At 46.2% G+C, this 113430-nt stretch overlaps 2 protein-coding genes across 3 annotated transcripts; one reads left to right on the top strand and one right to left on the bottom strand.

The window, feature by feature from the left end:
• The first annotated feature begins 2538 nt into the window (after positions 1-2538).
• Positions 2539-25795, top strand: ABTB1 (ankyrin repeat and BTB domain containing 1). Its single transcript, XM_044301229.1, has 12 exons — positions 2539-2811; positions 4316-4378; positions 6311-6366; positions 7199-7343; positions 8843-9002; positions 9589-9634; positions 12748-12864; positions 13343-13458; positions 18436-18534; positions 18930-19097; positions 21227-21427; positions 24995-25795. Exons 1-12 carry the CDS (start codon positions 2756-2758, stop codon positions 25199-25201), a joined length of 1434 nt encoding a protein of 477 aa, XP_044157164.1. The 5' UTR covers positions 2539-2755; the 3' UTR covers positions 25202-25795.
• Positions 25796-44397: 18602 nt separating this feature from the next.
• Positions 44398-109888, bottom strand: MGLL (monoglyceride lipase). Of its 2 annotated transcripts, XM_044301109.1 has the most exons (9): positions 109750-109888; positions 100774-100908; positions 87449-87555; positions 63506-63642; positions 61613-61723; positions 60997-61086; positions 52533-52748; positions 46707-46853; positions 44398-46515 (listed from the first exon to the last, which is right to left on the bottom strand). In XM_044301109.1, exons 2-8 carry the CDS (start codon positions 100899-100901, stop codon positions 46707-46709), a joined length of 936 nt encoding a protein of 311 aa, XP_044157044.1. In that variant the 5' UTR covers positions 100902-100908; positions 109750-109888; the 3' UTR covers positions 44398-46515. The 2 variants fall into 2 exon arrangements, with proteins under 2 accessions (XP_044157044.1, XP_044157045.1); XM_044301110.1 differs by lacking the exon at positions 109750-109888 and adding an exon at positions 106968-107101 and having other exon boundaries at positions 44398-46853.
• Positions 109889-113430: the final 3542 nt, after the last annotated feature.

The raw sequence follows: 113430 nt of genomic DNA, 5'->3' as shown, positions 1-113430 counted from the left end.
GCCAAAGGTGTTCCTAAAATAAACAGAACTTAGGAATCCTCTGTGTATGAGGTAGACATACGACCTGCAGCAACAGTTCAGGTGATTCTTTGTTTGGAACCCGGGCCTTTTCTTGAGGGAACTCTGGACCATCCGGAACATTCTGGGAGTTCAGGGAGCGGGACTCCAGTGTCTGCCGAGGGCAACCATGATGGTATGACTTGTGGCGTAGTATTGAGCAGCTCCCACGCGGCCGGCAGGTCACTGGGGATCCGTATGGTGCACCTTCTCCCCTCTTTAGAAAAGGTAAGGCCGAAAGGGAAGAGCCACTTGAACGGGATTCTGTTCACCTTCAGGATTTCCGTAATCGGGCGCAGGGCTCTCCTTTTGCTCAATGTAGAAGGCGCAAGGTCCTGGAATAGCAGGATTTTAGAACCATCGTACTTAATGTCCCCTTTTTCTCTGGCCGCCTTAAACAAAGCCGCTGTGTCCGTGTATCGCAGGAGGCCACAGACCACGTCGCGGGGGGGATCCCCTTCCTTAGGTTTGGGGCGTAGTGAGCGATGAATGCGCTCAATTGCGACCATGGAAGCACTTTCTGGGTCTAGTAGCAGTTCAAAGATGGCGGCTGCGGCCGCAGGTAACTCTTCATGAGATATTGTCTCCGGTAAACCTCTGAACCGCACATTTTTCCGCCGACTCCTATTCTCCTGATCTTCTATCAGGGCATATGCATGGTCTAGGGAGGACAGGTATGCAGAGGAATTATCACCCAGCTTGCGGGCATGCTCTAAAATGGCTCCCTGTGTTTGCTCAAGTTTCTCGACTCTATGGCCGATATGCTTCACGTCCCCCTTGATCTCGTTCAGCTCCTGCATCACCGGGAACAAAGCCGATGTAAGCGCTTGCTGTAGGAACTGTTTGGAGATAGGTTCCGGTGCCTCCGCTTGCGAGCTCAGAGATCCCTCAGTGCAAGGGCTGTCAGCTCTTTCTGCTTCCTCAATGCCCTCATCCGTGTCCGCCGGCGCCATCTTAGGCCGCTCAGATGTCGGAGCTGCAGACCGCTTATTAAAGTACTTCTCCATATCGGAGGGTCCCTTGTCTTGCTTGAGGGAATCGGTCTTTTCTTTGGGCATGTATCTGCCAATTTTCCCCATCGTAGCTCTAATAGGGTGCGAAATAAACCACTTTGTAGGGTTGTGGAGAGGAGAGCTCTCTTCACATGCGGCCGGTCAGGACGCCGGTCAAGCTCCGCCCCTTATAGTCTATAGTAGTTATATTCTTGCACATAGGAGCAGTATTATAGTAGTTATATTCTTGTACATAGGAGCAGTATTATAGTAGTTATGTTCTTGTACATAGGAGCAGTATTATGGTAGTTATATTCTTGTACATAGGAGGCAGTATTATAGTAGTTATATTCTTGTACATAGGAGCAGTATTATAGTAGTTATATTCTTGTACATAGGAGGCAGTATTATAGTAGTTATATTCTTGTACATAGGAGCAGTATTATAGTAGTTATATTCTTGTACATAGGAGGCAGTATTATAGTAGTTATATTCTTGTACATAGGGGCAGCATTATAGTAGTTATATTCTTGTACATAGGGACAGTATTATAGTAGTTATATTCTTGTACATAGGGGCAGCATTATAGTAGTTCTATTCTTGTACGTAGGAGGCAGCATTATAGTAGTTATATTCTTGTACATAGGAGCAGTATTATAGTAGTTATATTCTTGTACATAGGGGCAGTGTTATAGTAGTTATATTCTTGTACATAGGAGGCAGTATTATAGTAGTTATATTCTTGTACATAGGAGGCAGTATTATAGTAGTTATATTCTTGTACATAGGGGCAGTATTATAGTAGTTATATTCTTGTACATAGGAGCAGTATTATAGTAGTTATATTCTTGTACATAGGAGACAGTATTATAGCAGTTATATTCTTGTACATAGGAGCAGTATTATAGTAGTTATATTCTTGTACATAGGAGCAGTATTATAGTAGTTATATTCTTGTACATAGGAGCAGTATTATAGTAGTTATATTCTTGTACATAGGAGCAGTATTATAGTAGTTATATTCTTGTACATAGGAGCAGTATTATAGTAGTTATATTCTTGTACATAGGAGCAGTATTATAGTAGTTATATTCTTGTACATAGGAGCAGTATTATAGTAACTGTTGTAATACCTTAGTATACCATGCATAAGGAAGGTTTTCAGGGTAGCTCCGGTGGAGAAGGACAGTAATTGAGGACTGTACTGTCCGGGTAGTCGCTCTGACTCTGAGCCTCTGACTGTTTGGGCACACGCCACACGGGGATCTGGTCACATGTGGCGGTCACGTGATGCCGGGAGAGCCGTGTTTACATTGGAGGCTTCACACAGAAAAGGCGGGGCTTAGTTGTTTCCGCCTACTTTTTGTAAGTCTCCAGCTGGGGACGGGTCATAATGTAAGTGGGAGGAGAATATGGGCGTGGTTACCTCTCTTTTGCAGCAGATGTCTCTTATTCGTCTACTTCATTGGTATGTGGGTGTGGTTTAGGTTCCTAGGGCGTGGTTGTCGTGCTGGGGGCGAGGTCACCGTGCTGTGTCAGTGCGGCAATCAGCTGTTGTTCGGATCCGCTGTGCTCGTCCTCTTCCTGGGCCTGTCACCTGAGCCTCGTCCCGCCGCCGCCGCAGTTTCCCGGTGCTTCTAGTCTCTGCGCTCCGTACCCGCCGGGTCAATGAGCCGTTCGCTCCGCCCAGCGCCGGGCTCGGGCCGATGGACACTAGCGACCTGTTTAGCAGCTGCAGGAAGGGCGACATTTTCAGAGTGCGGTGAGTGAAAGTCCCCGGGGGGAGGGGGACACCAGGGGCACTGACTGCGACATCAGGGGACACGAGGGGGCTCCCCTGCGGAGGAGCAGATACCATGTGGGGGTTTAAATTATGCTGCGATTTCATAGCGACAATATAGTCGCACAACTTGTCTCACAGGATGGAGAGTCCCATGTGATCTGACCTCTCGCCACAGAAGTCAGTGGGTATACAGCTCAGTTCATGTCTGTGGAAATAGGCACACTGGGGGTGGCTATCCTTCCATAAGATGTGGTGTGAGGATTGTGTCCACCCAGGTAGTCAGGCGCTGGAGCTATTATCCTGGTTGTCACCCTGTAAATACCTGATCATAGCCCAGGCACCTATAGTAAATGCCATGTCACTGCTGAGACCCCACTGCAGAGCTGCACTCACTATTCTGCTGGTGCAGTCATTGTGTACATACATTACTTATCCTGTACTGATCCTGAGTTACATCCTGTATTATACTCCAGAGCTGCACTCACTATTCTGCTGGTGCAGTCACTGTGTACATACATTACATTACTTATCCTGTACTGATCCTGAGTTACATCCTGTATTATACTCCAGAGCTGAACTCACTATTCTGCTGGTGCAGTCATTGTGTACATACATTACATTACTTATCCTGTACTGATCCTGAGTTACATCCTGTATTATACTCCAGAGCTGCACTCACTATTCTGCTGGTGCAGTCACTGTGTACATACTTTACTTATCCTGTACTGATCCTGAGTTACATCCTGTATTATACTCCAGAGCTGAACTCACTATTCTGCTGGTGCAGTCATTGTGTACATACATTACATTACTTATCCTGTACTGATCCTGAGTTACATCCTGTATTATACTCCAGAGCTGAACTCACTATTCTGCTGGTGCAGTCACTGTGTACATACATTACATTACTTATCCTGTACTGATCCTGAGTTACATCCTGTATTATACTCCAGAGCTGCACTCACTATTCTGCTGGTGCAGTCACTGTGTACATACATTACTTATCCTGTACTGATCCTGAGTTACATCCTGTATTATACTCCAGAGCTGCACTCACTATTCTGCTGGTGCAGTCACTGTGTACATACATTACTTATCCTGTACTGATCCTGAGTTACATCCTGTATTATACTCCAGAGCTGCACTCACTATTCTGCTGGTGCAGTCACTGTGTACATACATTACTTATCCTGTACTGATCCTGAGTTACATCCTGTATTATACTCCAGAGCTGCACTCACTATTCTGCTGGTGCAGTCACTGTGTACATACATTACTTATCCTGTACTGATCCTGAGTTACATCCTGTATTATACCCCAGAGCTGCACTCACTATTCTTCTAGGGGCGTTCCTCTGAGTTTCAGGGTGCTCACCGAATTCTTCCTCTGCCCTCCTAGTTCATCAGCCAGATGAGGACACTTGTGACATGACCCCTTCCCTCCACCCCAATCTGCCTCATTCTTCATTGTGTTTTCTCCGTAGATACCTTGTGGAGCAGAGAGACGTGGAACTGAACGTCCGGGACAAGTGGGACAGTACGCCCCTGTAAGTGGGACAGTTCACCCCCCCCCCCTTTAAGTGGGGCAGTACCCCTCCACCCCCAACTCTAAGCAAGCAATTGGGGCGGACCCCTTCCTTCCAAGTGGGACTATTTTTATATATCTGCTTGCTGTCTGAAGAAAAACATTCAGAGGCTAAGGCTACTTTCACACTTGCGGCAGTGTGATCCGGCGGGCAGTTCCGTCGTCGGAACTGGCCGCCGGATCCGCCGATCTGCTGCTGACTGAAAGCATTTGTGAGACGGATCCGGATGCGGATCCGTCTCACAAATGCATTGCAAGGACGGATCCGTCTCTCCGCTTGTCATGCGGACCGACGGATCCGTCTTGTACATTTTTCTCATTTTTACCGATCTGCGCATGCCGGAACGACGGATCCGGCATTCCGGTATTCTGAATGCCGGATCCGGCGCTAATACATTCCTATGGGAAAAAATGCCGGATCCGGCGTTCAGGCATGTCTTCAGTTTTTTTCGCCGGAGAGAAAACCGTAGCATGCTACGGTTTTCTCTTTTGCCTGATCAGTCAAAACGACTGAACTGAAGACATCCTGATGCAAACTGAACGGATTAGGCCTCTTTCACACTTGCGTTGTCCGGATCCGGCGTGTACTCCATGTGCCGGAATTACACGCCGGATCCGGAAAAACGCAAGTGTACTGAAAGCATTTGAAGACGGATCCGTCTTCAAAATGCTTTCAGTGTTACTATGGCAGCCAGGACGCTATTAAAGTCCTGGTTGCCATAGTAGTAGCGGGGGAGCGGTATACTTACCGTCCGTGCGGCTCCCGGGGCACTTCAGAGTGACGTCAGAGCGCCCCATGCGCATGGATGACGTCCCATGCGATCATGTCATCCATGCGCGTGGGGCGCCCTGACGTCACTCTGGAGCGCCCCGGGAGCCGCACGGACGGTAAGTATGCTGCTCCCCCGCTCCCCGCTACACTTTACCATGGCTGCCAGGACTTTAGCGTCCCGGCAGCCATGGTAACCATTCAGAAAAAGCTAAACGTCGGATCCGGCAATGCGCCGAAACGACGTTTAGCTTAAGGCCGGATCCGGATCAATGTCTTTCAATGGGCATTAATTCCGGATCCGGCCTTGCGGCAAGTCTTCCGGATTTTTGGCCGGAGCAAAAAGCGCAGCATGCTGCGGTATTTTCTCCGGCCAAAAAACTTTCCGGTCCGGAACTGAAGACATCCTGATGCATCCTGAACGGATTTCTCTCCATTCAGAATGCATTAGGATAAAACTGATCAGGATTCTTCCGGCATAGAGCCCCGACGACGGAACTCTATGCCGGAACAGAACAACGCAAGTGTGAAAGAGCCCTTACTCTCCATTCAGAATGCATGGGGATATGCCTGATCAGGTCTTTTCCGGTATTGAGCCCCTGTGACGGAACTCTATGCCGGAAAAGAAAAACGCTAGTGTGAAAGTACCCTTAAATATTCAAGAAACACTTTACTTTTCACAACTGAGGGTTTGTTACAATTGTACGAAGTCTACATAACCCTCTGGGGGCTGAACACCTCAGCAGTAGCGCTCATCTCTTCTCTCTCCTTTCCTAAGAGTTTGTTACATTGTATCAGTCTAGAGTTCAGAGGTTTCAGCTTCTGGAGGATTTGTGTAGATTGGATTCTGTTGCAACAAACCCTCAGCTGTTTGAAATACCAGTACAGGTTGTCAGCCTCTGGATATAAACAGGAATGTTCCTATTCAATGAAAGCAAGCGGATATCTTTTTACCCAAAAGAGTATATATGGATTGGGGCTGCGATTTTCTGTCCCATTGTGGCCTTCAGATGGTGGAAGGGGCCTGTTTATGATGATCTGTGGATGGATATTGCGGACCCCTAATAACTGCGCTCCATCCCCTGTATGAAGACGTAGGTGACTCTGAATTTTCCTGTTTTGTAGGTACTACGCCTGTCTTTGTGGACATGAAGAACTTGTCCGCTACCTTTTAGCCAATGGTGAGTCTGCAGGATTGATGGTCATGAAAGCACAGCTGCCTGAAGTCCTCACCGGGAGGAGCTCCCCCTAGTGGCGGCTGCAGACAGCCAGATTGTTTCTGTGTGACTGTAGTTATGGAAGCTGGGGCTTTGGAGCTCTGTATCAGAAGAGTGGAGCTCAGACGCCCATAATGATATTTTAGAAAACTGATCAACATTGGACCCAGTGCTTAAAGGGGTGGTCAGACTTGTGTTAACACCTTCCCAAAATCCCCTAACTGTATTCAAATAATAAAAGAGGTTATGCTCAACATCCGTGTTTACAGACCGCAGCAGTGACGTAGCCATTCACAGCCCATAACCAATGCAGCCAGTCATTGGCCTCAGCAGTTCATGACACCAGACATATTTAGGGACTTTGGGGAGGTTTTAATATAGGTTGGACAACCCCTTTAGGGGGTTTTCAGGATTTTGTATATATTGAGGGTGTATTCTCAGGATAGGTCATATCTCATCAGCGGTGGACCGACACCCCGCACCCTGCCGATCAGCTGTTCCTGAGGGGCTCCAGAACTGCACAGCGCCATCCATTGTGTAGTGGACAGAGCTGGTAACTGCAGTTCTGCTTCCATTGAAGTGAGCGGTAACCAACTGTACCACTACACCATGTTTGGCGCTGTGAGGTTCTGGAGTGCCGACCCCACTAATCAAATTGGATAGGCCATCAATACAAAAATCCAGGAATATCCCTTTAAGGCCAGTTTATAAGAAGATACTATCGTTCAGATTGAGCGTTTTTCAGGTCTTTGGATCATTAATGTTTTTTCCCCATGTTATTCTGTCCCGGCCTCAGGAGCAAAGTGTGAAGTGAACACGTTTGATGGCGAGCGCTGTCTGTACGGAGCCCTGAGCGATACCATCCGCCGACTGCTCAAAGATTACAAGCAAATCACGGCTAAGTGCATGCAAAGAGATTACTACGATGACTTCCTGCAGAGGTAACGGGCAGAGAGTTCATGCATTTACCAAATATAATCTGACAATCCAGAAACCCTGATGCTCTGGACTTTCATTCTGCCACATGGTGTATGATGTATACCTTTGGGACAATTGTTTTTATGAATTCATTTTACACCTTTTGGCCTAAGATAAATTTTTAAATTTTTATTAAAAATGTACAGCCTTTTCTGAGGTACAGGGGTTAAAAATCAGTCTGTTTTCTTTGAATCCTGTTCGCTCATGTGTAGCTCTTATCTCTGATGTCCTGACCACATAAATGCACATGATAAGAATATGGCTTAAATGATTGTTTGAGGTCAGAAGATCAGATATGAGAGCTACAAATAAGCCGTCAGATGATGGTGTTCAGCGAAACCAGACTGATTTTTAACCCCTGTATTTCAGAAACGGCTAAATATTTTTAATAAAGACTGCAGGTCTCTAGTGTTTCATACAGCAGAGATTTGCGGCTAATTACCGTTACCAGCAATAATGCAGATCGCGGTAATTAAAGGCTTTAGATGCCGCGATCAAGCGAGATCATTGCATCTAAATGTGCGAAAACCCGGCCACCGATGACCCGTTGCGGTAGTTGCGCTGAATACTTTCAGCCTCGCTGACAAAGCTGATAGTATTCATGCTGCAATTCCTATTTTGGCCACCAGATGGCAGGCCAGGATAAGAAATTAGCAAATTATGGTTTAAATGTCAATTTAAAAATCCCTGATAGAACAAAATCAAAAATTAAAAAACATTATTTATAGGCTCATATGAGCTTCAAAATGATGCCAAAAAATTAAAAATAAAATGTAAAAAAAGATAAAAAAAATTATTTATTTTTTTCGTATAATGAAAAAAGAAATACCTAAATAACAATAAATATAAACATCATGGGTATCATCGCGATCGAAAACGCCCATACTATTAAAATATTCTAAAAAAATTCAATACAGCGAATAACGTAACAGAAAAAAGGGTCAAAATGTCCAATTTGCCATTTTTTCACTGCTTCTATTACCCCTAAAAAATGTAATAAAATGTGATCAAAAAGTCATGCACACTCCAAAATGGTATCAATAAAAACTAAAGATTGTTCCGCAAATAATGAGCCCCTAACCAGCTCAGCAGACATAAGTATAAAAAAGTTATATAGGTCAGAATATGGTGATGATAAAAACTTTTTTTTTTTTTTTACAAAGTTTACATTTATATTTACACTATCTAGACATAAAAAAACTAAACATATGGGGTATCGTTGTAATCCAATTCCACCCCATTTTGATATTATTTTTTTTACCGCCCTCATACAGCTATGTGACCTGAAATATAAAAAAGTTATGGCTCAAGGAAAATAGAGGAAAAAAAATGAAAACGCAGAAACCTCCAGTATCCTAAGGGTTAAATAAATGTCCTACAGTTTTTTTATCTTTTGAAACGTCACATCTGCTGTAACGTCTGCAGCTCAGCTTCTCTAATCTCACGTTTTCTGTCTCTGCAGACTCCTGGAGCAAGGCTCTTATAGCGACACCATGTTTCTCGTCCATGGGGAGTCTTTTTGTGCACACCGCTGCATCCTCAGTGCTCGTAGCCCCTACTTTGCTGAAATGTTTGAAACCAAGTGGAAGGGGAAAAAAATGATTGCTCTGAAGCACCCGCTGGTAAGACGAGGTGTCAATGGGGCAGGGGTTAAAAGGAAATATTGCAGCCCAAAAAAAGGTGGTATAAAATAAAAAATACTGCTTGTGTAGTACCAGGTTTTGGCCACTAGATGTCACTTTGAGCATAATTCCTCCTGTAGTATGTAAGGCAGGCATCCTCAAACTGCGGCCCTCCAGCTGTTGTAAAACTACAACTTCCGCAATGCCCTGCTGTAGGCTGATACCTGTAGGCTGTTTGGGCATGCTGGGAGTTGTAGTTTTGCAACAGCTGGAGGGCCGCAGTTTGAGGATGCCTGATGTAAGGTGTGTACAATCCATGTATAATAAGTACTGATTTACAGGGGTGTAGCTATAAGGGAGGGAGGGGGGGGGGCAGATGCAGCTTTCACACCCAGTTCTTGGGGCCAAAGACCCCTCTGCCACTTATGAATACACCAGCATTATAAGTGGCATCCAAAAGACAGGCAGGCTGCTTGTACATGATAGGTGAGGGCCCTGTTACAGATTTTACCATGGGGCAAAGGGTTCATGTTACACCTGTGCTGCTTTCATTGTCCTTTTAAATTGTCTGTTTTTGTCTCTGCAGATCAATCCAGCTGCCTTTGGCTCCATTCTTCAGTACCTGTACACGGGTTAGTGAGCTTAATCACCTGCATCACGCAATAACTTCTCGTGGCAGGGATGCGATCATATGCCACTTTATACTTCTTACAGCTGAGGGTTTGCTACAGTTGCATCTAGCCAGAACAATCCTATGTGAGCTAAACAGTGTGAATTGATACATCTTCCCTGCACTGATACATTGTAGCAGACTATCAAAACAGGAGAGAGATGTGTGGTTTTCTGGATGATTTGAATATTTAGGTTAGGTCACCAATACCCGATCGATGGGGGTCTGACACCAGGAGCCCCCGCCGATCAGCTATTTGAAGAGGCCGCGGTGCTCCAGTGAGCGTCGTGGGCTCCTCGCAGCCCATCAAGCACAGCGCCGTCCATTGTATAGTAGTTGTGCTTGGCACTGCAGCTCAGCCCTATTTACTTGAATGGCACTAAGCTGCGCCAAAGCCATGTGACCGATAAACGTGACATCGCTGGCCTAGGAAGAGGACGCAGCTCTCACCAGAGTGATGTAATCTCTTCAAACAGCTGATCGGTGGGGGATCCGGGAGTTGGCCCCCAACTATCAGATACTGATGATCTATCCTCTGGATAGGTCATCGGTAGTGTTGAGCGAACTTGTTTTTTAAGTTCTGGATCCAATATTCGGGTTTTTGAAGAATCCTTCTGCTACCACGGATCATAACGGAATTTGGAATCCATAACGGGTCATCAGTATTAAACGACTGGATAACTGCTTGACCCCTTCAACCACCATGACTTTCCTGTACGTCACAGTGGTTGAGTGAATATATGGAGCAGCCTGCTGCAGTGAGCCCGCTCCATACGCGGCGGGTGCCAGCTGCATCATACAGCAGGTACCAGGCCACTGACTGGGAACAGCGATCCTGCTGAACCCCTTCATCTAACCCTTCAGGTTTCACGATCAACACCGATCACTGCATCTGTGAGGCAAGGCAGAGGGATGCGTCTCCCTCTGCCTTCCGATCGGAACCCCCGCAGCTCCTATCGGTTACCATGGCAGCCTGGACGCTTATGAAGCCTTCCATGCCTGCCATGGTAAGATCAGTGCAGCAGGGAGCATGCAAATGTATTTTCTTTCCGTGTCCGTTCAGTTTTTTTGAGTCCGTATGCATAACCATTCATTTCAATGGGTCCGCAAAAAAAACAGAAGTTACTCCGTGTGCATTCCGTCTCCGTATGTCCGTTCAGCAAAAAAATAGAACATGTCCTGTTATTGTCCGCATTATGGCTAAGGATAGTACTGTTGTATTAGAGGCTAGCTATTCCGTCCCGCAAAATACGGAATGCACACGGATGTCTTCTGTATTTTTTGCAGACTGCAAAATACATATGGTCGTGTGAATCAGCCCTTAGGGTGAATAGGACAAGGGGACAAAAGATACCAGGTTCTAGCCCCCTTAGGGGGCTAATAGTTCTTAAATAAAAAGTTAAAAAAAATAAAATTTTAAATCACCCCTTTCCCAATTTTACATATAAAAATATTTTTATGAAAAAAATAAACATATCAGGGATCGCCACATCCCAAAATGTCTGAACTATTTAAAATAAAATCCGTGTGCAGTGAACGCTGTAACAGGTAAAAAATTAAAAACACACGATTTGCCATTTTTTTTTTTTTTTTTGTCCCTTCCCTCCCCCCAAAAAAAAATGTGAATAACAGTGATCAAAAAGTCGTACAAACCACAAAAATAGTACCAATAAAAACTACAGTTAGTCTGCAAAACTACAGTTTTTTTTTTTGTTTTTTTTGTTTTTTTTTATAGTAGTAAAACGAAACAAATCTATACAAGTTTGGTATCGCCGTATTCGCATTGAGACACAGAATAAGGGAGTCAAGTCAATTTTAGCACACGGTGAACAACGTGATGTCAAAACCCCCAAAATCTTGAATTGTTTTGTTTTTCAATTTAACTCCACAAATAATTTTTTCAATAACACACTGTAAATTAAATGGTGCCCTTAAAAAATACAACTTAGGCTACATGCACACGACCGTATGTGTTTTTCAGTCTGCAAATTGCGAATCCGCAAAAAAATATGGATGATATCCGTATGCCATCCGTTTTTTTTATTTTTATATTTGCGGAATTCAAATGCAAGAATTCAAATGCAAAAAAAAAACGGAACGGACACAGAAACCAAATGCGTTCGTGTGCATGAGGCCTAATCCTGCAAAAAAATAAGCCCTCATTGGAACGTGGGGGGAGCAAAAAATGAAAATACTAAACCAAAAATGGGCCCGGTACTTAAAGGGGTTTTCTCATCTCAGACAATGGGGGCATATTGCTAGGATATGCCTCCATTGTCTTATAGGTGCCCTCCATTGATTTCGATGGGGCCGCCGAAAATAGCCGAGCTGGCACGGCTATTGCCGTCTGCACTATAGAAATTAATGGGAGCATGGGCGCGCATGCGCGGCACGCTCCCATTCACTTCAATGGGCAAGGCGGGGATTGGCGCTTGGTGGTTGACATACCCTGGGAAATCTGGGGTCCTCCAGCCACAGCACTCCCCACTCCGTTCTCAATATAGGTGCGGGTCCCAGCGGTGGGATCCGCACCTATCAGACAATGGGGGCATATCCTAGCGATATGACCCCATTGTCTAAGATGGGAATACCCCTTTAAGGAGTTAAACTAGACTGTCACAACCTCTCAGCTGCAAGAAGTATTTTTCTTGGACAACAAGCAGAGATATCAAATGGTGGGAAAATGAAACAAAGGATATTATAAAGGTGCTGAGCTTTTAACATACAATAAATAAAGAGTTTTATCATTAAATTAATTATGGGGCAGATTTACTAAGATCAATGCTTCCAGATCCAAAACCCATCTGGAGTCAGATGCATCAACATTTATAAAAAGGTGGAGGATTCTTAATAAACTTGGTGCATCTTCGTTAGTCTGTGTGCAGAAAAAAATCGAATATCTGCCAGTTTCTGCAACTTTTTTTTTTTTTTTACCCCAAAAATCATATGCGACCCTCAAAGAATTACAGATACCCTTTAAAGTTTTGCGTAGTTACCAATGCAGATCAGCAGGGGGCGTGAATACTTCTAATTGCCATTCACTGACCATAGTGCCGCCTGTTCTTTTTCCTCCAGGTCGAATGGACATCGATGTGGAACACGTGGAGGACTGTAAGCGGCTGTCCAAGCAGTGCCGACTGCAGGATCTGATCGAAGAGCTGGAGGAGAAGTGCCAAAAAGTCTATGAATTCGGTAGGCGGTTAAAGGAATGGTCCCTGTATGGCAGTCCCTTTAAAGGGCTATTCCAGTCATATAAAATATGGCCATCCCTTTATGATAGCTGGGATCCTTAGAAAGAAGGGTTGTCCCACAAAAAATATTCTACAGTTTTCAAACCAGCACCTGGATCTGAATATTGGATTAAGGACCCCCACTTATAATAAAGAGAAAGACCGTCGCTTTAAATCTATGGAATGGGGAGGGGGTCTGGGGCAGACAGAATCGCTGGGTGCTATTCCCTGGGTCAGCAGGACTGTTGTGGGTGGCGTTGAGAGGCTCATGTGACCACAGCAAGTCAGGAGGCGGAGCCAAGATAGCATGCTATAGGGAATTTGCATTATTGTGCACTAATATCGCTGCAACCACTTAACCCTTTGTCCATCTGCCCGTACAGCAATACACTGCAATTTTTGTTTAAAATATTAATATTACATCTCTTTCCTCCCGCCAGTTTCTTCCAAGCCGGGGACATGTGTGAAGGTCCTGACCGTAGAGCCTTCTGGGAATGGACGGCTGCAGGAGGACCTGGCCATGCTTGCTGACTGTGCCCTGCCCGCCGAGCTCCGGGTGAGATTCCTTCCCAGTAATGTGAACCATGACCTATAGAAGCATCTTTAGGCCTCTTTCACACAAACGATACGGATTGGTTCCGTGAAACTCGCACCATTTTGCAAGCAAGTTCAGTCAGTTTTGTCTGTGATTGCGTTCAGTTGTTCAGGTTTTTTTCTGCGCGAGTGCAATGCGTTTTTCACGCGCATGATAAAAAAAACTGAAGGTTTACAAACAACATCTCTTAGCAATTGTCAGTAAAAAACGCATAGCACCCGCACTTGCTTGCCGATGCGATGCATTTTTTACTGAAGCCCCATTCACTTCTATGGGGCCAGGGCTGCGTGAAAAACATACAGAATATAGAACATGCTGCGATTTTCATGCAACGCAGAACTGATGCGTGCAAAACAACGCTCATGTACACAGACCCATTGAAATGAGTGGGTCAGGATTCAGTGCAGGTGCAATGCGTTCACGTCACGCATTGCACCCGGGCGGAAAACTCGCTCGTGTGAAAGTGGCCTTACAGCAGGAAATCCTGCCGCTTTCTAATATGCCGTGGGAGGGATTTATAGAAATGCAGTGGAGTAAGAAGCACGCCTGCGCAGAAATATTGGTATTTACACGTACTGTAATTTGTATCTGTTTTTAGTGCAAATTATAGTAAATTTGTTGGTTTGTGGCAGGCACGCCCCCTTCTGATAAACTCCGCCCATTTGTCCCACCACACAAGTGGCAAGTGAAGCCGTAAAACGACAGTTGCAAACCCCTGCACCGATAAGACATGAGCTGTAAATTGCGACTTTTACAGCTAGAATGCTTAATAAATTCCACCCCCCATTTCCTCATTTTGAAGATCTCTGCTTGCTGACAGTAAATGGCAACTCCATCCTGACTTTAGGTTGCTCACCCAACTGCAGCTTGTCCCAATGTATCAGTGTAGGTAAGCGGGGGGAGTACAGGACAGGAGGGGAGATTTGTACTGCCGCCATGTTTAGCTGTCTGGGCTGATGCATTGTAACAAACTGTAGAAGAAGGCTTTGGTCAGAAGGAGTTTTCAACGAACAAGAATGTTTCCGTATGATGACCGCAAGCAGAGATGCTAAAAGCAGTGGGAACGTGAAACTCACAGCGTCAGGTTCGTGAGATCTGTCTGTTGCCCACAGCAACCAATCGGAGCTCGGCTTTCATTTTTCAGCAGCACTGTGAGGAATGTAAGCTGGGTTGTGATTGGTTGCTATGGACAGTTTCAGACATCTCCTCTGTGGTATCTGTTTAATGACACTCTGATTAAACTTTGACACAAAACTGGACAACAGTCTGGGGGGGATGGATAGTTTTAGGATTATAATGGAGACCCCTTGGGCTAAGCGCTGTGTGTGTGTGTGTGTAGGGGTCGGGCACAGCCTTTGCCCTGGTGCCTCACGCTGGCAGCCATTTGTGCCCACCTCACTCTACCGAATAAAGTCCCTGTGTATCTTTTCCTCTGGGATTTCTATAATTACAGGACCTGCCATGTTTTACCTCAGAGTTTGGTCCGCAGGAGCTGTTACTGGATCACCTTGACCCGGGGCGGCTTCTAAATATAACGTCCCGGCCGGCGAGTCGAGCACAGAACGTATTTATCCTCAGGGCCAGTAAATTCTGTTCTGAAAACCAATATGGCCTTTGTGGCGGCTTGTGCAGAATTTGTCACCCATTTCCCCCCCCCCCATCCCAAGAAAACTGGGCGACCGCCCTTGGTGTCACCTTTTGGGATTTTGGTGTCACTCTGTGTTCCCTTTCACTGACAGCAATCTGAGATACGAAGGAGTTGAAACATAAACAAGCTTAATCATCCTTTAAGCCTTATTTACATCAAACTGGACCCCCCTCCATTTAAAGGGGTTATACAGGTTAAAAAAATGGCTGCTTTCTTCCAAATACAGCGCCACCCCTGTCCACAGGTTGCCTTTGGAACTGCAGTTCATCTCCATTCACTTCAGTGAAGCTAAAGCGCAGTACCAGACAAAACTATGGAGAGGTGTGTCACCATTTCTTGAAGAAAGCAGCCTTTTTTTTTTTTTTTTTTAATCCTGGTCGACCCGGCCTGGGCGAGATGACCGCTTTATTTGCTTTAATGTCTTGTTCCCTTTTTTTTATTTTTTATTTTTTCCCCAGAACAGTGCCACCTCTGTCAACAGTTTATGTCTGGTATTGCAGTTTAGCCCCAATTGCTCGCTATTGGAATGAGCTGCAATACCTCATCTGGCCTGTGGACAGGATTGGCGCTCTTTTAGCCATGCTTTTTATGATTTTAGTATTAATTAGTGGATGCAGTTGTTTATTGAAACATAACCCCCACTCCCCATAGGTTGTAATCGGAGGGTAGAAGATGGCACCGCCCCCTGGACTCTTTAAAAACAAGACTGCATGGTAGTGTGTGTCATGTGACCCTTCCCTGCTTTGCTGAGTGGCTGAGGAAGGGCCTATGTGCTATTGTCTTGTCCCCATTTAGTTGGTCGCTGGTGCGTCCCCTAGGGGAACGTCTCTTTTACGTGTTCCCTTTAAGGCGCTCTCTTTTAGGTCAATGGTCTCCTCCTGTTGCAAAACTACTACTGAATCTGTGGGAGCATGCTGGGGATTGTAGTTTTGCAGATAAAAAAATCTGAATGATCTAAATGGAAGTCTGCAGTGTCACATTCAAATCCCCTGTGATAATCCAGACACGACTCACGGCGTCCTCGTGACTACGGAACTTATAGCGTGTAATTACCTCGCTGCTTCTTCCCTGCACCTTATGCATCTATTTTCTTGTCATCAGGACGTCACGCACATCATGTACGTTGTGTTGTTCTTTATAAAGCTGCTTTTCTTCCCGCTCACGATCCTGCACTCAAGTTTTCTTCAGCACGGCTTTAATAATTGTCTTATTTTGCTGGAAAGCTGCGGAGAGTGCCGGGAAACAGCATTTACAAAATTATGGGAATCTGTCAGACCATGCTAAACTGCTGACCGCACTAGGTAGGGGCTGGGGAGAGCAGGATGAACATACCTTTTGTAGAGCTTTTATTATCAGGAGTGGTGTGGCATAGAAGGTTTTATTCTGCTACGTCCTGCTCCTTCTAGTGCCCAGGAGGCAGAGCTTCACTGTGAGGGGCAGTTCACACAGGACTTTTTTCTGTGGAATTATGGAGCCGACAGCAGTGCCGAATTCCCACCGGAAGCTGCTTCATTTCTGCCTTTCATTCATTTCAATGGGAGGCAGCGCTGAAGATCTCAGAGCGGCAGTTTAAAGCCAAAGCTGCACCAAGAACGGACGTGTCTCGGTGCTGCGGCTGAAATGGGAGGTAGAAAAGACGCGATTTTGGCGAAACCAGCAAGAAACTATGCGGCTGCCAGCAAAATTGCTAAAGACGCCGTGTGAACATGGTCTCTCTCCATTGAGCTGCTTCCCAGCCCCTTACCACTACTCTGATTGACAGCTGTAGCGTCCAACTCTGAGTCCACTACAGCTGCCACTCAGAACAAAGGGGAGGGGCTGTGAAGCAGCACGGCGCAGAGCGCCTCACACTGAAGCTCCGCCTCCTATCCACTTGCAGTATTTGGCAGAATAACTTCATATTAACGCTACTCCTGATGCTAATAGATTTGTTTGTACTGTTGTCTCCAATCACTACCTAGTGCCGTCAGCAGTATAGCATGGTCAAAACTGCTGACAGACTCCCTTTAACAAAGATTAAAGGGGTTGTGCCCTGTCCATATGCCTTACTAAAAGGTGACCCCGCTGTGGAGGAGCTGGAAGAGAGAGACTCAGCGGGGCAATGTATTACCTAGTCACCAAGTCATTTGAATGGATGCCATATAATACCGTGTTTTTCCTGTAGTGGGCGCTGCAGGAAAATGTCACCACCCTTAGCTCTCGACAGACGGGATATCCCGTTTTTAAAGGGGTTTTATTTAAATAACATGAAATCTTTGTATGACGACAGTTCTGCAAACCTTTTTCAACACTTCTTCTTGCTGTCAGTGAACGGAAGCGGTCTTGTTAGTGGCAGACTGGTGAAATCTCTCTTCCAGTTGATACAGATTGCATAAAATATAGATGGATCTGCAGGAAACTTTAATGTCAGCTTTTAGAGATTCATATATTATCTCACCGCATTTCAGTTCTCGTCATTGCCAATCCCGACGAGCCTGTATATAAACGTACCGGCTGGATCCTAGGTTGGTTTCCCTTGCCTTGTGATCTCCCCTATACTGAAGCTGCTCCTCAGCCCTCACAATATTTAGCCCAGCGCACGTCCACACTTGCATCGATGCTTTCCTCCTATTTGGGTCATCGGGAGGCAAAATAACAAAAACTTGTGCAGGATCTCAATATTGATTATTCTCCTTTTTTATATGTCCTAAGATAAAAGCGATTGAAAAGCAGATCATAAAACCAATGTTGCACCTTGCTCAACCATCTAAGCCTACTTTCACGTCAGCGGCAGAGGATCTTGAAACCAGGCCAAAAACGGTTCCGTTTTGGGCCAATCCATTCTGAACGGAGTATGCTCTGTTCAAGATGCATCATAATGCGTTCCGTTCCGGTTTGTTCTGTTTTGTGGACGGACACAAAGTCACTGCAACCTGCTGTTTTGTGTCCGGTCATCGAAACAGAACAAATCGGATCCATCACCAAAAACAAGTCATAGGTGACTGACCCGTTTTTTTGGGATCCTAAAAAAATCTGATCCATCACCCATTGACTTGCGTTGTTTTTGGTGATGGATCCGATTTGTTCTGTTTCAATTTAACACAACCGCATCCTTATGCAACGGATGCATCCTGATGTGTTAAATCAAACTGAACCATTTTGGTCCAGTTTTGAGATCCTCTGCCAGATCTCGAAACCAGAAACCAAAGCGCAGACATGAAAGTAGCCTTAGCCATCGGGCTATCGCAAGGGATGCGGGTGCATGGCTTGTTACGGTTGGACTTCATATCTCATTGGCCTGTTCCTTGCAGGTTGGGTTCGGGGAGCTGCCTTTCGACAGCACTGATAATTTCTCCAGTTACCCCGACGTCTGCTTCCAGATCGTGGGCTACAACTTCCTCTGTCACAAGGTAATGGCCGTGTGCGTCTTCCGGGTGTTTGTCTTTGTTCTCCTTTTTACACTAGGGCATCTATATCCATGCAGTGATCTCCAGCCTGTGGTGAGACTACAACCCCCAGCATGTTCTGACAGCTGCAGGCTCTCGGGGGATGCAGAGAGTTGTAGTTTATCCACAGCCAGAGAGCCACAGGTGGGAGATCAGTGTGCTAATGGGTGCAGCCAGGGGCGGACATTTGGTACTGCATGTGCAGCTGCACGGGGGCCCAATAGGTAGGGGACATGGGAGGTGCTCTATCATGGTCTATTGTTCTGTCTGTGTCTGCCCCCACACACCCTCACTTGGCCAATCTACAGCTCCAGAAGGAATCCCCTAATTGCCGTTAACTCTTTCCTTCTCCATTGCAGTCGTTTTTCTGTGGCCGAAGTGACTACTTTAAAGCCCTCCTTCAGGATCACTTCTGTGAGAGTCAGGAGCTGCAGACGCAGCCGAGCGTCCCGGTCATCACCCTGCACAACATCAGCGAGGAGACGTTTACCCGGGTGCTGTACTACATCTACACCGACGACACCGAGGTGAGCTTTCCGCATTGTGTCCGTATGATGGCGTATGGCTAGGGTCTGGGGGTGGGGGTCCAATCACTTAAACCCTTTGGCTTTTCTTCTACAGTATGCTACTGTTTACCTGACGCTATGTTGGAAATTCCACACCGCCCCATTTATGTTTTTGCGATAACTTATTTAGCAGAACTTTTCTTAAAAGGGACCTTAAATCGGTCGTCTCACTTCAGTAAGTGGCATTTATCATGTAGAGAAAGTTAATACAAGGCATTTACTAATGTATTGTTATTATCCATATTGCCTCCTTTGCCGGCTAGAGTCATTTTTCCATCACATTATACACTGCTCGTTTCCAAGGTTACAGACCACCCTGCAATCAATCAGTGGTGGTTGTGCTTGTACACTATATAGAAAAAAGCACCGGTCTCTCTGGTGGCAGGGACCATGGGAGCGCACATAGGCTAGTGCTTTTTCCTATATTGTGCAAGCACGACCACCACTGATGGATTGCAGGGTGGTCTGTAACCATAGAAACAAGCAGTGTATAATGTGATAGATGAATGAATCGGGTCATGTGTGTGGGCAGAAATGGCCAGTCCATCTGGTCTGATCACACCATGTAGCACTAATTGCTGACAACATTACTGTTGGTGATAATAGAAAGGTGTCAGGACACATGGGACATTGCAGCTTGCTGTGTACCCGCAGACCGGTCAGAGTGCCTAGGATGACCAACCCCAAAAGCACCCACAATGGACACATGGAGCATCAGAACTTGACCATAGAGCAATGGAAGACGACGACCTGGTCTAATGAATCTGGTTACATCATGTGGACGGCCGGGTGCATGCGTCACTTACCTGGGGAAGAGATGGCATCAGGTACACTATTAGAAGAAGGCAGCCTGGTCTCATGAATCTGGTTACATCATGTGGACGGCCGGGTGCATGCGTCACTTACCTGGGGAAGAGATGGCATCAGGTACACTATTAGAAGAAGGCAGCCTGGTCTCATGAATCTGGTTACATCATGTGGACGGCCAGGTGCATGCGTCACTTACCTGGGGAAGAGATGGCATCAGGTGCACTATGGGAAGAAGACGACCTGGTCTCATGAATCTGGTTACATCATGTGGACGGCCAGGTGCATGCGTCACTTACCTGGGGAAGAGATGGCATCAGGTGCACTATGGGAAGAAGACGACCTGGTCTCATGAATCTGGTTACATCATGTGGACGGCCGGGTGCATGCGTCACTTACCTGGGGAAGAGATGGCACCAGGTGCACTATGGGATAAAACAAGCTGGCAGAGGCAGTGTGAAGCTCTAGGAAACTCTGGGTCCTGGCATCCTGCAGATGAGACGCGTACCACCTACCTAACATTGTACCTCTTTTGTGGCAGCAGTGCCCCCCATCAGCAGTGACTTCTATCAGCAGGATAAGGTCCCGGCTACACTGCAAACACCGTCCAGGAATGGGGAACATGACTAAAAGATGAAGGTGATGACTTGTCTCCAGATCCCCAGTTCTCAAGACGATCGACATCTGTGGGATCTGCTGGAAAACAAGTCTGATGCTTGGAGGCTGCACCGAGCAACTTACATGATTTATAGGACAGATACTGCAGGACACATCGGAGGTCTTGTGGAGTCCAGGTCAGAGCACGAGGAGAGTACACAATATCAGGCAGGTGGTTGTGATGTCGCGGCTGATGTACATCTAGAAACAAAAAATACACCGAAAACCTCTCAAGATTTGAAGTCGCACCTCTATTCTACCAGCAGGTGGCAGCAGTGAGCTATGTGTGATGCCTTGATGGGTCCTTACTGGGATGGATATACATGTACCCTTGATAATGCAGTTTGTGGTAAAAGTTGTCAGTGCTGGATAAACCTTATTGTCAGGTCTTTGGCTCCTGAAGACCATTATAAAGTCCTTATGCATGGACTTGTGCTGTTTTCAGCTCCCTTCCTGACCTCAGCTGGTATGTCCCACCCCCGGTGCACACGTCTGTCGTGGGAAAGGTTGGTCCGGACGTTTCTGGGAAACTTCATAACATCGTTTCCAGCTTCTCTCATTACAACCGCGTCTTTTTTGGTCGCTTTGACCCTTTGTCCTGACCCCTCTGTCCGCTCTCTTTGCAGCTTTCCCCGGAGAACGCATACGAGGTGCTCTGTGTGGCGGACATGTATCTGCTCCCAGGGCTGAAGCGGCTGTGCGGTAAGATCTTGGCGCAGATTCTGGACGAGGACAATGTGGTCACCATTTGGAAGACGGCAAAGCTTTTTCAGCTGACGCGGCTGGAGGATCAGTGCACGGAGTATATGGCCAGAATTATCGAAAAGGTACAGAAACTGTCAAGGTTACATCTGTCTCTGCCAAGGGCCTAAAGGCCAATTCTAACCCCAGACGGATTGGTCCATTCATATAAAGCAGGCATGCTCAACCTGCGGCCCTCCAGCTGTTGCAAAATTACAACTCCCAGTATGCCTGAACAGCCTACAGCAGGGCATTGTGGGAGTTATAATTTTACTACAGATGGAGGGCCGCAGGTTGAGCATGCCTGATATAAAGTATTCCACCTAGCATTATGCAGCTTTCATATACTTTGCTTTTCATTACCTCTGCTTGCTGCCAGTGTTTGGACGCGTTCATTGGTTTTATTCAGAGTCTGAAAACCTGTCCTGACCAAGTGCTCCTCACCCAGCGGTCGTTTCAGTTTGTTACAGTGTGGCGGCGCAGCTAAAGGAGTAGCGTCCAGGACATAATATAGTTATGTCGCTGTGCGTGGCTCACGGAAGGCTGCATAGTCTGACACACTGTAACAAACCTTCAGCTGTGTGAGTAGCACAAGATCAGGATGGCCTTTTCACTACGGAATAGAAAGGTTTCCATTTCCTTTCAGTAAGCAATAATGTGATATTGTCGCCTGCACTGTCACATAGTAACAAACTATCAGGACAAGAGACATTTGTGCAGCTGATGTGTTTCACTCAGAGTATTGTCTAGGCTGGATACATTGTAACAAACAATTAGCTATGAGAAGTACATAACTGGAAAATGAACACTCTGGATGAGCTTAAATAGGACCTTTCACTACTCTACAAACTAAAAACTAACTAGATCAGTGGGCAGAGCGGCGCCCAGGGGTCCCCCTGCACTTACTAGTATGCCTGGGCGCCGCTCCGTTCGCCCGGTATAGGCTCCGGTGTCTGCGCTCCCTCTGACTGATTTTTTGTAGGAGGCGTGTCCCTTGCTGCAGTGCTGGCCAATCGCAGCGCACAGCTCATAGCCTGGCTATGAGCTGTGCGCTGCGATTGGCCAGCAGTGCAGCAAGGGACACGCCTCCTACAAGAAATCAGTCAGAGGGAGCGCAGACACCGGAGCCTATACCGGGCGAACGGAGCGGCGCCCAGGCATACTAGTAAGTGCAGGGGGACCCCTGGGCGCCGCTCTGCCCACTGATCTAGTTAGTTTTTAGTTTGTAGAGTAGTGAAAGGTCCTATTTAAAGGGGTTGTCCAGCATTTTGATATTGGCCCTATCCTTAGGATCATCAATATCAGATCGGCGGGGATTCGACTCCTGCCTCCTGCACCCCTATCAGCTGTTTAAAGAGGCTGTGGCTCTCTGGAGAGCGCTGCAGCCTCCTTGCAGATTGCGACGCACAGCGCTGACCATTGTATAGTGGCTGTGCTTGGTACTGCAGCTCAGGACTATTCACTTGACCAATAAAAATGACGTCACCGCTGCTTCCTCTAGAAACAGCTGATCGGATATTGAGGGCCAACATCAAAATCCTGGAGAACCCCATTAGGGTGCATTCACACGACCGTATTTTTGGCTCCGCATCCGTTCCGCATTTTTGCGGAACGGGTGCGGACCCATTCATTTCAATGGGGCCACAAAAGATGCGGAAAGCACACAATGTGCTGTCCGCATCCGTAGATCCGTTACGCGGCCCCGCAAAAAAGATAGAGCATGTCCTATCCTTGTCCGCAATCGCAGACAAGAATAGGCATTTCTATCATAGGGCCGGCTACATTCACACGGCCGGTATCCGTGTTTTGCGGATCCGCAATTTGCGGACCGCAAAACACATACGGTCATGTGAATGTAGCCTTAATGTGATTGAGATGAGATTGACAAAGTATAAATGTGGTGCCCCTGTTATTTTGGGTTCTGCAGCAGAGTATATGATGAGGTAACATTAATACTGGGTGGCATCTCCTCTTGCTGTGATAGAGGCTGCCCCTCTGTTATGGTGGTGGTCAGATGCTGGACATCCTCCTGTGGTTATTCCAAGCAATTTAATCTTGGGGCCAAGGTGGTTGTCAGCTGCTGAACATGGGAGATCTGTCTTTCAGTCCCATACGTTCTTAATGGGATGAGTGACGTGGTGATGGAGCTGCTGGAGAACCTGACGAGCACGTTGTGTGTGGCGGCGTTATCTTGTTGGACACCATGTCTCCTAACAGAGTCGCAAAAGGCAGTAGGACTGGTTCCACGATGTCCTGGACATACTGAAGGCCGGTCAGTGTTCCCTCTGCCAATAATGTATTAGGCTAGGATTTTTTTTTTTCCTACCACCACATGTAAACATGAGTGTTCCCATTCACAGACATGAAGCCTGTGCACTACACAAATAGCCTATTGACAGGCTGATACACAAAACCGGCACTGATACATTGTGCCACACTATCCATAGGTGTATAAATCTCTGCTTCATGTCTGTGAACGGGAACACTCATGCTTACTTGTGGTGGTTGAAGAAAAAAATAATCGCCTTCTGATCTAATACTTCCCACAGCCAAATGTTTGTTACAATGTATCCAGTCTAGGCAATCTTCTGTGGCAGAAACACATCAGCAGCACACCTCTCTTCTGCCCTGACAGTTTGTTACAATGTATCGGTCTGTTTAGCTCACAGAGGATTTGTTAGACTGGATCCAATTGTCGCAAACACTCTGCTGCGAGAAGCATTAGGTTTGGGGAGAGTTTAAACTTTTGGAAATAACCAAGAATAGTTTCATTCTATGATGGCAAGCAGAGATTACCTTTAAAGGGCTTCTGTCAGCCCACTAAACCGTTTTTGTTTTTTTGGTTAATAATAATCCCTACACTGCGAGCTCCCTATACATAAGCTAAATATTCATTTTTGTTCAGTAGATTTTGTTAAAAAGCAATTTTTATAATATGTAAATTACCTTGCTACCAGCAAGTAGGGCGGCTACTTGCTGGTAGCAGCCGCATCCTCCTCTCATAATGACGCCCCCTCCGCTGTGCGAGTGACAGGGCCAGGGAACGGGATCGTTCTCTGCTGGCCCTATTTGAATTCAAAATATCGCGCCTGCGCCGTACCTGTCTTTAATCGGCACAGGCGCACTGAGAGGAGGCCGCTCTGTCGGCCGCTCCATCCTCAATGCGCCTGCGCCAATGACGTCACATCTACACCCGGCGCAGGCGCATTGAGGATGGAGCGGCTGAGAGAGCGGCCGCCTCTCAGTGCGCCTGCGCCGATTAAAGACAGGTACGGCGCAGGCACGATATTTTGAATTCAAACAGGGCCAGCAGAGAACGATTCATTGCCCAGTGATTCTGCTTTGTATCTGTATTAGGCCTCATGCACACGGCCGTGTTCCGCGGCCGAGAGCGGACCGTGGAAACCCGGCCGGGATTCCTGCTGACAGCATGAGCGCACGGCGTCATTGGTTTAGTGTATTACTGTACAGCAGCGGCTGCATGAAGCGCACGGCCTCGTAGCAACCAATAACGCCGTGCGCTCATGCTGTCAGCAGGAATCCCGGCCGGGTTTCCACGGTCCGCTCTCGGCCACGGAACACGGACGTGTGCATGAAGCCTTACTGTGAACAATCCCTTTTAAAGTGCCCTCTCCATTTTTTACATCCCTCAGCTGGTGGATTCGGATGAGTTTGCTTCTGCAGTACGTGAAGACGCTGCGGAGGTAGAAGAGCGCCAGGAGACAGACTCCATCCCGCTGATTGATGATATACGCTTCCACATCGCTAACAACGTGCAGACGTATAGCGCCATAGAAGACGCGAACCAGCGACTGGATGCTTTAGAGCAGCTGCTGGGCATTCTGGGGCTGGAGTGCTGAGCGCAGTCTGTGTCCTGCTCGTAGAGCGCTCCGATACCTTGCCACGCTTTATGCATTAAATGATGTGGGAGCAGCACACAACGTATTCAGGGGAGATCCGATAAGCTACTGCAGATGCCTGGCTGGAAACCATATAACTGAACAAGCCCTTTAATTATTAAAGGGGTGTTTTCAAGATCTCTGCTTGCTGTCATTTAGTTGGAGCCATCATTTAGTCCTGGCTGTGTGACGAAAGCACAGGTGTCGCAAGACGCGGCTATGCTAGCTTTACTGAAATGAGCCGTGCACCAGTGTGAGCATCACGTGACCAGGGCTAAACTGGAAGGAAACAGTAAAGGAGCCTATGGAACAACAGCGAGCAGAGATATTGAAAGCAGCACGGAATTGATTCAAAAAGTGTATTGGAAAATGTTAGAACTCTTCATGATATATAGAATAGCTTTTCATTTGCTGAAACAGGAATTCCCCTTTAAGTTTAACGTATAGCTGTCAGCGTGTGTGTGAGATGTGTCGTTAGACTGACTCCACGCGGTCAGCAGCATCACTGTAACGACCTCTTATTATGAAGATTTATTAATGCATTTCAAATAGTCATCACTGTGTGACGTGGTTTCTTTATTATGAGATGCAATTCAGATTGGGAGGATATAGATAACGATAATGATCTGCCTTGATTAATTATCAGATAATCCAACTTTATCACTTGAAGCTTGGCTGCCGACCATATCGATAAGTACTTTGTGTGCCCATATAGAGGGGAAGCAGTTCAGCATGCCCCATTTTTCAACTGCTCATCTGTCTGCTTTCTACGAACAACTAAAGATTGGTTCCTTTTAAAGCACAAATGTATACAAATAATTATATAAATACATTACTTATCCTGTTTTCTACTCCAGAGCTGCACTCTATTCTGCTGGTGCAGTCACTGTGTACATACATTACTTATCCTGTACTGATCCTGAGTTACATCCAGTATTATACTCCAGAGCTGCACTCACTATTCTGCTGGTGGAGTCACTGTGTACATACAGGATGTAACTCAGGATAAGTAATGTATGTACACAGTGACTCCTCCAGCAGAATAGTGAGTGCAGCTCTGGAGTATAATACAGGATGTAACTCAGGATAAGTAATGTATTATACTCCAGAGCTGCACTCACTATTCTGCAGATTAGTGTTCCATGCAGCAAACTTGTTATCAGGCACACACCTACAGCTTAGCTGAGCTCCTATGATGGGGGGAGGTGAAATGTATTACTCCAAAGAACCTAAAGTAAAGATGATTCGTGTGCGCTGCTCACTCCTTGTATAACTGTCTCATTGCCATAGCCCCTCCAGCGTCCTAGTGTGCTCCCCTCCCACCAACCCTGTCGTATAAATTGATTACAAAATGACTCATTAGGTAGGGCCTCATGCACACGACTGGTGTGTTTGGCGGTTTGCAAATTGTGGATCTGCAAAACACGGATGGCGTCCGTGCGCGTTCCGCACTTTGCGGAATGGCACGGCACGGAACAGCCTTTAAAATAAATGCCTATTCTTGTCCGCAAAGCGCGGACAAGAATAGGACATGTTATATTTTTTTTTAGCGGGGTGATGGAATGGAGCAACGGATGCAGACAGCACATGGAGTGCTGTCCGCATCTTTTGCGGCCCCATTGAAGTGAATGGGTCTGCATGGCGGCTCGGATGAGGACCAAAACAACGGCCGTGTGCATGAGGCCTAAGGCTGAGTTCACACTTCAGTGATTCGGTCAGTTATTGTGTCCGGGTCAAAATCACAGAACAGGTGCAGATCTTTCCGTTACACCTGATCTCTGCGGAGGCTTCACTACCGGTTTTGGCTCACAATAACTGAAGTGTGAACTCGGCCTAACAGATTCTTCTCTTCCATTTAATCTGGTACCGTGAGGCCCGTAGGACGCAGCGGCCCCTGCCTCCCTGAGGGATGCAGTCAGCGCAACGTCTTCTTCATTAAATTCCGTATGTAAATGTTTAGAAGCAGTTAAAAAAGAAATCCCACAAATCTGTCGCCACCTCTGCTGCTGCTTTTTTTTTTCTTCTTCTTCGCAACCGGTCTGGCGGCTAATTAGCGAGCAGAGAGAGGACGGCTATTTTTAAAAGCCTCGGTTGGTTCCCTGCGGTTCTTCTGTGCGGCGCTGAAACCTGTTTCGCTGTTTGACATCTGTGGAAATTATTTTTTGTTTCCTCCTTTTATTTCTTTTTCTGGCAGAGATGAAATAAATCGACTTGAATATTGATGTTTTTGCTGCCATTCCTGTATAATGACCCAATGTCTCCCAATCTCTGTATTATACGTGGTCTCCAATGTGTTGTCCTTGATAGGAGAGATTCACCTTCGATTATTCATGGAGGAGGAGTGTCAGACCACGTACATTATAAGCTTATTACGGTCTCCACTGATTTGATTGACATTACAGGGTCAGAGTCCAGAGGAGACGTCTCCTCCATAGATTATTCCATCTCAAGAGTACGGATCTCAAGAGCAATTTACCTTATGCCGGGTTCAGGTGCAGTGGTTGAGTTACAGCCTGTATTATGCTTCAGAGCTGCATTCATAATTCTGATTCAAGCTTGTCATGAGGCACGCCTATAATGGTTTAGTGGAATGCCTATAATGCAGGGGTCTATTAGCTTTTATTAACTACATAAGATAATTGTACAGTGCCAGATGTGAAGATGATAAGATCCCTGTTTGCATTTCACCACAGTGACCTGTGGGCAGACACTGAATAAGCAGATGATGTCCAGACATTTTAGCTCTTAAGCGTGCAGAATAGTGAGTGGAGCTCTGGAGTATAATACAGGATGTAAAGCCTCATGCAGACATCCGAGGAACACTGTCCATGAGATACCGGACTGGATTGGTTGCTATCATGCCATGAGCTCCTGCAATGCCAGTCCGTTATCTCATAGACCGTGTTCCACGGACGTCTGCATGAGGCTTAACTCAGGATCAGTACAGGATAAGCATTGTAATGTATGTACACAGTGACTGCACCAGCAGAATAGTGAGTGCAGCTCTGGATATAATACAGGATAAGTAATGTATGTACACAGCGACTGCACCAGCAGAATAGTGAGTGCAGCTCTGGATATAATATAGGATGTAACACAGGATAAGTAATGTATGTACACAGCGACTGCACCAGCAGAATAGTGAGTGCAGCTCTGGAGAATAATACAGGATGTAACTCAGGATCATTTACAGGATAAGTAATGTAATGTATGTACACAGTGACTGCACCAGCAGAACAGTGAGTGCAGCTCTGGAGTATAATACAGGATGTAACTGCATGATTTTCCTAGTCTATGACGTAAAGTCATGGTTTTATTAAAGACACGGAGGCGAGTATTGCTATCTCTTCCTTTACTGTCCACCAATAGCAGCAAAGAATACATTTACAAAATTAGGAAAGACATGTAACCATGGTAACAAGGTCCCTCCCCTGACAGCCCCCTATAATAGGCAGCTCCTCCTCTGGACCTTCCTCTTTCTTTGTGAATCTGACACCAAGGCCGGAACCACGAACCGAATCCTGAACTGGAACCATGCAACTGGAGGAAAACCGTCTCGTCAATAAGGGTGGGCAATACTCGCCTCCGTGTCTTTAATAAAATCATGACTTTACGTCATAGACTAGGAAATCATGCAGTTTTACATCAAGACACGGAGGCTCCTATTGCACGTTCGAAGCTGGTCAATTATTGATGAAAACGCATGAGGAGGAGGAAAATAAAATTCCCTGAACGTCGTGACCCTAGACCAGTCAGCTAAACGTAATATAAATAGTATAAAGAATATGGTGGCTCTCTATCGCCTGTAGCTATGAGTGGGTGCTACTAAGCCTATTTGACTCACCCAGTCAAAAAGGAAAATATAATGTAGATAGAGAGGCTGAGCACTCTCCCAATGGACCACACAAGGACTATTCAAAAATATTAGATTTATTACACCAATATATAGATCCAAAAAGATAAAAATATAACCATAACAAAAATACACAATAAAAATACACAATAAAAATTCAATGTTAAGATCATTCAGATTAAGAGCATAAATAACTGAATATGCAGTGGCATGCAAAACGATTCAAGTTGTTAAAGTCAGGACGTCCATCAGCTGATGTGCGGGTCTTTTGAATTGATGCTTTTACCCTGATGAACTTTCCTGGCATATAGCGAATATTTTGACCCTTGTACTGAAAGAGTTACAATCAAAACTTCTACATCGAAGAAACTCTTCACGGAGGGCTACATTGCTCACACTGCTCCTGCTGAAACCGTCACTAACAGGTACTGCCGAATCTGACTCCATCAGCCACGTGGGACGCCACCGTGTGCTATAGTCAGACGGCAATTGCAAGTGTGCTTTTCGTTTTGCCATACAGGGGATATTGACCGAATATTGTTATAATCGATAAAATAATCAAAAGCAAATATCGAATTTCAGTCCGGACATTTATTCGAAGATTTATTCGATTTAAATTTATTCTTACACTGTCGATTATCTCAACATTGAATTGTCATCGATTTTACATTTAATCAGGACACACTTTCTTACTTAAGTTGCACAAAGTATCCCGTTTTGCATGCCACTGCATATTCAGTTATTTATGCTCTTAATCTGAATGATCTTAACATTGAATTTTTATTGCAAATTTTTGTGTATTTTTGTTATTGTTATATTTTTATCTTTTTGGATCTATATATTGGTGTAATAAATCAAATATTTTTGAATAGTCCTTGTGTGGTCCATTGGGAGAGTGCTCAGCCTCTCTATCTACAGCTAAACGTAATATGTCCTCCAAATGTGCCCCCGAAATCGCCAAAGAGGTGGCGGCCGCACCTCTTGCCGAATGTGCGGAGAAGATGGAAGTATCCACACCAGCGAGGGACATAACCCACTTCCTCCAACAAGCCAAAGTAGGGCTGGAGACCGGGCCGAAAGGATTGCGAATGGAAAGGAAAAGTTGAGAAACCGTAGGAGAACGATGAGCCCTCGTCCGGGATTCATACTCCCGTAAACAGGCGACCGGACAGAGAGCCGGCGAAGTCGGGAAACGGATACGAAACCGATCTGATGTTGGTCTTGGTGCGTCGGGAAATGTTGAAGGTGACGCCTTCAGGGGTAAAGGATCTGGCGTCATAATCGAGAGCTCGAACATCAGAGACCTTTTTGCAAGAAATAAGGCAAAAGAGCACCAATAACTTGGCCGACAGCTGTCGCAAAGAGAGCTCCGGGTTACTGGGCCATGAAGAAAAGAAGGATAATACCAACGAAACATCCCAAATCATAGCAAAATCGAGGGCGAGCCAGGCGAGCGCCGCGCAATAAGCGACAAACCGAAGGATGCTGTCTCGCAGGGGTGCACGCAAAACCCTCATGTGTAGAGGAAATGGCCGACCTAAAGAGGTTAATTGTCAGATAAGCCTGAGGAACTGTCACAGGTGCCGAAACGGGATCTAGATCCCGTTCCAAGTTCTCCAGGCTGCCCTATAAGATTTTCTGGTGCCGGGAGCCCATGTGTTGTCCAGGAGGCGTCTAGTTGCGTCCGAAATGCCCTGGGGTGTCCTGAGATCCGGCATTCTAGCAACTGAAGGGATCCGTCCAGCAGGAGCGGGTGGTGAAGCCCCTGAGGGTCGCGGAGAAGATCCACGTGACTCGGCAGAAGAAGAGGCACGTCTACAATGAGTTCCAGAAGAGCCGGAAACCAAGCCTGAGTCCCCCAAAACGGGATCACCACGACCAGGTCGGCCAATTGGCGACATGTCTGAAGCAGCATCCTCGGGATCATTGCGAAACGTGGAAACGCATAAAGAAGAGAATCGGACCAGACTTGAAGGGAGGCGTCCACCGCCTCAGGGCGCCAGCTGAAGAAGCGAGGAAGCTGAGTGTTGAGTCGCGAGGCAAAAATCTCTATGACAAAAGGACCTACCCTCTCCATCGGAAGCGGAGGTGGTCCCTGGATGGTGCGGAAATTGGAACCGTTAAGTAAGCGTCCTTGAGGTCCAATTTCACCATCCAGTCCCTAGGAAGGAGTAAATCTCGGAGTAGATGAAACCCTTCCACCTTGAAGTGGCGATAGCGAACCACGGCATTCAGAGCCCGAAGATTTATGACAGGGCGCATCTGACCACCTTTCTTCTGGACCAGGAAGATATTGCTGAGGACTCCCCTGGGAGACGGGGGAGCCTTCTCTATCGCCCGTTTGCGGAAGAGGGACATAAGTTCTAGGTCTATGAGCGCACAAATCGGGCCACGACAGTACAAGAGGAGGGGGGGGGGGGACTTGATGTGGAACCCCTTGACCGTGGTCAAGACCCAGGGGTCTGACGTGATGGCTGACCAGGCATGGAAAAAATGAAGGAGTCTGCCCCCTTATCTAGGGCCGTAAATGCCCCCACGAAGCGACTCAGGTCTTTAATAAATGAGTCCCCAAATAAGAGGCCTTGGGCGTCCTTGCCTGCCTCAGGGCAAGGTTGGCCAGTTTCGGGTCTATCTTAAAACAAGTAGGGAGGTGTTAGCGTTACCTGCGATGCAAATCGCTCTTTGGACCCAGCCCCTTAATTCTTCTGGATTTACCGGAGAGCCCTCTGCTCTGGCAACCTCAGCCAGATCAAACAGTTTGGCCAAGGGGCCAAAGATATCAAGTAGTTTGTCCTGGCAACTGCGTAGCGCGGAGTCCAACCCTTTACGGGGTTTCTAGCCAGACTTGGAGAGAAATTGAGTGACCTTGGGCTCCACGACAGGAGTGTCGCACACTTTATTGGGGACTAAAGGCCTGGGACACTCCGACCTGAGTTTACTGCGTGCCTCCTTACTGAGGGGGCGACGAACCCAGTGTTCTAGGTATCTGCCCAAGTGATCGGCCGGAAGCCACTCCGCCGATCTCGGATGATGGAGGGCATCCGGATCAAACATGAGTTCACCCGCTGGGTCTACCAGGGAGGTGGATAAATTATTGGCGGAGGAGGAAGCAGAATCCTTGACCAGGGAAGTGGAAGGAGTGGGGCAGTTAGGGGCCGAATGTGGATCAGGGGTCTCCTCCTCCGAATCGTGACTAGCGCCCGCAAAAGCCTCCTCGTCTGAACCCCTTTCGGAGTCACACTCACTAGGATGTTGCGCTCTAGCGCACTACCATAGCCGTGCCCGTTCTGCCTGGCGCGGTAAGGCTCTTTTGCGTGATCTCAGCACGTTCTCAAGGGTGGCCGTATGCACACCAGTCATTGTCTCCTGTGATACAGGAGGGTCCAAATTGGTAGGCTGTGGAGCATTAGAGGGGGCCGGCTGTAGGGTCCCTCTAGGAGGGTGAGCAGATAAGGCCTGGGAAATGCTTTGGGACAAAATAGAGGATATGGAGTTCATGGCTGCTATGATGGCACTAGAAACAGAGCGCTGTACCTGGGCATCTCCCACAGTTTGCAGAGTTCCCTCAGGGGACGAGGGAGAGCTATTTGTATTGGGGGGGGGGGGGGGGGGTATCAGAGTGAGGCATGGCAGGATAACAGATGGCCCCAAGGGGAATAAAAATAGTGGGTGGTAGAAGATAGGACACAAGGAGGGGTTCCTATTGTGAAGGGTTAATCACCCTACAAATGGCGCAGCAGCAGCGGGAGACCGGGAGCTCGCACCTGAACAGCTGCAAGGTGAAAGAACTATGGCCGCCAAGATCTCGCGAGAAGGTGGCGTGTGAACGCCGGGGAACAATGGAGAGTGCGGGACAGGCCAAGCGCAGCGTGAGGAAGGAGGAAGAGGGGACCGGAACGAAGCTGGAGATAAGAGGGGCGGGCAGAGCCATCGTCAGGGGTGGCGGAGGGTAGGGAGACAAAGGGAGGAGTGAAAGCGCCTAAAATGGGGCAGCAAGTGGCCAAAATTTTGGAAGGGAGGCTGTCATGCCTTGCTCAGGTTATGTGCGGAGGTCTGCCAGGTTAGCAGCACGTGTGTAGCCTTTTGTTTTTGTTTTGGAGTTGAGCTGTATCCGCCTCCCTTCAGGTGCACTGGGTGGGGTCGTTGATATGAGTTTAAATTACTCCCACTCCCAGTGTCCTGTGCGGGTTATAGCTTCTGTCTTGCTGAGAGGAAGGAAGGAAGGATTTGCTATTCCTGCTCACTAACAAGATAAGTTGGTTTGGTTTTTCTTGTGATTGTCTGTCTAGTCTGTTAGAGAGAGGCGCCTAACCCCTCCAGGTCCTGAGGGAGCAGGCTGCCTCTTTCCCCCTTTCACCATCTTAGGGATTTTAGGGTATCTTCTGCCTAGGCACGGGGACACGTTCATTCCCAACTTCAGGGTCTGAACGTGGGCATAGAAGTCTAGGGAGAGCTGGTAGGGATTTGTCAGGAGGTGACCTTTATCCCCAGATTCTTGCCTAGACACTTGTTTGGTTGTATTCTGTGTATCTTGTATCCTGTCCAGCGTGACAGAGGCGACAACAAGCCTCCCCAATACTGGGGAATACAAAAGAAAATAATAGGAGAAATACAAGACAATAGGAACAAAAGACACCTCAAGAGGTATCATACAGAGGTGTACTTATCTGGTGGCAGCAGCAAAGAAAGAGGAAGGTCCAGAGGAGGAGCTGCCTATTACAGGGGGCTGTCAGGGCAGGGACCTTGTTACCATGGTTACATGTCTTTCTTAATTTTGTAAATCTATTCTTTGCTGCTATTGGTGGACAGTAAAGAAAGGGATAGAAATAGGAGCCTCCGTGTCTTGATGTAAAACTCAGGATAGAGGATGAGTATGTGATTGATGGGGGTCTAACACCCCATCTATTTATGAACAGGGTTCCTGCACCCCCATATTAATGGAGCTGCAGGTTGAGCATGTGCATTGCTGCTCTATTTGTTGTGTGAGGGACTCCTCTGCAATCTCCAACAGTCCCACAGAGAATGAATGGAGGTGTGCCGCCTGCTGTATAAAGCTGGGGTTGACAACCTAGCTGCAGATCCATTTCTATACAGCAGGTGGCACCCTGAAGCCTGGCTGATTTTTGTTGTGTCCAACATACTTGAGAGTTTGCTATAATGTATCCGATCTAGATGATTTTGAACCTATCAACATCACAAGTTTCTTCTTCTCCTAGTAACTTACTACATTGTATCAGTGCAGACAAATCAGATTAATCTCACAGAGAATTGTCCAGGACAGAAACAACTCCAGCAACCCCTCAGCTAAAGTACTAGATCTCTGCTGGCTTTCTGCCTCTGGATGTAAGCAAGAATATCCCTATTCACTGACAACAAACACAGATCTGGAATTGATGAGGAGTTCAGCCATAAAGTGTGTTAGAAAGTTGCAGGTGTCATGTAGCAATCTTGGATACGTAATTAGGTAATTTGTTTCAGTTTTAGGGCAAAATATATTTTTATGTCATCTGGTGTTCCCTCCCCCCCAAATATCATTACGGAGCACAGTACGAGTCCTGGAATAACAAAGGAGGGGAATAAAACCCCATGCCCACTCCTCTCAGAACGAAGGCCCAGAACGCAGCAGTCGATGTGCGCATTTCTCAGCCAATTACTACAGCCTGGGTGCACTCTGGACTGAATACGAGTGTTACAGCTGCAAATTCTGAATGAAGGAGGGGGCAGCATCTCCTGAGGGGGGGTTATAGCTTGTGCTATTACACATTGAAAAAAGAAACCGTAGAAAAAGCGCTGAGGCAGCCATGGCAGAGAAAGAGAAGGATGATTAGTGGTAAACAGAGCGATGCACGGGATCAGGAGGAAAATGGCTTATGAATTTAAAAAGAGCTCGTTGTGATGCATCTTAATGGTTTATATTATCGGTACAGTCGCTTGTGTTAACTCTTCCATATGAGAAAAGCGGAGAGATGGCGGAAAAGGGCCATAAAGATTAAACTACAACATACTGAAAACACTTATCATTATATTCCTTCTTATATCACCTTCCAGAACGATGGAGCCACATCAGTATGATAGTAGTTATATTCTTGTATATAGGAGGCAGTATTATAGTAGTTATATTCTTGTACATAGGAGGCAGTATTATAGTAGTTATATTCTTGTATATAGGAGCAGTATTATAGTAGTTATATTCTTGTACATAGGAGCAGTATTATAGTAGTTATATTCTTGTACATAGGAGCAGTATTATAGTAGTTATATTCTTGTACATAGGAGCAGTATAGTAGTTATATTCTTGTATATAGGAGGCAGTATTATAGTAGTTATATTCCTGTACATAGGAGCAGTATTATAGTAGTTATATTCTTGTACATAGGAGCAGTATTATAGTAGTTATATTCTTGTACATAGGAGCAGTATTATCGTAGTTATATTCTTGTATATAGGAGGCAGTATTATAGTAGTTATATTCTTGTACATAGGAGCAGTATTATAGTAGTTATATTCTTGTACATAGGAGCAGTATTATAGTAGTTATATTCTTGTACATAGGAGCAGTATTATAGTAGTTATATTCTTGTACATAGGAGCAGTATTATAGTAGTTATATTCTTGTACATAGGAGCAGTATTATAGGAGTTATATTCTTGTACATAGGAGCAGTATTATAGCAGTTATATTCTAGTACATAGGAGGCAGTATTATAGTAGTTATATTCTTGTACATAGGAGCAGTATAGTAGTTATATTCTTGTATATAGGAGGCAGTATTATAGTAGTTATATTCCTGTACATAGGAGCAGTATTATAGTAGTTATATTCTTGTACATAGGAGCAGTATTATAGTAGTTATATTCTTGTACATAGGAGCAGTATTATAGTAGTTATATTCTTGTACATAGGAGCAGTATTATAGTAGTTATATTCTTGTACATAGGAGCAGTATTATAGTAGTTATATTCTTGTACATAGGAGCAGTATTATAGTAGTTATATTCTTGTACATAGGAGCAGTATTATAGGAGTTATATTCTTGTACATAGGAGCAGTATTATAGCAGTTATATTCTAGTACATAGGAGGCAGTATTATAGCAGTTATATTCTTGTACATAGGAGCAGTATTATAGTAGTTATATTCTTGTACATAGGAGGCAGTATTATAGGAGTTATATTCTTGTACATAGGAGGCAGTATTATAGTAGTTATATTCTTGTACATAGGAGCAGTATTATAGTAGTTATATTCTTGTACATAGGAGCAGTATTATAGTAGTTATATTCTTGTACATAGGAGGCAGTATTATAGTAGTTATATTCTTGTACATAGGAGCAGTATTATAGTAGTTATATTCTTGTACATAGGAGGCAGTATTATAGTAGTTATATTCTTGTACATGGGAGGCAGTATTATAGTAGTTATATTCTTGTACATAGGAGGCAGTATTATAGTAGATATATTCTTGTACATAGGGGGGCAGTATTATAAAAGTTATATCCCTGCCTACATGGGGCTGGCAGTATTAGAGCAATGTTATTGTTATCTATGGCTACGTCGTAATGATATTCTTGTCCATAGCGGAGATAAGTTTTGAATTGATAATTTTGTTTCCCAGCATTACTTTGTTGCTTGCAGTCCTTCATTTTCTGTCACCTGTCTCGTTTCTCGCTGTTCCTCAGGCTACAGCATGCGGTGACAGCTCTGTCACAGGACATCTCATAAATAAACATCTCACTGGTTTGCCCTGCGCTTTCACATGTTACCTACTTCAAAAGCCACCAGAAAGATTGTGCCGCAAAAAAAGACTTAAAGAAAATAAACCTCTTATACAAAGGACATAGAAAATTCTGTAAAAAGTTTTTTTTTTGTGTGTTAATGTTCCTTTAGAAGTCTGATTCTTTGGCTGCTACATTGTATCATTAACTTCAGTTACATTATTCAACACATCTACCTATACAAGTAGTAACTTGTCACGATCTTCAAGATAAGTGACAACAAATGCCAAAGCTCACTGGGTTTAAGGGGCGCGTGATCTGGATAAGCAGGCTGGTTAGAGTAGACAGGAAGACCACTATCACAGTCAACCAAGGGCCCTCTTCAATCCACATCATAAAAAACAATATATATTAATACAAATCTCAGTTGGATAAAGTGGAGCTCACCTAGCAGAGTTCACATGTCTGCCTCTGCTGCTCCTTTTCATAAAATAAAAAAAAAACAATCACAAACTGCAGCTGCATCCCCCTCCTCCATCTTCTTTATCCTGTGAATTTAAAGAATATCAGGAGGGGGGAGGAACTAGAATGACGCGTTCTAAGAAAAGATGCTCCAGCATTGTTATTTCATGGGGAATGCAAATATTCCGAGAGCGCTGAGAGTCCTTTGTTTTACCAAAGTTTTCAATATGACTGGGTTCCAGTTATTTTATTTTAAGGTATATATTTCTGAACTGACAGAACTTCTCTGTCTGTGATCCAGTAATCTGAAGATGTAGGGTGATGCCAAGGACTGTATCTCTATTGCTGGCAGTTCCTGGTCCCTCACCATGGAGTGCAATGTATGGTGGTGCAGACTCCTATAGCAGCGCCTGGTTAGAGATGCCAGAACAGCTGTGTTGTTGTGTTCTGGTGCAAGAGAAGCTGCTACATGTTAATGAAGAGAATTTACATTTTAACTGCTGCACTGAATACATATCGCAGCTTCTACAAAGTATCGCTCCTGGTTACGGTGACACAGAAAGCTCTGATAGAAGCTGCAGCAGGTTGCCTGTTATGACATTGAGGTGAGGCTCTGCGCTTTTTATCTCCCGGATATAGGCCAGTTCCAAGCAATTTAATGAAAACTCCAGTCAAACTAGAAGACGCCCGGGTTACACCAGCAAGGTCCATATCACTATATGGCCTCATGTACACGACAGTGTTTTTTCACTGTCAGCGATTTGGCTTCAGTTGTGTTTCCTTGTGTCTTCCTTTTTTTTTGTCTGACAGGGGGAAAAAAGGAAGGTTAATGAAAAGTGTAATTTTATTGCACCAAGGTCTTGTAGAAAAAAATGGACACGGACACGGACGACATACCAGTTGTGCATCCGTTTTTTTTTTTTGACGGACCCATTGACTTGAATGGGTCCGTCCTCCGTTTTCCACTGACAAGAATAGGACAGGTTATATTTTTTTGACGGACTGGAATCACGGATCACGGACGCGGAGAAAAAACAGAGGACTATCAGTTTTTTTTCACAGCTTCAGGCCCCATGCACACTGCCGTGTTTCACAGCCGTGTGCGGGCCGTGGAACCGCGGCCTGGATCCCTCCTGAGAGCAGGAGCGCACGGCGTCACTGGTTGCTATGACGCCGTGCGCTCCCTGCTGCCGGCACAGTACAGTAATACACTGGTATAGATCATACCAGTGTATTACTGTATTGCGGCGGCAGCAGGGAGCGCACGGCGTCACAGCAACCAGTGACGCCGTGCGCTCCTGCTCTCAGGAGGGATCCAGGCCGCGGTTCCACGGCCCGCACACGGCTGTGAAACACGGCCGTGTGCATGGGGCCTTATAGAAATGAATGGGACCTCCGCTAAACTGTGAAAAATGACGGAACTGACGCAGATGCACACAATGGTCGTGTGCACGAGGCCTATATAAGAAGATGCCCAGGTTATACCAGCTTACATATATAATTATATACAGGAGATGCCCAGATTATACCAGCTGTACATATATAATATATACAGGAGATGCCCAGGTTATACCAGCTGTACATATATAATATATACAGGAGATGCCCAGATTATACCAGCTGTACATATATAATATATACAGGAGATGCCCAGGTTATACCAGCATGGTCCATATCACTATATACAGGAAGATGTGTAACTTATACCAGCTGTACATATATAATTATATACAGGAGATGCCCAGGTTCTACCAGCTGTACATATATAATTATATACTGGAGATACCCAGGTTATACCAGCTGTACATATATAATTATATACAGGAGATGCCCAGGTTATACCAGCATGCTCCATATCACTATATACAAGGAGATGTATAACTTATACCAGCTGTACATATATAATATTTCCCTTATCGTCCTCGGCAGCACAGAATGGGGTTAACGTTGACCTCTTTAGTTTCCCAGGACCGCCCACCTAGATTTAAACAATCAAACAATTAGTCAATCACATAATCAGTCCACCTATAAAGGTCTGGTGAATGCAACTGCCCCTTGTATTTTTTTTATGTCCTCATTTCTGAGGAATCTGCCCACCTGTCTGGTGTGTGAAGATCGGCCACCTATGCCGTGGGGTGTGTCCCAGGCTCCAGGCCAAGTGTCCAGCAGTGCCACGGGTGTGTCCTTGGCGCTGGCACTATGCCGCATCCACGATGCGCGCTCCGGCAGGAGGTCCTCCATTGCGGTCTGCTAAGCCGCTTCCCTGCCGTGGATTCGCGCGTGGCGCCCGACGCTGTCATCCCCAGCATGCCGCTCCTTCCATCAGGAGGCCGCCCCATGCCGCACTTCCGGGTTCGGGCAGCGTCTGACATCATCAGTCAGCGCGCCCTCTGGGGCCAATGGGGAGCCGCAGGGAGCGGCTGACGTCACCATGCGGCGTCCAGGGCGCCGGATTCAAATATTTAAGGTGGATGCAGGCTGGAGCAAGCTGCCATAAGTGCCTGGCAGCCGAGCTCCTGTGAATTTAAGGTATTGTGTCAGCTGGGGTCCCTTCTGACTAGTTTGCCTTGCTGGTTTTTGCTCATGATATGTCTGTTTGTCTGTTCCAGATGTCTGGGCTTCCTGGTTCAGGGAGAAAGAAGGCTAAGAAGCACAGACACAGATATTGCCTGTCATGTGAGCAGCCCCTACCTGATGAGCAGCGAGAGGACTACTGTGACAACTGTGCTGCGGCTGATTCTGTCCATTCTCATAGATCGTCTGGATCCAAGAGGTCTAGGAGGAAGCAGTCCCGCTGCATTTCTTGCATTCAGCCCTTACCTGAGGATTCGCGGTCCAATATCTGCGCTTCCTGTACTCAGCCGGAGGTCGAGTCTGACGCAGAGTCCAGAAGGCTAATGAGCCTCTTTAAGTCCTTTCTGACAAAGCAGAAACAGAAGGCCAAAAAGAGAAAGCGCGATCCTGTCTCCTCATCCTCTGACGAGTCTCTGACGGCTGAGAGCGAATATTCAGACTCCGATTGGGAAGTCTCTAAAATGGAGGAAAATTTCCTTTTTGATAGGAAGAATGCGAATCGCTTAATTAAAGAAGTAAAAGGAATAATGGAGACTAAGGAAGACCCTGTCGCTGCACAGGACAAGGAGAGTCTCTTCTATTTTCCAAAGAAAAAAGCCTCAGTCCTCCCAAGCCATCCAGTGCTGGACTTCATATTCCAGAAGGAATGTAAAGGTCCCCTGAAAAAGATGGATCCTGGCTCAAGGTTCCGCTCGATCTATAAAATCGACTCCTCTGAGTCCTCAAGCTGGGAGGCTCCCTCCAGAGTTGATCCTGCGGTAACAAGGCTGGCTAAAAGGTCCTTTTTTCCTGCAGATGACTCCGCATTGCTGAGGGATCCGATGGACAGAAAAGCGGATAACTTGTTAAAGAGACTGCATTCTTACTTGGCCACGTTAAGTAAGGCAGCCATGGCCGCAGTACCAGTGGCTCGGGCCCTCAGAATCTGGCTAAGTCACCTAGGAAGGGACATTGAGGACGGAGTCTCCAGAGAAGACCTGCTTCTTCAACTGCCGTCCCTTAAAATGGCCGCTGAATTTTTGTGCGACTTTCCAGTGGATTCGCTGAGATTCCTGGCTAAGGATATGGCTCTCTCAAATTCAATAAGAAGAACCTTGTGGCTCAAGCTATGGGCAGGAGATGTTGCCTCTAAGACCAACCTCTGCGCTTTACCCTTTGAGCCTGGGAGATTGTTCGGCTCTCAGCTAGACAAGCTGTTAGAGTCCAATTCGGATGAGAAATCCCTGAAGTTCCCTCAGTTTAAGACCAAGAATCGTCCAAGGAATTTTCGTCCCTTTGGCAGGCAGCCTTACCGCAGAACAGGCTATCGCGGGCGATCTAGCAGAGGCCGGTCAGACAGAAGAATCCTTCCCAGTTCTGCTGAAAAAGCGAGAGGAAAGGAAGACATCAGTAAAAACTCCAAGACTGATTTCTGATGTCGAAAGCCAGTCTGTAGGAGGGCGCTTATCCTACTTCTACAACAACTGGGAGAGAATCACTACAGACAAATGGGTTCTGGATCTAGTAAGAGACGGATACTCGCTAGAGTTTCTTCATCAGCCAAGAAGCAGATTTCTGTATCAAAGAGAAGACCCTCGTATAGATCACCTGGTGGACCAATTTCTAAAGAAAGGAGCTTTAGAACGGGTTCCAAGAGGTCAAGAAAAAAAGGGAGTCTACTCCAGGTTGTTTTTAGTCCCGAAAGCAAGCGGGGATTGGCGTCTCGTTATAGACCTCAGATACCTGAATCATTTTCTGAGAAAAATCCATTTCAAGATGGAAACATTAAGATCGGTGGTGTCCACTCTTCAGCGAGATCAGTTCATGGCCTCCCTGGACCTGGAGGACGCCTACCTGCACGTACCCATAAGAGCTTCCTCAAGGAAATTCCTAAGAGTAGCCGTCAGGAGAGCAGGGAAAATCCTGCACTTTCAATTCAGAGCATTGCCCTTCGGGCTGACATCCGCCCCCAGAATCTTTACCAAGATATCAGTGGTGGCAGCAGTACATCTACGCTTACAGGCCATTCAAGTCTACCCTTACTTGGACGACTGGCTAGTGGCAGCAGCAACGGAGGAACAGCTACAACTTCATCTCCGTACAGTCATCTCTCTTCTCCAGTCCCTCGGTTTCATAATGAGTTGGAAGAAATCTCAGCTCTCCCCTACGACGTCAAAAAGATTCTTGGGGATGGTGATAGACACCCGCTGCATGAAAGTTTTCCTTCCTTCAGACAAGAGTCAGAAGATCAGAGAGGAAGTGAGAACCTTAAGATCCATTCACAAGCCATCTGTACGCAGAGTGATGAAGACCTTGGGTCATCTGACTTCTACCATAGATGCAGTCCCCTGGGCAAAGATCCATTTTCAGACTCTCCTGGAAGGAGAATCGGTGCTTGTTCGCTCAGACAACCTCTCCACTGTGTTCTACCTGAACAAACAGGGAGGAACGAGGAGCCCGTCCTTAATGAAGTTATGCAAACGGATTTTCACCTGGGCAGAATCACATCTTTTGCAATTAAGAGCGATTCATATAAGAGGCTGTTACAATATACAAGCGGATCGTCTGAGTCGGATGACAGTCAGTCCGAGCGAGTGGGGTTTGAATCCGATTTACTTCAAGCAAATCATAGCCAGATGGGGTTGTCCAACCTGGGATCTGATGGCCTCCAGACAAAATCAGAAACTCCAGAAGTTCTGTTCCCTGAGCAAGCACGACGGGCCGACGGTGGTAGACGCCTTCTCGATGTCTTGGAGTCACCTATTCGTCTACCTATTTCCGCCAGTACCCCTCATACCGAGGGTCCTACAGAAGATTGCGGTAGAAAGACCCAAAGTAATATTGATAGCACCATTTTGGCCCCGGAGGTCATGGTTTCCTCTTCTTCTCCAGCTGTCCGAAGGGAACTATTGGAAGCTTCCAGGTGCTCCCGACCTTCTCCTCCAGCAGGGTCTATTCCATCAGAACCTAGACCGGTTACACCTCACGGCCTGGATGTTGAGGGAAGCAGATTAGAAGAAGAGGGCCTACCAGCTTCGGTCATTGACACACTAATGAATTCCCGCAAGCGTTCTACCAACGTGAAATATGCCAAAGTATTGGGAAAATTCCGGTCTTGGTTGTCTGGGAAAGGATATGCGGAAATAACCATCTCCAGTATTCTTCAGTTCCTTCAAGAAGGATTTGATATGGGCTTGAAGCCGAATACCTTAAAATCCCAGATGACTGCCATTAATATCTTGACAGAGAATAAATATCTATTCCATCCTTTGATAGTCAAATTCTTCAAGGCCTTGAAGAAGCTAAGTCCGGTGATTCACGAACCCTTTCCTGTGTGGGACTTATCCCTAGTACTAAGGGGACTCACAAAACCACCTTTTGAACCGATGGAACAGGTGGACATCAGATATCTCTCCTGCAAAGTTCTGTTTCTTGTAGCCATTACTTCGGCGAAAAGATTGGGGGAACTACGAGCGTTATCTTCCAGACATCCATATATACGAATCCTTCCCGATGGGATATTGATTAGAACCATACCTTCCTTTCAACCAAAGGTTCCTTCCACTATGAATATTAATAGGGAAACCTTCTTGCCTACATTTTTTCCAAATCCGGCTGATGAAGAACAGGAGCAGGTACATATGCTGGATGTAAAGAGAGCAGTGGAAACATATTTGCGAAGAACGGAAGAGTTCCGGTTAGACGAAAGTCTTTTTTTGCTTTATTCTGGACCGAGAAGGGGGCGAACGCCATCCAAAGATTCTCTCGCCCGGTGGATAAAGAACACCATCACAGAAACCTACTTGTTAGAGGGGGAAACTCCACCACTTTCCATCAAGGCTCATTCCACAAGATCGACAGCAGCCTCTTGGGCGGAATATGGGCAGGTGTCTATACAAGAGATCTGCAGCGCAGCCTCCTGGTCCACTCCTTCCACCTTCGCAAAGCATTATCGCCTCGACATCGAGTCCAGGAGCTCAGCCTTTGGCACAGGCATTCTAAGTTCAGCTTCAGTATAATCCCCCCCTTTGGAATCTATAAAAATCCCATTCTGTGCTGCCGAGGACGATAAGGGAAAGTAGAAAATTGGTACCTGGAATTTTACTTTCCTTGAGTCCGAAGGCAGCACAGGCGTACCCTCCCTAATAAATTGTATTTTTTGTTCTGCAACTGTGTGGATCTATTTTTTAATACAAGGGGCAGTTGCATTCACCAGACCTTTATAGGTGTACTGATTAGGTGATTGACTAATTGTTTGATTGTTTAAATCTAGGTGGGCGGTCCTGGGAAACTAAAGAGGTCAACGTTAACCCCATTCTGTGCTGCCTTCGGACTCAAGGAAAGTAAAATTCCAGGTACCAATTTTCTACTATACAGGAGATGCCCAGGTTATACCAGCTGTACATATATAATTATATACAGGAGATGCCCAGGTTATACCAGCATGCTCCATATCACTATATACAAGAAGATGTATAACTTATACCAGCTGTACATATATAACTATATACAGGAGATACCCAGGTTATACCAGCATGGTCCATACTAGTAAGTATAAGGAGATGATTAGAGATCAGGTCAGCTCTAACAGTCAGAATTTATTTAGACAGTGTTGCTTCCATGTTACATGTATAAAAAAATGACATACATTGTGCCTTTTTTTGTTACAAAGTGCAATAACGGTTATAGAAATCTCCGGGTTGCAGAACAGACCATTATGGAGACGGGTTTATTAACTTTTCAAAACAGAGTTCAAAATGTCCACCCCTTTCCTATGCATAAATGGTTCAGACTGATTATTGTAATGTTCAGTGTTCTCTCTGTGTGTTTGCAGCTGGGGGGGGGGGGGGACTACAAGTCCCAATGGAGTCTTCTATGCTTTAACTTCCAGAGAATGCTGGGACTTGTAGTCCTCCTTAGTTAAAGGATCATCCTAGACATTGTAGTTTTGCAGGATTACAATCAGGACAGGTTCTACACCAATCTGGCAATAAAGGGAATGTGCTCATGTCAGGGCTGTGGAGCTGAACCAGTGTTCCCGTGATCCCAGATAATTCGGGAGGGAACATTTGGCATCACAGAAGTTTACGGCACTAGGTTCTACTGGATTATTAAGACTAGTCTTGGAATGTATCAATGCATCTTAAAGGGGCAGCTGAATTTTTTTGTTACCCATAATATTGATTGAATAACGTTGCATGTACTCCACTCACAGCTAAAGCTGCATTCAAAATTTGGCTGACTACCTCTGAGATGCAGTGCATTGTGGGGATGATTTATTTCTACCTCGTAGCAAAAAACACTACATGCTACACCATAGTAGGCTGGCATCCATGACGTACAAAAGGAAATTGGCAGCTTTGGATGTGAATGGAGCTCAAATATAGCTCTTAAAACTCTGTATCTCTACCCTTGAAAACCATTGTGATTTTTCCCCCCACTCTAAATAGGTTGATTACCTTTATAATATACATTTAGAGGGGCCTAGTTCTTCATAATTCTTGTCCCTATTACATGGCCTTAACATTAAATGCCTAAATTCAGTCTTTCTTGCAGCCACCACTAGAGGGAGCTTATGAGCTTACTGCAGACTGGTTATACATTGGAATCAATCATGTATCTGTACACAGTGAGCTCCCCCTAGTGGTGGCAGCTGGAATTTCATATGCGTGAAGGGAAGCAAGCAGAAAAAAAAAAAAGCACCAACCCCTATTAAATATTTAGAATTAGTATTGGTGTTACATTAATGGTAGGCATTCACATGAAGGGGGTTGATTTATATATATATTTTTTTGGCCTGATAAGATCATGGGTAGTTTAGGTAACTAACTATTTTGAGTGACAACCTCAGGGGTGTAGCTATAATGGGTGCAGATGTAGTAGTCGGACCCTGATACCTTTGGGAGGACCAATGGCCACACAAGAAAACATCAGTATAACAAATGGCCTATGGTAGGTGAGGGCCCTGTTACGGATATTACATAGGGGTCTCTGGACCGCTTCAAAGTCTTGTGGTGTCACATAGAGAAGAGCTGCTGGCGGGTATGAGCTATGGATCTGGGTTATTTGCTACAATATGGGGAAAATGCTGAACATTTTTGTTTTTCCCCTGCCAGAGTTTTTGTGATACATTTCACCTCCGGGAACACCCAACACACATCGCCCCACGAACATGAGTGGACAGAGGAGACGTTACGTATCGTTAATGGACAGCAGGCAAAAAGGCCATAAGTTTACATTTCTAGAATGTAAAAAATAATCTAAAAAAAACTACTGGAACCATCCGGCAGTAAATATATTAACATATTAAATATTGTATTATATCATGTGTAATAAAATCTATTAAAACCGGGGCCAAGGAAGGGGTATTTACAGAGGATCCTTCAGGTACGGGGCAGGATACTCCCTCCCAAAACCACCAAGTCGGAACATATTGCTTAGTGTTTGCCGGAGAAGAGCGCAGAAGGCTTGTATTCTCGAAGGGTCTAGTTTTCGATGTCCGCGATAAGCTAGAATGAATCCTTCATCCACAGGAACGCTGTAGGAACTTGTAAAATTATTGCTGAGAACGTTAATGCCCAAATCCTTCTTAGACAAGTCTTCACCCATGGGTCCTTGAGAAAATCGAAGCTTTTTTTGTGCTTTCTTCTAGAGTATTAAGGAAGTTTCCCAGAAGTTCCTTCATCTGGAGGAGATCTGTTGGAGGACATTAGGAAAGAGTCATGATTGGGCTCGTTTGGGAAGAAGTGAGAAGGTCGGAGATTTGCTTGGGAAGTAGGATGGGTCAAACTTGGGCTGAGGGAAGGTTAGCAGGAAGGAGACCATACCGGCTGGAGGCTTATCCCGAAGGAAGCTTGACTTGAGTGATGCATTCTGGGAGGACGTACCTAAGTACTGTGAGTAGGCGATGTATTGGATGGAGCAGCTCCCGTGCCTTCTAACCTTTGAAGGATCCACCTCTCGATTTCTTGGAACACAGAACCAGTCACCTCGGGCAGTTCTTTGTGCAAAGCGTGAAATCCTTTGTCGTAGATCTGCGGAAGGAACAGACATATTTCATATTCTCACGGCTGCGTATCTAACATAAACTCCTTCTTTCCAGAACCACCGCCCAAATGTAGACCATTGACCCTATCACCCCCATTGTTATGTAGGTTACAGTTGATAGCAGATAAGGGGGAACCTGAGACTGCTTATGATGAGATGTTCTTGATTTATTAACCCTCTTAGTTGGCAAATGCAAATAAATATGGCCAATATTGGTGTATTAAATAATCCTTTCTCAAAGGGTTGCTCCCTCATCAGCTCAGGACATAAGTTCAACCAAGGGATTGGTAGGGACGCTTCTGGAGACTGAACTTTTTTGGGTGGGTAGGTAGTCTATCCTGTCAGATCATGATGGTAAAAAGTACTTATCTGAAAGAAAATTCCAACTTTCTACGTGAAACATGGATCGCCTTTGTGCTTTGATTTCCATACTTGGTACTTATTCTGAGTTACATGATTTTTCTATTCACATCCAAAGCTCAATTCTGGATTCCCTTTTACTATAGAATGATGCATTGTGGGAAGTCAGATGACCGCCGCACACTTAGCGCTGACTTTAGTCAGTAGCAGCCAGCAGATTCACTACCGTCTATTCAGTTGTGATTGGAGAAAAAAGCCGAATTTATCCCAGAATTATCAGCTGATCTATTGCAAATGTCTTAAAGGGGTTTTCTGAATGTTGACCAATGAATGTGAGGTCACTGGCCTAGGAAGACGTTGCGGAAGGGGCTCCTCAAACAGCTGATCGGCGGCGGTGCCGGGAGTTGGGCTCCCACCAATCAGATACTGATGACCTATCCTGGGGATAGTAAGAATAGTAGATGTAGAGCAGCACCCACGGACCATCAAACGACCACACCGGAATGCATTAGCCAAACCACGGCCGCAAATCCTCAGCAGCCCACCGTATAGTAGCCGAAACGTTGCTGTTTATTTTTATGGCACACTTTCTGTGAAGTCTGTCCAATAAAGAAGTCGGTGGAGATGCTGACGTTACCTGTTTGTTTGCACTATCCTTGGACAACGCCTTTAAGTTGGTCATACCCTATCAGCCAAACAACAGTTATTCCTCCCGAATCCCCCTTCCGTATACACATGCATGCTCAGCTTAGAGGAGTTTGCTTATGTTACCAATAGGGAATAAGCCGCTGCCAGAATCCTCTGTTGCTGGCGTAACTTGAGAACAAAGCAAATTCATATCAATCCTTTGTTTCCCCCGAAATCTGCTGTCTGATGAAAGTCAGGACACCCCTATATGCATTAGATGGTCACCCGGTCCCACGATCGTCTACTGTGTATGGCTTTAGTCTGTCTCTGTAAGGTAGGTGTCTTCCCTTGCTTTGTGTTTGCCTCAGCATTAGCATTCATCATTGCTCTATGCACGATGCATTATTAACATCGCACAGACTGCTTTCAGAGTTTAGATTTTGGCTGAAGGTCAAACCCTGAGCTCCTGGAGCCACTCCAGCATCTGGAATCTCTCAGAGAACTACATGAATCCATCGTGCAAGGTGCTGAGGACTCTTGTAGCTTCAGATTCCCAGATGACTCAAGTGTTCATAGTCCTATATCTTCCCCCTAAATTATCCAACAAGGAAATTGTCATCCAGCTTTCCTGGAGTCCTGAATGGCACCGGGCACCAAGCACAGCCAAACCATGATGCATCCCCTGCTGGTGGTGCAGGAAACTGCAACTTTGTTCCTTTCACTAGAATGGGCCAATTCTGCTACAATATCCCGCACTATCGTGCTACAATGTATCCAAGCTAGACAATCCTCTGTGAGCTATAAAACAGCCCGGACAACAGACAGATACAATTTACATTCAACGATACATTGTAGCAAATTATCAGGAAATTAGATGCTGTCTAGATTGTATCCAATTGTAGCAAATTTTCAGCTGCGAGAATGATCAGGTTTGTATAGATTTTCAGGCTTCGGATGTAAACCTGTTTCCATTCCCACCTATCAAGCAGTGATCTCGAGAATAGTAAGGAAATTAAAACAGTATATTAGAATAAATTATCAACCTTTGCATTATGCAAGGACTAAAGGTTATTAACATAAGGCCTCATGCACACGACCGTTGTTTTATTCCGTGTCCGTTGTTCCGTTTTTCGTGATTTTCTGCGGACCCATTGACTTTCAATGGGTCCATTGAAAACTCGGCTAATGCACTGTTTGTCATCCGCGTCCGTGATCCGTGGTTCCAGTCCGTCAAAAAAATTTAACCTGTCCTATTTTTTTCATGGAAAACGGTTCGCGGACCCATTCAAGTCAATGGGACCGTGAAAAAACGCGGAGGCACACAAGATTGTCATCCGCGTCAGTTTTTTTCCTATCATTTGCATGGCAAACTTGACTTTGATTTTTTTTTTTACTTTCCTTCATGTCTGGAGATCCTCCAAAAATAAAGGAAGACACACGGAAACAAAAAACGGAAATGGATCACGGAACAACGGAACCCCATTTTGCGGAACGGAACACAACAACGGTCGTGTGCATGAGGCCTAAGACTGGACAAAACCTTCAACTTCAGTAGAAAAAAAAATCACTTAAAGGGCCCTATTGGTACATGTTGCAGTTTCAGAGAGACCCCTTAAAATTAGCCGTAGCCAGGGGTGTACCACCAATGAGGCGAGGTGAGGCGATTGCCTCAGGCAGCGGAAGGGGGATTATCTGTTTCTGCGGTATAGTATTGGGCAGCGCAGTGGGCACAGTATGTGGCGCTGTATGACCCTGTATGTTTTGTAGCTCTGTATGTAATGTTTTCCAAGTATGTCTTTAACAGTAGGGCTGGAGGGAAGGGGTTAGGTTAAGAAATTGGCATTGGGGGTTTGGGGGGCTGTTTCAGTTTTCGCCTCAGGCAGCAGAAAGGCTAGGTGCACCCCTGGCCATAGCCTTTGCACTGGAGCACCATGGGCACTGAACTCTATAGATGGAGATGGACTGATGATAACAGTCCATTAGATCAGTGTTTCCCAACCAGTGTGCCTCCAGCTGTTGAAAAACTACAACTCCCAGCCTTTGATTGTGCGGGCATGCTGGGAGCATAGGCGTGCGCACGGGGTGTGCCGGGTGTGCCTGGGCACACCCTAATCATCACCTCCTCGCTGCACTGCCATCTGCCAACTCCTGATGCGATCCTTCACTAGTGGTCTGAAGCCTATGAGACAGTAGAGCGCTAGAATGGATTTGCTCTAGGGAGGTATGATGTCGGGAAAGAGGCGGAGTCTCGTCATACAGGGGGCGGGGCCTCAAGATATGCAGGATATTGGAGAGAGGAGCAGAAGCCATAGGTAAGTCTGTGGAGGAGAAGAGTGACTGTTATATGGACTTGGGGGGCTTTTTGCAGGGGCTGAAGGGAGGAGGAATAATCATTGTACACTGGAGACTGTTAGAGGGGTCTGAAGAGAGGGGGGTGAAGTGATATTATTTACATGGGACTGTATGCTGGAGAGGCTAAAGGCAGAGAGAGTGATGTATTTTACATGGGACTGTATGCTGGAGGGGCTAAAGGCAGAGAGAGTGATGTATTTTACACGAGACTGTATGCTGGAGGGGCTGAAGGCCGGGGGAGGTTTGTATTTTACATGGGACTGTATTTTGGAGGGGCTGAAGGCGGGCGTGATGTATTTTACATGGGACTGTATGCTGAAGGAGCTCAAGGCAGGCAGTGAAGAGAGGAAGGGTGATATTATTTACATGGGACTGTATGTTGGAGGGGCTGAAGGCAAGGAGTGATGTATTTTACATGGGACTGTATGCTGGAGGGGCTGAAGAGCGCCATAATTATTACTATTCGGGTCCATTCACACGTCCGTAGTGTTTTGCGGATCCGCAATACACTCGGCCGGCACCCCCATAGAACAGCCTATTTTTGTCCACAGCTGCGGACAAGAATAGCACATGTTCTATTTTTTTCCAGAGCCACGGACCGGAAGTTCGGCAGGCCGCTCCGGAAATGCGGATGCGAAGAGCACACTGTGTGCTTTCCGCATCCATTCCGTCCCCATAGAGAATGCATGGGCCCGCACCCATTCCACACAATTGCGGAATGGATGCAGACACATTTTGCGGACGTTTGAATGGAGCCTAATACAGAGGGCGCCATTATAATATTAAAGGGAACCTGTCCCCAGGATTTTGTGCATAGAGCTGGGGACATGGGCTGCTAGATGGCCACTAGCACATCCGCAATACCCAGTCCCCAGAGCTCTCTGCGCTTTTATTGTGTTAAAAAACTGTTTTGATCCATGTGCAAATGACCTGATATGAGTCCTGTATCCGGAGATAAGTCAAGCGGAAAGGAGCCCAGCACCGCTCCGCGTCCTCCGAATCTCCTCCTTGCTGGCTGACGTCACAGAGCTGGAGCGCCGAAATCTCGCGAATAATAATAACACAGAGGGGCCAGTATATATTATAATTACACAGAGGGCATTATACTTCTGGGCACTACGGGTGGAGGGGAGGTCTGTTATCTGAGGATGATAGTAAAGTGAGGAATCTAACCATTTTTCTGTGAAACTCTGCAGAGTCGCGGCTGAAAGAAGGTATCATGGCGGTCTTATGTCTGAATGAAGACGTTGAGGAAGGTCTACATGACAGGAGATGTCACTGGATGTAACAGGTATGTGCTGCTGTACTCTACTGTATAGTGTGTACCATTATATGTAATGCCCATCCACATATCTGTTTACGGGGGGGGGGGGGGGTATAGGATTTGGCCCACACTGCCGAAGCCTGCCCCCCGACTTCAGGTCACACTGTACGTGTTCTGAATTCTGGGGCCTCACACCCATCTACTACATTATCTGTGCTCACAGAGTTACCACTGTGTTATCTGTGGTATTACATAGGACTGCAGGTGACATCTGCTACATTATCTGTACTCAGTTATCACTTTGTTATCTGTGGTGTTTCATAGGACTGTAGGTGACAGGTACTGCATTATTTGTAAAAAGGGGCGTGTTCACAGGTTGGGGGGGGGGGGGCAATACTTGGCTTGCCCCGGGCGCTGGCAACCCACGCTACGCCACTGGAACTCTGCCCTGTATGTTCCCTGCTGCTTGCTAGCCCTCCTCAATTACACCTCTGTATAATGTACCCTGATACCCCTCAGTTATATGATACCGTAAAACTGAGGGGTATCAGGGTAAATTACAGGGGGTAATATAACTGAAGGATCAGGGTAAATTATACAGGGGGTAAAACTAAGGGGTCTTAGGGGTACATTATTATACAGGGGTAATATAACTGAGGAGGGCTATCTCAGGCGACATGATTAAGGGGTAATATAACTTATATAATATAAGTTATATTACCCCTGTATAATGTCCCTGATAGCCCTCCTCAGTTATATTACTCCTGTATAATTTACTCTGATAGCCCTTAGTTATATTACCCCTGTATAATAATATACCCTGATACCCCTTAGTGTATTTGTGTGTGTGTGTGTATATATACATACATACATACACACGCGCGCGCGGCGTGTGTTTGTGCTTTAGGGTGCACACCCTAATGCAATAGGCTGCGCACGCCTATGGCTGGGAGTTGTAGTTTTGCAACAGCTGGAGGCGCACTGGTTGGGAAACACTGCATTAGATGCACCGGTCCCTATCGCTTTTGCTCCAGGAGACCCGGTGGTAAAATAATTTCCTTACCTTTAGTGTTTTGTCCTCGCTGGGTACAGTGTCCATCATGAGCTGGGAGCCCCGAATGTCACACAGCTTGTCCGCCGTGCCATGGAAAAGTAGCAGGGGCAGCTTGAAATGAGGAAGAGCTTTCTCCACCAGCGCTGTGGCATTGAGGAGCTGAACCCCAAAACAAACCTTCATTCCTCCATGGTAAACCAAAGGGTCGGTGGCATAGGACTCCACCTAGAGGAAGAAACGGGCAGGGAAAATCTGATTACTGAAGCCAGCCGAGCGGTCGTGTCAGACAAGTTGCTATGGATACAGCCAGCGTGTCCTAGGACATTCAGATCTTTAGACAATTGTTACCTTGGCACTGAACTGATTGCAAAGAAGGGGAAAGGAGATCTGCCAGTCTTTGCCATATTAATCAGATTTATGTGGAAACTGACTAGTGCATATCAATATAATCGTCATTGCGGGCCCGTACTGGTCACCACTCTGCTTTCCCAGACTCCTGAGTAATAAAGCTGCTTATTACATACTCTGCTCTAGTACTATTAGAGAGACTCGCCATTCAGGACTTGGGGGGGCGGGGGGGGGGGCGGGGGGCTGGTGAACCTTATTGCTGTTATGGATCTGATAACATCAGTGAGGCACCCTGTGCCCCCCGCCTCACTACCATACTGATCAGAAAGTGTCCTCATGGTCACGTTGGACACAATTCAGACTCGGCCACAGATGGGTGCAGTGTTTCAGTGCAGGGGAGAGCGGGACACAGCGAACACAGTAACAGCTGTCACCCTCCGTTAGATGCGGCTGTCAGAAATGACTCCTCCAGAATCTCAGACAGCTGAAAGTGACCCGAGCCTCCGAGACAGACGGAAGAGACTTCAAGGCCTGAAACCTAATAAAATACCCAGGAGAAATCCTGGGAATTAGCAGCAGGCACTCCGACTTTATTTGCTCTCTCAACCCTTTTGACTTTGGAACTCTTTGTATTTGCCACAGTCCTGGATAGTTCATGAATTGTCTTCATGCTGCTGTATCTAAACCTATGCAGAGTGTATCTAAGCTCATTACCTATTGTCTGTTCACTTGTGGATCTGTGTCTTTCATGTGTGATACTGTCAGCTGAGCACCTGTATCTAAGGGTCCTTTCACACTAGTGTTAGAGGAATCCGGCAGGCAGTTACGTTGCCGGAACTGACTGCCGGACCCGGAAATCCGTGTGCAAACGGATACCATTTGTTTCCGGATCCGTTTGACAAATGCATTGAAATACCAGATTCGTCTCTCCGGTGTCATCCGGAAAAAACAGATCCGGTATTTTATTTTATTTTTTACATTTGTAAGTGACTGCGCATGCGCAGACCGGAAAACCGGATACGTTTTTTTTCTGGAAAACTTGGTATCAGATCCAGCGTTAATACATTTCAATGGAAAATAATGCCGGATCCGGCATTTCGGCAAGTGTTCTGGAATTTTGGCCGGAGAAAATACTGCAGCATGCAGCGGTATTTTCTCCGGCCAAATACCGTAAAAGTGACTGAACTGAAGACATCCTGATGCATACTGAACTGATTGCTTTCCATTCAGAATGCATTAGGACAAAACTGAAGCGTTTTTTTCCAGTATTGAGCCCCTACTCGCTAGTGTGAAAGTACTCTTAGTCTTATAATCTGCGGAAATCAAAGCATATCATGTCTGATACTGTCTGGTGAGCGGTGTATCTAAGCCCATCATATGTGATACTGTTTGGTGTGCTACTGTATCTAAGCCAAAAATATGTGGTACTGCTGAGCCACTGTATTTAATCCTATCATTGTGATACTGTCTCCTGAGCTTCCGTATCTAAGGCTAGTTTCACACTGGTGCTAGACATCTCCTGCTGAAGATTTCTAGATCAGGCATTGCCAGATGCTACCTAATACCCGCCAGCCCTGTTAGCTGTAACGGGGACCGGCCGAGATCTGGACACCACCTGGCGAATATGACCTGGCTTGCAATGAAGTGTCAGAGGTGAAAAAATCTTTTATCACACTTGGTAATGACGTACAGGATTTTGCATCCACCATTTCATTTTCTGAAGTTCTGCCTGTGCATAATGTTCAGAATGATAGGCAGAGGCGCATAAAGGAGTTAAACATATGGCTTGGTAAATGGTGTCAAGAGCAAGGATTTGGCTTTGTTTCTCATGATAGCTCTACTTGGAATAGAAAGGAACTGTACAAAAAAGATGGTTTGCATCTTTCTCTCAAAGGAACAAATGTACTTAGTGAACAACTCCAAGAATTTGCGAAAGAGTATTTAAACTAGGAAGGGGGGGGCAAAAGAGTGAAAATAAAAGAGTCCAATTGCCCCCCGAAACAAAAACAATGCCAGAACAGGTCAGAAGCACAGAGGTTAAGAAATGATAAGCTCAGAGTCCTGTCTACAAATGCTCGCAGTTTAGGTAAAAAAATCAATGAACTTGGGTCAATAATGGCATCTGAGAATGTAGATTTAGTGGCTGTTACGGAGACATGGTTTAATGAAAGAAATGACCGGGACATAACCATACCAGGGTACTCTTTATACAGAAGAGACAGAGAAGGCAAGAAAGGAGGAGGAGTGGCCCTGTATGTGAAAGATAGCAATACAAGTTGGTGAGGCCAACATAGAGTCAGTTTGGGTTACGTTGCAGTTTGCTAATCATGCAGTAACTCGTGTAGGTGTGATATATAGACCACCTGGTCAAGTTAAAGAACTAGATAATCTACTAGTTGAAGAAATAGCTAAAATGACAATGAAAGGAGAAGTTATCATTATGGGAGATTTCAATCTTCCAGATATAAACTGGAAAACCAAAATAGCAAGTTCTACCAGGAGTACAGATATTCTAAACTCCCTACTGGGGTTATCCCTACAACAAATGGTTGAGGAGCCAACCCGGAGGGAGGCCATTTTGGATTTGGTATTCACAAATGGGGATTCGGTATATGATGTCATTGTAGGCGAAACCTTGGGATCTAGTGATCACCAGTCAGTGTGGTTTAATATAAGAACTGTGAAAGAGTCCCACCACACAAAAACAAAAGTTTTAGATTTTAGAAAAACAGACTTTTCAAAAATGAAATTAGTCATAAATGAGTCCTTATCAGACTGGAACGGATTACATGGAGTCCAGGAGAAATGGGACTACTTAAAAGGTGCATTATTGAAGGCAACAGAAAATTGCATTAGACTTGTCAGTAAAAGCAAAAAAGGAAGAGACCACTGTGGTACTCAGCAGAAGTGGCCCAAATCATTAAAAATAAAAAGCTAGCATTTTGTAATTATAAAAAAAAACAGAGCAATGAAGATAAGGAAATCTACAAGATTAGGCAGAAAGAGGCCAAGCAAGTTATAAGAACTTCTAAAGCTCAGGCAGAAGAAAAACTAGCTCAGTCTATGAAAAAAGGGGATAAGACATTCTTCAGATATATAAATGAAAAAAGGAAATTAAAACAAGGAATAACTAAATAAAAAAAAAAGGACGGGAGGTATGTAGAAGAGAATAAAGGGCTAGCCGACTGCCTTAATGAATACTTCTGTTCAGTTTTTACAAAAAAAAAAGGAGAAGGACCTCCACTAGAAAGGATGACTATTAAATTGTTTGATGCATGTGTCTTTAAAGAGGAAGATGTTCTAAGTTTGCTGTCTAAAGTGAAGACAAATAAGTCACAGGGGCCTGATGAGATACGCCCAAAATTATTAAAAGAGCTTAGTGGTGAGCTGGCAAAACAGATTTATTTAACCAATCATTAGTAACAGGAGTCGTCCCGGAAGATTGGAAATTGGCAAATGTCGTGCCCATTCACAAGAAAGGTAGTAGGGAGGAATCGAGCAACTATAGACCAGTGAGTCTGACATCAATAGTAGGCAAATTAATGGAAACCCTATTAAAGGATAGGATTGTGGAACATCTAAAATCCCATGGATTGCAAGATGAAAAACAACATGGGTTTACTTCAGGGAGATCATGTCAAACAAATCTTATAGATTTTTTTGACTGGGTGACTAAAATAATAGACGGTGGAGGTGCAGTAGACATCGCTTATCTAGATTTTAGTAAGGCTTTTGACACTGTCCCACATAGAAGACTTATCAATAAAGTGCAGTCATTGAGCATGGACTCCCATATTGTTGAGTGGATTAGGCAGTGGCTGAGTGACAGACAACAGAGGGTTGTAGTCAATGGAGAACATTCAAAACAAGGTCATGTTACCAGTGGGATTCCACAGGGATCTGTACTGGGACCAATTTTGTTTAATATCTTCATAAGTGATATTGCAAAAGGCCTCGATGGTAAGGTTTGTCTTTTTGCTGATGACACAAAGATGTGTAACAGGGTTGATGTTCCTGGAGGGAAACGCCAAATGGAAAAGGATTTAGGAAAACTAGAAGAATGGTCAGAACTCTGGCAACTGAAATGTAATGTGGATAAGTGCAAGATAATGCACCTGGGGCGTAAAAACCCAAGGGCAGAATATAGAATATTTGACACAGTCCTGACCTCAGTATCTGAGGAAAGGGATTTAGGAGTAATTATTTCAGAAGACTTAAAGGTGGGAAGACAATGTAATAGAGCAGCAGGAAATGCCAGCAGAATGCTTGGATGTATAGGGAGAGGTATAAGCAGTAGAAAGAGTGAAGTGCTTATGCCGCTGTACAGAACACTGGTGAGACCTCATTTAGAGTATTGTGCCAGTACTGGAGACCATATCTCCAGAAGGATATAGATACTCTAGAGCACGGGTGTCAAACACAAGGCCCGCGGGCCGAATCCGGCCCGCCAGACCTTGTCATGTGGCCCGCGTAGCCGCCGCCGGCCTTCACCTTTTTATTATCATTATCACTTACACCCGATACAGGAGCCGGGAGGATCAGCTGTGAGGGAGGCGGTACTTACATCTACAATCGCTCGCCGAGAGGAGGGAGGAGGCAGGCTGGGAGGATGGGCGCTGGCAGTGTGAGTCATACGTCACGCGCCTGCGCCGCCCACTTTATGAATGAAGCAGGCGGCGTGGGCGCATGTTGTATGACTCACACTGCCAGCGCCTGTCCTCCCGGCCTGCCTCCTCCCTCCTCTCGGCGAGCGCTCGTAGATGTAAGTACCGCCTCCCTCACAGCTGATCCTCCCGGCTCCTGTATCGAGTGTAAGTGATAATGATAATAAAAAGGTGAAGGCTGGTGATTGTGAAACTTGAAAGGGGGGAAAGACCGTATGTGAATGGCTACTGGGCTGGCGCTGCTGAAAGGGGTTAATTATAACTACTGTGGGAGCAAAGGGGGTAATAATTAGCTACACTGAAGAGGGGACTGAAAGGGGTTAATAAATACTGTGAATGGGGGACTGCTGAAAAAGGGGTTAATAACTACTGTGAAGCCCCTTCACAGTAGTTAACCCCTTTCAGCAGTCTTCACAGTATTTATTAAACTCAGCAGTCCCCCTTCAGTGAAGGGGGAACTGCTGGGGTTAATAACTACTGTGAAGGGGGACTGCTGAAAGGGGGAAATAACTATGAAGAGGGGGCTGCTGAAAGGGGTTAATAACTACTGTGAAGGGGGACTGCTGAAAGGGGGAAATAACTATGAAGAGGGGGCTGCTGAAAGGGGTTAATAACTACTGTGAAGGGGGCTGCTGAAAGGGGTTAATAACTACTATGAAGGGGGCTGCTGAAAGGGGTTAATAACTACTGTGAAGGGGGCTGCTGAAAGGGGTTAATAACTACTGTGAAGGGGGACTGCTGAAAGGGGGAAATAACTATGAAGAGGGGGCTGCTGAAAGGGGTTAATAACTACTGTGAAGGGGGACTGCTGAAAGGGGGAAATAACTATGAAGAGGGGGCTGCTGAAAGGGGTTAATAACTACTGTGAAGGGGGCTGCTGAAAGGGGTTAATAACTACTGTGAAGGGGGCTGCTGAAAGGGGTTAATAACTACTGTGAAGGGGGCTGCTGAAAGGGGTTAATAACTACTGTGAAGCCCCTTCACAGTAGTTATTAATCTCTTTCAGCAGTCCCTCCTTAACAGTATTTATTAACCCCTTTCAGTCCCCTCTTCAGTGTAGTTATTTATTCCCTCTTTTGCTCCCACAGTAGTTATAATTAACCCCTTTCAGCAGTCCCAGCAGGGGACTGCTAAAAGGGGTTAATAACTACTAGGGGGGGGGGGGCTTGGGGGGTGACACCATTTTCTACTGCACCGGGTGACACCAGCCCTAGCAACGCCACTGTCAGCGCTCCTTATGCGATTATATACATATGGTAACCATTAACTATTAGAGATACGATTATACAGTGAGTGGACACATAGTCCTACAGATACAACCGGCCCTTTGAGGGTGACCAAACTGCTGATGCGGCCCCCGATGCATTTGAGTTTGACACCCCTGCTCTAGAGAGAGCTCAGAGAAGAGCTACTAATCTAGTACATGGATTGCAGGATAAAACTTACCAGGAAAGGTTAAAGGACCTTAACATGTAGAGCTTGGAAGAAAGACGAGACAGAGGGGATATGATAGAAACTGCTAAATACATAAAGGGAATCAACTCGGTAACGGAGGAGAGAAGATTTAAAAGAAGAAAAACTGCTACAAGAGGACAGTGTTAAATTAGAGGGGCAAAGGTTTAAAAGTAATATAAGGAAGTACTACTTTACTGAGAGAGTAGTGGATGCATGGAATAGCCTTCCTGCAGAAGTGGTAGCTGCAAATACAGTGAAGGAGTTTAAGCATGCATGGGATAGGCATAAGGCTATCCTTCATATAAGATAGGGCCGGGGCTATTCATAGGATTCAGATATATTGGGCAGACTAGATGGGCCAAATGGTTCTTATCTGCCGACACATTCTATGTTTCTATGACGAGAATCGGCCGGACAAAAACTGCAGCTCACAGCGGTTTCCATCCAGACGTTTCTTGGCATATTTGCTGGATTGTGGCCGAATCTTCGCTGGTCCCCATTACAGTTAATGGGGCCTGATAGCAACGCGGTAGCTTCCGGCAGTATCGGAAGGCAGAGTCATCCAGCAGGTTATTCTCTGCCAGGACAGCCAGTTGGCATGAAACTAGCCTAAGCCCATCATCTGTGATACAGTGCTGTGTATCTAATCATGTGTGATACTGCTGAGCCACTTCATCTAAGCTTATCACTACACCCCCCATCATGAAACGTTACTGGCGTCTAAGGGTGTGCGACAATGATGAGGGTTCCCCACATCTACGCTGATATCCTGAGACCCTCCATAATGAGCGTCCAGCCGAGATCTGAGGAAGGAGCCAGCCTGTAAAATATAGATGAGGATGTATAATTCACAGCCCGGTGACCTTTTTAACCCCTTGTATCACCGGCTGCAGCAGAATATAGGATAGGCTGCTAAATTGTAGCTCGTGTCCCAATCAATTAACTCTGTAAGCGCCTCATCGGTGATCTTCATACGTCTTACCTGCGCTGATACATTGTAGCAAACTAAGGACAGGAGATCTACTGGATACAACTGTAGCAACCCTACTTCTGTACAGTCTTTGATGACCACTAGATGGGGACTCCTCTCCGTCTAGGTCAGGCATCCTCAAACTGCGACCCTCCAGCTGTTGCAAAACTACAACTCCCAGCATGCCCGAACAGCCTACAGGTATCAGCCTACAGCAAGGCATTGTGGGAGTTGTAGTTTTACAACATCTGGAGGGCCGCTGTTTGAGGATGCCTGCTCTAGGTCTTGGGTATAATTTGCAGGGAAATTTGGGGTTCTTATCTCTGCTATGGAACAATTTATCCCTGCATTGTCTGGAGGCGCGGTACAGTAGGAAAAGTGGTGACAGGTATGTTGACCAAAGACATTTGATGGTTTTCAGATCCTCTATTCCTGCCCCTAGATGAGCAGCGTCGGAGGTCACGTTGGCTGCTTAGCTTTACTTAAAGGGCATCTGTCAGCAGTTTTGTACCTATGACACTGGCTGACCTGTTACATGTGCGCTTGGCAGCTGAAGGCATCTGTGTTGGTCCCATGTTCATATGTGCCTGCATTGCTGAGAAAAATGATGTTTTAATATATGCAAATGAGCCTCTAGGAGCAACGGGGTGTTACCATTACACCTAGAGGCTCAGCTCTCTCTGCAACTGCCACACCCTCTGCACTTTGATTGACAGGGCTAGGCAATGAAAACATCATCACACCTGGTCCTGTCAATCAAAGTGCAGAGGGTGCAGCAGTTGCAGAGAGAGCAGAGCCTCTAGGTGTAACGGTAACACCCCTGTTGCTCCTAGAGGCTCATTTGCATATCTTAAAACATTATTTTTCTCAGCAATGCGGGCACATAGGAACATGGGACCAACATAGATGTCTTCAGCTGCCAAGTGCACATGTAACAAGTACAAAACTGCTGACAGATGCCCTTTAAGAATAACACTTACAGACAGCCACACTATGCTGGCGCCACTTATCTCCTACTAGTACATAATGTACTCACCTCCTGCTTATTCCGGGACACAGAGTTCGGGTCAATGCAGCCAAGAGAGAGGTTTGGCAGAAGGTGATTCAGTATTTTAGCTGCAAACACCTGTCAAGGGAGTAAATATACAAATTTACAGAGTGTTATGTTGTATAAGGTTCTACCTCCAAAAAAACGAAATCTTTTCTGAAACTTTATCAAAAATGCATATATTTCATTTGTAATTTTTTTACAGTGCACAACCAAAAACAGCGCCGCCTCTGTCCATGGGTTGTACATGGTACTGCAGTTCAACTCTATTGCAGTGATTGGGATGGAGCTGCAATGCCACGTGCAACCTGTGGGCAGGTGTGGCGCTGTTTTTAAAAGAAAGCAGCCATGTTTTTCTGAACAATCCCTTTGAGAGAACTAATGCATCTGCCACCTTGTACGTAGGCTTCATTAGGGTATATGGATGTCATAAAGTCAAGAGCCACTGAAAAGTGGTGTCTCCCGCTCTGGCGGATGCGAGTTGTTCACCTGAATGTCTACCGTGTAATATTACAATCCCTTTAAGAACCAAAAGGAATTAAACCCCCTTAAATTCAAGCATCTCCTATATAGGATCCCTCAGGACCCCCGCAGAGTCACTCACCTTAAAGGACGTGGCCGATTCAGGATTTGGTAAAACCAATGGGGAAATCAAGATCACCCCGGAAAACTCTTCCGGACGCTCGTTAGCCATTAAAATGCTAATGGCCCCACCCTGAAATAGAAGAAGCACACATCCATAAGTCCAATACCGAACTGCCCGAAAGAAAGGCCATAGCAAACCCATAATCTGACATGTCATTTATAGTTTTTATTTTAACTATTTTTTTTACAGTTTTTGAGACAATCCCGCGAACTGGGCCACGCAAGGAGTGGGGTTTACGTAAGCCCTGGACCAATGTGTCTGTTTGTGTGCATTCTGGGCAGTTTTGGGGGCGTCCAAGGGACGGGACTTAAATGTCCCAATTTTTTATTTTCACCTGTTGGTAAGCGTGCTTTAATGGGAGTCCGACCTCCTTTAAGGTGCCAGGACCTGGGGGCTGACTGCAATCTCTGCATAGGTTCTGGCCATTAAAGGGGTTGTCCCTCGTAGGATAAGGAATAAGGGTCTGATCTGCGGTGGTCCAATCTTTGGATAAGAACGAGGACCAGTGCCCCCCATTTGAATGAAGCGGCAGATACGTATGGGTGTCCACCGCTCCATTCAACTCAGCTATCACCCGCAGCCTCACATGCGTGACCACTGCTTCATTCAAGCTGGGGATCATGGGCCCTAGATGGCAGGGGCCCCATCTGATCAGATGCTTATGCCCTATATCCTGTGGCTAGGGGATAAGTTGTCTTAATAGGACAACCCCTTTAAAAAGTTGCAATGAAGCTTTCCTTGACTCCTGACCAGCAGACCTGAAAGCTGGGACGGCCATAACTGGTTGTCACCCAGATACATTACTTAAAGGGATATTCCCATCTTAAAAAATTATTGCATAGCCCCCAAACCCCTCCCTCTTGGATGCTCTGTCAGTGGTGGTAGGGACAAGGGAAAGAGCGTAAGAGCTCTTTCCATAGTCTCGACCACGTTTGACCACTGCATCCTGTCAGGAGTAGCGAGGTGTGGCATCAGGGTGGTGCCTTGAAATTGGAAGACCCTTTAAAAGGGATCCCAGAATGATAACTCGCCATCCATTCATAGGAAAGGTGAGAAAGGCCGGTTTCGGATGAGGTCTAACCACTAAGACTCCCACCAATGACCCCCCGTTTCAATGGAGCAGGGATTCCGATAGAGGATGAAGAGAGCAGCATTGCACATGCTCGACCACCACGCCATTCAAACAGGGGACATGAGACCCCAGTCCCTGTAGATGGTGGGGATGTGACTGCTGGGATGGGTTATAAGTGATCTGTTGGCCTGCTAGGACAACCCCTTTAAGAGCTTATATTTACAAGCATTCTTTTTATTTAAAGGGGAAGTGTCCTGTAAAGTCCCGAGAAGTATGAGAAAGATGGGGGTCAGTGTATGAATGCGGAAACACAGGCGGTTTCTCTGACTGGTGCAGCTGTCATTAACATCATCTGTTACGGGGGTCACTTAGTAAAATTCCACAGGGGTGCAGGCGGCCTCCGATAAGGCTCAAGTCCAAGGCATCATTCACGCCTGATCACCCGCTCATTACTTATTAATAGACGCGCCGGAGCTTTTAGGTTTAAAATTTGATTAGAACGCACTGCAGCCACCGACATCATAATCCTCCTAGGTCAGATGAAAGGGAGGAAGACGGAGCCGCCATGTTACCCCCCATCCTCAGCCTCGTGCACTGTCTTGTTTCTTCAAATTTGAATACATTTATCATTCTTCACAGTTCTCAAGATCTCCGCTTGCTGTCAGTGCATGAAACTATTCACAGATTGGTTGAAAACCTGTCCTGAATGAGTCCAGCTCCTACAGCAGGGCACGGTCACGAGGGGTCTATACAGTGGATGGAGCCTGTGGGGGGCTTACCATGGAGTGTCCGCAGATGAACATAGGCAGATCGGGAAAGACTTTCCTCACAAGGTCCACGTGCTGCAGGCCGTCCCTGACGTAGATCTGGAAGTCAGACACAATCATCCTCTCCCCTTCGCTCTGACCATGGCCGACTGTGAGGGAAAGAAAAGCAGAAAGATGCAAATTGTCAACCCCTCCGTATGAAGCCATGAAGAACATTTCCCCCCAAAAATACAAAATCCCCAGTGAATATCAGCGCATCAGTTATAGCGGTGCATGGGAAAGTTGGGGCGGTGACCAATATGGCCGCCATTACACGTCACACAGTGGTAGTCACCCAACACGAGTCGTGACCAGTAGGTCTACTGGCGATACATCCTTGTCCCTGTTTCTCCAGTTTTGCATCAATGCACCGCCAGGCTGATGGGAGTTGTATTGTGTAAGAAAAAAGAATATGTCTTCTGCGGGATCTACCCATTATCTGTCCGCGTCCTGCACAATATAAAGGCTTAGAAACATCCCGTCTAATCAACTTGGCATGGAAAGGGTAAATCAGTTTTCCCCAGAGATGGAAGGAATTTCACATGTTTGTTTTCAGACAGGGAAGAATGAAAACTAGAAAGATTACAAAAGTAAAAGGACAAAATGTAAAAATAATCAGACACACCCGGCACTTGTGCGGGAAATCCACAGATCTGTATACTGCAGAAGAAACACCAGTAATGTAAATACACACGGAGCCATGTATTCACTGTGGGGGGGTCATCACAACCACAAACCCAATAAACAAATACATACTCACTAAATAAATAAATACAGCTCTTAAACCAGGCCAGAACCGCTAACTACAACCCCCAGATCAGAACCGCTAACTACAACCCCTAGATCAGACCCACTAAGTACAGCCCCCGAGCAAAACCACTCCCTACAGCCCCCAGACCAGACCCACTAATTACAGCTCCCAGACCAGACCCACTAATTACAGCTCCCAGACCAGACCCACTAAGTACAGCCCCCAGACCAGACCCACTAATTACAGCTCCCAGACCAGACCCACTAAGTACAGCCCCCAGACCAGACCCACTAATTACAGCTCCCAGACCAGACCCACTAATTACAGCTCCCAGACCAGACTCACTAATTACAGCTCCCAGACCAGAACAGCTAACTACAACCCCCAGATAAGAACTGCTAAATACAACCCCCAGATCAGAACCGCTAACTACAACCCCTAGATCAGACCCACTAAGTACAGCCCCCGAGCAAAACCACTCCCTACAGCCCCCAGACCAGACCCACTAATTACAGCTCCCAGACCAGAACAGCTAACTACAACCCCCAGATAAGAACCACTCAGTACAGTCCCCGAGCAAAACCCCTAAGTACAGCCCCCAGACCAGACTCACTAAGTACAGCCCCCAGACCAGACTCACTAAGTATAGCCCCCAGACCAGACTTACTAAGTACAGCCCCCAGACCAGACTCACTAAGTACAGCCCCCAGACCAGACTCACTAAGTACAGCCCCCAGACCAGACTTACTAAGTACAGCCCCCAGACCAGACTCACTAAGTACAGCCCCCAGACCAGACTCACTAAGTACAGCCCCCAGACCAGACTCACTAAGTACAGCCCCCAGACCAGACTCACTAAGTACAGCCCCCAGACCAGACCCACTAATTACAGCTCCCAGACCAGACTCACTAATTACAGCTCCCAGACCAGAACAGCTAACTACAACCCCCAGATAAGAACCACTCAGTACAGTCCCCGAGCAAAACCCCTAAGTACAGCCCCCGAGCAAAACCCCTAAGTACAGCCCCCAGACGAGACTCACTAAGTACAGCCCCCAGACCAGACTCACTAAGTACAGCCCCCAGACCAGACTCACTAAGTACAGCCCCCAGACCAGACTCACTAAGTACAGCCCCCAGACCAGACTCACTAAGTACAGCCCCCAGACCAGACTCACTAAGTACAGCCCCCAGACCAGACCCACTAATTACAGCTCCCAGACCAGACTCACTAATTACAGCTCCCAGACCAGACTCACTAAGTACAGCCCCCAGACCAGACTCACTAAGTACAGCCCCCAGACCAGACTCACTAAGTACAGCCCCCAGACCAGACTCACTAAGTACAGCCCCCAGACCAGACTCACTAAGTACAGCCCCCAGACCAGACTCACTAATTACAGCTCCCAGACCAGACTCACTAATTACAGCTCCCAGACCAGAACAGCTAACTACAACCCCCAGATCAGAACCACTCAGTACAGTCCCCGAGAAAAACCCCTAAGTACAGCCCCCAGACCAGACTCACTAAGTACAGCGCCCAGACCAGACTCACTAAGTACAGCCCCCAGACCAGACTTACTAAGTACAGCCCCCAGACCAGACTTACTAAGTACAGCCCCCAGACCAGACTCACTAAGTACAGCCCCCAGACCAGACTTACTAAGTACAGCCCCCAGACCAGACTTACTAAGTACAGCCCCCAGACCAGACTCACTAAGTACAGCCCCCAGACCAGACTCACTAAGTACAGCCCCCAGACCAGACTTACTAAGTACAGCCCCCAGACCAGACTCCGTAATTACAGCTCCCAGACCAGAATAGCTAACTACAACCCCCAGATCAGAACCACTCAGTACAGTCCCCGAGCAAAACCCCTAAGTACAGCCCCCAGACCAGAACAACTAAATACAGCCCCCAGACCAAAAGTACAAAATACAGCCCCCAGACCAGGACCGTTTAATACAGGCCCCAGACCAGACCCACAAAACACAGCCCCCAGAACAGAACTACTAAATAACCACTCAAAATTATTACAGACTCTAGATAAAAAACCTTAAATAAATGCAGACACAAGACCAGACTCCTAAATACAACCCCTACATAAATATAGAACCCAGAGAAGACTCCCTGAAATAGACACTAAATAGAGACACCAGAACCCCTAAGCTAATACAGACCCCAAACTAGACCCTCTAAAAAAATACAGACCCCAGACCAGACTCCTAGATAAATATACTGACTTAGCAGACTCCTTTTCCCCGATAGTCCTGCCACACACCTTCAATAGCTGTCTGACAAACGCCATTTGACCACCAGTTATTCCTTCCATACCCTCAAATGGGTAAAAAGGAGCAAGATTGCTGCAGACACCTACATTTCTGGTGATGGCTTATCTCCCTAGTGAAATTGAACATGCTCAGCCCTTTTTATTTCCCTGGACGTATTCCAAACGTCAGCTGATCACATCAGACTTATTAGATGGTCCGCCAGTCCCATCTAAATCACTGTACTTGGCCACCATCAGTCTAAAGTGCATGGCCACAGCCTTCTTCATAGTTTACAGAGGCACCTAGAAGTGAAGACGGTGGCAGGAGATGTGAGGAACGGGTGCCCAGGAGACTTGATGGCTCTTCCAGCAGCCCAAGTGGTCTCCCCATGGTTAGGAGCCTACCGAAAATGTTGGTAAGTTGACAAGCATCCATTACAGTCCATTCTATATATTACACTCAGTAATAACACAGTATAAAATAAGCTCCTGAGCTCCCCCTAGTGGTGGCTGCAGGCAGACAGGCTTTTATCATCTACCTCTATACAGGAGATGTGTATAAGAAAAAAAACAAGCTCAGGCCGCTATAAAGATACATTATAAAATTGATCAGCGCAAGATTTTGGTCTTGAAAACAATATGACAGTAAAAGTTTGTGGATTTGGGGAGGGTTCATAAAAATACAGCGTTACAGCCACAGCACATTATGCAGGAGCGGAACCTGATGTTGAGTTGAGCCAGTTACAGCTAATTTCCCATTTTTAGGTTTTGATGAAAGTTTTGACAACTTCTGTAAATATTCAGCGGTAAACCTTACACCTGCAAAATCTATAACAAGAGATGAAAACTATGTGCTAATTAATACGCGGCGCCCGCTCAGGGCCTAGACTGCAAATTAGCCAGAAGTTACCGCTCTTGCGCTCGGAATAAAGTTGAAATAACTGATAACACAAATATCCTATTCTATTTGCACAGTTATATAAGTCACCCAGCTTTCCAGACACCCGAAATGGCAAATCATGGTAATTTAGCCTCTGCCCTGCTCCTGTATAACTGCACATCTGCCACGCAGGTGACAACCTCGGAATGGACGTCCACAGGAGATTAGATATAGGAAAAGGTCACACCCAGGCTCTGGTGCTTGAGGGGCCCCTCTGTCTTATAAGAAGATGGGGGGGCCCTGTTACAGAATGTGCATTGAAGGGTCCTGTAAGGAACTGTCTGCTCCGGTTGGTTATTCTGCACTTGATTCTGTCTGGCATCTTTGTTTCATTCAGAGATAAGCGGACCCAAGGTTTGTGGCAGCCGCTTATCCCATCTCAAAATAACATGTAAGCATGGCTGATCTGAACTGTCACATATATGGGAGGTATGTACTTCAAGGTATGTACATTTATGGCCACTGTCAGTTTCAGGTGCGGTTGGAGGAGTTTATGACCAGTGGTTGGGCCCCCTGATGGGTCTTCTGGAGGGTCGGTCTAAACCCTGCATATCATTTTGCAGACCTAAAGATATAATTTCTTTATTTATTATATGTCTATTTTAGATACTTTTTGGGTCATATAAAAAGTGTGATCCCGGCCGCCTCCTCCTCGTATGATCACTGACCGTGAGTAACGACGGGACATAAATTACAGGCTTATAATTAACTGGGTGGCGGGCAGCCATAATCCTGGGGAGAAGTTTGTGGGAAGGATTATAAAAACATATATATGAAACTTTACCCACACCCAGCGACTCCCCATAACCATCGCCCTACAGCAGACATGAGCTTTCTAGACACCCTGAGAGGCAAATCAGCCTAGTTATAGAGCGAGGATAGGCCATAAGTGATAAGGGGCTGTCCCAACAAAATTTTTGCAAAACCCCCAAGGCACGAAAATTGCAGCAAAAAGATAAAAAATTAAATGAGACTTCTGCAACAACAACCTAAGGGAGATCTGCGTACTATTAGGAGGGTTCTGCAACGGCATACAAAGCCATGACAGGCAAGGGTTAATGCGTAAACAGCAAAAATAATGATCCCACTTGGTATGAAACGGTCGACGGTGCACAAATGACTCCCCCCTCCTCTAATGAGCTGTTGAAATGAGTCGGGTAAGCCGGCTTCTTCGCATTTAGTTCTGACTCGGTCAGCACCATCAACAGTAATTTACAGCGCAGCCAGAATGTCCATCTCTGCGGCAACAGCAGAACTTTATGTGCATATTGCAGCAGGGGCTAAATTTTATGTGGGAGAGTAAAGATTTTCTGCACCATGATACACTTTACATATAGAATTAGCTTACATAAAAGTCTCACTGTGTACATACATTACTTATCCTGTACTGATCCTGAGTTACATCCTGTATTATACTCCAGAGCTGCACTCACTATTCTGCTGGTGCAGTCACTGTGTACATACATTACATTACTTATCCTATAGTGATCCTGAGTTACATCCTGTCTTATACTCCAGAGCTGCACTCACTATTCTGCTGGTGCAGTCACTGTGTACATACATTACTTATCCTGTACTGATCCTGAGTTACATCCTGTATTATACTCCAGAGCTGCACTCACTATTCTGCTGGTGCAGTCACTGTGTACATACATTACTTATCCTGTACTGATCCTGAGTTACATCCTGTATTATACTCCAGAGCTGCACTCACTATTCTGCTGGTGCAGTCACTGTGTACATACATTACTTATCCTGTACTAATCCTGAGTTACATCCTGTATTATACTCCAGAGCTGCACTCACTATTCTGCTGGTGCAGTCACTGTGTACATACATTACTTATCCTGCACTGATCCTGGGTTACATCCTGTATTATACTCCAGAGCTGCACTCACTATTCTGCTGGTGCAGTCACTGTGTACATACATTACTTATCCTGTACTGATCCTGAGTAGCATCCTGTATTATACTCCAGAGCTGCAATCACTATTCTGCTGGAGATGAGATTGTAAGGGACAGCATCTTCTTGGCTTAAGCCTGTTTGCCCACAGGGACTCCATGTGTCACCATAGAATGTCTGTGCACAACAATATCTTCTGCAAGGACCCCGGTCAAAGGACAGTGTCTCTAGGGGCCACATTCATTATGAAAGCCATCACACAGGGGAAACACCATTTCCCATTGCACCCGTGTTTATAAATATCCCTCAGTAAATGTTGCTGATTCATATTGGTTAATGGGACATTTTCCATCTACTCTGTCACGTTAGCCGCAGACCTGCGCTGAGCTCCAATGCTGGGGGAGAGGGTGTCAGCTGTGTGTTCTCATTCTGTAAGGAGGGCTGCGGAGCAGTAATCTGCTAATTAGAGGAGCAGTGATATGAATTATTATTATAATGATGGCGCCAACCACTTAATCCATCCAATGCACCCATAACCCGAAAGCGGCTGTATTAGCAAAGTTTTGGAGCGCACGGAGCACAGACTGCCTAGCTGCAGTAAAAGAGGGAACCATGCGGTCCATGCTGGAAGGCCTGCGCTCTTCCCTTAAAGAAGATATGATGGGCCTACTGAGGGAATTTAAGCGCGTACTACAGAACCGAGGGGAGCGCATATGTTACGTGGAAGGAAAGATGGCAGAATTCACCGCCTCCCACAATGCTTTGATCGATGCCCATGATGCAATGGAGGAAGATCTCCAGAATAAAGTACACCTACGAGGGGTCCCGGAATCGGTCGGAACAGAGGCTTTGGAAGCGCTCCATAAAAGTCTTCTTAAAGCAGCCATTCCCGCTGTGTCGGAGATGGACTCACTCATTGACCGTATACACCGGATCCCTAAGCCGAAAGGGTTGGATCCCTCACTCATTAAGGCAGAATCCTGCACCTACTGATCTGTTACAAGGAATTTCCGTGTTCCCTGACCATGTTGGCCAAACAAAAGGAATTTGCCCCATTTACCAAGATTCTGAGAGAGCGTCATATGCGACACCGTTGGGGCTTCTGCTTACCTATGAAGGGGCTCAACGTGTCTGCCTCACACCGCAAGCTTCATGGATGGGGCTTTCTTCCCACTCTACCACAACTCCCTAAAGATGTGTCCACCAGGCCAGACAAGATCGCACCTGAATGGGGGGCTGCTTGAGGGGGACATTTAATCTCTGCTCTGGGGTCAAGACATGTAAGAGACTTCTACGTGAATTAACCCCTCGCTGTCGCCTCTCTTCTGTTGAGATCTTTCCTCTCAGTAGACAACTCAGAACAAACATTTTTGGGGCTTTTTGCCATGCTGTTTTTTTTTTTATAGTTTTGACTCTTTTTCCTTTTTTTTTGTCTTTGAGGCAGCATATACTTGAAAGAGCCCAGCCTGTATTTGACGGGTATTACTGTGCATCGCATTTCACAAAGCCCTTATAAAAAATAAAAATAAAAACCTTTAAAATATATTAAACCAGGCATACTTCCTATTGGGGTCGATCCTGCTGATTAAAATGCCTGTCTTTTGAATATCAGCTGTGACATCCAAAAAAGGCCTTTTGTAGGGTTGGTGCTGCTGACAGTTGCTGTTTCATACATTTGGAGCGTCTTATACCACCTTATTTTTTATTTTGTTTTTACAAGACTGGTTTAAAAGGTGTTGTACCTGGTGCACCAGAGGGGGTGAAGCATGGCACAGGGTTTTCCATTGTGTGTCATGCTTCACTCCCTCAGGCTTCACAGGATGTACAACAAAGTGTGTCAGTTTTGCCTGGAGAATTTTTTTAAAGGGCTTCTGTCACCCCCCTAAAGTCATTTATCTTTTTTTGGCTACTTAAAATCCTTATACTGCGATTTATCAATATATAGGGCTCTTACTCATTTTGCGTTCAGTAGTTTCTTAAAAAAACTGACTTTTATAATATGTAAATTACCTCTCTACCAGCAAGTAGGGCGTCTACTTGCTGGTAGCAGCCGCATCCTCCTTTCAAAAAACGCCCCCTCCTCCTGTTGATTGACAGGGCCAGCGATCGCTCTCGTCCTCTGGCTGGCCCTGTCTGCGTTATAAATCTCGCGCCTGCGCCGTACCGGTCTACAGTCGGCGCAGGCGTGCTGAGAGAGGAGGACGCTCACTCGGCCGCTCCTTCCTCAGTGCCCCTGCGCCGGGTGTAGATGTGACGTCATCGGTGCAGGCGCATTGAGGATGGAGCGGCCGAGCGAGCGCCCTCCTCTCAGTGCGCCTGCGCCGACTGAAGACCGGTACGGCGCAGGCGCGAGATTTATAACGCAGACAGGGCCAGCCAGAGGACGAGAGCGATCGCTGGCCCTGTCAATCAACAGGAGGAGGGGGCGTTTTTTTGAAAGGAGGATACGGCGGCTACCAGCAAGTAGACGCCCTACTTGCTGGTAGAGAGGTAATTTACATATTATAAAAGTCCGTTTTTTTAAGAAACTACTGAACGAAAAAAAGTAAGAGCCCTATATATTGATAAATCGCACTATAAGGATTTTACCTGGCATTTAAACACTCCTTTGCACCTGGTAACCTCCATCACATGGTCTGGTGTGGGTGTGGCTTGCAGCCTGGCTTCATTCACATCGCACAACCGCAGCATTCATGCTGGGCGTTCGTGGGAAGCTTTGCTGCGAGCTGAATTATATCACCCCCAGACCGTGTTCACACCATGGTTAGAGCAGCGGTTAGGACCCCTTGCCATGCTGAGAGCCGTGACGTGGTGCATGATGGGCTCCGATATATCCATCACTGGTATATATTGGCGAAAGTCTCAGCTTTTAATATCTTCATTTGTGTCTTGCCAGTATAGTCAGTGTTATATCTGTTTGGTGCATTCTTTCTCTGTGTTTCATATGATTGCTACATTCTGTGTAGTTTGCTCTTGTGGTGCATGTGGACCGCGCCGACGTCCTCCATTGTATGCATATTTTGCTGGGGTTAGTCGATTACCGCGGTCCACATGCGGTCGGGTTGCTCCCCCTGATTGAGGACACGCCACTGTGTCTGGGGTTGAGCAGCTCCTCCAAAATTGCCACTAATAAAATTTTTTGTTTTTCGTTTTCTGCCTTGCTAGATTTGAGTGTGTCTGCCTTTACCTGGCATTCAAACACTTCTTTGCACCTGGTAACCTCCATCACATGGTCTGGTGTGGGTGTGGCTTGCAGCCTGGCTTCATTCACATCGCACAACCGCAGCATTCATGCTGGGCGTTCGTGGGAAGCTTTGCTGCGAGCTGAATTATATCACCCCCAGACCGTGTTCACACCATAGTTAGAGCAGCGGTTAGGACCCCTTGCCATGCTGAGAGCCGTGACGTGGTGCATGATGGGCTCCGATATATCCATCACTGGTATATATTGGCGAAAGTCTCAGCTTTTAATATCTTCATTTGTGTCTTGCCAGTATAGTCAGTGTTATATCTGTTTGGTGCATTCTTTCTCTGTGTTTTATAAGGATTTTAAGTAGCCAAAAAAATAAAAATGACTTTAGGGGGGGTGACAGAAGCCCTTTAAGTGTAGGTCCTGTGCTAAGTAATTGCAACAATGTATCAGTGTAGGTAAAAATGTATCAAATGTATAGCTCAAAGATATTTCCTAAGGAAGCATGTGCTTGTAATATGCGGCACATTATTGATACATTTGGATACAGTTGGAGCAATTTGCAACAACATAAACAAATATACATTTCTCTTCCATTATAAAGGCCATTCTTCCCATACTACTGATAAATGAGCCCCTGTCACTTCCGAGTATAAAGTCGCTGCTGTGCCGGAGATATAAAACAGTCATGACTCCGCCGTACAACAGTTTTCTGCAGCAATTGAGAAAATTAAATCTCTCTCAGCAACCGGCAGCGTTACAGTGTGCAAACTTTTGAACTTGACTTAATGTGATTACATTTCATTATGGGTTTTAATAATATCCGCCAATTAACAAAGGGCTGTTTATCGCCCGACTTTAAGCTCCCTGATGGGTTCAGGCGCACAAGCCCGGGCAAAAGCTTCCCGCCACAGGCCACCGTCTCACCACAAGGAGACTGATCACGTTAGGGGTCCCCATGGGCCGAGAAAAGAATCCTGCGACGCAATTACCCAGGCGATAGAAGGGACTTGTACAAGACAGGGACGTGTCAGAGGGATGGTTAGGCATCAATATTCATGCGAAGGGCCTGGAAAGAAAAGGGATGTGAAATGCTGCAGCAGAATGTGACATGGGATAACTATGGTGAAGAACTGGCAGTGCAAAACACCCCCTGGTCCACAGCTGGAACGTGGACCTAATGGGCTTCTATTGGCATTTCGTGAACCATTAAAGGGCGTGCAAATTCCCACTAATTCTGTGTCTGTGCATCCTGAACGCCAGTACAAGAAAGGCATTCATTGTGCCGCCACAAGGTGCCTTCGTGAAGCAGCTCATTCTCCCTATTGGTAAAGGCACAAATATTTGGACAGGGGGGCGAAAGAATGCAAATTTGTAATTTCTTCCTATGTCCGTGACCTCTTCTTCCTCTTGTATCTGGGAACAGGAATCAGCCTCTTTACAGCAGCCACTTTCAGTAGCTATGCCGTTATTATTTAGTCACAGGGTCTCTCAGGCTTCCTAAAAATGCATAGCCCCTGCTCCCTCCTTCCCATTCTGTGGCTCTTCCTCTTAGGCTGGTTTCACACGGGCGTTGCGGGAAAATGTGCGGGTGCATTGCGGGAACACGCGCGATTTTTCCACGCGAGTGCAAAACATTGTAATGCGTTTTGCACTCGCGTGAGAAAAATCGTGCATGTTTGGTACCCAAACCCGAACTTCTTCACAGAAGTTCGGGCTTGGGATCGGTGTTCTGTAGATTGTATTATTTTCCCTTATAACCATGTTATAAGGGAAAATAATAATGATCGGGTCCCCATCCCGATCGTCTCCTAGCAACCGTTCGTGAAAATCGCACCGCATCCGCACTTGCTTGCGGATGCTTGTGATTTTCACGCAACCCCATTTATTTCTATGGGGCCTGCGTTACGTGAAAAATGCAGAATATAGAGCATGCTGCGATTTTCACGCAACGCACAAGTGATGCGTGAAAATCACCGCTCATGTGAACAGCCCCATAGAAATGAATGGGTCGGGATTCAGTGCGGGTGCAATGCGTTCAACTCACGCATCGCATCCACGCGGAATACTCGCCCGTGTGAAAGGGGCCTTAGAATTTAAATTCCATGCCTAATATTTGGCAGCCTGCTAGAATAAATAGGTAAGATACTTGCTTTTTCCAATAAATACCAGTTATGTGGCCATTGGCTGCTGCGGACCGGCTCCGGTGCATATGGGGCCCCCGACAGCCCCTCTACCGTGTAAATAGACACCAGCATTATAAATGGCCCATTGCAGGTCGGACTCATCTTACAGGAGCCTCTGAAAAAATCCACACTGTTATAATGCAGATTCCCAAGGGATGCCTCCCCAATGAAGATGTATAGCAGTAATGAGTTGGCAATAGGTAAACTACACCCATGGCGGATTCTACCTATCCGTTTGAGGGTAACCCAACAGGTGCACAGTAGGAACGTGGAAATTTTCAGGGTTGCGGTGCCCTAACGGGCTACCCCCTAAGGTCTAGTGGGGGAGGGGGGTATGACCATCAGGTTCTTCACCCCCCCCTGCAAAACCCCTTGGGCTCTCCCTCCGGGTAGAGCCCAGACCTAGTATTGCTGAGCTCCGTGTCAACTGCTAGGGTGGCAGCCAGAGCACAGACCAGCATACCCTCGGCTGAGGGTTGCCACGGGCGTATTCCCAGCCATGGCTGGAGATTGCCTATTTGTCCTGGACCCTTGCAAGTTCCTTCTGGCCGGGAGGGACTGGGAAAGGTTTATGGGGGGCCCTTCTCTTACGGAGAGGGCCTGCGATAGACCGCAACCTAGTGCACGTTTTTGTGTTGCACGCTGCACGATTTTGTTGCACGGGTGACGAAAGCACGCTCCTCGGGCAGTGGAAATAGTGACCCTATTACCAGACGAGGAGCCAAAGTTATCTATGTCTGCATCATGGCATGGCTGCGGTGCCAGGCTGAACGCGGGCCCCCTGCAAAAAAAAATTTTGCACCTCCTTTTTCTTCTGAGCAAAATTCTAATGTGATCCTCCTTTAATAAAGCAAGAATTATAATTGCCCGGGCAGATCAAAGTAAGAGACCTATAACAATACCAAAAGAATCCTTCAAAGGAACACATTATCATCTGTTATTTAGAGCGACATGTTGCATTTGAGAGAATGTAATTGCGTTTGTAGGAGATTATACTCCCCCTCTTCTGTCTGCCAGCCATGCAGCCACCGAGGGGTTAATCAGATAATTCTCCCTTCTGAATGTTCCTTTTTTTTTTTATTCTGTTGATGGATTATTATTATCCATCTGCTGCTGGAGTCAGGAGTAGTTTTACATTTATTAGACGGCGGCTGTTTACGGAAACAGGCCCGAGATTCTCGTCTTCTGCCCATAGAGATTCTATTAAGTGCGGCGCTTTTGGCCGTCAGACACCTCGTCTTCGCACTTCAGTATCTGAAACCTTTACTATTACATCCCCTGGGAGGGATTCAGGACGCTTTGCAGCCTCCATGTTTAGAGGAACGTACAAAACAAAAAAAAAAAAAAAGGACTAGACGAGGAAACAAAAGATGGAATGATATTGGGAGAGCTGGGTGAGAACCAATATGGCTACCATTACACCTGGCATAGGGGTTGTCACTCTGCTTTTCCAGGCTCCTGAATGGCATAGGTGCCTAATTCTTCATGAATGCATTCCTAATAGACTTTCGTAAAGCTTGGTGACCATTTGGATTTGATTCACTACCTGACCTATTCATTGAGCAGACGTGGGGCCCAATGCAAAATCTGTAACAGAGCCCCCCCCCCCCACACACACACCTACCAGGTGCCATTTATAATGCATCCAGGCACCAGGGTCGGGGTACCATTGCTACCCCTGTACCCCTCATAACGACAGACCAGACCCAATGACCTCAGTCTATAACTAGGTGCCCAATAGGGTCGGGGTACCATTGCTACCCCTGCACCCCTCATAACGATAGACCTGACCCAATGACCTCAGTCTAGAACTAGGTGCCCAATAATTACATAATCTACAATGACTAAAGGCAAGGGAGTACACCTTACATAGGACGACCATGTTGCTGCCATGGGCCCCTCATGGCCCCCAACCCATTTACTACTGGGTGGCAATAAAAGGACTCTGCTGTACATAAGGGTAGGGAAGGAGGAGGAGGGGGAACCAAAAACCAGATCCTTCTGTTCAAGATGGGAAAACCCAGCACCCTAATTGGTGGAGGAGGCTACATGGATCTTTGGTACGGGCCCCTTTCCTCTATGTGCCATTAGGGGATGCAGTTTTTAGTTGCTCTGGATTCAGTTCTGGAAAATTAGACTGGTGAATGACTCCATTATTGAGTTTGTGCCATTGCATAAGTAATCACGCTTTGAAGAATAGGCATGTACTGGCTGCATGACTCTACTATTAAGCGTGTACAGTTGCATAAGTAATCACCCCCTGCTTTGAAGAATAGGCATGTACTGGTTGCATGACTCTACTATTAAGCGTGTACAGTTGCATAAGTAATCACACCCAGTTCGGCTTGTACTGGCTACCTACCATTCGCACAATAATGAATTGAAAGCTATGGTCCAGACATGGCTAGACCATATTAACGCTACTCTGCATGAAAGGAAGTTGGCATGTCTAAGTCTGGCACCATCCTGGGATCTCTGGCAGCCCTGCCAAGCTATGTCGGTTTAGTAAATATAGAAAAGGGACAGTGCCAGCAGGAAGAGCCTCCTTGTTGGATGGTGAACTGTTGGCATCTAGATTAATATCAGGATTCTGCCTGTGCCGTGCGTCTTGGCTGGGAGACAAGCACCACCGATGTCAACGCTAATATACCAGGTCCTCAGAGTCCTCCGCCATCTGTCAGCCCCTCTTTGATTTCTTCCACCGTATCATCCAGAACTTTGGGGCTTGTCACTACATTTCAAGGCTGCATCAGAGGTACTCGATTCCGAAATTTTCCCCAAAAAATTCTCATTATATCCATAGACTCCTATGGCAAAAATCATCATCATCATCATCAGAGCAAGACAAAGTGTATGGCCTCCCAAAGAACAATGCAAAAATGACCATGTATTCCTAGGTAACATGGAGCACAGGGGCCCTAAGAGCCAAAAAACAAACAGTATGGAGCTCTATGGCAGGAACTGGTTCTTGCCATTGCACGCCACCTGCCCAGCACTGGAAGCTCGCCACCTTCCCAACCCTTTCAGTTATTGGCACCTCACTTGCAGTAATTACTGGAGGGGGGTCCTGTGCACATAGCAAGGGAGACGGCTAAATGGGTTTCTTGCACTTAGTTACATAGGATCTGCCACACAGAGACACATATGTCAGGGGCGCCACAACAGAGGGGACTGAGGAAGCAGTTGTGCTCAGGCGCATGTGCCCAAGGGGGCTTACAACGCCGTTGTCACATAGGAAGACTCCAGTGTTAAAAATGGTGGGAGACCAGCTACAGATTTTGCATTAGGTCCATGAGCTTCACATTACACCTCTGCCTATGATCCGGTTAAGCTGACTGAATGACAGGCATGCCACAGTAACCACTATAGGTGTGCCCGATAAGCATGCAAAGTGCCAACTTGGGGTATGGGATTTAATCTGAACCCTCTCTAGGAAAGCTGCAGGCAACCGAAACTACAGCATGGCATGAGCCTAAAAGCTATGGTCGTACCCCCCAGACCCTTACCCAAATGTGTAACTCAACTCAAGATCTGTGCCCACCCACCATATGCCAATTATAATACTGGTCCACCAGGGCGTGGGGGCAACTACTACCTCTGCTTTCCCTTATAACAGCGATCAGCTGCTGTGAAAACTACAACTCTCAGCATGCAAACATGCTCTGCTGTTCTTTTTACTCCCATAGAAGTGAATGAAGCATTCTGGGAGATGTAGTTTCTGAACAGCTGGAGTGCCAGAGGTTGCTGATCCCGGCCCTATAGCAATAACTGGAAGGGACCACAATCTGACCACGAGACGTGACAACTGCATCGAGGGGGTAAAGGTCGGAATCACTGGACCCCGGAGATTGGTACGCAACCTTCCCACAGTATAAGCCAATATTCAGCCTAATGATCCACCAGACACTAGTTACACCACTGAGGCATGAGGCGCCCAGTACCTCACGGAGGGGGATCTTGTATATTTATACCTACTTACAGCTTACAAGATATTCTTCTGCAATTACAAAACCGATGACTACGACGGGTAAATATTCATCCTGTGGCCCAAGAGCACACCCTCAATGACTCCCAGGAGCCCAGCCCCGATGCCGGTGATTATATAGGAGGGGCCCCTCATCTTCTACGCAATGTAATTATAAAAGTCACTGCTTACAATTCAACCACGGAAAGAGGAAAGGGTAAACGTTTTTGGAACTACAGAAGTACATTACTGCCCATCTAAAGTGACTTTACACCATAGATTTAAACTGGCTGTATGACATTAGAAGAACAGCGCCACTCTTCTCCATAGGCCATGGCTGGTATCACAGCTAGAATTCATTTTAATGGTGCAGAGCTGCAATACCAGATACAGCCCACTGGTAATAAATCAGCCATTCATTTTTAATATCGATGAATTAGGGGGGATACCTTCTCTGGAAACTCATAGTAGGTTAATTATGGTTTAAAAGGGGCCTTGCGATTTTGCAAAAAAAAAAAAATGCGCCACACGTGTGATCGGGTTGTATGTGGTATTGCAGCTCAGCTCTATTCATTTTACCAGACGCATCTTCGATCATCCCCTTTCATTTATACTCAGAGCAATAAAAGTTTTCACTATTTTCTTTTCTACGACGACCTCAGTTCTTCCAAAATCATTGATCGGTCAAGTGGTAAAACAAGTCATTATCATATTAGATGTTTTCTCCTCAAGGATGTGATGACTTAATCCACAAGACCGTCTACGATGATTCACGGGGAGCTCGTTAGCAGAGGGGATTTCCAATAATCCTGTAACAAATTCAGTCACTTCAAAGTCCCCTCCAGGTTTGGAGCAACCCAGACAGGAAGGAATCCAATCCCCATTCCCTGCAAGAATGTCTGTGCAACATTGTTTCCATAAGTAACATTTTATTCTTATAATTAGAACCAGGATCGGGAGGAGTTTGAAATGGCGAAATACTGAGAGAACCCGCCCTAGACAGGTGAGAAGACCACAATCAAGAATTATTCAACTTTAAGGTACGGTATTATAGTAGTTATATTCCTGTACATAGGAGCAGTATTATAGTAGTTATATTCTTTGTCAATTATCTTTTTATTGAAAAGAAGCAGACAGCATGTATAAAAGTGACCCGCATTGAGGGCAAAAATTCACATGCACATCAAAGTATAGCAACAAGGGGGATAGGCACATCCCACAGATAGGCACATACGTTCCATACAATACCAACATTATACTAAAACATCTGTTCTTGCTTGCCCTATCCGACACGCGCCCTTTGCATTAACATACATGTATATGAATGTCACTTAGTCTGCGGGGACATTTTATTTTTTAGGTGAACAGCAAGGCAACTGGCCTTACTAAACGAACCAATCACAAACTGGATCTCTAGGCACATCTTGTAAAAATATGCTAACACTGTCTTGGGGGTAAGACATAGCGACACACGGTATCAGGGTCAAAGACCTTTATTGAGCTGTCGCAGTAGATGTTAGACGGTAGCGCAACCAAGGATCCCACAATTTGGCATGTTGATCATGTGTTCTAGCCTCCCAACTAGCTAACTCCTCGAGACGTTGGATGTGGTCTACTTTATTTACCCATTGCATAAAAGTAGGCGGATCTGTACTAAGCCACCTCTGGGGGATTATTAGCCTCGCGGCCTGGATTAGCTGTGTGGCCAAGCTGTGTTTTGAGGGGGAAAGGTCTTTAGTGGGGAGCCACAGTAGGACCAACTCGGGAGACAAAGGCATCACCTTGTGCATAATCAAGTTAATGGTTTTGGATACTGTATCCCAGAAAGGCTGAATCTTAGGACATGACCAGAAAATATGTGAGAGCGTACCCTCCCCAGTCTTACATCTCCAGCAGCGGTCACTAGGGCTAAGACCTCTAAGGGAAAGCTGCTTAGGAGTCATGTACCACTGGGTAAGCACCTTAAAGGAATGTTCTTGAATCTTGACACACCTGGAAAAGCCATGCGAATGTGCGTATAGGCGAAGAACGTCTGTCTCCGAGAAGGTCCTACCTAACTCTGTTTCCCAGGTTCTCAAGAATGAAGGGACATCAGTAGAACTGGGTACATTCAAACCTAAATAAAATAGAGAGATCACTCTTTTATGCGGAGAGCTGGAGGTCAAAATTTTTTCGAAACCATGTCAGTTCTCGTTCATGAGCTAGGGTCCCTAGCAGGATCTTACTAACTGACTTAATGTCAGCCAGTCCCAAAAAATTGCAGGATCGCACAGCCAGACGCAGAGGGTGTTCAGCAGCCAATTTACTTAAGGCATCCTCCAAGAGCGTCTTAACAGTGAAACTCCTAAGGGCATTCCACGCTGAGGAAGTCCTCACTAACCTAGGTCTCGCAGCATAAGGGGCTAAATCTGCAGGCATGACTAGTGAGGGGTTACCTAGTAGTTTGCCGTCTTTGTTAAGTTGCTTAATCACCAGACTCGTTCCTTTAAGCAGCATATGGTTATGTAAGGATGCGGTGGGCAGACCCCACAGTGCGGCCCTCTGCGGTTGAGAAAGTTGGAGTATCTCCAGGTCAGTGCCCAGTGTAGAGTAATTAGGGACGTGGAGTTGCATCCACCGTCTAAGATGGATAGCTTGGTAATATAGCTGTACGTCTGGCAGAGCAAACCCACCCTGAGTCCTCCTCAAAATCAATCTGCTATGTGCTATCCTGGCTCCCCTCCCTCCCCACAGGTAAGTAGAAAACAACCTTCGCATCTGCGTAAAAAACGAAGAGGGAAGGAAGACAGGCAGCATCTGCATGACATAGAGTATCTTAGGTAGTACAAAGGCCTTCAGCAAATTCTTTCTCCCCATCCAGGAAGTGTATGGAATGCGAAGAGAGCCCAATAAGCGCTGCACCTCAGCCAATAGGGGTGTATAATTCAGCCGAAAAATATTGTTTGGATCAGCCGGGATCTTAACCCCCAAGTATGTAATGTGGGAAGTCTGCCATATGAAGGGTGTCTTGGCCTTAAGGGAGGACACACTTTTTAGTGGGGCTGTAATATTCATGGCCTCCGACTTGGTGTAATTTACCTTATAGTTGGAGACCTTGCCGAACAATTCAAATAGAGATAGGAGATGCGGGAAGGCCTCGACCGGGTTAGAGACCATTACTAAAAGATCATCGGCGTACGCAACATTGGTATACTCAACTGTATCATTCCTGGCCCTGACACCTCGAATACTAGGATGATCTCTGATTGCTTGCAGGAGGGTCTCCATCACTAATATATATAGGGCGGGGGATAGTGGGCAGCCTTGACGGGTGCCATTATGTATAGGAAAGGAGGGTGATAAAGTGCCATTTACTCTAATTTTAGCACTCGGGTTGGTGTATAAGGTCGTAACGGCCCTTTGAAATTGTTCGGGGATCCCAAACCTCTGCAATGCCATCCGCATGAACCTCCAGCTCACCCGGTCGAAGGCCTTCTCCGCATCAACACTCAGGAAAGTCAGAGGTGTACCTTGCTTTTTTGCCCACTGAATGGCCGTGACGACTCTGCAGGAGTTATGGTTCCCCTCTCTTCCTGGCACAAAGCCCGCCTGATCCTGGTGAATCAGTTTAGGGAGGAAGGAGCTGAGGCGAGAGGCCAAGATCTTAGCCCAGATCTTAACATCGACATTCAGGAGAGATATGGGCCTGTAACTCCCGCAGAGCGTGTGGTCCTTCCCAGGTTTAGGCAAGATAGTCACTGTAGCTTCTAAAGATTGGGTAGGGAGGCGTCCACCTGCGAGAAGAGAATTACACCAAGTCGTGAGTTGAGGACTCAAAATACTAGTAAATTTCCTATAGTACCCCACCGGAAATCCGTCCGGACCCGGGCACTTCCCCATGGGCATTGATTTCAGAACTGTCCCTACTTCTTCCTCGGTGACTGGGGTAGTCAGTAAGGAACCTTCATCCCTGTCAAGGCGAGGCAAATTTAGGTGAGACAGGAAATCTTCTAATACAGAATCTGCAGTGAAATCTGAACGGTTCAGTGTTATCATCTAGCCCGTATAGGTTTCGATAGAATTTTTGGAACTCCTTAGCTATATCCGCCGTTCTATGTAAAGATTTACCCTCTGCAGATTTTATGCTAGGAATGTACATAGCGTCTTTCCTTTGCTTAACAAGAGCGGACATCAACTTCGAACCTCTGTCACCATGAGAGTAAAACCGAAACTGCGCATATTGATACGCCTTAGCGTGGCAAACATTCAGGTGGTCCTTCAGTTTCGCTCTCATGAGGAGGAGCTCTTGTTGAGCCTGTAAGGCTCTAGACCTTTTGTGGAGGCTTTCAATCTCAGTAATCCGTTTAAGCAGGGACTGCAGTGTTTGTTGCCGATCCCTTTTAAGCTTGCAACCCAGAGCAATAAATTCACCCCTCATAACAGATTTATGCGCTTCCCACACCGTAGTTAAAGGGACGTCTGGGGTTAAATTCTCCTCAAAGAACCACTTCAGCCTCTGTGACAATGCATCCACTACCTCCCTTCTATCCAGCAGCGTCTCATTAAGTCTCCATTGTTTACTATGAGAAGGCAGGCTAGCTATATGTATAACCACCGACACCGGAGCATGATCCGAAACCGTAATAGGATCGATCGATGCCTGCTCTACCATATCAATGCAGGGGCTCGAAATCAGGAGGTAATCCAACCTTTTATAAACATTATGGGGGGCTGAGAAAAAAGTGTAATCCCTGACTGAAGGATGTACTAAACGCCAGGCATCTGTCAGGTTAGCATCTGATATGCATGAGTTAATACGGCCCAGGGTTTTCTGCGTTTGCTGAGTGGAACCATCTGAGGTATCTATACTAGGGTTAAGGGCTACATTGAGATCCCCGCCAACAATACAGATGCCCTCAGCGAAGGCTTTGAAGATTTGTAAAGTCTGCACTATCCAAGCTTTCTGACCTCTGTTTGGGCTATAGAGACTCGCGAGGGTTACAGGTTGGGTGCCTATTGTCCCTTTAACAAAAACAAATCTGCCCTCTGCGTCTGACTGTGTGGCTGTCATTGTAAATGGGACACTTTTGGCAACAGCGATACCGACCCCTCTTTTGGCCTTAGTATAGGTGCTAAGGAACCAATTATTGAAGTATCCCTTCTGGAGAGAGGGAACATTCTCTGACCTGAAGTGCAGCTCCTGGAAAAAGCATATGTCCGTGCGAGATTTCTTTAATAAGCGTAGAACCTGCGATCTTTTTTGTGGGGTATTGAACCCTCTGACGTTAAAAGACGTGCATTTAATCTGAGACATCTCACATGTACATATGAACCCACCAGCAGCCACCTATTGTCCTGTGCAACAGAGATCCATAACATAATAGAACTGACGTGTATCCATTATTCCGTGTATAACATAGGAACATGGCCACGTAACTGAACTTGTGGGGGATACATCTGACAACTCCCAAGAAGGAGCATACAGTCAGTATGCCGTCCACCCAGGTAATGCGCTGACACCAGGACTGCGCTAGTATACCCCTGATGTAAGACATGTGGGGGGGATCTAAGATCAAATACAGATCCTAGCATCCAGCAGATCCTGCTAACCTGGTGCCGCACTGAAAAACATCAAGTAACCTAACCCAGTATGAAATCCTAAACATTCTGGTAACATAACATGGGAAGTAGATGTAGAGTGCAGGGGACCGGAGCAAGACATAGGCCTATTAAACAGATAAACAAGCATGACTGCGTCAGATACCACACAAAATGGCCAAGTGATACTTGCTGGGCAGATAGTAGAAGTGTGGAGATGATTCTGTCCTCACTTAGCACTCACGGAGAGAAACTGGCAAGAAACCAGGGCGAACCCCTGAGACATAGCGTTCAAGTGTCTCTGGAACCAGGCCCCATCTTCCTCTTCGGCATGGCTTTGGACCACCGTTGAACTCCTGGCAGATCCGGCAGCGGTATCCCGGTCTCCGCCGAAGGCAGCCACGAGGGTATGTCCATTGGAGTGGTCTGGAGTAACTCCCAGGCCGCAGCTAGATCCTTCGGGACCCGTATGGTGCACCTCCTGCCCCCGACCGCAAACGTAAGGCCGAAAGGGAACAGCCATTTATATGGCGTCTTGACATGCCGTAGGTGGTCTGTAAGGGGTCGGAGGGCTCTCCTCTTATTCAGCGTCGTCGGCGCTAGGTCCTGGAACAGCAGGATCGTGGCCCCTTCATAGGTGAGTTCCTTTTGCTCCCTGGCCGCTTTCAGAAGGGCCGCCGTGTCTGTATATTTCAACAAGCCACATATAACATCCCTAGGATTTTCGTTATCCTTAGGCTTCGGTCTGAGCGATCGGTGTATGCGCTCAATTTCAATGTCCGATGCGCTTTCGGTGCCTAGAAGGGTGGCAAAGATGGCGGCGGCCGCTCCGGGTAGGTCCTCGTGTGGGATCAGTTCCGGTATGCCGCGTAGCCTAATATTTTTCCGCCTGCTGCGGTTCTCCTGGTCCTCAATGAGGGAGAAAGCTGTGTCCAAGGAGTCCATACATGCCGCGGTGTTCTCACTTAGTGAGCGGGAGAAGGTGAGTATGGCTGCTTGATTGCCTTCCAAAGTCTCCACGCGGTGTCCGATATGCTTGATGTCGGACTTGATCTCTTGGAGGTCTTGTAGCACAGGAGCTATAGCCGATGAAAGGGCTTGTTGAAGAAACTTCTTCGATATAGGCGCAATGCCTGTGAGCTGGGACCCATCATCGTGGCCTCCAGTAGCGCCATCAGCTTCTTGTGACCAGTCGTCTGGATCATGCGGCGCCATCTTGGGCGCCCCGCTCACCGCACCGGAGGGCTTCTTATTTAAGTACTTCTCCATGTCTGAGACCCCTCGATCTGGTTTAGGAGATTCAGTTTTGTCTCTAGGGATATATCTGCCGATTTTCCCCATACTTGTTGGGCTTTTAAGCGAGATAAACCAGGTTGCAGGATTGCATGAAGAGGAGCAGTTCCTACATGCGTCTGCTCAGGTCAGCAGTCAGACTCCGCCCCCCATAGTAGTTATATTCTTGTACATAGCAGCAGTATTATAGTAGTTATATTCTTGTACATAGGAGCAGTATTATAGCAGTTATATTCCTGTACATAGGAGGCTGTATTATAGTAGTTATATTCTTGTACATAGCAGCAGTATTATAGTAGTTATATTCTTGTACATAGGAGACAGTATTATAGTAGTTATATTCTTGTACATAGGAGCAGTATTATAATAGTTATATTCTTGTACATAGGAGCAGTATTATAGTAGTTATATTCCTGTACATAGGAGGCAGTATTATAGTAGTTATATTCTTGTACATAGGAGCAGTATTATAGTAGTTATATTCTTGTACATAGGAGCAGTATTATAGTAGTTATATTCTTGTACATAGGAGCAGTATTATAGTAGTTATATTCTTGTACATAGGAGCAGTATTATAGTAGTTATATTCTTGTACATAGGAGCAGTATTATAGTAGTTATATTCTTGTACATAGGAGGCAGTATTATAGTAGTTATATTCTTGTACATAGGAGCAGTATTATAGTAGTTATATTCTTGTACATAGGAGGCAGTATTATAGTAGTTATATTCTTGTACATAGGAGCAGTATTATAGTAGTTATATTCTTGTACATAGGAGCAGTATTATAGTAGTTATATTCTTGTACATAGGAGCAGTATTATAGTAGTTATATTCTTGTACATAGGAGCAGTATTATAGTAGTTATATTCTTGTACATAGGAGGCAGTATTATAGTAGTTATATTCTTGTACATAGGAGGCAGTATAATAGTAGTTATATTCTTGTACATAGGAGCAGTATTATAGTAGTTATATTCTTGTACATAGGAGCAGTATTATAGTAGTTATATTCTTGTACATAGGAGGCAGTATTATAGTAGTTATATTCTTGTACATAGGAGCAGTATTATAGTGGGTATATTCTTGTACATAGGAGCAGTATTATAGTAGTTATATTCTTGTACATAGGAGGCAGTATTATAGTAGCTATATTCATGTACATAGGAGCAGTATTATAGTAGTTATATTCTTGTACATAGGAGGCAGTATAATAGTAGCTATATTCATGTACATTGGAGCAGTATTATAGTAGTTATATTCTTGTACATAGGAGGCAGTATAATAGTAGCTATATTCATGTACATTGGAGCAGTATTATATTAGTTATATTCTTGTACATAGGAGCAGTATTATAGTAGTTATATTCTTGTACATAGGAGGCAGTATTATAGTAGCTATATTCATGTACATTGGAGCAGTATTATACTAAAAAAGAATCTGATCTGTTCTCATGAGATACAGTATAAGGGGAGCTCCACAATAAAATACATATATTTGGAAAAATCTTTTTTTCAGCATTACAGTTTATACAGCAGGTAGGGTTGTTACATTGGAGTGATGGATTAAACGGTTGGACGCACCGAGCTTTCATTTTAATTGATTACAAGAACGAGATTCCCGGCAGTAATGTTGCGTTAGACGCCGCAGGTTGAAAATAACTCTCTTGCCAACAAATTGCATGGAGATGTAAAACCGTTGGCATTTCACTTAGCAACATAAACCGGACTCACAATACCAGCAAATTATTTTACTGGCTCCCCATTGGCTCATTCAGAGAATAAAGGCTCTTGCCAAATATTAACTCCTTTCCTGCCAGTTCTTGGACTGAAGATGGGCACTTACCATGGTCGTGGGCAAAGACAAAGATGTTTAGGCCGACTAAAATCTGGGCCAGGTCATCGTAACGGCAGCAGTGCTCCCCAGCACCATGAACCACAAACACCAGCGCCCTGTAGATAAGATAGACAATGGGAAACAGGTAAATAGCTACATTTAGATCATATATACGGCATGTACTAAACGTGCCATCAAGAAGCTGAAGATCAGTACCGTCCGCACCGCTCAAGAGGGCAAATCATTTTGGACACATGCATGGAGTTTCTATGGGGTCAGGATTATGGAATCTAAGTGCTGCCATATGGTCCCTACTTGAGGATCTCTCCTTAAAATGGTACACCACGATGCCCATAGATACTCAAACCTGGAGTCAATAATCTGGGCCGATAGATTTCTCTGGGCGCCATATTAAGGATCCTCACGTCACAAATATGTAATATGGCCGTGTGCATGAGACCTGACTTGGTTGGAGAATTCACTCAAGGCAAATCCAATCCTCTGTAGGGAAATTGCAGAATTACATACATCCACTGAAATAACTGGATGAGTGCGTTATACACGTATGAGCCAGTTCTGTCAGGGCGTGATATGACATACGGAAAAAGAGGAGACAACCCCTTTAAAGCTAAATTTTGCACCAAGGTTGCATGGGCTTCGGATCTCTTCATTTTCCTGACTCGTCGTATATAATGCCCTCAATATTGCTCCTTCGACGCTGCACAAATCAGATGCGCATCCCCTTTAATGGCGGCGTTAACTCTTGGTTTATCATTGCACCTGCAAGTGATACTATCGTAAGGACTATCTGCAGAATCAGTTCCCCATGGGGGTCGCCTTCTGATGGATCTCATGGGCCCCGTTGGGGTACGACCTACGCATGGTGTGGGCAAGGACAAATGGTGCTGCTCAGAACCAGGTTCCAAATCTCTCTAATCTAGCTGACCCCCTCAATGTTTTCCTGGCGCTTATCGGACTCCGCAGTGTAATTTGTCGGCCGAAAAATCCCACCCTGCGAGAAACAGATGTCTTTTTGATGTCGGTGAAAAAACAAACAGCTCAAATTTTCCCTGTGGAAAAAAATTTGCATCTCACGTCGTCGCCTCATCCGCTGTGTGCTGGGCCTCAACAACATCCACGTAGAAATAGCAGATGTCCGGCCTTTGACCCTTCGCTGGTGTAGTTAACCTCTACATTGCCAGGGGGCTGAAGCTCCACATGAAACTGTTATTAGGGCTACTTTCACACTTGCGTTTTTGCCTGATCAGCAAAAACGCGTCTGTTCTGATAATACAACCGTCTGCATCCGTTATGAACGGATCCGGTTGTATTATCTTTAAAATAGCCAAGACGGATCCGTCATGAACTCCATTGAAAGTCAATGGGGGACGGATCCGTTTTCTATTGCGTCTCCATGGACTTGCATTGTGGGTCATGCCGGATCCGTTTTGCTCCGCATCCCATGACGGAAAGAAAACCGCAGCTTGCTGCTCTCCGGTATGGCAATGCAACCAAGCAGAAGGGAACATTTGGATCTCAATACCGAAAAATGAAAATGCTGGTGTGAAAGTAGCCTAAGACATCAGAATGTACAGTTGTCCTGGTCAAGTTAGTAAAAATTCTGTTGAGCCAATGTTCGGGACACTGGGTGACAACCAATATGGCCGTCATTACAGAAGAATACAGTACTTTTTTCCATGGAATCTAGGATTTCTCCAAACAACATTTCATTGTATTGTACATTGTACTACATTGTATTGTACAGTGACAATAAAGGCATCTTATCTTATCTTAGACTCCTGAATAGCCAATCTGCCTCATCTTGCAGTGCTTCATCCAACACCTCACTGTTGCTACTTTGCTTGACAGCTCCTTTAATAGCAGCCATATTTGTACCACCCTTTAATTAAAGGGGTTTTCCAGGAATCAAAAGTACACATAACAAGCATGTAGAAGTAAGTTTGTAATATACTAATCGTCTTAAAGTTGCATGAATTGGCCGTTCGGGAACCCGTTCACAAGACGCTCCTCTTCTTAAAATCGTTTGTCTGCCAGTCCGGGCTATGGATAGGATGTCTCTTCCACTGTGGAACTATGGGCACATTCAACGCCTGTCTTAATATCCCCCATAGCTGCTAGTGGATCGCCAAAGTTATGTAGAGACCGCTACATAACTGCGGCGTATCCACCGCCGCTTCTATATGTCAGCCAGCTTCATATTCTACGCCTAAACCAAGCATAGAAAACGATGAATGAGACGACCCCTTCCCACTATGGCGTGCGACAGAATCGGCACCAGATATACGCCACAAAAGTGTCGTATATCTGGTCTTAAATGACCCCCTGTCTTTCTGGTGCATGAGCAAGCTCCTAAATCCAACTCATCTGCGCATGCACCAGGGAGAGGAATGGTTCTGGCCCCGTCCACAGCGCAAGAGATATCCTGTGCATAGCCCAGACCTGTAACATGATAAAGGGCATGATGTTGGCGGATTTTCAGAAGGGAGCGTCTGTTCCCGAGTGCCCGATCCACGCAGCTTTGAGGCGGTAAGTACATTATAAGCTTTCTTCTATGGGCAAGTTATGTGTAATTAAGGTGGGTTTTTGGTGCCCATTGGGTCCCGGAAAATCACTTTAAATAATGGATGAATACAACTAGGCAGAAAAAGGCGACTCAAGGTCAAATATTAAAGGGGCAACTGTTCATATTCCCTATGAGGGTCTATGGACGCCACAGAGAGGTTCCCCTTCTATGAGTCACCAACAATCAGCGCCTCACTTCAGAGGACTCTGTATTACATGGACAGACATTCAACTGCATTGTAGTGGCTGCCACACGGGAAACAATCAGCCTTCAAGCAACTTCCCCTTAAAGAATTAGCCGTTTGCTGGGGGGGGGGGGGTCTTAAAAGTTCTAAGATTAGCAAAACAGCACCACGCCTGTGTATGGGTTGTGACTGGTATTGCAGGTCATCCCCATTAACTTTATTGCAGTGAATGGCAGCCAATAGCAGGCGGTGACGGGGACGAGCCCCCCGTCACCGCCTGCTATTGGCTGCCCCCGAATGCTCTGGGGGCTTCAGAAACAGGTGCCGGGGAGTGAGGTAAGTACATTGTGTGTGAGGGGCCTGGGTATATGGGAGGGGGGCATTTCAGGGGTTGGATAACCCTTTTATAGCTGGTGGGTCTGTAACGAGCCAGCCCTTTTCATCGGTGGACATTTTCTATAGGCTCAGAACGAAGGACGACTTATTGCACAAAATGTCTTAAGATGCGATTGTACATGTTTTTTTTTGCAATTTTTAGGTGGCGTGTCTAAAACTGAATCGCGACAGCGTAAAAATTGGAACTGCGTAATATAAACCTTTGGGGAAATAACTGCATGTACACAATGCAGTCCTATCGGGAATACATTGGATGTGGCTCGAGCGCCATAATGCGCTACATTTGTGGCAGGTCTAATAGACAGACCCACCTACCTAAATGACCTGCAGGCAGCTGTGATCGCCAATGCAGTATGTGACACGGTGATTCTTTGCCTTAAGGAATTTTCTTAGAAAACGATAAAGCAAAAAGGAAAAAAAAAAAGCAAATGGAAAAATGCTAATTCCCTGGTTACCTCTGCATTGGAAAAGGGAAGCAGAAGCCAATGGAGCACAGGTGCTAAATGAACACCGCACAGTGGAGTGTTTAAAGCTGCATCACAATGGCACGCTCTCTAATCTGACAGCTCCACAATGCAATTTAAACATCCATATTGATTTATCCAGCAGCCGGTGAACTACGACGGAGGAGGCACGTGCTATGCCTGAATGCCACACAGGCTTAACCCTCGAAATACTCAACACCTACATAGTCCTCTGCGTGACAAGATGTTTACCAGCTGATCTCACCACCAATTCTGCAATCCACCCCCTGGTTTCTTCATGACCATCTTCTGCAAACATCCTCAATTCGCAATCATATATAAAAATCTAGTAATCATCTATTTCCCAAAGGACCCCCCCATATAGGACCCAGTCTTGTGCCCACTTTTCCTCATTTCTCCAGTGAGGAGACTGCAATGAGTGCTTCACCCCGCAAACCTTACTTACTACATCAACGGATCAGGGACCCCCCTCATTCCTACAAGGGTTCAGCCAAATAGCCTCCTATTTCCCTGCCTTGGAAGCTCCCTATAAACCATTCTGCTTAGATCCATATCCCCACATTCACATTGGGGGCCCTCAATATCATTCAGCCTTCCTACACTTCGTAATTATTCCAAACCCTGCTTCCCAGAGGCCTCTGTCATTTGCATCCACACACTTAGGGGTCACTTTACTCCCAGAGGAGTTCCCCCAAATTGCCTTCTATCTCCCTGAACTAATTGCATCCAAAACACCATTGCACCCAGATCCATATGCCCAAATTCTCGGTGTGAAACCTTCATCACCCTTCAGCTGTCCTACACTGCTTCTTAACTCCATATGTGTGTCCTCAGAAGCTTCAATCATTTGCATCCACATATCGGGGTCACCTTATCCCCAAAAGAGTTCCCCCAAATTTCCATTTTACTGCATGCAAAAACCTCACTGCACCAAGATGCATATTCGCAAATTTTCAGTAGGAAGCCTTCATCCTTCATCCGTCCTTCCTCTTAACTCTATATCTGTGTCCTCAGAAGCCTTCATCATCCTTCAGCCGTCCTGCACTGCTTCGTAACTCCATATCCGTGTCCTCGGAAGCCTCTGTCATTTGCATCCACATATCAGGATTCATCTTATTTCCAAATCGCCTTCTACCTCCCTGAATTCATTGCACCTACAAGAATATCTTCCAATTCTCAATGAGAAAAACTCAAACTCCTTCTGCCTTTCTACAACCAATGCTTACCCCAAACCCTGGTCCTTGTCCCAGAAGCCTCCATCATTCGCATCCATATATCAGGGATACCCGTATTCCCAAATTTCCTTCTATCTCCTGAATTTGGCCTTACACACACGACCGTATCCATTTTGCAGGCCGCAAATCGTGGATCTGCAAAATACAGATGTGGTCCGTGGGCCGTCCACATTTTTTTTGCAGACCCATTGACTTTATTGGTTCAATGGTCCGCATTTCGCGGACATATTCTACATAATGTCACGGACATTCCCGCGACAGGTGGCAGGAGACCGGTGAGACTGGCAACACGCGGTTTGATCTGACAAGTTTTTCGTTTGGATCAATGACGTCTGTTTCTGGTGCTCGCCGTACCTTCTTTCCCCAGGTGTGGCTAGTAGGGTAATGTAACCTTCTCTATTTATAGTTGCTTCTCGCACTATGCTGTGCGGTTTTTTGCTTCTGTTTGGACCTTTGGATAGATTGTGGTTGGATCTCGGCTGAGTTCCTGGTGCTTCCATTGCTCCTTTGAAGTTAAGTCTTTCCTTTCCCTTTTGTATTTTGTTTGGGTTCTGTGTGTTGCATTTCCCTATTGTTTGTATTAGGCCTGAAGGAGACTCCCGTTCGTCCTTCCTTTTAGAGGAACAGGTAGTCTCTTCCCTGCCATTACTACCAGGGTCCTATAGGGCTTGATAGGGACTCTAGGTATTCCTGCGTATGAACTCACCTACCTTTGGGGTCTGTTCATACCGGTAGTCAGTCAGGATTTTGGTTAGGGTTTTCACTAGGAGATGTCCATCTTCCTTCCCTAGTTCTCAGGCCTGATTCCCTGTTCCCCCCTTCCCTCCTATGCTCGTTGTGGCGTTTCCCTCCCACACCAAAGCGTGACACATAATTGACATGCGGAGGAGGAAAGAACATGGGTGATCAGTCTGCTTTCAGCTTCCATATGTCTGTTCTGGAAAAAAGATAGAGTGTGTCCTATACTTGGACACAAAATGTAGATTGCGGACCCTCTGAAGTCAATGGGTCCACCCAAAATGTGGATGCAACACGGACAGTATCCGTATTTTGCGGATCCACAATTTGCGGACTGCAAATACATACGGTCGTGAGCATGAGGCATTAACAGCATCCTATAAACCTTTGCACCTCAATCACTATGGTTTAATTCACACGGGAGGGGGTCTTCAATACCCTTTCATCTTCCTACACTGACCTCTTACTACAACCCTTGTCCCCAGTTCCATCATTCACATCAACATATCCGAAGTCCCCTTTTTCCCCAAAGGGCGCCCCTCATCTAACCCTTCTGCACTGAGCTCTCACGCGTCTCATCTTTGAATCCATCCTCGTTTGTTTCACATGACACTAAAAGGAGAAGAGGATTTCAGTGCTGCCATTATGTAACACCAAAGAAGGAAGTGGTTTCTCTGGGCTCCATAAACTAGTAATATTCCCGGAGCGGGGGGAGGAGGAGGTGCAGTCATTTCATTTCTACCCATATATAAATTCTAGGAAAGCCATCGGAAGCTGCGAGGTGATGGACAGCTGAAGAATTGAGTCTTTCCACACGGAATCACACTAAATATCTGTCACATTGCCGCGCCTGGAGATGACAGCTCAGCAGAACCAGCTCGGCCGTTTAGGCGTGACCTTGAGCGAGCTCGGTGACCTTGCCAGCCACAACCTGAGGTCACTACGTTCCTCCACTCGGTGTTTCTCGTCAAAATACATGTTTTCTTAATCCTTTGATGAAGCTCAAAGAAAAGCCGCTGGTGATAGCCTGCTAGACGGCTCGTCGCTGCACCTGTCATGTTGTACACAGCGAGGAAGGCCATTGTCTGGTTGCAAATATATTCAGAAGAATTCAGCCAGTCACAGGTTTGCAATTTAGCGCGGAATAAAGAGCAATTCTACACAAGCAATAGAATCTAATTGCATGGAAAGAACCATATAATACTGCCATATAGTACCTAGATAAATAGTGGAAATAGTGCACATAACTCTTCAAATAATGGCGCCATACAGTCCTCAGTGCCCAGATCCGTGCATGCAGTATCCAGAGAAACAGTGCATATGCTGCGGTATGACTAAAGTTCATAGCAATGTCATGAATGCCACCTAACCTGTTTGGCTGCAGTTATGGAAACTGTCACATATCTACTTTTACTTGAGCAGCATAAGATAAGTAGGACAGATCTTCATATACTGTACAAAGCCCAGATAAACAATGCGTACAGTACCCAGATAGTGCACACCATAGTCCTGATAAACAATGTATACAGTACCCAGATAGTGCATACCATAGTCCAGATAAACAATGCATACAGTACCCAGATAGTGCATACCATAGTCCAGATAAACAATGCATACAGTACCCAGATAGTGCATACCATAGTCCAGATAAACAATGCATACAGTACCCAGATAGTGCACACCATAGTCCTGATAAACAATGCATACAGAACCCAGATAGTGCATACCATAGTCCTGATAAACAATGCATACAGTACCCAGATAGTGCATACCATAGTCCTGATAAACAATGCATACAGTACCCAGATAGTGCATACCATAGTCCTGATAAACAATGCATATAGAACCCAGATAGTGCATACCATAGTCCTGATAAACAATGCATATAGAACCCAGATAGTGCATACCATACTCCTGATAAACAATGCATACAGTACCCAGATAGTGCACACCATAGTCCAGATAAACAATGCATACAGAACCCAGATAGTGCATACCATACAAGGCCCAGATAAACAATGCATACAGTACCCAGATAGTGCATACCATAGTCCTGATAAACAATGCATACAGTACCCAGATAGTGCATACCATAGTCCTGATAAACAATGCATACAGTACCCAGATAGTGCATACCATAGTCCTGATAAACAATGCATACAGTACCCAGATAGTGCATACCATAGTCCTGATAAACAATGCATACAGTACCTAGATAGTGCATACCATACAAGGCCCAGATAAGTTATGCATGTAGTACCCATATAGTTCGGTTTCAAGTTTTAAAGTGGTTTTCCATTTTAAAAATTAACTACCGAAGGTATTCAAGTGACTTTGTGAATAACTAACTTTGGCTCATTGGAGCCCATACATTCTAATACTGTACAAAGACGGATCTCCGCACAGTACTAATCCGAAGTTTTGAACAAAGCGACTTCTGATGTAGCATATGAAGCGCATACCATACCAAGCCCTGATAAGCAATGCATGCAGTATCATATAGTGCATACCATACAAAACCCAGATAAAGGGTTCATGCGCACGACCAATGCCTATCTTAGGGTCCGCAAAACACAGATACCGGCAGCGTGTGCTCGCATTTTGCAGAAAGTAACGTCTAGGCTATTAAGGAACAGTCCTATCCTTGTCTGTAATACAGACAAGAATAGGGCATGTTCTCTATTTTTGCAGATTCCACGGAACAGATATACGGATTTGTCCACGTCTTTTGTGGCCCCACTGAAGTGAATGGGTCCGTGGATTGGATGCAGACAAAAAATAGGTGTGTGTGTGCATGAGCCCAAACACAGGACAGGAGGAGGGATCCTCTAAAAGCTCTCATTCATGGCATTGGATTTCCGCACAATCACACGCCTATTACTATATTTTTCTGATTGCTACATATTTGCAGTTTTTGTTTCTCATAGTAAGTAGCTCCGATTGCTCCAGTAGGAGATGATAAAGGAGAATGAGTCACTATCAAAAACTATTGGCCGAACCCTAGAAAGACCTAAGAACCAGATCATGTTATTTAACTATTTTCAGAGCCGATTTACCAACCATTACTGGAAAAGTCTGGTCGCTGTATCCCATCTGGAGCCAGCATGCAGCTTATCGGTCAGAACTATCTGGGTTTGTAGACTATAGCTATACATTTGTTTGGATGAGATGATGGAATTAGCACATTGGATCAGGTGTTAGGGGGGCATACAGGACCCTCATCCGTAAGCAAGAATACAGTTCAGTTACAAAGAGTGTCTCTCTCTTTGGAGGACTCAGCATGTCCGTGCGTTACGCAGATCGTCCGCTGATATCAATGGACAACGTGTAGTACTTAATCTCTCCTGTGGTGGCGCTGCAGAAAATTTGAACACTAGCTATCAGGTTTCCCCACAGATTACAGCTAATGGCCAAGGTCTCCATTTGATCTGCTTATCTTTAGGGGACCCTATTGGGGGGGAAATAAAAAAGGCATTGTAGAAAATGGATAAACCCTTTAAGCCCCACCACTCTAGTGACAAGCTCTAGGTCGTACAGGTAGGTCGTAAATTCCATACACAATATGCAGTTTGCATTCACTGCAACACCTACCAAAGCAAATAGCTACAAGATACAGCATCGTGGCCGCCGTGTCAGATGTACTGCCGTTCACAGGTTCAATGACCCTCATACTTTTATTAATATGCTAATGAGCCTCTAGGTGCTATGGGGGCGTCATTAGCACCTAGAGGCTCCGTCTACCTTCAGAAACTGCCGCCCCCAGCGCGTCCCTCCAGCCCGCCCATCTCCTCCTGAATGCGATCCTCGTATGTATTCTGCGCATGCGCAGTAAATGTCTGACAGCTTCCCTGCTCAGACATCTCCACTGCGCCTGTTCCTCGGAGCACTATGGCGTCATCGCGCAGGCGCAGTGGAGATGTCTGAGCAAGGACGCGGTCAGACATTCACTGCGCATGCGCAGAATACATACGAGGATCGCATTCAGGAGGAGATGGGCGGGCTGGAGGGACGCGCTCGGCGGCGGCAGTTTCTGAAGGTAGACGGAGCCTCTAGGTGCTAATGACGCCCCCATAGCACCTAGAGGCTCATTAGCATATTAATAAAAGTAGTTTTTTTAGCCAAACCACCGCCCCAAAAGCAATTATATTAGGATGGTTGGCCAGAGCAGACACTAGCGGATCGCTAGTGTCTGACAGCCAAATATGTGACACCTAAGTGGTAGAAACCCTTTAAACAGAATAGGCTACAGCTGCAATTTTTTACATCATTTTCACAGTTACACTTTTAGGAGTTTAGCAAAAGTAAAAGAAACAAAAGAAACAGTATTTATTTGCATTTTCAATTTTAAATGTTGCAAAATAAATATTTACAATTTACAAAATAAAACAATTTGTTTTACTTTGGTCTTTTTGATATATTTTACGTCTCGTTTGTGGATGATTGATGTCGGCTGTGGACAATGTGTGTTTCTTTTTCTTTCTTTTTTAAAACAAATTTTTGCTGTTTTTTACTTTTAGATAATATGTCTAGGGCCATTAAATTTAGTTTATTTTTAGGTGCCTTAGGCCTCATGCACACGACAGTTGTTTTTTGTGCGGCATCCTTTTTTTTGGAGGATCTGTTTTTTTCCACAGATCCCTTGTAATAAATGCCTATCCTTGTCCGCAAATGTGAAAAAAGTAGGACACGGACTATATTTTTTTTACTGAAGGGAAACACGGACAACGGACGCGGAACACAAACGGATAAACTATCAGCATTTTTTAGCGGACCCATTGAAATGAATGGATTCCCATCCTATCTTCAAAAAAAATGGAACGGAGGCCGAGAAAAACAACGTGTGCATGAGGCCTTAGGTGCAGACCAAACACGCTCCTTGAAGTCTACGGGTCCATGGAAACCACTGACAGAAGACGGATGGAGTCCATGTTCCGTCGCGGGGGGTTTCACTGACCATTGGTAGAAGAGGCTCTGGAAATGCCGTCTTCAGCCTAGAAGTGCGAGTGGAAAATGCGTGACACACGGAGGGCAAAAAAAATGCACCAAGAGCGAATCCTTCATCTTGTTACGGATGTTGTCACAGACATGAACCTGAGAATAAGGGCTTATTCACACGACCGGTCCGCAAATTGCTAAATCGGAAGGAATGGCCCATTATAGAAATGCCTATTCTTGTCCGCAAAACGGACAAGCACACGGAGTGCTGTCCGTATCTTTTGCGGCCCTATTGAAGCAAATGGGTCCGCATCAGAGCTGCAAAAATGGCGGCTCGGATGCGGACCCAAACAACGGCCGTGTGCATGAGGATTGAGGCATAAGGCAGCGCTATGGGAGCACCAGAGACAGGGGAAAATGTAATATTAGTGATTAAGACCTGCTGTGAAGAGCATGTGATCGCCAGGTCCAATGCCGCTGCCTCTATTCAGCACGCAGCAGCCATTAAAAGGTTAACAAGACATATGAAATGGTTTATCTGATCCTGCCATGAACTATTCAGTAAAGTTGTTTCTGTGACAAAAAAAAACACTATAAATAACTAAACTATTCCAGTTTGACAAGTAAAGGAATTTTTCTACCATCTCTGTATCACTGACTTGTTCACCTCTCTGTAGTTATAATCGACCACAGAGGAATAGTGGCATTCCGCAGGATCGGCACTGCTACATACGATCCTCCCCTGTATACACACGCAGCGAGAGGGACACTAAATCCTGCAGATCTGCTCCAACTGTGTCATTTCTACCCATTTTCTTAAAATCGATTTAATTAGAATCTGCGTTAATTTCCAGCAGCAGATATCATCTCCTTCTCCATCTAACGGCATTTCATTTGCATGAGGAGCCCGCTGTGTGATACTCTCATATATTGTTTGCAGGATTCGTGCGGCTCGTTAAGGAGTCTGATAAATGAGAGACGGTTACCCATATAGAGGGGCTCATATGACACCCCTCCACCTCTCGAAAAGGGTCAATCAATACTAAAATAAGGTCAGCTTCTCACGGAGGCTGAGGAGCAACTGACTGTCACATTCTTAAAGGAGTTTGGATAAATTAAAGGTGTTTTAATATTGATGATGTGTTCTCAGGAATGTTCTCAGAATAGTTCATCAATATCAGATCGGTGGGGGTTCAACAACCGCCGCCCCCGCCGCTCAGCTGTTTGAGGAGGCCCCGGCACTCACTGGAGCCTCCTCGCAGCTTACCAAGCATAGCGCCATTCATTGGATAGTGGTTGTGCTTGGCATTGCAGCTTTATCCCATTCATTTGAATAGGACTGAGCTTCGTCTAGCATTGTGATGGCTGACCATGACATCACCGGTCTAGGAAGACGCTGCAGTCTTTTTAAACAGCTGGTGTTGCCTGGAGTCAGACCCCGCCAACCTGAGGATAGGTCATCAATGTTAAACATCTGGAAAACCCCATTTAATGTAAACACTGCACAACATACAATTTCTACAGCTTGCTAACTCTGGGGGTCAATTAGAAAGACTGGCTTTTTATGCCAGTCTTTAATGCCCCCCCTGCTCTGACGGAGGAGGCGTATAATTTATAATGAGGCGTGCGCCTTGTTGTGACAAGGTTTGCGGACAAGAATAGGCATTTTTGCAATAGTGCGAGACGTGCAGAAAGAGAAAGTGCAGAACGCACACGGACGCTATACATTTTTTGCAGAGCCGAGATTTGCAAACTGCAATATGGATAGGGTCATGTGCATGAGCCCTTAGATGTCGGTAACCTGTACAGACTTAGGCCCCTTTCACACGAGCGAGTTTTCCGTGCGGGTACAAAGCGTGACGTGAACGCATAGCACCTGCACTAAATCCTGACCCATTCATTTCAATAGGTCTGTGTACATGAGCGGTTTTTTTTTTCACGCATCAGTTCTGCGTTGCGTGAAAAACGCAGCATGCTCAATATTCTGCATCCTTCACGCAGCCCTGGCTCCATAGAAGTGAATGGGGCTTCAGTGAAAAACCTTTTTTACTGACGGTTGCTAGGAGATGTTGTTTGTAAACATTCAGTTTTTATCACGCGCGTGAAAAACACATCAAAACGCATTGCACCTGTGCGGAAAAAACAACTGAATGCGATTGCAGAAAAAAACTGACTGAACTTGCTTGCAAAATGGTGCGAGTTTCACTGAACGCACTCTGAACGCATCCGGACATAATCCGTCACACTTGAGAGAAAAGGGGCCTTAGTTACAATTGTATCCAGTCTGACTTCAGGATGATACATTTTACCTACAGTGATACATTGCAGCAAACTGGACAGAGAGCAGAACAAACCAGTTGGCTTTATATGTAAAGAATGAATATTACAATTATTGACAGCAAGCAGAGGGCTTGAAAATGGTGAAGAACTGAAACAAAAAAAAATATGACAAGGTCGCAAAAAGTATTTATACTACAATGATGAAGCTTTCTTATTTACTTAAGGAGGGATAAATCCTTTAAGTCTCGCAGATATTGCATCATTCTCGTGGAATTTGCTGTTGATCCATGTGGACGTTCCCTAAATTCACTGACCTTCTTAAAGGGGCCCTGGTTAAACAAATAGGGAATCGAGATGTCCTTCGCTTGAAGGTTTTCCAAGAATCTGTAGATGATGCCTCGTCCAAGTTGGCTAGGTGCTGCATTATATCCCTTAAAGGGGCTCAGTTTGTTAAAAAATAAATGAAAAATATTTGGCCTCACTTGAGTTCCTCTTACCTCGGCTGACCTGTGGGTTTCCAATATTTGCAGTATATTTGCTGTCCTTCTGCATTGGTGTAACGCTGCAAATCCTTGTACGCGACATCCTGCGGACTGAGCCCGGGGGAACCGTCTTCAGGCATCATTGGGGTACTGCCAAAGATGAGAAAAACCAAACTAAGAACAGATCACATCAATATATGTCTCACCCAAGTGCATATACTTACACAGGCAGAGCGACAAGGGGAAAGGAAGGGGGATATTAGTCTGTACAGTAATGCAGATGTATGACAGTCGGGGTCTGCGGAAAGCTGGGTGACAACCCTTAAAAGGAACTGTCTGATTTAGACAACATTCTGAGGGGGTATCTCATTCAGCAACTCCATGAATTATTTGGAGGACCCTGCACATCCATGCATTACAAGGAACTATGTAATATTCCACCTGCGCTGCTGCTGTAGCAGGAAGTAAAAACTTGCAGCAGGTTTTCCACCACCAACTGCAGCTGATCGCTGAGGTTCTAAGTAGCTGGACACCTAGTGATTAGCTTATTATTGGGGGAATGTCAAAAGTCAACAACCCCTTTAAGAGAACAGTAATCACTGACATTAATCATGATCACCCGGAATTACTTTTGCAAGTGACCAAGGCACCCCAGAACAGCTGGATAGAATATGAAAAGAACTCAAAAAGGAAAAATTATTTTGGAGGTGACCACCTGTGAGTAGGCTGCAATGTCCCTTTAAGAAGTCAACGCTTGCTCTTAAAGGGACAGAGCAAGAAGCAAGCAAGCATACAAAGCGTCCTCTATGCAGAAATGACATGGTAAGGACAGGGTTACACAATTCTGCGGTCACACAAGATAACCGGCCATTAGTATTCGTGGTTATTCATTTCGGTCAAGTTCCTGCATTTAACCAGACATCACTATGAACAGCACTAAACGGGCCGACCACAATCTTTTATTAGAAAACCAGCACGTGGCTCATCCGCTCTACAAAGACTGGGCGGTAACAGCATTAGGGTGGGTTCACATGGAAAATAACGGAATCCATAAGACGGAAGTCAAAACGGAAGCCTTTAAGAGGCATTCTGTTTTGATCTGTCATAATAGAAGTCTGTGGGAATCATAACGGATCCGTCTGGTTCCCGTTATGCAAGACGGAAAACAAAGTCCTGTTGACAGGACTTTTTTGTCTGTTATGCATAACGTGAACCAGACGGATCCGTTATGCTGCCCATATTATAAAGGATCAAAACGGAATGGCTCTTAAAGGCTTCTATTTTGCATTCCGTCATAATACAAGTTTATGGGCAGCATAACGGATCCGTCCTTGTTTCCATTATGCAGGACTGGACTCCTGCATAATGGATCAGTTATGCTGCCCATAGACTTGTATTATGAAGGATCAAAACGGAATGCCTCTTAAAGGCTTCCGTTTTGACTTCAGTCTTATGGATTCCGTTATTTACCATTATAACCATGTTATAACAGAAAGCCAAAACGGAATACATAACGCTGATGTGAACCCACATACTTCCACAGACTGTGGTGAGCAAGCTGAAGGTACGTGCCTGGCAGGAATAGGGTTAAAATGGCACACAGACCCGCCGAGGATGCACCGGTTGATCCCAGCCATCGCTTTACGCTGGGTTCACACCTGAGCGTTCGCGATGGAGCGCTCTGTATGCGCGATTGTACCGGCGTTTGCAATCGCGCATACAGAGGCAAGCGAACGCCCATTGTCGCGGGTTCCCGGAAGTCTATGTACGGGAACGTGCGACAAGACGCCCCAAAGAAGCTCATGTACTTCCTGGGGCGTCGGGCGTTTTACAGCGCGATCGTACGCGCTGTAAAACGCCCAGATAAGAACCATTCCCATAGGGAAGCATTGGTTTCTCCTTATTGAGTGTTTTACAGCGCGTAGGAACGCGCTGTAAAACGCTCAGGTGTGAACCCAGCCTAAGATACACAAAAGTTAAGAACAGGTGCATCAACCATAAAATCCCAGGTCAGATGAACAGATGGGAGCCTGGATACACACTGAGCCCCCATATCAGGGAGCAGCAACCTTCGGCACTCCAGCTGCTGTGAAACTACAATTCCCAGCATGCTCCATTCATTTTTGAGGGAGTTCGGAGAAGAGCAGAGTAAGTATACATGCTGGGAGTTGTAGTTTCACAACAGCTGGAGTGCTGGAGGTTGCCTACCCCTGGCCTATATCCTAACACAAGGCAAGGCGTGTATACTTTCAGTCCAAACATAGGTACTGTACATAGTATAGACATACATATAGATGCACACGCCTATGTAAAGAGACGCACAAGCTGGATACAATCCATATAATGACATCATAGCTGTGCACAGTGAAAAACTACACAGCACAATTAGCCAGCAGAGCATGGTGGTGGTAGAACTACAACCCCTAGCATGCTCAGTCAGTGGCGTGGGCTGCAGGACATCATGGGGTAGTTGTCCTCCGTTATTATGAGCTGGTCAACAATAGTAACTTTGTAAATAGTAAATTTGCTACATTGTATCTGTTTAGAAAATGTCAGTGTTCTTTTATAAACGTTACGGAAAGTGAAATATTATTGATAAATAAAAGAATGTGAAGTCACTTGGCATCAAGAGGGGCAAGGGCACCAAAAAGAGACAGAAGCCGCTGCCACAATGTGGAAGAAATGGCTCAAGAACGCCAGGGCAAAAGATTGGGCTACAATGATGCCACCCATGGTAATGCCAGGATACTGGGACACAAGAGCCTTGTCGGCAGCAATGTGAACTGCAACCCCCCAAATACCTGAATGATCCAAGGTAATGCATCCTCCCCAGCAACACCAAACTCACTCAGCAATCAATGCCACGAGCTGCCATGTCGTCAATATAAAATAAAACACGGACTCTGCCCTATCTGCTCACACATCAATAGCGCGCGGCATTATCTGCCCAGAGATCATGTGAAGAACATCAGGAACGAAGGGCAGGAATGTGATCAAGAAGCCGAGAGTCACTTGTCAATATACACACAATATACATACTGTTCTCTGCTACACAGATTTCCTGCAAAGAGGGAGAGTCAGCTCCGCAGCCAAGAGAAGGCTATATACTATCATACCCATCAATATAGACACAGGCATGGAGAGGGAGAGTGTCAGCTCCGCAGCCAAGAGAAGGCTATATACTATCATACCCATCAATATAGACACAGGCATGGAGAGGGAGAGTGTCAGCTCCGCAGCCAAGAGAAGGCTATATACTATCATACCCATCAATATAGACACAGGCATGGAGAGGGAGAGTGTCAGCTCCGCAGCCAAGAGAAGGCTATATACTATCATACCCATCAATATAGACACAGGCATGGAGAGGGAGAGTGTCAGCTCCGCAGCCAAGAGAAGGCTATATACTATCATACCCATCAATATAGACACAGGCATGGAGAGAGAGAGTGTCAGCTCCGCAGCCAAGAGAAGGCTATATACTATCATACCCATCAATATAGACACAGGCATGGAGAGAGAGAGTGTCAGCTCCGCAGCCAAGAGAAGGCTATATACTATCATACCCATCAATATAGACACAGGCATGGAGAGGGAGAGTGTCAGCTCCGCAGCCAAGAGAAGGCTTTATACTATCATACCCATCAATATAGACACAGGCATGGAGAGGGAGAGTCAGCTCCGCAGCCAAGAGAAGGCTATATACTATCATACCCATCAATATAGACACAGGCATGGAGAGGGAGAGTGTCAGCTCCGCAGCCAAGAGAAGGCTATATACTATCATACCCATCAATATAGACACAGGCATGGAGAGGGAGAGTGTCAGCTCCGCAGCCAAGAGAAGGCTATATACTATCATACCCATCAATATAGACACAGGCATGGAGAGGGAGAGTGTCAGCTCCGCAGCCAAGAGAAGGCTATATACTATCATACCCATCAATATAGACACAGGCATGGAGAGGGAGAGTGTCAGCTCCGCAGCCAAGAGAGGGCTATATACTATCATACCCATCAATATAGACACAGGCATGGAGAGGGAGAGTGTCAGCTCCGCAGCCAAGAGAAGGCTATATACTATCATACCCATCAATATAGACACAGGCATGGAGAGGGAGAGTGTCAGCTCCGCAGCCAAGAGAAGGCTATATACTATCATACCCATCAATATAGACACAGGCATGGAGAGGGAGAGTGTCAGCTCCGCAGCCAAGAGAAGGCTATATACTATCATACCCATCAATATAGACACAGGCATGGAGAGGGAGAGTGTCAGCTCCGCAGCCAAGAGAAGGCTATATACTATCATACCCATCAATATAGACACGGGCATGGAGAGGGAGAGTGTCAGCTCCGCAGCCAAGAGAGGGCTATATACTATCATACCCATCAATATAGACACGGGCATGGAGAGGGAGAGTGTCAGCTCCGCAGCCAAGAGAGGGCTATATACTATCATACCCATCAATATAGACACAGGCATGGAGAGGGAGAGTGTCAGCTCCGCAGCCAAGAGAAGGCTATATACTATCATACCCATCAATATAGACACAGGCATGGAGAGGGAGAGTGTCAGCTCCGCAGCCAAGAGAAGGCTATATACTATCATACCCATCGATATAGACACAGGCATGGAGAGGGAGAGTGTCAGCTCCGCAGCCAAAAGAAGGCTATATACTATCATACCCATCAATATAGACACAGGCATGGAGAGGGAGAGTGTCAGCTCCGCAGCCAAGAGAAGGCTATATACTATCATACCCATCAATATAGACACAGGCATGGAGAGGGAGAGTGTCAGCTCCGCAGCCAAGAGAAGGCTATATACTATCATACCCATCAATATAGACACAGGCATGGAGAGGGAGAGTGTCAGCTCCGCAGCCAAGAGAGGGCTATATACTATCATATCCATCAATATAGACACAGGCATGGAGAGGGAGAGTGTCAGCTCCGCAGCCAAGAGAAGGCTATATACTATCATACCCATCAATATAGACACAGACATGGAGAGGGAGAGTGTCAGCTCCGCAGCCAAGAGAAGGCTATATACTATCATACCCATCAATATAGACACAGGCATGGAGAGGGAGAGTGTCAGCTCCGCAGCCAAGAGAGGGCTATATACTATCATATCCATCAATATAGACACAGGCATGGAGAGGGAGAGTGTCAGCTCCGCAGCCAAGAGAAGGCTATATACTATTATACCCATCAATATAGACACAGACATGGAGAGGGAGAGTGTCAGCTCCGCAGCCAAGGGAAGGCTATATACTATCATACCCATCAATATAGACACAGGCATGGAAAGGGAGAGTGTCAGCTCCGCAGCCAAGAGAAGGCTATATACTATCATACCTATCGATATAGACACAGGCGTGGAGAGGGAGAGTGTCAGCTCCGCAGCCAAGAGAGGGCTATATACTATTATACCCATCAATATAGACACAGACATGGAGAGGGAGAGTGTCAGCTCCGCAGCCAAGGGAAGGCTATATACTATCATACCCATCAATATAGACACAGGCATGGAAAGGGAGAGTGTCAGCTCCGCAGCCAAGAGAAGGCTATATACTATCATACCTATCGATATAGACACAGGCGTGGAGAGGGAGAGTGTCAGCTCCACAGCCAAGATAATCCCAGCTCATGCCCATCAGCACTGGCACAAGCTGGAACAGGACTGTCAGCTCTGCAGACAAGAGGACAGAACTAGTATGTTATTAACCCCTCTCTGCCCATCATAAGAGCATGAGCATAAGACCCTCTGCCCCCAGGATATGGTGCTGCCCCTTCACAGCAGAGTGTGCCAGAGGATCAGCTCAGCAGCTGGGCGATGCCTGCCCTTCCATGCCAATAAACATAGCCACCAGCCTGCTGCCAGATCCAGGTCACCCCTGTCCTGCCATACTGAGGAGGGGGGGGGGGGGGGGGCTCAGCTGAGGACTGGCACTGAGGACTGGCATGCCAGCCATCAACCATCAACAAAGGCGCCAGCCTGCTGCCAGATCCCGGTCAACTGCCAGGCACCAGCTGCTGCCTCCTGAGGTGGGCACCGATCACCTGTTCTGTGCCCACCCAGTATGCACAGTAGTACAGAGGCTGGTACCCGCCAGCAGAGAGAGTGAAGGAGCCGCTGGGCACCTACCCACTGCCAACAATAGGGCTCTTACTCACTCATCGCCCGCATCACCCAGTCTTACCCAGCCACAGTGCCAGCAGTCAGTGTGCTCCTAGCCGCGGGGTGTCATACTGTGCCCGCCGGGTGCTGCCGCCCCTGTGCCCACCGCCGTGTCAGCCCTCTCACTGACAGCAAGCGTAGCCGGCACGGAGGATGAGGGGCGGAGGGGCGGTCCTAGGCAGATGAGATGGGCAGGGCCGAGAGGACGTCCCTCTGCAAACACTGGTCTGTGCACGTCGTTAGCTAGGCGTGGGCGGGGTAAGCGTAGATGGAGGGCGTGGTTTGAGGTACACCACGCCCCTCCTTAAGGCGGCAGGTTCATTTTTTTTCTGAATGTTAGGAACCTGTAGAGGAGATTGCTGGGATGATACATTGTACCGGAAGGCTCCTGAAACTGTCAATCGGAATATTGTGATTATTGTGCCAATTTCTTTAAAACCAGGACTTGTTTTATGGAGGAGAGAGTCATCCCAATCCTACTAGGAATATCCTATAGGGAACAATAGGGAGAGAGAGCTGGAGGCCCGGCAATTGGGCGACACCTTTGTTTCAGAAATTTCTGCCACTGAAAATCAGTTCTGTTTATCTAAATGGGGTTGTTTTGGGTTGGGGGGGGAAGGGGGACATGGGTTTTTGGAGAAAAAGTTGTGCAAGTGAAATTACGCAGACATGGGACGCAATGTGACAGCAGCCAGACAATCCTCCAGGGCCGGGCGGTGCCGGACCGGTCACTGACTAGTGGTTGGGCGGTGCCGGACCTGTCACTGACTAGTGGTTGGGCGGTGCCGGACCGGTCACTGACTAGTGGTTGGGCGGTGCCGGACCGGTCACTGACTAGTGGTTGGGCGGTGCTGGACCGGTCACTGACTAGTGGTTGGGCGGTGCTGGACCGGTCACTGACTAGTGGTTGGGCGGTGCTGGACCGGTCACTGACTAGTGGTTGGGCGGTGCTGGACCGGTCACTGACTAGTGGTTGGGCGGTGCTGGACCGGTCACTGACTAGTGGTTGGGCGGTGCTGGACCGGTCACTGACTAGTGGTTGGGCGGTGTGGGACCGGTCACTGACTAGTGGTTGGGCGGTGCTGGACCTGTCACTGACTAGTGGCTGGGCGGTGCTGGACCTGTCACTGACTAGTGGTTGGGCGATGCTGGACCGGTCACTGACTAGTGGCTGGGCGGTGCTGGATCGGTCACTGACTAGTGGTTGGGCGGTGCTGGAGCGGTCACTCACTAGTGGTTGGGCGGTGCTGGAGCGGTCACTGACTAGTGGTTGGGCGGTGCTGGAGCGGTCACTGACTAGTGGCTGGGCGGTGCTGGACCGGTTACTGACTAGTGGTTGGGCGGTGCTGGAGCGGTCACTCACTAGTGGTTGGACGGTGCTGGACTCGTCACTGACTAGTGGTTGGGCGGTGCTGGAGCGGTCACTCACTAGTGGTTGGGCGGTGCTGGAGCGGTCACTCACTAGTGGTTGGACGGTGCTGGACTGGTCACTGACTAGTGGTTGGGCGGTGCTGGAGCGGTCACTCACTAGTGGTTGGGCGGTGCTGGACTGGTCACTGACTAGTGGTTTGGCGGTGCTGGAGTGGTCACTGACTAGTGGTTGGGCGGTGCTGGACTGGTCACTGACTACTGGTTTGGCGGTGCTGGAGTGGTCACTGACTAGTGGTTTGGCAGTGCTGGATGGTCACTGACTAGTGGTTGGGCGGTGCCGGACTGGACACGCTTGTAAGAGGGGCCCTTCAGTGTGTGGCCCTTGATCCAAGCACCGGTCCCACAGGAGGATGGCACAGCAAAGAGGCAGATGCATGAACTTGTAACAATCTATACTCCAATGAGGGCACAACACGCAGAGTCTATTAAAGGCACAGAACTTGGTGGTTACAGAACAGTCTCTATAAGAGGGCACTCAGTGCAGTGGTTACAGTCTCTCTTAGAGGGCACACAGCATATTGGTTGCAGTCTCTCTTAGGGTTCATTCACACGTCCGCAATTTCGTTCCGCAAACGGAATTAAGGACCCATTCATTTCTATGGGGCCGCATGATGTGCGGCCCGGCTCCGGAAATGCAGACCCGCACTTACCTGACATGCCTCCACTGCTCCACATATATAACTCACGCAAAGCAACTTCATATATGTTCAACTCTGCCCTGAATGGAGGCCACACATTCCCACCCATCACCAGAACCAAGCCTGCAAAAGTCATAGAATGCAACCAGCCGTGAACTGGTAAAGACGCAGCGCCTGCAGTGGAAGGGCGGTTGTAACGCAGCGGTGCGCCGCATAGTAAATACAGTTCCGTTCAGGGGCGCGGTTCATGCCGATGTGCGACGTGCACTTCTAGCTCCACTGTATATATTAAGAATGTTGTTCTACAAGATGAACCAACGCGCGCTCGTCACAGTGACTCACTGACAATCTGGTTACACCCGTCACCGACTGTAATGTTAGTGCTGAATGTAGGTGACATAATGAGGTGATGTCATAGGATATAACCCCGCCTTCCAAAACTGTATCAGACCAGAGGGGACATTTAACAACCCTGATGCTCCCCTAAAGTATGTGTCACGATGCGCTCTGTACAGGAGGTTCCAGGAGGCGGGGACGGCCGAGGCGCGCTCGCGTCATCAGCGCCCGTTCCCGTGGTAACCACTCTGGGGCTGAGTGCCGAGCTGATCACTCGGCGCTCTGCTGTATTGGAACTTAGGAGTCATGTGACGCTGGCCACGTCACATGACTCCACTAGCGCTCTATTTAAACAGGCAATCTGCTGGCCACACATTGCCTGTTATTGAGGTCCTTTACCTGGTTCGTTGGTCCTCCTTGGCTTCTGGTTTCCCGTCCGTCTCATCCCTTGGTCTTGGCGTTTCCTCCTGGTTCTGACGATCCTCCGCCTGCTCCTCCGGTACCTTACTGCTCTCTCGGCTTGTGTGACTGCTCTGCTGCATGTGTTGTTTGTCTTCCCTCCACTTTCCTAGCTGAGGGTTTGTCGACCAGTTGTCCCTTGTCACTAGGACTTGCGAGGCAGGGAAAGGCAGGGTGCGGGTGGAGTTCAGTGGTCACTTCCCCACCTCCTGTGTGTGTGACAGTATGGGATGAGCCCGAACATCGGGTGACAACCTCAATGACAGCTCCAATGGAAGCAATATTGGTTGTCATCCAGCTTTCCCGGTAATGGCAGAGTTTGTAATGCCACTTGGTAATTAAAGGGTTAACCTCCAAGACGGTGATAATTATATTACAGGCATTGCCTCTGACAAAAGACATGTACCGCTCAGCATGACCTCACCTAATGCATCTGTATCAGCGCACGTCAACCCGTCAGCTTCTGCTGGAGTTTGGGTGGAGGTGGGCGGCACGTAATCAGATGTCTGGGGGGATTCTCTAACTGTACGCACATTGCGGGGTCCTGCCAGTCCAGGGATTTGTGACACCTACAGGCTGCTAGGAGCCCATACCGTACCTCCATAGGGGGTGGTGGACTGGCCTATTGGACCCCCAGGAGGTAGAGAAGGTGAAAACCACAGAGTATTATCTAACAGTGTATGGTAGTATTATTTGGGAAATGCATTACAGCTATAGCGCGGTATGTGGGCTCATTAAAGGAGTTTTATTTGGACACTATATGATGTTATTATGTCTGCTGTATATGGGAGTATTATCCTGGCATTGTATGGTGTCATTGACACTGTATGGTGGTATTATTTGGGAACTGGATGATAGTATTATGGGGGGGGGGGGGAACTATAGCGCGGTATGTGGGCTCATTAAAGGAGTTTTATTTGGACACTATATGATGTTATTATGTCTGCTGTATATGGCAGTATTATCCTGGCATTGTATGGTGTCATTGACACCGTATGGTGGTATTATTTGGGAACTGGATAATAGTATTATGGGGGGAACTATAGGGCGGTATGTGGGCTCTTTAAAGGGGTTTTATTTGGATATTGCATATTAGTTGGACACAATATGGTGTTATTATGTGTGCTGTATATGGCAATATTATCCTGGCACTGAATGGTGGCATTGACTGTATGGTGGTATGATTTGGGAACTGGATGATAGTATTATGGAGGGAACTATAGGACGGGGCCCCATTTTGCAGAAGACTTTCCCTGTCTTTATGCTACAGATTGTATATGTTCTGCTGCTAGGAGATATATTTGGTAACATGAAACTGGTTTTGTAATGCGGATAATTCAGTTTGTGCGCTAGATTAATTGTGTAAACTGCCAAGTACACGAGGTTCCTTAAGAATACACCGCACGTCTTTACTCCTAGGTTTAACCCTTCCCTGACCGAAAAGAGCTCGATACAGATGCATATATATATATATATATTCTACTGATGCAACGTCCTAGGGGAAATCATTTCATGCTTAGACCCCGGAGGTCTGCAAATCTGAGCTCTACACACAAAAAAATAAATAAAAAATCTATAACCATCGAATTCAACCTTGTTATAAAAAGTGAATAAATAAGATAAAAACGTTCTATAAGAGAGAGCCTGAAAACGAATTCACACACGCCTCTCTCCATTGCGCCTAACCCATGGTAGGCTTTCATTTATCAGCAGGATCCACCAGCCATAATGCCTGGTAGGTAGGGATGACCCATACCTAATTCGTTGCTGCATTTAGAAGAAATAAGTGTTTATTATAAAATGCAAATGAGGGCTTAAGTGCCCAGAAGGGGCTGGCTCTAGCAACTCTGTGCACCCTAGCTCCTCCTCTCTGCTTCTTTGGATACTCCCCACTCCACTTGATTGACAGGACCAGGCATCCAGGTGAAGTGGAGAGTGTCTGGTGAAGCAAAGCATAGGAACTAAGGTGCACTGAGCTGTCCTCGGTGCACTTAAAGGGAATCTGTCTCCAGCAACCTCCTTTTCCAACTGTTTGCATAGAGACACAGCTGTGGATTACCTGTTTTTCTTTTGTTGATCTGAGGCTTCGTTCCCCAATTATGATATTTTTTTCTTAATATGCAGTTTAGGCCTTTGGTGCAATGAGGGCGTCACTATTGCTCTTGTTGCACCCAAGCTCCACTCCTTTCAGTGACCAGCCCTCCCTCACTGCTTTTTAACTGCCTGGACCTGTCAATCAAAACTTCGAGGGAGCGAGGGAGTTGCTGGCCACACTAATGAGTGAAACGTGGCTGCAGTAGGCTCAATGTTAACCCCCTTATTGCGCTAAAGGCCTAATTTGCATATAAAGTAAAAGTATCATAACTCAGGAACGGAGCCTCGGATCAACAAAAGAAAAACAGCGTTTTACTCAGGTGAACCACAGCTATATGTCCATGCAAACAGTTGGATAGGGAGGTGACAGGTTCCCTTTAAGCCCTAATTTGCGTATTGTAAAAAAAAATATTCCCTCCTAAATGCAGCAACAGACCAGGGGAAGAAAGGAACTGTTTTAATCAGAAGGTTGATCCTGCTTACAGATGCCCTTTAAGAACCACTTATTAAAGTGCCTTTAAGGGGTGGAGATTAACTAAAGGGGTGGAGCTTCACCTTTTTGGTCCCCGTTGCACCCAGAGTAGTAAGAGGAGGCGTCTGCTACCTCTCAGACAGTGACTTTTAAAAAAAATCTTTTGCATTGAGAAAAACTCCACACACAAAAAAAAAAGTCACAAAAACAATAGTAAAGACATGAAAGGTTTGGCCAGGAAGAACGATCAGGTTAGGACGTTAGCTCCTGGGGTTTCCTGTATACTTCCTAAAACTGCACAATGGAAGACGTCAGTAGCTACGTGGCTATATCTCTGCTAGGAAGGGCCGCAGCCAGGAGAGCAGAGCAACCTTTAGGAAAACCATGACACAACTTTCTCTGCTGGTCTCCAACATGGGTAACGAATGCTTGCAGACTGAACCTCTAATCATTACCCTTATTGGACACCCTAGAGGGGGTCACTTACTTTCCTATTGACCCTGTATCTAAAATGAACTGGTGCTTTATCCTTCTGCCCTCTTTCTAACTCCAACTGATTCATGAATCATTGCTCAGGATGAACAGAAAATCAGGGCGCGCACACAGCGGTAGCTCAGGATGAACAGAAAATCAGGGCGCGCACACAGCGGTAGCTCAGGATGAACAGAAAATCAGGGCGCGCACACAGCGGGGGACTGTTCATGGATATACGGGGAATATGCTGGTGCAATGATTGCACACATCTCTCCTTCCATTGAAGGCTATGTCCACATGTGTTACCCATTGTTCCTGGCTCCAGTGCATCTAGAAGGAAAAACATGGCATCTTTGGAAAAATGTCTCGATTTCAAATCTTCATTTTGTGTTTATAGATCCCATGCAGATCAACGAGTCTCCATGGTAACAGACTACAAACAAATGCTGCGTAGTCTGATCCCGCAGTCATGTTCCGCTCCATCCATCCCCTATGTCTTGTAACATCTGGAAGGTTATAAGCAGTGTTGATGCCTCCATGTCCATTACCCAGAAACTGATGGGATCCGCCTAAACTAAATG

The sequence above is a fragment of the Bufo gargarizans genome, chromosome 7 (assembly GCF_014858855.1).
Source record: "Bufo gargarizans isolate SCDJY-AF-19 chromosome 7, ASM1485885v1, whole genome shotgun sequence".
NCBI lineage: Eukaryota > Metazoa > Chordata > Amphibia > Anura > Bufonidae > Bufo > Bufo gargarizans.
This window is presented reverse-complemented; position numbering and strand designations above follow the sequence as displayed.

Coding starts and splice junctions, on each gene's coding strand:
- ABTB1 (XM_044301229.1), top strand. CDS start 2,756: ATGGACACTAGCGACCTGTTTAGCAGCTGCAGGAAGGGCGACATTTTC. Junction 6,367..7,198: donor CCGCTACCTTTTAGCCAATG/GTGAGTCTGCAG, acceptor TCCCGGCCTCAG/GAGCAAAGTGTGAAGTGAAC. Junction 21,428..24,994: donor TGGCCAGAATTATCGAAAAG/GTACAGAAACTG, acceptor TACATCCCTCAG/CTGGTGGATTCGGATGAGTT.
- MGLL (XM_044301109.1), bottom strand. CDS start 100,901: ATGATGCCTGAAGACGGTTCCCCCGGGCTCAGTCCGCAGGATGTCGCG. Junction 87,556..100,773: donor AAACCCACAGGTCAGCCGAG/GTAAGAGGAACT, acceptor TCTTATCTACAG/GGCGCTGGTGTTTGTGGTTC. Junction 52,749..60,996: donor TGTCCCGGAATAAGCAGGAG/GTGAGTACATTA, acceptor TTCTTCCTCTAG/GTGGAGTCCTATGCCACCGA.